Source organism: Pipistrellus kuhlii, unplaced genomic scaffold (genome assembly GCF_014108245.1).
Source record: "Pipistrellus kuhlii isolate mPipKuh1 unplaced genomic scaffold, mPipKuh1.p scaffold_m20_p_10, whole genome shotgun sequence".
NCBI lineage: Eukaryota > Metazoa > Chordata > Mammalia > Chiroptera > Vespertilionidae > Pipistrellus > Pipistrellus kuhlii.
In genome coordinates this window covers 21,915,036-22,041,444 of record NW_023425405.1, presented here as the reverse complement: position 1 = coordinate 22,041,444, position 126,409 = coordinate 21,915,036, and the positions used below count along the sequence as shown (strand labels likewise).

Here is a 126,409-nt window from a genome sequence, read left to right as displayed (position 1 = left end):
CCTTCATCACACCGTTGCAAGCCCCTCTCCCCCTTCCTTTCCCACCTGGACCTTCCCTTCTCTCCAGTCCAAGCCCACCATTACTGGGACGCATGGCTAAGAAAGCTTCTTTCTAGCCTAAAGCCTCCCCATTTTCATAACAATGAGGACATATGATAATAGTTGCCACTTTCATATCATGTGGATAAATAGTCTCATGGTATTCTAAGATTTTATAAACAGTAATTATACCTGTTGTAAAGCACACCTGGAATTTGAAGTTACAAGGTGCAGTTACAAATTTTCATCACTAGGTGGCGCTACAATTTATGACTCAGGGCCTGGATTCCTTCCAAACTCAATGATATATTTGGAGAAATATATATTAATTTCTTAAAAGAGGTGGTTGATATTTTCAAATGTGTATGTGTCTGTGTGTTTGCATTTATAACAATAACTTTCTAATACAATAGAACTTGTATGGGGAAATTACAGATGGCCCTAATAGAATCCTTTCATAAAACACTTCTAAGCAAAATATAAAAGGAATCAAATGCATGCCCAATTAAGAGCGCTCGTACTTATCAAATACTTCTTTCATAAGACAACAATGGAATATTCCTCCAGACCATGAGACCAGTAACTTAAAACTGTAAGTGTGAGTTATGCCAATCTACATACCAGTCCTCTCTATAGATTTGTTTCCCAGAACTCCCAGCCTAGACTAGCAATAAAATTGTACATTTTCCAAATAAACCAAGTTAGCCTAATCCGGAAGGCAAAGCCCTCTCCTCTCTCATACTAGCCCAACTGACACTGACTTTAAGACACGGCTGGTTTTCCAGTTTTTCTCTTCCTTCGGTCTAACCAGTAAACATTTTGACAAGGACCAAGCTAATGTTCCTCTCCCGAGGACCTGGTGTTTAACACTTGTCTCAACTTGTTCTCATTAAATTTCTGACGTGCCCAGTTTACTGAGCCACATTTGTTCTCATGCTTTCTCTGCCTCCCTTCTACCTGCCCAAGCTTTAAGGCAGCGTTTTAATTTCTCTGGTTAGCCACATTCACTTCTCAGGCAGCCAAGAAAACAAGTTAAGGTAGAAACACAATGGGTTGGACACAGACACTGCGGGGGTGGGATGAGGATATGCAACAGGGGGGAGGAAAGATAGGGGAAGGTCAATGGGGTGGAAAAGGAGATATATGTACTACTATATGTAATACTTTAAACAATAAAAAATAAATTAAAAAAAGAAACAATGGTTTCTGCTGAGACACACACAAATATTAATATGAGAAAGTTTGAGTTATGGCCCCTTCATGTAACTGACACCCTCCATATTTTCATGTCTCCACTCCAGAAATCAAATGAAATCATAGGATTGTGAATTGGCTTTATTTTTATTTTAGAGTAAAATCAGTTAAGAATGGGGGTGTAGAAAGTGTTGAAGTACCTAAATAACATATTTGAATGTAATTCATAATTCCAAGTGAATTCCCCTGTCGCCCTCTTAATCCCTCCCATCAGCACCAGGAACTATCCCAACTCCTCCTTTGTGGCTACTACTGTCCATTCTTCAACTCGAGTCTCCCCTACACTGGCGTCCTTGCTAGAATGGAATGCAGGCTCACAGCTTCTCTGCTGCCTTCTTGCCTCTAAAACAAACAGAATGTTTTGGAGGATTTCAATATGGCAAATATAGAGACATGTTTTTTAAAGAGCAAATGCAGGAGGAGTTGCAATATGTCCCAAAGTGTTGGAGTGGCATTTATCCGCACAGTGCCTCATCCTCTATGAGTGATTTCTCTTAGCTCTTTCTTCATTCTTCTTTTGCCTCTTCTTGAGATCCAACCTTCAACCAAACATCCCTTTTAATTCAGGGGCTGATGCTACTCAGCCTCCTCTTTCAGCAAACACTTCCTTTTAGTCTTCAGACCTAGTTTGCAAATAACCCTGTTCAGGAGGACACAGGTTGTATGGCAACACTAGGAATTTTTGCTTGAAACCTTCTCATATTTATAATTGCCTAATATACTTTGAGGTAGGTATTTATCACCATCTCCCCCATTTAGTAGATGAGGCTGAAGCATAAAAAAGTTAGATGATTCGCCCAAGGATTGCATGGCTAGGAAGTGACAACATCACAACCTTTGCTCTTGACATCCCCGAGAAAATTTCAAACTGCTTCTATCTCAAAATAGTCCTATAGCTGCTATGAAGAGTTGCAGCTGCCTAACAATATCAGCTGTTTTCCTCTTGGCAAAGGGACCATGTGGAGGAAGGGAGGGAGGTGGTGGGGGATCACAGCGACCGGGTGGCATTGCTCACAGCCATCTCTGCATGTATTTAAGCAATTAAGGAGCCATGGGGCTAACAAAAAGTCTCCTTTAAAAACCGGAAGTGCCTCCTGGGAAGATTAAGCCTCCTTCAAAGACACTCAAACTAGTCAGGTAAACAAAAGGAGTTGCCCAGTGCAGCAATTCAAGTGGAGAATGCCTAACCACAAGTCAAGAGGTCTTTAAAAAATAAGGTGTTTTTTATACCGTAGAAGAACATCTAGCAATGAGAATGAATCAGCACCAACCACGTGATTAAATCTCCCAAACGTAAGTAACTGAAAGAACTCAGACACCAGGGACACATATCAGATGATTGCATTTTATAAAGTTCAAACATGGGGGAACCTAATCCATGGTGTTTTAGTTTTATTTTATGTTTATTCTGTCCATGATGTCTTAAAGTAAAATACTGGTTACCCTTGGGTAGGACCGGTGGAGGGGCAGAAACAGGGAGTAAGACAAAAGTGAGGCACTCACTACCTTCTTGGACTCTGGGAACCCTGAGCAGAGTTCAAACCTTGGTTCTGCAACTGAGTGATTTTGAACAAGTAGCTTCAACTCCTTGTGCCTCGGGTTTTTCCATCTATAAAACGAGGCTAATGATACCTTCCTTCAAGCCCTGGTGTGAGAAGTCAGGGAAACATGCATGTGAAGAGCCCCGCAGCCTGTGTAGGCGCTGTAATAAGTGGCGTTGTGAGCAGCCCTCCCCTGCTGCTCATGGCAGCGCAGGGTCAGAGGACGGAAAGGAAAGAGTGAGGAGACAGAAGCAAACGGGAGGACCCAGCTAGCCTGATGATCGAAGATATGCCGAGACCACCAAATGCTCTGTGGAGAGGGCCGTTTCTCCGTTTCTCCGCCCCACCGCCCACAAGGTCTCCTGAGTACTGTTGCCTACAGGCGCGGGCCAGCCCCCCATGAAATCCAAACAAACTCGTTTTGGTCCCATTCATGCAGGCCCTTTAGTTTATCATGACACTAGTCTGATAAACTAATTTGTACAGATGCTCTCCTCCCGGTTGCCGGCAGCTTATGGGATTTACCCTCCTGATGACGCATGGTTTTAACCAGAGCCGATGGACATATAAGGTCTTGACCCAGGAAGGATGGAATCTACCTAAGCGCAGGTCGGCAAGGAGCCAGAGATGCCTTTTTCCAAAAATCGAGACTTTTTTAAAACGCCGCGGGACACGGGACAAATTGTTACAAATTGGGAAGTCTGGTCACCTTACTCTAGGGCAACCCCCAGGGAATACTGGTCAACTTAGTCTAGGGCACCCCTGAGGGAATACTGGTCAACAAGCAGAGGAAGCGAACTGCTGATGCCGCAATGTGGATGGGCCTTAGGGCTCATGCTGAAGGGACAATGCCAGACTAGTCTTGGACCAGGGAAAAGGTACCCAGACTGTCAGGAAGCCTGGGACCAGAGGTGGGGGTGCCTGCAGAGAGTGTGAGGGAACTTTTTGGGTGATGGAAGTGTTCTATAACTTGATGGAGGTGATGATTATCAGGGCATATGCATTTGTCAGAACCAATTGAACTGTATACTTGGAATGGGTACAATTTATTTTATGCAAATTACCCCGTAATATAATTGCTTTTAAACGAAAAAAAAAATGATGGATGTCTTAGTCACAGAGGTTGTGTCACTTTGGGAGTGACTCTCAGGAAGGAGCATCTCAGGAAGTTGTCTGTGGTCTTGTGGAGGCACAAAAAATAACTCTTCTTCTGCCTTCTGAGTTCTAGCTGGGCTAAAAATCAAATTGCCATGAGACAGATTAACAGGGGAAAATGTCCAAAATTTATTACAGATACGCATTGGGGGGGTGGAGGAAGGAACTGGGGGGGGTGGGGGAGTGCTGTAAGCTATGAGACCCAAAGACCCATGGGCAGCTGAGGTTTATACGCAGTTTTGGACAAAGGTGGGAGGTGACAGAGGTTTTAAAGGATAGCAGGCAATTTACAGGTAGATGAGAAAGAGCAAACGTGACAATAAAAAATTCTCACAGGACCACCCCAAATCAGAGGGACACAGAGGGCTCAGCAGTCTCTGCCAGACTTCCCCTGCCTGCCAGTCAGTTTGTGAGGCTACCGTGATGCTCTCTTCCTTTACGCAGGTTTTCTATCCGAAGTCCTTAAGGTAGGTAAGAAGGGAAGATCAAAGATACTTTCTTTTTTAAAAATATATTTTTATTGATTTCAGAGAGGAAGAGAGAGATAGAAACATCAATGAGGAGAAAGCTGCCTCCTGCATGCCCCCTACCTGGGATCAAGCCCGAAACCTTGACTGTAATCAAAAATGGGACTCCTCAGTCCACAGGCTGACGCTCTACCCACTGAGCCAACCGGCTAGATCTCTAAGATACTTTCTGAGTCTTTTGTTTCTTAATAACCAGCTTAAAGTCAAATTCCCTAAAGGCAGAGTTTAGGGTGGCAAAACGCTGGTTCCCAGCACATTAACATCTGTCCAGTGCTTAGAATTAGCAAAGCACTTTCTCCTCTTTGAATCATCACACCCACTCGAGGAGGTGGGCACAATGAATCCCATTTTACAGCTAAGGAAAGAGAGGCACGGCCTGGCTGAAAGAGCCCGCCCAAGCCTTCTGACTCTGAATCCCACCATCTTTCCTGGAAGTGGCCTCACACATCACCCAGGTCTAAGGGAACTCAGGTCCAGCGCATGTAAATAACTTGACAAAAGCTGCGCTGGAAGACGTGCCCCCTCCCACAGCAACCGGAATGAGCTGAGATCTGGCTGAATGCAGCTGGGGGGTGGGCTTTCACCTTTCACTCCCCTCCAGCAATATTCCCTGAGCGGGACAGAGAAGCAATCTTAAACAAAAGCTCGGCTCCTCTGACTCCACCTCTGCCTGCCAGGAGCAGCCCCCACCCCACCCCCTCGGGTCCCCAGAGTCTTGTAACTAACAACTACAGCAATGCACACATGCATTACCTCACCACAGCCTGGCTGTTTTCCTAGCAGCGATTGTTCAAGGCTTGCTCCATTTCCCCCTTCTGTTGGCTGTACACCCTTCACCCATTCCTCCCCGCTGAAATCACAAAGCTCTGACCCCAGTGAGCCTGCAGGGGCCTCCGCCTCCTCCCCATAGTCCTCGGTTAGGAGGCCTCTGGTGCCCAGCGGTCAGATCCCATGGCCTCGCTGTGTGTGTGTGTGTGTGTGTGTGTGTGTGTGTGTGTGTGTGAGAGAGAGAGAGAGAGAGAGAAACACAATGGTGTGTATATAGGGGAGAAAGTCCGGGGAAGGAACAGTTGATGGGGGTAAACTTTGGGGACAGGAATTGGAGTATGGGAAGAGGAAGAATTTGACTTTCCCCCCTGTTTCTTTTCTGTTCCTCGTAAATTTTCCAACCTATACACATGCATTACATTTAATTTTTTATGTCAGTGAGGATAGTCTGGGTTGGGCCATTATGAGCCCTTTTCTTCTTATATTTATCTGTATTTAAAATAGAATTTTAAAAGAACCTCTGAAAAGTACTAACTTCCAAAAATGAAATAAGCACCTAGGTGCTCCTCCATTCCTCCACAGTGAACGAAACACGTAATAGCTTAAATAACAGAAGAACTATGAATGATTCACCCAAATAGATGGAGCCAGGGAGGGGTGCAGAAAGCAAGGGCCCGAGAGTGGAGGCCGCTGCCCATTCTCAGTGACTGCATCGCTCACCTTTGAGCCACTGTCACCCCTGTTTTGCACCTCCACTGGGGTCTGCTCCTGCATGACATTGTAATCCCTGAGTGTGCTTGCTTATGCCCTAGCCCCCAACACTCCTCAGACTAATTACTTGTTGAGGGCACGGCAAGGACTACCTTACTCATCTTTGATGTTTTTCAGGCTTAATGCAAGGAAAGTAGAAACTGAATAAGCAGCTATTAAATATAATATAAGGCTCTCTCTGTGAAGTTGGGAGGTCTGTGGGTTGACACCACCAGGTAGGGCTAAAGCAGGCGCTCCCTTTGTCTGCTCTGTCAAGCACCAGGTTAAGTTCAAACTCCTGAACGTGTTTACCAAGACCTTCCCTGCTCTGGCCCACACCTGCCTTTCTGCCTGGCTCCCAAGACAAATCCTGTGCCCCAGCAGTCAAACTGGTCCCTTCACCACTCCTGGAACGCCCCTTGGGGCTCCCTGCCTCCGGGCCCTTGCTCATCATGCCTTTCCCAATCCCTGCCACGCAAAACCCAAGTCACAACCCCCACTTCCTGAAGACTCGGAGACCGTGCCAGCAGGCTGAGTCGGTTCCCTCTTCCAACCTCCCAGGCGCTTCTCTGAGGGTGGGTCCCGCTCTGCATTGGGGTTATCTCAGCCTTCCCTGCCTTCCTCGAGGTGTCTATGGCACTGCAGGGCCCCAAGAAAGAAAGAGGCCAGAACCGGTTTGGCTCAGTGGATAGAGCGTCAGCCTGTGACTGAAGGGTCCTAGGTTGGATTCTGATTGCAGTCAAGGGCATGTACCTTGGTTGCGGGCACATCCCCAGTGGGGGATGTGCAGGAGGCAGCTGATCGATGTTTCTCTCTATCCCTCTCTCTTCCTCTCTGTGAAAAATCAATAAAATATATTAATTCTCACTGCAACTCTCATAGCTTTAAAAAAAGGAAGGAAGGAAGGAAGGAAGGAAGGAAGGAAGGAAGGAAGGAAGGAAGGAAGGAAGGAAGGAAGAGAAGAAAGAGAAAGAAAGAGAAAGAAGAGAAAGAAGAGAAAGAGAGAGAGAGAGAGAGAGAGAGAGAGAGAGAGAGAGAGAGAGAGAGAGAGAGAGAGAGAGAGAGAGAGAGAGAGAGAGTAAGGCTACAGGGGTGTAGTTCAAGTCTCAGGTAGAACCAGGGTAAAGGCGGGATCCAGGCTGGGGTGGTGGTAGGGTGAGAACTAGGCATGGGTGAGTCCATCCTAATCCCACCCACTAGGCGGCGCCGGCAGGGCAGTCTCATTCCAGGCAAGACGCCTCCGGCTTTTTTTGAAGTTTATTACCTGTCTAACAAGTTTCCTTCCTGCCGGGCTACTGTCCCTTTAAGAAGGTGATCCAGGTGAGGCCGGGGCCCGCCCCCCGCGCCGGCCCCGCCCCCCGCCCCCTCTGGGCCTGTTTGGCTCGCTCAGTCCTCGCGCCCTGGGCCAGCGGTGCGTGCGGGCCACTGTCCCGGGTCCCGGCCCCGCGCCATGGAGTGGCGCTGGCCCCTGGGGCTCGGGCTCGGGCTGCTGCTGCTGCTGCTGCTCCTCTGCACCCCGCTGCCCCCGGGGGCGCGCGCCAAGGAAGGTACCGACCCCCGACCCCCCTCCCCTGGCCGGGCTGGCACCCGCCTCCTGCAGCCGGCATTCCTGAGCAGGCCGCTCCGCGCGCCCCTCTCCAGCGCTCCCTCCCGTTTTATGCGTCGCCAGGGCATCGACTGGCCAGGCCAATCTTTGGTCTTTGACCCCAAACAGCTGCTTTCACGGGCCAGTCATCCCCGCCCCCCGCTGGGCAGCCGTTCACGCCTGGGGGTGGGGTGCGAGCAGCAGCAGCGTCCAGACCCCCCACTCCAGCAATGCGGGGGATGGGGGTGGGGATGGCGAAGGGGGTTGTGCCCAGATAGTCCCAGCCTCAGGTGCCCAACCCAGAGATCGGAACACTCTGAAGTCCGAGGTGGGAAGTTGCCTTATTGTCAACCTAAGCCGGGTGACAGGGAGACCTGCCTCTGGGGGAAGGGTTGGAATTCAGGGTGTAGGAGGTCAAGTTCTTCCAGCCCTGCTACCCCGACTTTCTAGACTCAGAGCTGTGCCTTGTCCTCCACTCCACAACCCCAGTCACAAGCAGAGCAGACCCTTTGCCAGTGGTGGGAGCCTCCTTTCCAGGAACCACCTCTGAGGACCCCCAGGGGCTGAGCAACTGTCTCACCCATGCACCCTTCCATCGGCAGCTGATGGCTCCCCCGCTGAGTGACAGGGTGCGAGTCTTCTTGTAGCAGTTCTTCCTAATGCTTCCTGCCTTGGGTCAAAGATCCAGCCCTCCAACCCTTGTCCCGCTTTGCCTTCCTCCGGTCACACTCTAGAGGACAACGGGCTATTCTCCCTGGAGCTCTTCACTCCCCTAAGCCTCCGGAAGCCCAAGCTGTTAGAAACAGGGTGTGGGAGCCTGAGGGGCTGGGGGCCCAGGATGAGGAATGTGTGCTGCACCTGTGGGGTCTCCTCCCTGGAGGTGACAGGCCTCTTTCCTCCCCACCTTCAGTCACTCTGATGGACACAAGCACCGCACAGGGCGAGCTGGGCTGGCTGCTGGATCCCGAGGATGGGGTAAGTGTCAGGGGAGGGATGGCTCAAGGCTGAGGATGGCTCAAGGCTGAGGGCCAGTGGGAAATGGGGTGGAGAGGTGGGTGGAGGAACAGAGAAAAGAGCAGGAAAAACTGGAAGTGTCTCCTCTCGGAGGGGGAGGGGAGATGACTCAGAGAGCCTTTTGAATGGGGCATGGTGGGGTGGGGGGGTCAGACTTCACCCCATGGAGAATGCTTCAATGCTTGGCTCCTCTCCTTTCTGCCCCAGTGATTGGGGGCGGGAGGGGACTGAATACCCCTGAGGACCATCTGGGGAGAGACAGGACCATCCTGGGGATGGCTGATGTTTAAGACAAAACAGAGAAGTATCCTCAATCTGAGGTCCATTCATCCCCATGGAGTTGCACAAATCGGTTCCAAGTGGTGAAATCTGTGTATGTGTGTGGACGTTTTTTTTTTTGTTTGTTTATTTGTTTGTGTGTGTGTTTTTTTCTGGAGAGGAGAACCAGAGTTTTCATCAAATTCTTCAATGGGTCTGTGACTCCCCAAAATTAGAAGCTGCCTCAGTAAAAGTCCCACAGCCCGTGGTACTTCCTCCATCCTCCCCAGCGCAGGCACGCCATGCATTCCAGCTGTTTAAGTCTGCTCCACGTTCCTTGGCTATTCCTAAAACCCAGTGAGCAGAGGTAGGATCTCGTGAGTCCCGCAGAACACGCTGGCCTCTCTGCAAGCCTGTCCAGGAACCATGGGAAGCCAGCCCAGATTCCTCAGCCTCCAGGACTCTCACCTTAGGTCTCCCTTCCCTCTGGTCCTACACCCTGTTCTCTGGGTACTCCCTTTTCCCTTTTCAAGTCCAGTAGGAATCGGCTTCTATTTCTGGGGTTGGTGTGACTTGCATTCCTTCCCTCTGGGTCCTAGGGTCCTGGCTCAATCTCAGCTCTCCCACAGAGTAGCCTGTAATTAGAATTAATAGTCTAAACCATAATGTATCCTACAGGAGGGGCTGCTTGGAAAATCCTGGATAAGGCCAACCCTAATAGGCGCCTCGTCTCATAAACCAGCTAATCACTCCACAATGAGACTACAGGTCCACCTGCTGGCTCCCACGGGCCTTCGCTGTGCCCTTGCCACCTCCACCCAAATAACTCTTCCCTAATTGGGCCAGAGTAGAAGCCAGGTGCCTTTCGAAGCTCAGGCTAAACAGCACTGGGAGGACAAGAGAAGACAGCAGCAGTTACACAATCCCACTGTCTTCCTTGTCCTCTCTCCTCCTCATCGTGTTTTCAAAACACACACTCAGGTCCAGGCTTCCCAGAATGTACACACGTAGCAGCCAGCAGCGCCTGAGTGATAAGTGAAAGGATCCTTGCGGCTGATCCTGGGCAGCTGTTTCTCCCTCTCGCTCAGCTCCCCGCTGGAATGAGGAGAGGCGAGGTACAGCTGGGGACATCTGCTTCTCTTGGCTCCAGCTGCAGGCGAGCTAATGAGCCGCACATTAACCACCCACCACCCTCCCACCTGCCCGCCACTGCATGCGTGCCTTACACTTGGCTTCCTCGTCACAGCTGCCTCTTACAAACAGGCGCTGGGTGCCTCCTATCCTCCCAGCTTCAGTGCTTCCACACCTCTTGCCCAATCTGTGAATTACCTAGCTTACTGCAAAACTCTGCTCCTGCCCCACGCCATCCCAAATTCCTTTCCCAGAGCTGAGAGTAGCCATGAGTGCCCTTGCTTTATAATGGAGTGAAAGCCCTTGGGAAAGTGAACTTTCTCAGGTAAGGGCCTCGTAGTCTCTTCTTTATAAAATAAGGGGGTTTCAAGCAAAATACAGAATTTCGGAGTTTCTTATGTTCAGACATCAGGGGAAATACAAATAGCTAATATTTATTTTAAAGAAAGAAGAATAAAATGGGAGGCTTGCCCAAACACCGGAACATATTACACAGCAACTATAATGAAAGCGTGTGTCATTGCACAAGAATACGCAGGTCAATGGAACAGAATAGGAAGTTCAAAAAACAAGTCCACCTATATGAGATTTTAGTGTGTGATAGCATTGGAATTATCAATCAATGTGGAAAGTATAAAATCATCACTAACTCGACAATTGGATGCCTATAATTAAATAAAAAAGCAACATTACATCTCCACACTAAACAAAAAAATAATAGATTCTAGGGAGATTAAAATCTAGACCTGAAAACCAACCCTACAAAAACATTAGGAGAAAATAGAGAATATCTTTATAAGTTTGGGATGGGAGAGCTAACCAAACAAAGCACACAACTCCAAAACCCTAAAGGGAAAGATTATAGATGTTATTGTAGAAAAATGTTAAATAATGTCAACATCAAAGATATTAGCAAAATAAAGTGGTGTGACAGGGAGAAAATATTTGAAACATTCATTTCAAGCAAATGGTTAATGTCTATAATATTTTTTTAATTCATCCAAATGAACAATCAAAAGATAACAATAGATCACCCCAATTAATTCCATTATAAATAACTTATACAGTAGAATATCAGACAACAGATAATTGCTTAAAAATACAAATAGCCACTGAAGCCGGTTTGGCTCAGTGGTAGAGCGTCGGTCTGCGGTCTGAAAGGTCCCAGGTTCGATTCCGGTCAAGGGCATGTACATTGGTTGCGGGCACATCTCTGGTAGGGGGTGTGCAAGAGGCAGCTGGTCTATGTTTCTTTTATCAACGTTTCTAGCTCTCTATCTCTCTCCCTTCCTCTCTGTAAAAAAATCAATAAAATATATTTAAAAAAAATACAAATAGCCAGTGAATAAAAGAGAAATGTACAACCTCATCTCAAAAAAATGTAAATTAAAATGGCAAGAAGCTATGTCCTATCCATAAGACTGGCCAAAAGTAAGAAAATTATTACTATCTAGTGTTGATGAGCTTTGGAGAAAATGAGCTCTTAGGTACTGTTGGTGGAAGTATAAACTGATAAAGCCTTTTTGGAGGACAATTTGGCACTATCTTATGAAATGTGTAATATGTTTATTCTTTGATACAGCAATTCTATAGAGTTTTGATAGAAATTTGTACATGGTTACTAAAACAAACAAACGAAACAAACAAAAAACACCCTAGAAGCTACTTAAATATACAACCATAGATGAATGATTAAATAAATTCTGGTACATCTATACAATGGACAAGTATTTAATGGATTGCTGAAAAGAATTAGGTAGAATTAGGTATATATACTCATGTGGACATCTTTCAAAAAACAAAAAGTAGCTTACAGAATAATACATGTATGTTTAAAAAAACACATTTATGTTGAACACATACACACATAATAAAACATTAAGACACAAGCATTCAGACCCACTGGCCAAGAGTTGGACACGCTTGCGAGGTACTGAAAATTGTCTGTAAAATTTTACTCCCAATTGTTAAGAGTGGCTTCCTCTGGCAATGGAGTGGATGGATGGGAGAACTTTCACTTTTTAATATATGCAAATGTTTGTCCTTTGACTTTTTATATTAATCATATAAAGACATAATAATTAATAGTATTAACTCAGGAGCCTAGAGGGCCTGGGTCCACATCCCAGCTCTGCGTCATAATAGCTGAGTGCCTTGGGCAAGTCATTTAACTTGGCTGTGACTCAGTTTCCTCATTGGAAGTGCTTGTAACTGTGACTAGCCCATGGGAAGCATGATATTAGAACTATCCATTATTAACAAAGTTTAAAAATTCTTTTAATGTAAAAGAAATTAAAGGGGAGGATGTCTTAGAGTTGCTGATTTCAATGGTGGCCATTCCTGGAATACATGTTAGAGAGGGTGAAATTCCCTTATTATTATTGTTTTTTTTTTTTAAATATGTTGTTGCTTTTTTTTTTTTTTTTTTTCTTCAGAGAGAGAGGAAGGGGGAGAGAGAGACATCGATGTGAGAGAGAAACATCAGCTGCCTCCTGCATGTCCCCCAGTGGGGATCAAGCTACAACATGGGCATGTGCCCTAACTGGGAATCGAATCAGCGACTCTTCAGTACATTGGAGGATGCTCAACCAACTGAGCCACACCAGCGAGGACAGAGATTCCCTTATACAGAAAAGTTTTTTGCTGCCTCTTGCTCTCCAAGTAGGCAGAAAGGCTTTGTGAATAAGCTTTTGCTATAAAAGTCTGTCCTTGCGGTACTTTACAGCTCTACTGATGATATAGGTCAACATTGGTGTTCAGACACTTGCACCTGGGGTGGGCTAACAGAAGGGACAATGGCTGGCTAGGGAGGTGAAGGGGGTATTATATTGCCTGTCCTATATCCAAATAAATCCCTGACCCTAACACTTAACCTACTTTCCTAGGGATGACGGGTGGAGAGCAGGCAGGACAAATAGTGTGAACCAGGGGCTTTGACACAGACCTCCCACCGTCACATCTAGAAAACGGGGGTTTGGGAGTAGAAGATAGATGGTGCCTGGGAATGTGACTTTGATGTTCCTCTGGCAGTGGAGTGGGATGCAGCAGATGCTGAATGGGACGCCCCTCTACATGTACCAAGACTGCGCAGTACAAGGAGGAGGAGACACTGACCACTGGCTCCGTTCCAACTGGATCTACCGAGGGGAGGAGGCTTCTCAAGTCTACGTGGAGCTTCAGTTCACCGTGCGGGACTGTAAGAGTTTCCCTGGGGGAGCCGGGCCTCTGGGCTGCAAGGAGACCTTCAACCTCCTGTTCATGGAGAGTGACCAGGACGTGGGCATTCAGCTCCGACGGGCCATGTTCCAGAAGGTACTTTCACTCCGCGGTGCCATTTCGGTCCTAACCCTGATCCCTGACTCACTCTTTTCCATGTGCCCACTCAGCTAAGAAAAAGAGATGGTGCCAGGAACAGGAAGAGGGTCTAGGTGTCAGATATAGAAAAGACAGTGGGACTGGAGTTCAGAGGAACTGGATTTGCGTGTCCTTTCTGCTGTGTCCCGGTTTTGGGTGCAGTACTCAACTTCTCTGAGCTTTTTCCTTGTCTTAGCATAGAGATCATAGTGCCAGCCTCGTCAACTGGCAGGCATCCGCTGAGGTAACGGCCTGGTGGAGGCAGGGGAGAGGTGTTTCAGCTTCTTCCATTAGTATCCACGCCATCCTGCACGCCCCATCCCCAGAAGTATTGTTAGTTGTGTTGGAAGATAGTCCCCTGCAGGTTCTCTCTCATATCGCCCCTTCCTTTCCTACTTCAAAAAAATATGCTGAAGTGCTAGAGACTTAGGAGCACACGATTATAGGATGTGCTCACATTTGTTTCCCCAAGAGATGCTGCTGTCAAGTTTGTGATTAGTACTAAATTAATCGTGACTCACTTTATAACTGATGACCCCATTGCCACAGAGGCGGGAGCCACAACTTCAAATGGCAGGAGTCATATGAGCTGTAGCCCCACTGCCTAGGTTCCAGACCCAGCTGTGTGGTCTCAGACAAGGTCTTGAACCTCTCCGAGCTTCGGTCTCCTCAGCGGTTAGACGGGGATGGCTGTTCATCCCACCTCAGAAGGTCACCGCGTGGACTCGGTAGCATAGGCTTAGCTCAGTAGCTCACGCAGAACCAGCGCCCGGTTTACGGCTGTGTAATTGTAAAACACTCAGCAAGCAGTCGCTTCTGCTGTGTGATCGCTCCCCTCTGCCCCCGCCTTCTCCCCAGGTCACCACGGTGGCTGCAGACGAGAGCTTCACCATCCGGGACCTTGCATCGGGCTTGGTGAAAATGAACACGGAGCGCAGCTCCCTGGGCCTCCTGACCCGCCGCGGCCTCTACCTCGCTTTCCACAACCCAGGGGCCTGTGTGGCCCTGGTGTCCGTGAGGGTGTTCTACCAGCGCTGCCCTGAGGCCGTGCATGGCTTAGCCCGGTTCCCTGACACTCTCCCTACACCTACCAAGCTGGTAGAAGTGATGGGGACCTGCTTGCCCCACGCCCAGGCCAGCCCCTCAGGAGCACCCCGCATGCACTGCAGCTCCGAAGGCGAGTGGCTGGTGCCAGTGGGGAGGTGCCACTGTGAGCCTGGCTATGAGGAAGGCAGAGAGAGATGCCATGGTAAGGAGGCTCAAGGAGAGGTGGTGACAACCTGCAGGGTCTTGGGGGAGGGAGACAGTGTCCAAGTTGCCAAGGGAGGGAGGGACAGAGATTATGTAACTGGATGAGTGTCTGAGGGCCCCAGAGAGACACATGCAAGGGTGTTTCCACTGCAGGGGTGAGGGGAGGGTGCGATTCTACCTGGAAAAGCATGGGACAACCGCAGCTCTGTTCATTCTCTCTCCAGCCTGCCCAGGCGGCTCCTACCGGGCAAATGTGGACTCACCCCGTTGTCTCAAGTGCCCCCAACACAGCCTGGCTGAGTCTGAGGGGGCCACCATCTGTGCCTGTGAGAGTGGCCATTACCGAGCCCCTGGGGAGGGCCCGCAGGCGGCGTGCACACGTGAGTCCTGGCACAGGGCCTGGCCATCCGCGAAGAGGTGCGGGCTCCTTGCTCAGCCCGGGTTAGGCTGGCATTGCCCAGAGCTGATTGGGTATTGGGCACTGAATCAATCACTTCAAGACTCTCCCCTGGCCCTTCTCCCCCCGGGAAAAAGCAGAGCCATAGTAAAGTTTCCTGTGGCTTTTGGGGGACTTCAAGAATCAGGGCGGTGGGGAGCCAGCAGCTTGGGCTTCTACTGATGGCCCCTCTCTTCCCACAGGTCCCCCCTCAGTCCCTCAAAACCTGAGCTTCTCTGTTTTGGGGACCCAGCTCTCCCTGCATTGGGCAGCCCCAGCAGACTTGGGGGGGCGCCAGGATGTGAGATACAGTGTGGGGTGTTCTCAGTGTCGGGGAGCAGTGCCAGGTGAAGGCCCCTGCCAGCCCTGTGCGGGAAATGTGCACTTCTCCCCGGGGGCCAGCGAGCTCACCGCACCTGCTGTGCGCGTCGAGGGCCTCGAACCCTTCGCCAACTACACCTTCCACGTGGAAGCCCACAACAGAGTATCAGGGTTGGGCAGTGCCAAGCCCTCCCGTGCCTGGCTCAGCGTCCACATGGGGCACACAGGTGAGGAGCCCGGGGAGGGGCAAGAGCACATGGAGGGGCCGGAAGCCATCCAACAGCTTCTCAAGTAATTTCCTCTTTCCTTCCACATGCGCCGGCTCCCTCTGGACTCACAGAGTCACCAGTAGGCCTGTCCCTGAGGCTGGTGAGGAAGGAGCCCCGGCAGCTGGAGCTGACCTGGGCGGGGTCCCAACCCCGCAGCCCTGGCGGGAACCTGACCTATGAACTACATGTGCTGAACCAGGTGAGAATCTCCATGTCCTTGCCCTGACTATTTACCAACCCTCCCCCTTCCCATGTGCTCCCAAGACCGCCCCTTACCTCCACCAGGCCTGGCTCCACCCAGCCCACTCAACCTGAGTCCCCCACCCACAGAATGAAGAGCGGCACCAGACGGTTCCAGAACCCAGGGTCCTGCTGACTGATCTGCAGCCAGACACCACGTACATCGTTAGGGTCCGAATGTTGACCCCGCTGGGCCCCGGCCCATTCTCCCCTGACCATGAGTTTCGGACCAGCCCACCAGGTGGGTGGCTTGTCCTTTGTTCTGCCCCAAACACACAGACACCTGTCAACCCAGGGAGGCTTCTGAGACCCTGTTCCAGTCTCTCTCTACACATGCACGCATACACACAAGCACACGCAGAAGCTGCTTCAGGGGAGACTCACACCAGCCTTCTCACACACACCTTCCCGACACTGGATACTTCTGACACAACACCCTCAGATCTCCTAAAGGCCCAGCCGCAGGCAGCCTAAGCCAGACCTCTGTGGCAGCCCTTTCCACATATTCTCTCTCCTTCCCTCCCTCCCTCCCTTTCTTTCTCCCTCCCTCTCTCCCTCTCTCTCTCTCTCTCTCTCTCTCTCTCTCTCTCACACACACACACACACACACACACACACACACACACACCTGTCTCCCTGGACTTCTTCGTCCCTGTGGACTCTGACCCCCCGACTTCCTCACCTGTTGCCACAGTTTCCAAGGGCCTGAGTGGAGGCGAGATCGTGGCCATCATCTTCGGGGTGCTGCTGGGCGTGGGGCTGCTGCTCGGGATGTTTGTCTTCCGTTCCAGGTGCTACTCCTGCCCCTCCCCAGCTACCACCCTGGGACCCTTGTCTGGTTAGAAGGCCCTGAATGCAGCCCCAAGGACCCTCCCACCCCCTAACACCAAAGCTCCACTGTGTCCCCACCTTCACCCTGCACCCTGGGGGAAACTCAGCCAAGGCCATCGGGCCCCTGATGTGGTACTGCAACCCTGGATAAATTGTCCACACCCCTACCCTCATCCGCAGGAAACGTCGACAGCGACAGCAGCAGAGGCGGCTTGATCATGTCACTAATGTGAACAGAGGTGAGCTAGGAGCAGCTGTGTGTGTGTGTGTGTGTACTTGCATATATGTTGGGAGGTGCCCCTGGGATAGAACCAAGGAACTCAATTCTGAGAGCACAAGTGAGCTCTATTGTCTTTAGGCTTCTCGTGTTTTGCTACCTAATTAACTTTGGTTAATTAACTTTCTACTGATGGTGCCCCAGAGGCTCTGTGCAATTACCTGTTAGCTGTCGGTGCCACTGTACCCGGGCTCTGGGCAGCCTCCCCCACCCTGGTCTGGGCTGAGGCTGGGTGGAAAGGGGATTGCTTGGCAGGCTCCCTGAAGTCCTCCAAGGCATATGGACTCCCTGCTGGTCACCTCATTAAGTGTCCCCAAATAGGGGAGTCCGCAGTCCGTCCAAGTAATGGGGCGGGAGTGAGGTCTGCCTGGGAATGTGAACTGAGGCGCGAGTGACTGGAGGAGCATGGCAAGCAGGGGCAAGGAGGAGGGAAGGCATGTGAAGCCTGGGTCAATGAGCCAGGGGAAGGCTGGGGCACTTGAGGCCAAGAACACTCTTGGGTCTGGGTTCTGGCCCACTGCTCTGGGCCTCAGAGGGCGAGGACACAGGAGCTTTGCGCATAGACAGGAGGAAGAAAAGCTGGCTGTGGAGGCTTCATTGCTGAGGATAGAGGCTTTCTCCCACTTCAGCCAAAACAGGACTCCTCAGGGAACAAGAAGAAGTTCGAGGTCTGCTGCCAGCCCCTCTCCCCTTACTCCTGAGCCCTGCAGTTGGCGCTCCTGGGGCCGAGCCTTCCCTGTTCTCCCTGCAGGGGACAAGCAGAGGCTGAAGCCTTACGTGGACCTCCTGGCGGAACCCATGATGTATGAGGACCCAGCCCTGGGGGCTCTGGACTTCACCCAGGAGCTGGATCCAGCCTGGCTGATTGTGGACACTGTCATAGGGGAAGGTGAGCCCTGCTGTTTCCTCTAGGTGGCAGCACAGAGCCACTTCCTTCTGGCCTTCCCTGCGGAGCCCCGCTGGCCTCTCCTCTGGCCCCAGAGCTCCCAAATGAGTTCCTCTCTGCTCCACCCTGTCTCCTTGAACTGCTGTGGTCACAGCCCCCTCATTGAGTGTCCTGGAATAGCCCCCACCTCATACACAGCCTGCCTCATGCATTACTGGGATGGACTGTGGTTATGGAGCTTTTGATAAAGAGCATTAGATACATCATCCTTGTCAGTGGGAGGTGAGGGGGATCAGGCTCTTCTCAGATGGTTCCCAAACGTGGGAGGGGTTCAGAGCCTCCCTCACTCCACATTCTACCCGACCAGGCCCAGTGTCCTTGGGCTGCCCTGATCCCTTGGGTCACCAGGGGAAATCGAACTGAGCAGAGAACAAAGCTTGGCAGTGTCCTCGCTGATTGTGCGGCCACGCCAGCCAAGCTTGTCCAGAGGAACTCGGGGAAGAGAGTGGCAGTGGTCAGCCTCTCTGGTCACTTGTGCTATGCCCTTCACGAACACAGCCCAGCGCAACAGCACAGCGCCCATGGACCCAACATTTACTGAGCACCTACTGTTCTCCGAGAACCAGGCTAACCCAGGAGACAGGGGGTTAGCTGAACAGGTTACCGAAATGCACTTCTGTCCTGGACTCCTGCCTCCTTCCCCAGGAATGTTAGCCGAGCCCTTGTCCCAGAAAGGGCACACCAGGTGTCTGATCCAGAGAAGAAAAGAGAGCTTGGGGACTAGAGGGTATCATCCACCCCCCTGATAGTGCCCTAGGCCATGATCCCATTTCTTTCTCCACTCAGGAGAGTTTGGGGAAGTGTATCAAGGGACCCTGAGAATCCCCAGCCAGGACTGCAGGACTGTGGCCATTAAGACCTTGAAGGACACGTCTCCAGACGGCCAATGGTGGAACTTCCTTCGAGAGGCAACCATCATGGGCCAGTTTAACCACCCGCACATTCTGCGCCTCGAAGGCGTTGTGACAAAGAGTATGAGGATTGGTCTCCATGAGTCGGGGCGGGGGGGGGGGGGGGGGGGGAGGAAGGGGAGGAAGGGGAGAAGGGGTGAGACCACAGGAAGTGGAGGGAAGCTGTTTTGCCAAGGGTAGGAAACCTGGTTCTGGTGGTTTTGGGTGGAGATGGGATGAAGGCTTCCATGGTGACCTACTTTGTGTCTCAGGGAAACCCATCATGATCATCACGGAGTTTATGGAGAACGGAGCCCTGGATGCCTTCCTGCGGGTGAGGAGGGCAGAGGACCAGCTGGGAAGGGGGGTGCACCATGAATCCCTGGTCTGGGAAGAGGCAACTCTGCCCATTCCCTAACCCTTCTCCTTCACCCTGCTGCAGGAGCGGGAGGACCAGCTGGTCCCTGCGCAGCTGGTGGCCATGCTGCTGGGCATTGCGTCTGGCATGACCTACCTCAGTGACCACAGTTATGTCCACCGGGACCTGGCCGCCAGGAACATCTTAGTGAGTCAGAACCTGTGCTGCAAGGTGTCTGACTTTGGCCTTACCCGTCTCCTGAACAACAAGGATGGGACCTACGAAACTCAGGTGAGAGCCCTTTATTTGCCGTGTACACATGTGCACACACTATTTCATGCCGTGCATGCAGGCACAGCTCTACAACAGATACAGGACGCGTGCTCCTGTGGACACAGTGACTTCATGGTGGCCATCCTCCGTGCCCCGAAACACATCCCCGTTCTGTCCTACGTGCCCTTTTAGGGAGGAAAGATCCCCATCCGTTGGACAGCACCTGAAGCCATTGCCAATCGGATCTTCTCCACGGCCAGTGACGTGTGGAGCTTCGGGATTGTGATGTGGGAGGTGCTGAGCTTTGGGGACAAGCCCTATGGGGAGCTGAGCAATCAGGAGGTGAGCCTGGGCACTCCCCACAGTGGTCTTCTCTCCAAATCCTCCCGTGGCTCTTCCTGCACATAGCCTTACTTCTTCCTCGCCCAGTCTTTCTGCACTTCTCTTCCCTCTGGTCCTCTCTGCCTCACACCCTGTGCTTCTTCCTAGTGCTCAGGGGTGGGGATGAGGGAAGTTAGAGGCTCCTTTTTTTTTTTTTTTTTTACATTTTTTATTATTATCTGTGTACATATTTTAACATTGCCCCCCCCTTCCCCAAACATACCTTCCCTCCCCTGAGTTTTTTGTCCATTGATTGTACTTATATGCATGTATTCAAGTCTAGAGGCTCCTTTGCAATGATCTCGCACGAACAGAGATTTCTTAGGGGCTGCCAGGTTAGCTTCCTACCTCGGGCTTCCCTCGCCTCTCGCTTGCCACAGGTAATGAAGAGCATCGAGGATGGGTACCGGCTGCCCCCTCCTGTGGATTGCCCTGCTGCTCTCTACGAACTGATGAAGAACTGCTGGGCCTACAACCCCGACCATCGGCCCCACTTCCACCAGCTAAAGACACAGTTGGAGCGATTGCTGAGCACCCCTCACACCCTGCGGACCATGGCCAACTTTGATCCCAAGTAACTACACTGGGGAGGACGATGATGGGATTCGGAGGGCAGATCTAGAATGGAAATGGGCATTTCAGCCACACCCACCACGTGCTGGGCCTGCCAACCTCCGGGCAGAGTCCAGCACAGGAGGCATAACTGCAGTGTGCAACCCGGGGGGAGTGGCCACCTTGATGAAGATTTGGTCCCACCCTTGACAGCTGTAGTTTGATAGAAGACAGGAAGCAAACAGTGAGATGGGAAGCAAGTATAAGCAGAGCTGACACCTGACACCTGCTCCAGGAAGCTGGGTCACTTACATTGGGGTGGGGAGACAGACTCTGGTAAGTGATGGACAGTAGATTGAGTTTCCTGACTGCGAAGGGCAGCCCTGTGGGGTCTGGAAAGGCTCCCAGATCACGTGCTGCCCAGCATGGGTTTGGGGAGCTGCGGGTGGGCTGATTGCAAATAATCCAGGGTGACATCAGCACCCAGTTCAGGAATATAGGCCAGAGACGAAGCTGGAGAGGTAGGAGGGTCAATACATGGAGGGTCAGTACATGCTCTGCTGAGAAGTTTGGACTTTATCCTGAGCACAGAGAACTATTGACCAGTTTAAAAAAAAAAAACACAAAAAAAGGCAAACAAAAAAACTGCCCATGAGAGGAACATGGTCAGGATTGCATTTTACTGAAAACATTGGCAGGATGTAGAGAAGGAACTGGTGGGGCCAGGGAAGGTGGGAGACTGGCAAGGCTGGATTTCGCATGCTTTATCTGGCAAACCAGCCCTGGCGTACTGGCCTCTGTATCAAACCACCATATATAACCTTGCTTCTGGGAGAAAATGTGCTCCAAGTTCCAACTTTTGCAACTATCTTTTTGGAGCACAACTCCCTTGTACTCTGGAGACGGCATGTGCTAATCTTTCTGGAATGTTGGATATGCTTCCCCCAGTAGATTTACTTTGCTAATGGTTTTTGGCTCCGGCTGGCTTTCGTACAGGAACGCTCATTGTATTGTGGGTGTCAGAGTGCAAGAGTAACAGCCAAGGTTGGAGGTGGCAATCAGGGCTGCTCCCAGAACTCAAGGGGCCACCCTGGAGGCAGGACCACACCCAGGCCCGGGCCTCTGCTCTCCTGCCTCTGCTGCTTCTCAGCTGGGAGAGATGATCCGTTCCCGGAAGAGATGGGCTGATGGTAACCTCGTGTTGGGAAACTTTTCAGGGCTGCCACCTCCCCCAGCATGGTCAGCCTGCCCTCGGCTGTGAGTGCGCCAGGAAACAGGCCAGGAAACGGGTTCACAGACAATGGCCTGGCTAATCCGCAAAGTCTCGATAATCTCTGTGCCCAGACACCAATTTGAATACTGGCCCCAGATGCTCAGAGGCCAGGCCCAGGTTTCAGGAAAGCAGAGGACAGCCCCTTCCCCCTCCTCACATGACTGAAACAGCCCCCGTCCCATCCCACAGGGTAACCCTTCGCCTGCCCAGCCTGAGCGGCTCAGACGGGATCCCCTATCGAAGCGTCCCTGAGTGGCTGGAGTCCATTCGCATGAAACGCTACATTCTGAACTTCCGCTCAGCTGGGCTGGACACCATGGAGTGTGTGCTGGACCTGACGGCCGAGTGAGGACCCTGGGGACCCGGCAGGGGAGGGTTGCTGGGGTTGGAGCCCGCACATTCACGAACCCCTTTCCTTGACCACAGGGACCTGGTGCAGATGGGGATCACGCTGCCAGGACACCAGAAGCGCATTCTTTGCAGTATTCAGGGATTCAAGGACTGAGCCCTCCCCTCCCCCGTCCTGTCCTCAGGAAGTAAGGATGGGGCCAGGGTCACTCAAGTCCTTTCCCTCAGCCTACAGGGCCTTGGTGCTGTTCGGGCCCACCCTTCCCTGAGAAACTTGCCTTTGGAGCCTGGGAGCCTCTTCGTTTTCTAAAGGGAGGTTGGGGTCTAAATCACCGTGCTGGGAAGAGGGTTTAATATATATATATATATATATATATATATAGTTATACACATATATATTTTTATAAGTAAACAGGAGCTGAGTTTTCATCTGGACCCCTGTTTTATTTTTATCCCTCCCGTCTCTTCCATTTGTAGCACAAGAGTCCACTGCTAAGAATTCTGGAAAACAAGGTTTTTTATTTGTAGCTGTAGCCACAACCCGGCAGCATGGGGGCAGGTAGGAACGTCCAGGCCAGTGAGCCCAGCCCAGCCTCCCCGGGGGCTCAGGGGACTCGCCCTCGGCAACCATAGTAGAGGCTTGGGGGGAGAAGGGGGGCAGCTGAGGGCATTTGTGCAGCAGTGAAAGCAGCAGCGCTCAACCTGGCGACCCTCAGGGGGGCGTTATCTGAAGGGTGGTGAGAGGTCCCTGCAGGATGGGAGAGGAGACTAGAAACCCAGAACCGGGATTCTGCATCCTGGGTTCTGTTGGGACCCTGGATCAGGGACCTTGGGATACTGGGTGGGGTTTGGAATGGAGGGAGGGGCTAGACAAAAAAATAACCTAGGGCGGGGCCGGTGGAGGAGCAGGGTGGTCGCTGTGGGTGGTCCACTGACGGAGAATGAACTCCCAGTGAGGAAGGGGCCGGTCCTCACTCAGGTCTGGGCTCTGGCAGTGTGGCACTTCCGGCAGAGCACGTGGCCATCCAGGGGGAAGCAGCCATTATCGTCCGCCTCAATGGACAGAGCCTTCCCACAGTCCTAGGAGAAAGTGGAAGAACCCCTGATGGGAAGGGCCCCTGTGCACCCACACCGCCCCTTCCCCCACTTTTACATTAGCGAGGCCAAGTGCTCAAAAGCTCAGAGTTGATATCCTCATTGTGCCCCCACAACAATACTCATCCCCCACGTTCACTTTTGTCCCCTAGGCATCCAGGACGAGGATGGGCAGTGGGTAGAGCTGCACCCATCCCAATAAAGAATGTGGGGCCATTCCCACATGTCTCAGCTCCATTCTCACTCTCCTCTCTTCTGAGTCTCAGTGAGTCCCCAGGCTGGTCACCACAAAGCATGGCACCCTTCCTTGCCACTGCTCCGTCTCCTATCTTGGCTTATTTGCAACTAAGTGACCCCACAGACACCCCACTACCCGCTTCCTGCAGTGACCAAAGCATCCGGGCTGGGTGGGCCTGGACACTCCCACTGATCACCCTCAAAACTGCAGGTGGGCACTGCTCACCGCCTGGCCAGTGAATAATGTCCCCAGCCCCCAGGGACACTGACCTCACACTTGTAGCACTTCATGTGGAAGTTCTTGTCCAGAGCCACCACTCGCACAGTCTCCTCCCGGCCGGGCTCGGGCATGATGGGCTCTGCACAGACAGAGCACCTGGGCGCGTATTGCCTGGAGGGCAGCAAGGCGGTACAAGTCAGGATGTGGGGAGAGGCACCCGTGCTTTCCCCAGAGCGCAGGGAGAGCAGATGGTGGTGCCATGGCAACAGGCAGACTTTCCTGCCCACCTTCCCCACATCTCAAGGTAGAGGAAGCCCAACAGAAAGGCCTAAGACCAGCCACCCGGCTCTCCTAAAACCCACCCAACCCAAAGCAACTACCACCAGGTCCTCACCCCATCACATCCATCCTGCAGAAAGCACACCCAGAGGAGCCCTGCTGGTCCCATCCCTGGACCCCTGACCCTATCCCGCCCCCCCCTCCCCCCACGCAGGTGTCTCTGCCCGATTGCTGGGAGGTACAGAGGGACATGAAGCCCTGGCCACTCAAGGTGAATCCTAAAAACGCACCCCTCAAACACAGAGGTGGGAGCCAGATTCTGTGGGGTCCCCATATCACCCTCTAGACACCTTACAGGCTTTTGCTGCTGGCCTGAGAAAGGAGCCACCTTATAAACCCTTTCCAGGGGGAACCGGAGTTCCTAACAACTGACCTCCAAAGGAGCATCTACAGCCTGGCCTGCGTGAAATGAAGTCCCTCCTGCATATGTCACCAAACCCCAGACCACAACCAGAAGCTTCAGGGAGCCAAGGGCCGGGGGACCGCCGGGAGCAAGCCTTGCTACCTAGCTTTCAGGCTCCTGGACAACTTAGTCCCGGTGAACTCGTCCCTGCCCTCTAATAGGACATGCGGCCAGAAAACCAGACCAGGGGTTTGGCGCTGCCTTGGGGTCAGAGGGGCAGCCTGGCTCCCAGACAAGCCATGGCTGGCCCCAAAGGTAGTGGCGGGCCCTCACTTGTGGTAGTCGGGGACGCAGTGGGGCCGGTTGGCCTGGTCCACAATGAAGGAGGTGCCCTCCAGGGGGCAGGCGCAGACCACGCAGGTGAAGCACTGAGGGTGGTAGGCTTTGCCCGTGGCCCTCAGCATGCGGTCCGTGATGGGCTGCCCGCAGGTGTTGCACTTCTCCAGGGTGTCCTGAGGAGGGAGCAGTAGGAGATTGGCAGGGAACTGTACCCGACAGCCAGCTGCCAGGTCTCCACACGTCCGCACCCCAACCCCTGGCTGAGCCCCACCGTGGCCCTCAGCCCCAAACCTGACTCACCGTGTAGCAGCCCTCGCAGTAGGGGGCCCCCTCCACGCTGTAGAACTGCTGTCCCTGCAGCTGCTGCTCACACTGGTGGCAGGTGAAGCAGGGGATGTGGAACAGCTGTCCCAGAGCGCGCACCGCGGGCTGCGCACGCGCCAGGGGCTGGTGACACCGGCCACAGGATTCTTCGAAGGCCAAAGAAGATAAATAAATGGGAGTCAGCTGATTTCCTCGAAGAGGGAGTGGAGCCACAGGAATGGCCAGCACCGTAATGAAGGGGTGGGGGGGTGGGGGGAGAGACACGACAGACATCCCAGCAAGGGGGCGGAGGGCTCACCACTGACAGCCACGTTCTGCCTCTGAGGATGCTCCATGTCCTGCATGAGCTGCTGGGTCAGCTGCTCCAGCTCCTCCACCTCCTTCAGACTCAGGGGTCCGGGGGCCCCAGCGGAGCGCACCTGAAACCCCAACACTCTCTTTATACTTTCTTAAGGGTCACCCCCACCAAGAGCATTCCCCAACCAGCTTACCTGCTTTTGTCCAGGAAAGCTCCCCTCCCACTTCCCAGGTGCTCAGATTGGACCCTGAAAGCTCCTCTCTACCCCTCCCAGACCCCAGGATAAGAGGGAGGGGACGACCCTGGGCAGCTACACACAGGCCAAAATGACTGAGCGGACGGAGGCCACGCACACAGCAGCTCAGGTCACTGAAAGCACCGGACACACCAGGCCACGCATCAACTCCACAGAGCATGCTGGGACATGGCCCCCCACAGGAGAGGTCGTTACGAGGGGCTGCACACCCAGGCGCGCACACACCTACCCGTCCCGCCTGCTGCTGAGCTGCTCTGTCAGCGTGAGGATACAACACAGGCAGGAATCACAGGTTAAACCCCACAGCTGTCTGCAGCAGCCCAGCCCCCAGCCCTGCACACAGAGGTCCAGGGTCCCTCCTGACCTCACTTCCTCCCCTGGAGGCCTCAGGGAAGGGCCTATCTTAGGCCAGCCCACAACTGGGGATCCCACTCTTTAGTAGGGGTGTCGAACTCAATCAGAGAAGGGGCCAAAATCTAAAATCCAGCCTAAATCGCGGGCCGAATGGTTTACTGAACAGTCATAAACTTTCATTGTGATGGAAACGCAGCGGAGTGCAGTGATGACAGCGCGGTGTGGGCCACAATGCAAGGCCTGGCGGGACGGATTTGGCCCGCGGGCCTTGTGTTTGACACATGTGCTTTAGGTGATCCTGAGAGACCTTGGGGATGGGGGTGGGATGAGGTTGGGGGCACTGCAGGACCCTGACAAGCACCATAGGCACTGTCTGACTCCACCAGCATTACCATGAGACACTTCGATAGGAACAGTAGTTGGTTTTGCATTAATGGAAAAGTCCACGTAGGACTGTGGTCACTAAAGGTTCTGCCTGCCCATGCCTTCTTCATTCCCGTAACACCTGGAGTCTCCGTCTCCTACCATCTACCTACCTCCTCCCACAGCCACCTCCCTCCTCCCCCCCACCTCAGCCTGGGCCCCACTCTCCCCCACCTCTGCATCCAGAGCTGTGCTGCCTGGAGATGCAGACACACAGAAGGCCCATGATCATCTTATGTCTACAAGGCTCTCCCAGGCACTCTAGCCACCCTGAGCCACCATCACTTATCTGGACCAATCTCAGCCCAGACCACACCACCCGCTTCCTGTTCCTGCCTTCAGGCTACAGAAGTAGGCAGAGAGGCTGCAGAGTGAGTTCACAAAACACAAAACACTGCAGGGCCCTGGTGACCTCAGCCCCGGTCATCCGCCGCTCACAGCTCAGCTCACAGCTCGGCTGTCTGGCTTTCAGCTCCTGCGGGTTCCCAGTGGCCTTCCTTCCCCACAGCAGTTGTTTCAAACATTTCCATCCCCGCGGAGCCCCTCGCTCTCACCAATTACCTCACCGCCTACATGGCTGAGAAGATGGAAGCTGGCCAGCTCGCGCTCCCTCAGTGTTCCTCCTCTCCACAGAAACACTGCGACGATCCTGTCCTTGCTCTCTGGGAACACCACAGCAGGGGGCCATCACCTCTTCTCCTCCAGACTCCGTGGAGCAGCAGCCCCTACTCTCAGGCACCTCTCACCCCTGCACCAGCTTCTTCCTCTTGTGTTCACACACATACCCGAGCCCCTGTCCCCCAAGTTGAAAAACCACACACACACACACACACACAGGCCCTGCCCTAGTCCAACTCTGCCAACCCCCCAGAGCAGGCCACTCTGGAAACTGTTTCCTCACCGCCCATGCAGTCCACAGCTCCTTTCACTGTCCCCATCAAAGGGCACAAATGGACTATCCCACGGCGTCAGGTGACTTCCAAATAGTAAAATCTGTGACCTTCCTGTAATCCTCATCCTCCTCAAACCCCTACCGAAGGGCTCCTCAGCCATCACATCTGTCCCCCAAGATTCCATCCTGACATGACGCTCCTCCTCCTTCTGCCATTGTCCCCCCTCCCACCTGACCAGCGAGGGCATCACCCAGGTCCCTCCCAGGCCCACGGCTCCTGCTGTGCAAGCACCCTGGGCTGCTTCAGTACCACTGCCCTGAAGACAACCTCGAGTCCTGGGCCTCTCCTGCAACCTGGCCCTCCATGTCTAACTGAGTGACAGTTCCAGCTGAAGGCAAGTCCTCCTGGAACCTGTTGCTCAATACGCGGACAGCTGGACCCCTCCTCTTCCCGTCCAAAGCATTTCCCCTTCTGGACTTCTCTATTTTGTCAGCATGACTGTCACTCATTCCCCACACACACCCAGGCATTTTTTTTTTACCCCGCCCCTTCCTCTTCCAACTGCTTATCGGTTACCAGGTCCCAGAGGCATTTCCTTTGAGGGCTCTTATCCCCTCACTAATCTCCAACCTCTAGTACACACCTCGGCTGCAAACACTACCCCAAAAGCTTCCAAAAGCATGGCTGTCACAGATCCTCCAACCCACTCACATACCTACTGGAAAGCTACCAAGGATTTGCCAGAACTGACTGGCTCCCTCGAGCTCCCACCTACCTCTCGGTGGCTCTAGAACTTCCCAGAGGAACCTTCTACTTTTTAGTCTCCCAACACTCTGGTGTATTTGTGCCCTTGAGTTTTGCTCACACTATTCCAATCCCAGAGCCCTTCACTCTCCTCTCTGGATTCTTAAGTCCGACCATCCCTCAGAGCACACCAGCACCAGGACACCTTTCCCATGCTGACTCCTTGTTTGCAGCTTCTACAAATAACACAGAATTCTGCACAGCTCCTGGGTACTTGGCATCTCCTCTGGCCCCATCCGTGCCTGCACATACAGAGACAGACACTCCTGCTGTCCGATCACTCTGTCGCTAGTTGGACTAGATGACCATCGGGATCCCTTCACCTCAGAAGCTCTCAGCTCCTGAACTAAAAGGTGGGAATGAGAGTTTTTCAACGTGGGGCACCCACGTGCTGGATTAAGACCCTCAGCACTCCCTATGCATCAGCTCCCTTGAGCTGCACAACCATTGTAGGAGGTAGATAATGTTATTTCAAGGCAGGAAGCAGGCTCGACATTCACCTCACTTGCCTAGGATGTGGTGAGCTGGGAGCTGGGAATTCTATCCCAGGTCCAGCTGACTCCCGCAGGCTTAACCTCTTTGAGAGATCTCTTCCCTCCGTAGCACAGAGCACAGTGCCTGGCGCTCAGCAGATGCTGGCTCAGCCAGTGCGGCCATTCTTATCACCCTCAGGCAGTGAGAGTGCTCAGAGGAGGAGAGATTAACTCAAGAATCCAAGAAGGGGGAAGCACCAGGGTTGGACTGGTGATGAGGTCATCTTCCCCTCTAACATACTGGGGAAGGCCGGAAGGGATGGTCCACTAAACCCCCTGCCTAAGTCAGAGCCTGTGCCGCTCCCACTCCCAATCAGGCCACACCAAGCCCCAGACCCTGCCAGCCCCCCCGCGCCAGATGAGCTGTCTTTACCATGTCCCACCATTCCAAGCCTAGAGGCTGGAAACTCCTAACCCACCATCCCCACCTGCTCATCTTTGCCCTCGTTCTCTGGCTCCTGACTTATCCCCGTGCCCAGCACCCGTGTCTCACTCAGCCTCACCTGGTTTTGGTTTTGAGCTGGTGTGGGCACTGGGTGCTGCTTCTCCTGTACTCGGGGCTTCTCCCGCTGCTGAGCATAGGTGAAGCTGGGGGGCTGAGGGGAGCCGGTGCCAGTGGAAGAGGGAGCTTGAGGGGGCCCCAACTTTTGATTGGGCTGTGGCCCGGGTCCACCTGGGGCTCCAGGGCTGAACTTGGAAGCCACAGGAGTAAACTTGGGAGCCACTGGAGAAAACTTAGGGGCTGGAGGTGGGGCTGGGGGACCTCGAGGCTGACTGTGAGCCAAAGGCACAGTCTGGGGCTGGGGCTGGGGCTGGGGCTGGGGCTGGGGCTGGGACTGGACATGGAGCTGGACCTGGGGTGGGGAATGAGGCTGCACATGGAACTGTGCCTGGCTCACAGGCTGAGCCTGAGCATGAGCCTGGGACACAGACTGGGAGCTTGAAGGGGCCTTCCAAGGAGGCAGGGGTGCTGTGCCCGCAGCTGCAGGCTTAGTACTGGTCTTGGAAATGAATGGAGTGGAGACAGGCGGGGGTACATATCCAGATGATACCTGCAAGGGGAGGGGCAGGAGGAGAGAAGTGTGGGTGAAGGAGGGTGCAGCTCTCCCCAGTTCTGTCCCCACTCCTTTCCTCCTCTCCGGTTCCTTACCCGGGCTTTGAAGGGATCATTCCTGGTCATATCATCCAGCAGGGAGGACAAAGAGTCTATCTCCAGATCAATACTGCTCACCTTCTCCCTGGGCTAGAAGGTCAAGGGTCAGAACACCCATCCCAGTCCTCCATACCCCCATCCGGGCAGAGGTGGTGGTGGTGGGGGAGGGGGGGGTCAGAAAGGACCCTCCCCTCCTTTCACGCAGGGTGTCCCGGCTTAGCTGCCCCTCCCAGGCCTCGTACCTGTGGTGGGGGCGCAGGGCCCCCCTCCTCCGCCAGTGGAGGCGGTGGGGAGGGGAAGATCTCCTCCTCCAGAGGTGCAGAGGGAAAAGACTCCTCAATTGGGGGAGGGGGCGGCGGGAAGGCACCTCCCAGGGTGTCCTCCGTGTCCTCGCCATCCCCAAGGAGGGGAGGAGGTGGTAAGGGAAGGTCTGGGGGTAGGAAGGAGAAAAGAGAGCAGTCAGCAGGCGCCTTTCTCTCTACCCTATTCTCTAAGTTCCTCTCCTTCCACAGCGCTAACCCCTCACCCAAGAACTCTCAAGGGTCCCGGGGCGTGCGGGAAGGAAACGGAGGAGCAAGGGGGCTCCGCGCAGGAGGGGTGCAGCTCCCGTTACACTTCGGAAAACGGACCCGGAGGCAAGATTCGCGCCCCGCATTCTCACCTCCCACCCCCAGGCGGGGACTTGGACCTGTCCCAGGAGCCCTGGCTCCCGGCCACGAGCTCCGCGATGAGGTAAGAACATCTGCTCGGGACAGGGTGGCTGCGCCCAGCCCCCCTCCGCTGCAACATTTCCAAACACCCCCCCAACCCTTAAGCCACTGTCCGCCGCCGGCGCCCGCCCGAGTCCAGCCCCCCCAGCCCCAGCCCCCAGCCCGGCCGCATACCTTCCGGGGGCGGAGGCGGGATCTCGCCCACCCGGCCCATCTGAGCGCGCTGGGCCCCGGCCGCCGGCACCGGCTCGCCGTCCCCGGGCCGGAAAGGGTTCACTTTGGGCTTCGGGGCCACCACCGGGGCGAACTTCTTCTGCGGCGCGTAAAAAGCCGGCGCCGAGACCGAGACGGAGATCGCGGGAGACGGGCGGGGGGCCGCCATGGCCAGGCCGGGCTGCTGCGGGGCGTGGGGGGCCGGGTGATGCGGCGCCGAGCCTGGCGGAGGCGGAGGCGGAGGCGGAGGACACCCCCCGTGGGCCGGCTCCCCGCGCCCTCCCCGCGCGGCTCCCGGCTCCCGGCTGCTCCCCGCGGGCCGGAGCGCGCACGCCGCGTCTCGCTGGCCGCCTGCGCGCCGGGTCCGCAGACTCTGCGCCCCGGGTCCCCGAGCCGCCGCCTCCGTCCCGGCGGGGGAGGGCCGCGGAGCAGGGGGCGGAGAGAGGGGCGGGGAGAGCGCGGCGCCCAGACCGTACAAGGAGCGGCCCCGAGAGGGGGGCGGGGAGAGCGGGAGGGCCGACGCGGCAGGAAACTCCCCCAGGAAGGGGCCCCCGTCTGGCCCCTGGGCCACAGCCTCCGTCAAGGTCCTCCCGCCCCGGCCCCCGCCCCCGCCGCCCGGCCCGCCGAGGGCCCCCCCACTGCCCCGCGCACAAGTCTCTGATGTCATTTCCTGACTTGCCCCCCTCCAGGCCAGGCCCGCGGTGCCCGCGATCTGACTCACCGGCCCCGCTCCGGGGTGCGCCCGCGGCGAGGTCAGTGGGTGCCGCAGCCGCAGCCCCTCTGCGCTCCACGCCGACCCAGCGCCCTCCTCTCCCGGCCCCGCTACCTGCGCCCGCCACCTCCCCGCACAGTTGCCAACCCTGCACCTCAAATCCTACCCCTTTCCCTCCCCCACCCCCCGATCGCCCGGATTGGCAAGACTAAGATAAAACTGGGCTCCAGGGTGGACGGAGAGGGTGAGTGGGCGTTCTCTCTTCCCACGCCCTTTGGGGACTTGGGTGGGTGGGCGTGCGCGCGTACGTGTGTGTGTGTGTGTGTGTGTGTGTGTGTGTGTGTGTGTACACGCACCTCATGGTGCAGCCCCTTGAGGCTTCTAGGAATTTGCAACCCCCGTGTCCCCGCCCGCAGATCTATCTCTCTGTTAAGATTTTCGGGAAAGAGGCGGGGACCAAAGACCCCGGGAATGGGGGTCGGGGGAAGCGGAGGCAGAGGCGGGGGGCGGCCAACGGACTAGGGAGGATGAGCGTGGACGCGGACGAAACGTCTCCACAGTTTTTCAGCGCCCGCAGGGACCCCTCGAGGAGCCTTTGGGCAGCCTGGTGGCCCTCGGGAGACACGGAGACTGCGCTCGGTGGAGCCCCCCACTGGTCCGACCAGATTCCTCTGCTTTGGACTGAGCCCCAGGCTAACGAGAAAAAAAGACAGACCTGGGCTCATTGAACACTGAAATGAACCAATCCGCCGCTTGAATTCTTGCACACTCACTACTTACAAACTACGGAGTCATTTGGCCTCCCAGCCTGTAAAAATCCAATATATCACCCTCGGGCGCTGCCTTTTCTCTGCCTTCTAAGGCAGTTCCCTTGTGCATGCCCTACTCTGTTTCCAGTTCCTTGGCCCTTCAAATCGGCTACAGCCTACTGTCAAGGAGCATCTGGGCTCTGCTGGAGAGATCATCCAGAGCCACCACTGACATTCACCAGAAATCAGGCTGGGAGCTTAAGAGAGGGGCCCGGGGTCACACCCACTCAGCCCCAAGGAAAGTCTAGGCTGGAACCGTTGTCTTGAGGACTCTAATGTCAGCAGAGCTCACTCCCCTACACCCTGGTGTCAGAGGAAGCATCACTGGAGACAGGAATGCAGAGTGAGGTCAGGGTGCAGCGACTACCCTGAGTGTCCAAACTAAGTGGCAACTCTCTTCATTCTCTCCGCTTCATTTTCTCCGTCCGTAGAAGAGTGGTGATATTTAATCTACTTACTTTATTGCATTAAATGGAGAAGTAAATGAAATTCAATATCTGAAGTGTTATATAATACTTGATATTATTATTCAAGTCCCACTTCTGCCCAGAATGGAAATTCTGACAGTTAACCTAAGAGCGTTATTCGTATGTTCTCTTCTGAGTTGCCAACCCAATCTCTCCTGGGCCTCAGGGTATGCAATGCCTGCTTCTTCCTTCAACCTTATCAAATACTTAATTATGCCTAACACTACATCTTCATCTCCTTCTCAGAACTCAGTGACCTATCTTTTCTCTGGTGTCTCACTGTCTTGGTCACGGGTGTTTCACACTGCCGTAAGCATGTGTGGCCACGCATGATATAAAGCCCATCGTGCAGGTTTCAGCTGGTCCTGGGCTTGTCCTTATGAAAACAGGCTAGAGATTTGATGCTGGATTTCTGTGTAGATCGGAAACGGTGTCTTGGGCTTTCCAGACCAAAAGTCTCCTTGCCAATCCTTCAAAATATACCCACTTGTTGGGAAGAAGTTAGGAAGATGGTTTCCAGATAGTGTCACAAGAGGAGAAGCCATTTACAGTCTCAATGTCTCCTTAAGGAATGTGCAAAAACATAGTATGTTTAATTGTTAGGCAGCTGACCCTATTTATAAATCAAGAATAGAAGAGTAGAAGAGTGAGTAGGCGGGCTTAGCTGTAAAAGCATTTGGGATGCAGAATATCAAAGCTGAGTTTCCAGCCAGCCATTCTAAGTACAAGTAGAAACATACCGAGTATCCCAGAACAGGTTTGCTAGGCCAGGATGTCTCCAGCAGAGCTGCAGGGTCAATGCCCGTTAAAAGGCACCTGGTAATCAGGGAGTGGCCCTAATGATTCTTAGGAATTTTTCTTGAGTAAACAATTCTAATTGATCTCAGGTAGAATGTGTAAAAGAGAGCAACTGCACAGATGTTTCCACCTAATCATTTCCAACAGCTTGGGCCGGGCAAGAAGAGGAAGTACAAAAATGTGCAGGAACCTTTGCTACCTGAGAATTTATGTCCACCAGGTACAAGAAAGTTTTCTTCAGGGCCCTACAACATAAAGTAAGCAGTTAGAAGCAGCCAAGGAAGAAAAAAAACCAAAAAAACAAAAAAAAAAAGGAAGGAAGGAACAAGGGCAGTGGGGGGGGAAAAAAAAAAAAAGAATTTTCTGAAGTGAAGAGAGATGCGATCAGGATCTTTCTGTATAAGGGCTGCAGATGGCCAGAGGGTCAGTTTTGTACCAGGCACTATGCTAGGCACTCTAGCAACAGCAACCACCATAACAACATCAGCAATAATGTGTTCAGCTTCATCACAGTGAGTGCTATTATGGTGCTGGGCACAATACTAAACACTGTAAGCAAAAGCCCCCATTTAATCCTCACAGCAAACCTGTAAGGAATGTACATTATGATCCCATTCTTCAGTTAAGGAATTTGAGGCCAATTAGCCATTGCATTTTTCACCCCTGAAACTGAAGAAGAAAATTTTTGTAATGCAAATATTTTATTGAAGACACCCCTGCTCCCCACTCACATCCTTACAGTCCTCCCGTCTTCCCTTCAGGAGCCCGAGTCTGGTACATCAACAACCTCTTCAGGTCAGCTTCAAGTCCATTCCCCACTGTAAGTCCTTCAACCACCATTTTCTTTTCTGTCACATGACAACATCAAGTTCTGTCTGTCTGTCTCTTTATGTGTGTGTTTATATATAGAGAAAAGATAGAGGGGGGAGCGGGGGAGAGTTTTGTATAATAGAACTTTTCCAGAAGACTTCTCCAAGTATTGTTGAAAGTGGTTGGTGCCATGGCTGGTGTGTTCAATGGTTAGAGCATCAACCCACACACCTAAGGGTCAACGGTTCAATTCCTGGTCAAGGGCATGTACCTGGGTTGCAGATTGGATACACCACCCTGGTAGGGGCATGTGTAGGAGGCAACCAATCCATATGTCTCTCTCAGGTACATGTTTCTCTCCTCCCCACCCTCTCTGAAAAGCAATGGAAAAAAATATCCTCAGTTGAGGATTAACAAACATAAATTTAAAAAATAAATAAAAGTGGCCATAGCTGGTTTGACTCAGTGGATAGAGCATCAGCCTGTGGACTGAAGGGTTGCAGGTTCGATTCCAGTCAAGGGCACATGACCAGGTTGTGGGCTTGATCACCAGTGTGGGGTCTACAAGAGGCAGCCAATCAATGATTCTCTCTCATCATTGATGTTTCTGTCTCTCTCCCTCTTCCTCCCTAAAATCAATAAAAATGTATTTTTTAAAATAATAAATAAATAAAAGTGGTTGGTGTTAGGGTATAGAATTGGAGAAAGCAGAAAGCTTTTATTTATAACTGTTGACTTTTCCCCATGAACATGTAAACTTTTGTCATTTAAAAAATGGAAAAGAAAGAAAAATGACAGAGCCATCTCTTTTTCCTAATATCAGAGTGTTTTCTTTTCCACTTTCTCCCAAATTGACTCCTCACTTGCATTGCTTGTCAGGACAAAAGGCTCTCAGGGGTGGGGCTACAGACAGTGGAGGGGTCGGTGGGAAGGGAGTGGGGTAGGGTGAACCATACAGCGAGAGACGTTGTTGGAATCTTGGTGGCAAAGCTGAGGAAGAACAGCTTCCTGCTCTGCCCCTGGGCCACCCCGCCCCACCCCACTCCAGCTCCGAGGAAAGGGATGGACTGACAACCACAAATGGCCCCTTTTTCCTCCTTTCTTCCAGGTGAGCTGACATCATGTTCTGCACATCATGTTCTGTGCCTTTTTTCCACTCCACTCCCCAGCCTCAGTTCAACCAGGATTTGCCAATAACTTCATATTTTAGGTGCTCTGGGTATAATCAATATGCCTTCGAGAAACCTCCATCTAGAGTCAAAAAACACTTACATGGGTATTTTAATATGGTAAGATTTTAAGATTAGAAAAAAAACCTTCCACCCACCTAATAGTGCTGGCTCGGTGTGACTACACCAATGACCACAGCTGGTGGCCTTCTCGCCATTTAGAAATCATTATTATTGTCCCACCAGGTCCAGGCAGCAGTGCGCAGAGCCTGCATGGGGCATCAGAGGAGCAGCAGAAGGGAGGGGTCCACACCTCCCAAGGTCTGGCCAGATGGGCACCCAAAGGCAATGCAAGTGTCAGCAAGGTAGCAATGTGTGGTGGCTGTGGGGGGGGCAGAGCGAGGCAGATGGTCACATGGCGGAGAGTCAGCAGCTGAGGGAGCGGGGAAGGGCAGACAGGAACAGAGACCCAGGGCACCAGCAGCAGCACAGGCAGGTTGCTGGCACCGAGGCAGGCACTAGCAGAGCATCTGCTACCTTTTGCCTTCCTTCTCCTGAACCCAGGGGAAGCCAAAATTAGAGAGCGCCTGGCCTAGAAGCTCCGGTGTTTGTCACTGAAAATAGCCGAGTCACTAGGGGAAGTAAACATTTCAAGGAGGGAGGGTGGTGGTGGTAAAGATCTTTAGATAACACAGCTGCTTGAGATTAGAAGTATGTTTCTCTAGTGGCTCCTGCCACTTCCACTCCTTTTAATGAGAATCACCTTGCACAGGAAGTGGGTGCTCAGAACTCAGGCACCCCTTCCTGCCACCCAGAGATGTGATGGATGTGGCAAATGGGCACCAGGTCTCAGAAAGAGTGATGAGGATCTACCCGGAAGACCACACGTCTTTCTACTTAACTTGTCAACATGTTTGAGCAGCTGGGAGACAGGCCTTTATAGGATGCTACCAGAGGAGTTTAATGCCACAGAGCCACCTACCCGGTTCCAACAGAGTTACCGTTGTGTGCTCAGTAGTAGCAGAGCACAGGAGGCCTAGCACAGCTCCTGCCACACAGCCAGGGCCTGTGCACATTTACTGAGTGCAGCTGATCCCAGAATCATTGAACTCTCATACTAGATCAAGGGAGGTCCTGAGTTCTGTGAAGTTAAGTGGCTTTTGAGTCAGCTTGCATCATTTGTTTATTCACTAAGCATTTATTGAGTTCCTACTATGTGCAGGACACTTTTTCTGGTGCTAGGGATATAATATTGAGCAAAAACAGACATGGTCCCAGCCCTCAGGGAGGGTCTATGACCTTGAGGAGCCTACGAAGGGACATAAATATTAATCATGAACAAATGTAAAGCCGCCTCTGTTACAAGCACTTCAGGAAAAGGTACACAACGCATGTGATGAAGTGCATGTTGGGATGGGACCTGGTTGTGGAGCTCAAGGAAGGGATCAGAAAGATACATAGGCATTAACTGGGCAAAGTGGAAGAGGAAAGCATTCCATGCAGAGAGAACAGCATGTGCAAAGCCATGTGCTGGCTGTGAGCACAGCCATAATCACATGTAAGCAAAAAGGAAGGCAAGCATAGCCTGGGTGACTGAGAGGGAGATGCCAGCCCAGGCTGCCGGAGAGTTGGGGAGGGGGTGGTGCAGAGATGCTGACCATGTGTAAAAGTCCTGACTTTGTCCTGAGAGCAGAGGGGAGCCAGCAGAATTTTAGGTTGAAAAGGGTGGCATGAAAATACTTGGGAATTTTGAAAAGTCTCACCATAGGGGCAATATGGAGAATAACGGTAGGGTTGAGTTCAGATGCAGACAGACCTATTAAGAAGCTGTTGTAGAGCTTTAGATGCAAGGGGGAAGAAGGGGAAGGTGATGGACATGGATAAAAGTGGATAGATTTGAGGGCTGTTTAGGACATGAAATCATCAACAGAATCTAGTGATGGGTTAAATTTGGAGTGGGAGTTGGGATGTAGGGGAGACAGCAGGCACTCAGCCCAGCTCCCAGCTGGTACCTACCCCGAGTACAGTGTTCTAGGCTGAGAGGGTGCAGGTTTGGGAGTAAGACCGTGTTTTGTTTTGAATATGCCAAGAATGAGAGAGTGTATGGTGGATAGTGAAATATCTGGGTTTGGAGCGGAGAAGATCTGGGCTGAAGATCTGCATGTGTGAGTTATCTGCCATGGAGTATGAATTTGAATCTGTTATTGGCTAGGGGGGAAATATCACCTATCCAATATTGCATGGGAAGTTAAAAGAGCCAAGATGGGCATTAATGGTTTACAGCATTTGATGGACAGGTAGAAGAGGGAGGCGGGACTCTCGGAATAAGGAAATCCCAGGCCCCTTGTCTCCTCCCAACAGGAGCGAAGCAAGGACACTTCTTTCCTGCAATCTTCCTGCACTCACCATCTTGCCTCCATTTGCTCTGCCTGCACTGATTGCATGAAGCCCTCTAACCCCATGTGTCAGTCACCTTAAGAAGCCTCAGGTTTCCAGCTCCCGCCACATCTTGTCCAATTCCTGAAACCAGTGCAGGGTGTTCTCTGCAGAGAACACTGTCAGCAAACATCCGTTCGTCTTCCTCCAGCCTCTCTTTTCTGCTGCTCTCACCTGGATTACCTCTGAAGACATACCTCCCTCATAGTCTTCTCAAGTGGCAGTACATTTTCCTCCCACAGCCCTGGAGGTGGAACAGATACCCTTTTTAATCTGTGTTACTATTTCCACGCTAGTCTCCTCTCCTCCCTAAAATCTCCAGCTTTGAGCATCCCATCATCAAACTATACCAGCTGCTGCCTGTCCATGGGTCACCAATAATTGCCCTGGGTCATCCATCCTCATTTTCAGAACTTTGTGTGCCTAGATCATCAATACCATATAGATGGTCTTTTCTCCCCTCCCCCTACCTCTCTGTTCCTTGAACTTCTCACTTCCCATGATTTTGCTTGACTTCAACCACTATCCTCACAATGATGCCCTAAACCCACGTTGACAAAGGAGATATGATGTAAGCCACTTTTGTAATTTTAAAAGAAACTGAAAAAGAAATAGGTGCCATTAATTTTATTTTATATATTCTTATTGACTTTTTTAGAGAGAGGAAGGGAGAGAGATAGAAACATCGATGAGAGAGAAACATCAACCATATGCCTCCTGCACAACCCCCACCGGGGATGTGCCTGCAACCAAGGCACATGACTTTGACCAGAATTGAACCTGGGACCCTTCAGTCCGCAGGCCAACACTCCATCCACTGCACCTAACCAGCTTTGGCTAGGTGCCATTAATTTTAATAATATACATGAACCCACCATATTAAAAATGTTATCATTGCAACATGCAATCAGTATTTTGAAAGATCAAATGTTAAATTCTAGCCCCCATCGGAGAATGCAGAAATTGCTTGCACCCCCTCCCTCAACACAGCTTTCCCTCATCAGTATAAAATTCAACTCTGCTACCTGTAGCATCACATGATATATATCTGAATTTTTAAAAAAATATATTTTATTTATTTTTCACAGAGAAGAAGAGAGAGGGATAGAGAGTTAGAAACATTGATGAGAGAGAATCACTGATCAGCTGCCTCCTGCACACCCCCTACTGGGGATGTGCCCGCAACCAAGGTACATGCCCTTGACCAGAATTGAACCCTGGACCTTCCAGTCTGCAGGCCGACGCTCTATCCACTGAGCCAAACTGGTTTTGGTAATATATCTGAATTTTTGATTGTCTGCATTTTTAAACTTGTCAGGCTTCTTAAGGTGACTGATAAGCCATCAATGATGAGAGATAGAACCATCAATGATGAGAGAGAATCATGGATCAGCTGCCTCCTGCACACCCCCTACTGAGGATTGAGTCTGCAACCCAGACATGTGCCCTGACAGGGAATCGAACCTGTGACCTTGTTTCCTGGATCAATGCTCAACCATTGAACCACACCAGCAAAGCTAAAATGGGTTTTATTTCTTGAGAGCAGCACATACACACCACCTGAAGGTCAAAATTTCCAGTTTCTTTGGGGCTTTGCCATCTGGGTAGGTCCGCTGTCCACTGGCAGAACAATCATGATAGACTCAGTGAGCCAAAAGCCCTCCGAATGGTTGATTGACCAGCACCCAGAAGCATAAAAGTTTTGTCCCTGCCAGCTTATCACCTTGAAAATACCTTCACCAAAGAATGACCTGAACATATACGGTACATAATGATTAGCATTACACATTCACCCATCCTTAAACACAAAGAGCAAATGAACAGTTAGAATAATGGTCCTTTCTTGTTCATTTTATTGCTGTGACAACACCTAGCATGCAATGTACCCACTTAGAACAAAGTTCTTTTTGCCTCATTTTATCCAAAAGGAACTGATTCATCTCAAGCTTGCCAAACCTGCATGCCTCATTTAAATAAATGAGAGTTTGACATGCCTGAGAGTTTGACATGCTTGGTTATTAGCATATTTCAACAGGATTTATTATTATAATAAAACTCAGACAAATAACCCAACATAGATTTAGGGAAGCCTCCTAGGGTAGGGGAAAGAATGCTAGAAAAGAGAAGACCTGAATTTGGGTTTCAGTAAAGCCATTTTCTAGCTGTGCCACTGTAAAAATCTGAGAGAGGAATAATGTTCCTTGTCTGTGAAAGCACAGCAATAGTCTCAGCTTCTAAGTTTTCCTCCAGTTCTAATACTCGGTGATCCATTCGTAGTGCCCTGTGTACTCTTTACCTTTTCAGTGTCAGGAAAATGCCTCTGCTGTCCTCGCTGGACTTGGTTGGCTTGTTGAATGATAGCAGACTGGCAAGGGCTGAAACCTGGAGCTCCACCCACCCAGTATGCATTGAACACTACTTCGGATAGGACCAGTTGCAGGAAAGCAGAAAAGACTTTGCAGCAAAAACAGATGCTCATCCAAGAAGGCATTTGTAAGAGGAATCCTAGAGAGGAAAGACACAGGGATGGGGATCCCAACATTGGGGTATATTCAAGAATTTGAGAGGTAGGCTGTAAGCTAGCAGCTGGTAACAGGTAAGTCTGGCAGGTAGGAACCGAGTATCAGCCACCAGGCTGTGATGCCGAAGCAGGACCAGGGGAGGATGGCTTATAAGCACGAGGCAGGGTTTCTCTCTTGGAGGAACTGGGCATAAAGATGGGAGGTAAAAGACTCCAGAGCCCTAGCTGGTATGGCTCAGTGGATAGAATGTCACTCTACAGACTGGAGTCCTGGGTTTGATTCTGGTGAGGAGCACATGCCTGGGTTGCAAGCTCAATCCCCAGTGGGAGGCATGCAGAGAGCAGCCTATCAATGATTCTTTCTCACTATTGATGTTTCCATCTCTTTCTTCCTCTCTGAAATCAATTAAAAAAAAATAGTTTTGTTTTTTTTTTTAAAAAAAAAGAAGATTCCAGAACCATGATGTGACATCAGCTGCTCCTTAACCCTGAGTTCATAAACACTAGCCAGGCAGCTATCTGGATGCTCAGGGACAAGCCTTCCAAGTCCATATTGTCACTGGTCTCCTGGCGAGTACAAAATTGACAGGGTCATTGAGTCTGGAAGAAGCAATTGCCTGATATTACATATTTGATTCTTCCCTTTCTCCATCCGTGGCTCTGGGATTTGTGAGTGCTGAGTACTCGCTTGACCTCTGATGATCCTGCTCTCTGGGATTGATGAACTCCGTTTTTATTGCTTACCTGGCCTCCGACTCATGGTTGCCAGGGCCTGCTTCCTTGGTCCTGGCATCCTGCCTGGTCTGCTGCTGGCTGTGACCTGATGATGGCACCGCAAGGCCCTGACTATGCTTTGAGGCCTGACAAGGACATTGTTCCAGGCCCTGCGGACCCAACTGTCCCCTTCTCTGAGAAGGATGTGGGATCCCATTAGCCCAGAACCCCTGGCCTGGACTTCTGTATCAGATGTTTGGGTGGAGCCCCAAAATCTGAAGTGACTCTCTTCCAGGCTTGCCCACAGACCTGCTTTTCAAAGAAAAGACAAGTGCATTCCCTTAAAAATCTAAACAATAGACTCTATTAGAGCCACCGGCAAACATTTATTTGGGCACTCTCCTCTGCTGAATGGAGCCACAGGATCCTGGGAAGTATGCATTCAGGGATGCTGACCTGCCTGTGTGTTTCTGGGGACTGCTCCGCAGGGGTTGGGTGGACGAGAGGGATCGCCACTATTGCCCCATGCTGCCAAGCTTCTTTATCTCTCTACACATTGCAATGAGCTCACTTTAGATTTTTAATATTTTGCAAAGTTTCAAACCTCATCTAAAAGTCAAATGAGCATTGACCTATGTTGGTCTAGAAATGGTTATCTTCCACGGAGCCCAACAGATCTGAGATGGGTCAAATAAGGTCTTTTTGTCCTCATCACCAACCCTGGAACCAGAGAATTTCTGCTCTGGAACGTGTCTTCCTTTACAACTAGCTGTCCTGAGATGTCCTTTCTTCCTCAGCAAACTTGCTGTGCCCAGGAAAGGCCCTGCCTCAGCACAATGGCTAGGACCCTCTTCTATTGATTACTGGGGGGATCCAGCTAAAGGTGGGGGTGGGGGACAGAATGAGGAAGCGAACTCCATAGACCTGCACAGATTCTGTGGTTACTTCCTCTGTGGAAATACAATTTACACACTACCAACACCCCGCCCATCCATGACTTGGCTCTTGGGCTGACCCCACGTGTTAACAACCCAACCCCCAAGCTCCATTCTTTGTCTTCTTGTTTACTGACTGTTAAGGAAAGTATTCCACTAAAGGAATACAGACTTCCATCACTACTTGCTCTCAGATGCTTCTGATTTCTGCCCAGTCCTAGATATCTGCTAGATTCCATGTACTAGAATGCTTCCAAACCTTTCCCAAGGTTCTCCAGTATCAGCATACCGATTTCTGGCTGCTTATGCAAGTAGGGCCTCCTTGAACTCCGAAGAGCTGCCCCCAAGCTGACTGAACTTGGGAGCAGCCTGAGCCACCCCCCTGTCACCCCAGACACATAGATTCTGATACAGTGCCTAGACTTTGACAAGTAGGAACTGAGAACCTTCTGTCATCAGTACTTTATGACAGCACCAAAGACCTATAGCGGGGCTAGAAGTCATCCTGAGGAAAAGCCATCACTTTTCCATTTCAAAATTTAAGAATGTAGATAGAGTTATCCCTCTCTTCAGCTTATGGCAAGAAAGGCAAGAGTGAAAGAATGTGTATCAAATAAAATTTTCTAAACCAAATCACACTAATATTTAAAAACAAATGAACAAACACATAAATAAGGCTTCTTCCTACAGCTGGATGAACTTTCCATTTGAGGGGCTGAGTTGAAGTTCTAGCTTCTTCTGTCTCCAGCTGGGTAATTTGGGGGTGGGGGGGGTAAGGAAAGTTAACTGGCCTCAAACCCAGGTTTTATCAACTGTAATGCAAAGATAATGACTTACTTATTGTGTTGTTGTAAGAAAAGACTGAGAACTCTTTGCCAGCTGTTAAGTGATATTGGCATATTATTTACTATTATTTTATTCTCTATGTTCCCTAGTCCCAGACTCTTAGATGATCTCACCTCCTACTTCTCAAAGAAAATAGATACCATCAGACAGGAACCCCATCTTCTTGACACCAAATGTGCAACCTACTGGCATCTGCTTCATCCTTCTTTCTGCTAGAATGTGTGTGTGTGTGTGTTTGTGTGTGTGTGTATGTGTGCGTGGTTTTTAAACAAAAAATTGATATACTATAATTCTTATAACATGCTTTTAAAGTAAACATGTCACAGTACACCATGAATAAGTTTCTGTCAACAAATACAGTTATAAAATACTATTAATGGCCCCATAGAATTCTATTATAGACATGTACCATAATTTATTTAATTAATCCCCAGGTTTAATGTGGCTTGTGTACAATCTTTCCTTATTATGCAATTAGTGCTCTGATGGATGCTGTAGATGAAATCTTTGCCCACATTATTTTTACTCCCTTAGAATATTTCTATAAATGGAACAGCTGTGTCAAACTTAGTCACAACAACAATGATGCATATTTTAAAGATTTTTTTTTCATCGCGACTGTCAAATTGTCCTGTGGAAAGGTTATTCCTGTTCATGTCAGAACTGAAATCTTTGACCTTGACTCAGAAAATGGCAAGGAGACTGGAAGAATATCTCCAAATGGGGAGAAATAAAGGATCCTACACAAGAAGCAGAAAGAAAGCTGGCCAAGATTGTGCCTATGATATTCTACTTTTCTATGGTGCAAAAATATACCGTAAGACAGAATGCAGGGTGGGACTGAGGCCTCAGACCCGAGACCCTTGTGTTGACCTTAATTTAAATCATTTGGATAAATGCAGCCACAGGGGATTGTGGGAGGGGTTTACATCGGATGTTTGGACCAGAGAAACAGTGGAATCAGAGCCCCACAAGGGGGGAGCAATGTGAGGTGGGAAGGCTTGAGCAGAACTGGCCATTTGGCCCATTACCCTAGACATGGAAACTCCCAGGCAGTGCTTTCTCTGCTCCAACCATAAGGGTTTGGGTGGTGCTGTTGTAGTAACAGAGACTGTTAATTTAATTTATTTATTTTTTACCATCTTTCCTTTGCAGCTAGACAATATATTCCAAGAAGGCAGAATTCTGATACTTTTTTTTTTTTTTTTTTTTTTTTTTTTTTTTTTTTTGCATAACCAGCAATAGTACACATGGGGAAATACTTTCTAATTCTCTCCACTGTCAAAAGAGGGTAGCAGATCCTACCACAAATTATACTAGACAACTAACATCTAAGCAGATCTACAACAAATTATTCTGTCTTCTCTCCCCTGGTTTTATAAATGTAGATTTGACTAACTTTGTGTGTGTGTGTGTGTGTGTGTGTGTGTGTGTATGTGTGTGTGTGTATGTCAGAGAGGAAGGGAGAGGGAGAGAGACAGAAACATCAATGATGAGAGAGAATCAACGATTGGCTGCCTCCTGCATGCCCCTTACTAGGGATCGAGCCCACATGTGCCCTTGGCCGAAATCAAACCCACAGGCCAATGCTCTATCCACTGAGCCAAACCAGCTAAGGCAGATTTGGCTAATTTCTTCATGCACAAAAATCAAAGATTAGTTTTCTCTCTATAATCCCATTTCCCAGATCTGAGATTAGATTATTAGCATCATCTCCCATATCTCTCCGGTGGGGGTGCCACTAACAGTTATCACCCTAAAGCTTAGCTCTCCGCCAGTAAACTAAAGGTTAAAAGTTACATTCATAAGACTTGGTCTCTCGCCCTGTTACATGTCCATACCATGGACCCCTAGCCCACTGCCCTACTCCCTTTTCAACCTGAGGAGGGCCATGAAAGAAGGTGGGGAGCAAATAGACCCCAGGTTAGGTCCTTGGTGCTAAAACTCTGCCTTTTTGCACTTTGGGTTCTCTGGGCACTGCTTAGACAAGTCTCTCGCCCTTCTCAAGTGATTTCTCTGGACTCCACTTCTTGCCTGCTGCAAATAAATATCTGCCCACTTGACCCTTGCCTCTTAGATTTCAATCTCTTGTTCTTACCCGACCCACCCCACTAGCCAGAGGGTAATCCTTCCTCTCTTGATTTTGGCTGCTTTCTGACATCCATTTGTCAGAGAAGACCACGGCTCAGAAAAGTTAAACTGGATTTCAAACTGTCGTCTAGCCAGCCTCCGGTCCTGGCTTTTTTTTTTTTTTCTCACTCCGGGTGGGATTGAATTAGCTTCATTCCGTCCCCCCATCCCCAACCAGGCCTGGGGTTAGATTATCTGCACCATACACACATCTCCACACCCATCCCCGAATTTCTGGCGAGCACCGAGCCCAGGAAAGTCTGACACACGATCCCTCTTGCAAATATTTCGAGATCTGTTTGGATGGGCAAGCCCCATGCCCAGGGAACGCAGAGAGCATCCTAAACTGTATCCAATCACGCCACCCCAGTCAGAAAGCAAGTGTTTGCTGAATTGGGCGTCCAAGGCCCTTCATCCAGGCTTTATTCTCACCTCCCCACCCCACTTTCTCTCTGAGCATCCCCAACCCGGACGGACCCTGAACATGAATCCACCGGAACCTAACGGTGGGACCGGGGCGCTTTACCCGGTTCCTGGGACCCCGAGCGGGCATTCTCTGGGACTCCACCGGTCCCCGTGGGAGCTCAGCCGGGACCCGTGGGAACCCCAGTGGGGCAGGAAGAGGGGAGGGGGGCAGCGCAAGGCCCGCCGACAGCCCGGCCCCCGAGGGAGCGCTGCGGGGTGCCCGGGAGCGCACGGCGGGTTCGGGGCTGGGGGAGGCGCCCGGCGCAGCCAATCCCGGGGCCACCCCCTCCGCGGCCGCCAGCAGAGCAGAGCCGGGGCGGGGGAGCCAGGCGGCGGCGGCGGCGGCGGCAGCGGCTGCCGCGGGGAGGGATGGAGAGGGGCGGGGGGAGCGGAGCCGAGCGGAGACAGCCGCGGCGCCGCAGAGAGGCTGGGGCGGCGGCGCGGCTCCCGGCACTCCCCCCGCGCCCGCCCCGCGTCGGCGAGGGTCCGGCCCCGGAGGCCCCGCGCCATGGGCTGCATCGGCTCCCGGACCGTGGGTGGGTACCGCGGCGGGGCGAGCGCGGGCGTAGGTCGAGCTCTCCGGTGGTCCAGTCCCCCGGCCCCTCCCCCACCCTCTCCGCGCCCCTCCGGGCACCCCGCTCCATCCATGCCGCCCAGCTCGGCCTGGCTCCCTTACTTTCCCTCCTCGCCTCTCCTCCCCGCTCCGCACCCCCCACCCTCCGGGGCTAGCATCCCTCTGGGCTCCCGGCGGCGTTCTTCTCTCCGGCTCCCTCCTCCGGCTTCCTTCCATCACCTCCCCAGGCGCGGTCCCTCTCCATCATCTCTCCATCAGCCTCTGCTCTCTCTTCCGCCGCTCTCCCCTCCTCTCCAGTCCCTCACCCGCCGCCTCCAGGCCATCCGCCTCACTCTACCTTCTCCTGCGCCCTCGCGCCCCCGTCTCCATTTGCGGAGCAGCCCTCTCTCTTCTAAGAATCCTCAGCAGCCTCAGCCCCCGTCTTTCTCCGCACGCACCCCCGCCCCCTGCACCCCGCACCCCCGCCTCCATCTGGCTTGGGTGTTTTGCACCCATCTCTTTCCCTCTCCGTTGCCTTTTTATGTCATTCGTGCCTCCCACGGTTTGCTTTGTTCACGTGCATTTTCCCTCTGGGGCGGGGGCGGGATGCGCCTCGGGGGAGGGAATGGGTTCCTCGCAGGGAGGGAAAGGGGACGGGTCGGCTCTGGAAGGGTGGGGCGTCAGAGCCATGGGTGGACGCCGGGAGGAGGTAGAGGTCTGAAAGGATCCAGAGGGGTCAGGAGCCAGCTGCCAGCTGGGTGGGGCCGGCTCTGGGAGGATCCCCGGGACTGGACAGCACCTGTCAGCTGGGGGTGGGTGGTGGGGGCGGGGCCGGCGCTTTATTTACCTTTGACTTGGGGAAGCGCCTCCTAATTTGTTTACCCCCCCCCCTCAACCTTTGCCCTGCTACTACCCCCCCTGGTCCCCCATCCCCTGCACACACCACTTACCTCTTCCTAACCCTCCAGTTTTTTCCACATTCAACTCCCCATTTCTCCCGCCTACACGCCCCAGTGACCTCAGGCTGAGAGAATAATTTGTATTATTATTATTATTACAAACTCACCCTCCGGAAGCCTGATTTCTCTGAGACCTGGTTTATTTCCATGGATAACCCCCCCCCCCCTCCTCTGCTTTCACCTTTTCTCCGGGTTCTCTCCCTCCCCCTCCTCGCCCCCCACGCTCTGACTCAGCTCTCCCTCTTTTACAAAGGCCACCTCTCCCCGCCCCTCTCTCCCACTTTGCTTCCCCCACCTCCCTCCTCGGAGATAGTTCTCTGTCTGCCCCATTCTGGCTCTCTCCACTCAGAAGTCCATCTTTCCTCTTCCCCCCAAGCCACCGCCTCTGGTCTGACCCATCTCACCACTCCCCTGTACCCCCAAGGAACAGCGGCACACTTTGGAGGGGTCCTGCCTCTCTTGGACCCCTTAACCAGGAGCCATACCTTTTGCATCAGCTATGTTGTTGCATGCTGAATACCTCCTCAGCCCCGAGACCCCCTTCAATTGACCCCTTCTCAAGAGTGGACCCCTAACCCGGAATTCAGAATCATAACACTTCCTGTATAGCCAGGATCTATAAGGTCAGATGGTTCACAGACATCCGACTTTAAAACTATTCAAGTGGTTCTTCCCCAAGCCTTCCAGGAGGCACCACCCTGCCCTCAATCTCCCTTCACTGTGAGCTCTGGCCTCATTTTAGCCATTACCATTCTTCTCCTCCCAAACCCTCAACCCCCTCCCAGCATCTCCTGTCTTCTCTTTTGACTTGAATTCGTCTTCTTTTAGTTCCTATTTTTAAAAGTCCCCTTCGCTCCTCTGGTGGTCCCTCCACTCCTCTTTAACCCATCACCTATCTCCCAAGAGTCAGGTAACATTATTCCATCCCACGCTTTGCTTTCTTTGCTCTCACGGTTTTGGGGTGAACACACCCAACTCCCTCCTCTATCCTCTCCAAATCCTTCCTGTGGGACAAGTTCACCAACTCCTACGGAGGGTCCCCTACATTCCCAACACCTCACAAATAATAAAGCCCGCACATAGAGAAGCTAATCCTTAGAAAAGCCCCACCCTTAATTGTAGGAACATAATAGGTGAAAAGCGCAGCTCCCAGTGTACTCCTGCATAGAAACCCTCAACGATACCTCAGGACAGGATGGACTCCAGTTTTCCTGCTAAAACCCAACCACTGACCCTTCCTTCCATTTAAACAACAATAAGTGAGGCTATACACCAGTTTTTCTGAGTTTGCTATTCTTGGTTGAGTTTAAACTGAATATTTTGGCTTAGTGTTATGATTTCTTCTATCAAAAATGTGGGTAGAGTAGGGATGTAAAAGGGATGGGCAATGGGAAGAAGAAGTGGTAGCTAAGGTAAGGAAGGGTCTAGAGGGGCAGCCTCAATGTGTGGCCTCAGCATCTGAGACCAGTAGGGGCTTTTGGGTTGGGCAAGGGGGAGTGAGGGTGGAGCAACTAACCCTCTGGCCACTTCAGGGAATGAGGTGATCGCAGTGGATTGGAAGGGACTGAAGGATGTGGACCAAATCAACATGGACAGCAACAGCTCGCTGCAGGGAAGCAGCCTTCACCGGGCATCTACGGAGGTGAGGCCCGTGCCCAGCTGCCCCTCACCAGAGGACCTCTGAAAGACCCAGAACCCTCCCTAACAAAGCCTGACCCTTGATAGCCACTCTTAAAGTCCAAGTGAACATTCCAAACACTCCTTCAAACTGACACTTGGGGAGAACATTTCTCCTACAGTCCTCAAAATACAAGCCAAATGTTCCACACCAACAACACCCTAATTTCCTATGCTAATCTCAGGAAAGCGCTCCCTTCTTCACACCCTTCTGGAAGCTCCTCGGAGGAAAGGGGTGGGGTTCCTTGCATTCCTGGAAGTGTTTGGGATACCCATTCCCTTTTCTCTCTCCTCACAGCAAACCCGAACTGATTTCTCCTGGGATGGCATCAATGTGAGTGCAGCTCCCCCCAGCCCAACCTAACTGGTCTTCTATTCTCCCATAACACAGTGCTCCCTCACTCCAGCAAGCCCTCCCATGCTCTACCTACACCCCACATTTTCAAGGGTGGTAGGAGGATATGCTTTCTTGGGACTCCTGGGTCTAATGGTTTTTCCCAATCACCTGCTCTAGCTCAGATCCATCATCCAGGAAACCATGAACTTACCCCCACGTATAAAGCACGCCCATGCCCTCTCATTCCTCTGTCCCTCCTCCTACATTCTCCATTCCAGCTCTCCATGGAGGACACCACTTCCATTCTTCCGAAGCTTAAGCGAAACTCTAACGCCTATGGCATTGGAGCCCTGGCCAAGTCATCATTCTCAGGTGAGATTCCCTACATCCAGTCAGGAGATACTTATAGGCTCCTGGTCTCAGTCTCCCTGCTCCTTCTAGCCTGATGGGGACTTTCATCTTCCTACCCCAGACCTATGTGTCTTTTCTGTCAAACCTCTCCTATCCTTTAGGCTGCCCTCATATATGGGATTCATCCTCCATGGGATGGAGTCCCCTGAGAGTGGGGTGGGGGTAATGAGGAGGACCTGTTATGGTATTGAGTGATATTCTGGAGGATGGGGGGAATGTCTATACCCTTAGGGATTTCAAGAAGCATGAAGGACCATGTGACGAAGCCCACAGCCATGGGGCAAGGCCGGGTGGCCCACATGATTGAGTGGCAAGGCTGGGGGAAGGCACCAGTCATTCAGCCACAACACAGCCACGAGGCTGTGCGACGGGATACCGATGCCTACTCCGACCTCAGCGATGGCGAGAAGGAGGCACGTTTCCTTGCAGGTACTTGTTCCCCCAAACCCTCAAGAGGCACATCTTGGGATGGCCAGAGACTGACCCTTCATCCCGACCCTGTGACAAGATTGATTCTATCTGTAGGATGACCATTAGACTTCATTTCAAGTACTTTGACTTGTTAATTCTGATAAGTGCCCTCAAACTTATTTTTATTATCATCTCAGAAGTTGAGGAGAATTAATGTGGGGTTGTGGGTTCTGATGCCATCTCTCATACATGGTGGGACAATCCAACCCCTGGACTTCCTCAGTACAGGGCAAAAAAATGGCAGGGGCTGTTGGCTTAAAAAAACAAACAACCCTCTATTCTCCTGTTTCTTAAAGAAAAAGAAAGAAAGCCTTTGAGATCGTTACTAGCCTTAGCCCATCAGCACAATGCAGTCATGGAGTCACATAAGTTACTCATTACTTGTGACAACCACTAGAAGGTCAAGAGGACATGGGTGAGGAGAGAGTGGCTTACAGAAGTTTCCCTCCTGGAAAATAATGTAGGTATGAGACAAGCCTATAGTGCACCTACAATGGTGGCTGAGCCCTAGTGGCAGGTCTCAATAAGATCCCTAGGGAGAAGGACAGATCTGGAAGAGAAGGGAGGTATCTTTGTATTGGGTGTGGTGGAAGAAATATCAGTGAGGGGGAAGGCAAACATGTAAGGGCAGGGTATGGTGTAGAGCAGCTAGCAATGTAGGCTTCAATTTAGGCATGGCTTTGGCTAGAATAGGGACCCCTCCCCGCCCAAGTCTATCCATCTTCACTATTCTATCCTCTCTCCCTTCTTCTTCCAATTCCTTGAACTATCAACTTGGTGGTCCATGGTGCTCTCTTGGGGATTTTCTGTTAATCTTGAGGCACCATTCCCCCACTCCATCCCCTCCTAGATATCTAGATGCCTCTGTCCTTGACTGCCTCATACCAGCTACCACTCCTAAAAAATCCACAAAATAAACTTTTGGAAATCCCAGACTTCAATCCCTTAGGATATCTCACCAGAAAACCCCCAACTCTTTCCCTTAGGAATCTTAAATCTGACCTTTTGGGAAATCCCCCATGATATTGCTTTGCTTCAGGGCACATATAAAGGCTGTGCTATCCAATATAGTAGCCACTGGCCAAATGTGGCTATTGAGAACTTGAAATGTGGCTAGTCTGAGTGGACAATGCTGGAAGTGTAAAATATCAACTGGATTTCAAAGACTTTCTATGAATAAAAGAATGTAAAATATCTCACTAATTTTTATATGGGTTAGATGTTGAAATGGTCATCTTTCATATATATTAGGTTAAGTAAGATATAGTTAGTAAAATTAATTTCACCTTTTTCTTTTACTTTAGAAAATTTCAAATCATGCAGGTGGCTTGCATTGTATTTCTATTGAACAGTGCTGCTCTAATGTCCCCTTCCCCATGCATGTGTCTAAGGTAGGAGTGTCGAACTCAATCAGAGAAGGGGCCAAAATCTAAAATCCAGCCTAAATCGCGGGCCGAATGGTTTACTGAACAGTCATAAACTGTCATTGTGATGGAAACGCATCGGAGTGCAGTGATGACAGCGCGGTGCGGGCCACATTGCAAGGCCTGGCGGGACGGATTTGGCCCGCGGGCCTTGTGTTTGACACATGTGGTCTAAGGGTTCTCAGAAATACCTCATGCTAACCACATTTCTTCTCCCAGGAGTCATGGAACAGTTTGCCATTTCTGAGGCCACACTCATGGCTTGGTCTTCCATGGATGGTGAGGACTTGAGTGTCAACTCTGCCCAGGAGCCATTGGGCTGCAACTACAGTGACAACTACCAAGAGTTGATGGAAAGTCAAGGTAAGGGATGGTTCCAGAATCCAACCCCTGAGGCTTAAGAGTCCTCCCCAGCTATCTATATTACTTCTGTACATCTCTGTGCTTCTAAGACGTTCTGTTCATCCTAGCTTTCTATTCCCCTCCTTCCCCAACTTCTCACCCTCAATTGTCTGTGCTGATGTTACTGCCTTTGTTAGTCTATGCCTCCACCGACTTCTGTGATTCTCTTTACAGATGGCCTCACTCAAGCCCCCATGGATGGATGGCCTCACTCCTATGTGTCCCAGGGCATGTACTGTCTGGGATCATCAGATGCCTGGGAAGCAAGTGACCAGTCCCTCATTGCCTCTCCAGCCACAGGATCTTATCTTGGCCCTGCATTTGATGACTCACAGCCAAGCTTACACGAAATGGGGCCTCCCCAACCTGCTTCCGGATACTCTGCTCAGGAGCCTCCACCTTTCCTGGGGGGAGACACTGACTGGGCTCCAGGGATGGGTGGGGTGGACCTGGCAAGGGGCTCTGCAGAGGAGGAGAAGAGGCCCTTGGCCCCTGAGGAGGAAGAAGATGCGGGATGTAGGGACCTGGAATCACTTTCCCCACGAGAAGACCCTGAGATGGCCACTGCTCTCAGCCGGAAGGTATCTGATGTCACATCCTCAGGTGTGCAGTCCTTTGATGAGGAGGAGGGTGAGGCCAACAACTAGCTTCTACCCACTCTATATCCTATCTTCCACTCGCACCTGAGGGGCCCGGCTACAACAATACCCTCCCTTCCCCCAGCAGTACAGCTGAAACCCGGGCAGAAGACCACGAGGAACCCAGGAGCTGCCAGTTCTCGCCAGGAAAATGAAGGGCCAGGATGGGATTCCATCCAGGCTTGTGCTGTAGAAACCACAGATCCAGAGACTGAGCTCCAGGCAATGAGATGGCTGTGAACTTGGCTTGCCTGTGGGCTTCTGGGTCTGTGATGATGAAGCCCAGTTTGTATCCTGGGGACAGGAGCCATCAACGAGATCTCTGTTTTTCACTCCTGACTTCTTCAGGAGCCTTCACAATGGCTGTCTGAATGCCTCCTTTCTCGCGTCACTTTTGCTTTTTCCGACTCTGTGTTTTCTCTGGCTGTGGTCCCAACTCGACCCTACTGTGAAGAACAGACCTGCTGGATGTGACTCAATGAGTGTAGGGGAAGCCACGTCTCCTTAGAGAATGGAGAGGCTGCTCAGTGGGTAGCTTGGCTTCTGAGATCAGGAGTCATGGGGAAGGTGGACATGGTAGCTGGGGTGCACAGGGCACAAACAGGATTCTTTCTGTAAGGCCCACCCAGAGACCAGAGAGTCATTGATGGGACCAACAGCAAACATGGCCACCTGTTCTGGGATTTTGAATATCCTGTGACTGAAAGGTGGGTCCTAAGGGTCTGGGAAAGGACCCAGTGGGCTGGCTGCTCCAGCTCTTGCTTCCTTTGTCTGCCTTCTTCCATCCCTTGCTCCAGCCTGCCCAGAGGGGGTGACAGAATGCAGGTGTCCTGCCAGGGGGGGAAGCATGAAGGCTGTGCCTCCTTCCCTCCACCCCCAAATTCTCTGGAGCTGTTTACACTTTTCTCTTTGCCTTTTCTACATTTTTATAACTTCTTGGGGACTCAGGTTGAGTGGGGTGGAGGGAGGAGTCTGGTGCTGTCAGGCCCCTGCCCAGCGTGTTGTTGGCTGAGAATCAGTGTGGGCACTCGGCTTCTTTTTCTCCTTCTTCAGCTCCTCCCAGGCGGCCTCCCTTCCCAGGCTTCCTGTGGAGAGTGGAGTCAGTCTTCTTCCTTTTAGGAGGAGTTTATAGTGAGGCAGAAGCCCCTGAACAGGCTAGTCCTTCCACACCCAGTTCCCATTTTGTTGGGGACTTCTGTCAACAGCACACAAAGCCCCACACTTCTGTAAGTGATCCTGACAGCAGGGCCAGGCTGGAGCAAAGGCATGGCAGCTGAGGAACACTCCATGGGACCCCATTCCCTAGCCCCTGGCAGAGGGAAAAGCTAAGATGGCCGTTGCCTGCTTTCTGTCTCCTCTTCTAAGACTCCAGCTCCAAGGCCTTGTGTCCTACTTTGTCAGAGGTCCTATTGCTTCTGTCCTCTACTAGGAAGGGGGCACTGTCACTTTCACAGACCCTGGGCACAAAGGAGCCCCCCCCGCCCCATCCCCAGGTGTCTACTTCTTCGGAATGAGGAGGTTATGAGTTTGTGTCCATCTATGACCCTGACCCCCATCAAGTTCACACTTTCATAGGCATGTGGTCCTGCAATGCAGCCAAGGCCGGGGTCCCATGTCTTCAGGGGAGGGGAGAGGAAGTTGATACTTGGAGGAAACATGAGTAGGCCTGGTAAGCACAGATGAGTGAAGAGTTATTTACCTCATCTAAAGCTGTGGCTGGTGTCTGATCATGTGACCTGACTCCGGGGGCACCAGGACCTCTTGTCTGGGAGCTTTGGGCAGTAATATTGTGGCCTCACCCTGCACTCCTGTCACAGGTCTTGGGGTTTGCATGCTCGAGGCTCCCTCCTTTCAGGGGGTCCTTGTTACCTCACCTTGTGCAACCTGCTCTCTGGATGAATCATCTTTTCCTCTTAGTCTCATCCTCTTCCTGCCCCCTACTCTGCTGCCCAGACCACAGTGGACATCCACTCCAGTGAGGGGTCATTTATTACAGTTCCTTTTCGCTCAGGGCCCTAGGGAGTTAGGGAAGGTAGAGGAAAGCAGTGTTCTTTCCTCCCTCCCTACCATAGGAAGCCTTCTTTTGGTCCCTGCTGAAAGATGACTGGATGGTGGAGGAATCTAGCCTATTTGACTCCAGCAGGGCTCCACATCCCCGGTGCTGGCAGCTGGCACATGCGCAGGCAGACCAGGGGTCAGCTGGGGATCAGCATTTGCAAGGAGCTTCCCTACCACTTTGAAGAGGGAGAAGACCCAGGGAGCTGGCCTTGGACCCTCTTAGGACTCTTCTGGAAGGAGGAACTGCCTCTTTGGTGCTGGGGGCAGGGTGCATGGGGTTTGCTTATAGCCTATTTGGGGGGAGGGGAGGGGCATGTGCTGGAAGAGGCTGTTGGGGGTGAGGGAGGGTTGCTTTTCCTCCGCGATTCAAGGCTGTGCAGCACGATTTACAACAGTTCCAGAACAGGGCTGGTTTTTTTTATTATTATTATTGTGAATGAAACTGCTCTTGCTAAATGATTTTCTTTGGTGGGGGTGCACTTTTATTTTCACTTTCATTTTATTAAAGGGAAACCCATTCCTCCCTCCCCTTCTGCCTCCCCCTTCCTCCCCTTCTTTCTTATCCTGTGTTAAGGAGGGGATCTTGGTGAATGTGTTTATGATCTCTTCCCTGTTCCCACCTACACAGCCCATGCTCGTCTTCCAGGTCTGGGGAGTATCCATTTTTGTGGTAGTCTTAGCATGTTTTCTTAATGTGACCCCCCTCTTCCCCAGGCCTAAGAGAGATTCTATGACATATATTACAGAGAGAATTATATATATAAATATATATAAATATTATAGATTATATACACACGGGCATTGGGCTCCAAGGCCCATTGCCAGCCCCTTCCCCAGGACTCTCTCTCTTGGCCTGGGAAGGGGGCAGGGATGTGATGCTGGAGAGGGTTCCAGGCTGTGTTCAATGGCACTAAACAGAATGTGGTGGCATCCTCTGACTGTGAGTGTCTTATTTGAGGGATGAAGGAGACTGGGCCCAGGGGAGGTGAAGGAGGAGAATGTCACATTGGAGAGGGGACACAACAAAAGGGCATAAAGGGGGGAGGGGGAAAGCTTGGAGGGTGGGTGCAAGGGCTTTTGGATGCTCAGAGCCCCTGGGACCACTGGCAGAAAAGGCAGGCTCATGGCGGGCTCCCTGTTGCCGATTTGGGGAGGATATGGTTCTGACCTCCCAAGTGTGGAAGCACTGAAGAGGTCTGCCATCTTGGCATTGAAACCCCAACTCTCCACCTCAAGAAGAACACAGAGAACTCATCTCAGGGCTGGTGTCTGAGTGACCAACTGGAGGATTCTTGGAAGGAGAGGTTCCAGCCAGAGCAGTTGGAGGGCAGAGCTAACCCTTGGGAAGGACAGATCAATGACCACAGTGGGAAGAAAGGGGTTATACTTTTCTAAGAAGTGACCTGGAGATGAGGTAAGGAAGCTGTGATGTGAGGGAGGATTTCTGATGGAGGGTGTTTGATGGGGCAGCATGACTATTTGGCTCAAGGTGCCTGCCCCTCCCACATAGAGCCTTTTGTGACATTTGCTCTTCCAGGCTTCTCCCCTGATAGTCTTTTTATCCGCATTTCACTGTGTAAATCAGGGGCAAGGAATGGGGAATGGGATTGGCCTTTCACTGCCGGAGTAATAGCCTTTCTTGGGGACAGAGAGTGAGAGTCAGATAGAGTCTGGAGGCAAATCTCAAAGAGTGGGGAGATCATGGGGTGGGGAACTTGAGAGAAGGAGCTGTGGATGGTCTGAATGCTAGTCACTGTCCAAATTCTTACTCCTCCTCTAAGACTATCATTGACACATTTTAAAATTCCCAGGAGGGTCAGGATATTGGCCTGATCTCCGCAACTTAAGGACATACAGTCTCCCACACAAATCCACCCTCAGGTCTGGGCCTCCTGACGGACAGGCTGATGAGGCAGTCCTGGGGTATGGTCAAATGATCAGTTCATCCTCATCCTCCTCATCAGTGGATCGCAGGCTGGGGCCCTGCAAGATGTCAGCCAGCTCCTCTTCCAGCCCCGGACTGTCCACCAGCTCCAGCTCTTCCAGCTCACCTTCCGCTTTGGCTGGAGCCAGGCAAAGTGGGGGTTCTGGGGAGGGAGACAGCTCAGGGGTGTCTGGGGAGGTAGGGACCACATCCTTTGGCTCAGTGGCCCCAGTTCCATCCTCAGGCAGGTTCCAGGCCTCCAAGGAAGGGAGTGGGCCTGCAGGAGTCATTCGATTTGAAGTTGTGCTCCGGAAGCTGGCCAGGGGAGGGCGGAGATGCACTCCTGACTTGGTGTGCCCCTCAATGGCCTTCTGCAGCTGGGAAGCAGAGGAAAAGGGGAAGAGGGTTACAGAATTGGGAAGAGAAAGAAGATGGGGCAATGTGAGTGGAACAGACACAAGCGAAGAATAGATACGATAAAAGGAAGAAGGAATGGAAAAGCGGTAGAATGTCAAGAAAGACCACGTGGAAAGATCAAAGAAGACAGAAAAAAGGAAGAGAAAGGGGTAATGCCAGCAGACAGCAGGCCCCTGTGGAACAGTGAGTCTCAAGCTCCCTAACCCAGATGTCCTTTGGCTCCTTCCTAGTGACCTTCAGGCCGCCTTCAGCCACATCCTATCTCCTCCTTCTTCCCTTGGCCCTCCTCATAGAGCACCCTTATGAAACCATGTCCTGTGCCCTGAACCCCAATCCCAAACCCATGCCAGCTATGGAAGATCACAGGGGCTATCTATATCTAAGATCAAGAACTGTGTCCCCTTCAGGTCTTTGTAGTCGTCTCCACCTGTACCCCTTGATTGCTGAGCCCTCTCTCCTTCCTCCAATCTCTGCATGAGAAATAGAGAGGGAAATGGGGGTTTTAAAATAATCCCTCCCCCACCCCCACATCCTGTGCCCGCCCATTCCTCCTGCTGCTCAATTGGACACATTGCTGTTACCTCTTCCAATGCCAGCACACCCCGGAGCTTCCCCATACTGGTCACGTAGGCAAGGTGGAGACCAAGGAGCGAGAACAGTGTGTGAATCTGCACAGAAAAAGCAGCAGGTCAGTGCACAGGGAGCTCCACACCTCCCAGCAGCCCTGAGCGGTGGGCAAGGACTAGCCTTGTGCAGGGACGTCTGTTCCACCAGCTGGAAAGGGGACTGGTCAATACAGCAGCAATCAAAGCAGACAGGCTGGCTCAACTGCTCCTGCTCCCAGGCCTCAATCTGTGGGGTAGAGCAGAGTAGTCACCCCATATCTCAGGTACAAGGCTTGGACCACAAGCAGCCCTACTAGCTGAGAATCCTGAAATTTGCAACGAACTATTATAGCACAGACCTTCCGTATCACGAAACACCTCCCTTTTTTCCCCCCCAGGATGCAACGCCAGGCTCCAAATCAACCTTCAGCCTCAGGCACTAGCACCCCATTCTCTCCTTCACTACCACCACCCAAGTGCCCCAAACTCCTGTTATTTTCAAGCTATCTTTTCAGTCTTTCCCTTCCTCTTGTCATACCCCATGCTCCCATGAAACCTGACTGCTTGTCATTCCTCACATAGGTCTTCTGGCTTCTGCGCTGCGTTTCCCTTACCTGCCTACCCTGCACTCACTCTGTGCTCTTGCCACTCCCAGGCTAATGTGTTTTGCCCCTTTTTCAATTCCCACAGCACTCTGCTGCTCTCTCCTTTTTGGAAAAGGCAGGGACTGTGCTCACTCTTGTATTGGCATTTGTCTCACTTCTGCCCACTGGACACGAACTCCTGGAGAATGTTACTGGTATGGATGGGTGCCTGTTGTGAAGACACTGGCACATTTTCCTTTTACACAGTGCAGGGTGCCACATATTTGTTGGGTTTGAAATGCTGTGCTGGGTCACATGGTGCTTAGTGGACTCGAGCAAAGCCATCTCTTTTGTTTGTTTTGTTTATGACAGAAGCATTAAAACAGGAAGGCCAACTCTCTTGATGTAGACACGATGCTCAAATCCTCAAGCTTCTAAAGAATCCAGGATGGCTCCGGCTTTCATAAAAAGCAAATCTAAAATTTTCTGAAACTCTCCTCTTCTCTTACTGAAGGTTCACATAGGGACTGACCAGCTCTCACAACACAAGATGGTGACCACTTAGCAGGTATGTCATAGAGATGATTTACTTAGAACAGGCAGCCATCTTGTCAACCCTGGACCTTTCCATGATCATTTCTGGCCTTCCCTAGTTCCATTTCTGCCTTCCCTTAAGAAACAACAATAACAGAACCGGTATCAAGCACGTTGTCTGTGCTGGGCATTATTCCAACTGCACAGAGGTGAAGCTGGGCTTCTGACCTTGACTGCTGGTAGTGTTCCAGATACCCCCAGCTCTTGTCCAAGGGGAGGAGGATGTCTGTTCTTGAGTCTGAACTTGAAAAAGCTAAGCCCCAGTTGCAAACAGGAGCTCTAACTGTCTGTACTAACAGTGTAGCAGAATTAAGTATAGCATGGGCTTCTGGAGACCTATAATTGAATTCTTTCAATATTCCCATAGATATCATCTCAATATTGCCAAGGGTGTCACCTTGATCTAGTCTGAAAACCATGTTCAAAATAACCTGAATTCTGACTCCAATTGGATCTTATTCCTCCAAAATGTCAACAAGCCACATGGGAGCTGGGAGCTGCTTAAAGTCTCCCTTGGGAAAGATATAAACTAAAAAGGTATACCTGTCATCTTTTTGTCCCTGGCAGCACTTTATTTTCAGCAGTTCTTAAGTAGCCTCATTGATCAAATAGCTGGCATTCTCTCTTTGGTGTGTTAACAACAACAAAAAGCATTATTATTGGGTTTAGCACCCTACTTTTTAATTGCAGATATGACACATCTGATTCCTGCTTATGGACGGAGGAATGATTTTTCTTTTTCCTTTGTGATCATCTGTTTGACTCTCCCATAAGTCATTTATCAGAAGTGTCTGTGTTTTGAGGGGTGGCAAGGGGAGAAAGTGGTTTCCTTTCTCTCTTGTCACTCCCTACCCCTTCCTCTAACCTTGCAGTACCTTTCATTTTCAGCACTTATTTATTCCGGATGTCCAAAGATGTTTATTCTAAAATAATATGCATTATGGTTTTGTCAGCTACAAAGCTTGAGTATGCATTCTCATTTACTAAATGGATGGCCGCTGATGGACTTTGTTGTGTCTGCACACCCTCTAGGGTGTGTCCCCATTAGTACTGCTCCCAATCACTGCACTGCATTCTTTTACTGCTCAGTGGTTGGAAAGGAGGCATAACCATGGAGACAGGTCAAGGCCATTCAACATGCTCAACTTTCTTGCTCATAGACTTGATAACTAGCTTTCTTGGGAAATAGGCATTTGTCCCACGAGGCAGCACTGTGAATACTTGTCCTCAGTTGTGGTTCTTCCTAGTCCTGCTTCCTGGCATTCCCTAGTTGTCCACTGTCTCAGGGGCCTGGTGGATCAGCAGAGTAACCTCTACCAGGTGCTGGCCTCACTTTTATAGCCTCAGTGCTGTTTCTCCACATTGGGATGTGTAAGTGCTAGTGCCTGGTGCTCAGCATTCCTGCAGAGCCTCTGCCTGTCCAGAATGTCCCTACTGCCTACAAGATCTAAGGTTCATCTTAGCATCATGGGTCCATTGATGCATGGAGACTCAAAACATTCCTCTTTTCAAATGACAGTGGTCCTTCTGAGAATACTATCAGGTCTTCCCACCTCTGTGCCATGTGCCCATCACCATCTCCATAGTCATGCCTCCTTTCCAACCTCTAAAATGCTTTCCCGCCTAGACTCACATTTTATTCTTACAACAACACAAAGAAGAAGACAGAAAAAGATGAGCAATATCTTCATTTGACAGAACAGTCCACCCCAGGTTGCTGCTTCCTTTACTTACCTCTTCAGGTGACATGTTATCCACTAAATCGGTTGCATCCTAGAGAAGAAAGATATAGGTCCAAATTCTTTCCTAATGGAATTATAGCCATGACTCCCTGGCCAGGGCCAAAGATGCCCGCTTTCAACTCACCATTCCTCCCATACGATGAAGGTTCTCCTTGGTGGGACCCCTTCCCTCCTGATCTAAGGATCAGACAAGTTCCCTTTCCCCTGTCATTCCCTACCCCATTCCCTTCCCCACCCCCATCCAACTCTCACCTGGCTTGTTTCCTTCTTTGTGGGGCGAGTTTTGCCCAGCAAGCAGCACAGCAGAGACTGAAAGATGGAGCGCCTTCGACCTGAAGAGTGGGGAGTAGAGGAAAATGGAAACAATTTCTACTCTTCCTGGGAGGAAATAGCCAGGGGCTCCCAAGTGGTCCCCTGACACTATGCCGCCAACCATAGACACCCTCTCTTTTACCCTCCTAAATACTGGTAAGCCCTTGTCCCTCTCCTTGGGTCAACAATATGGAGACTCAATGAATAGGAACCCTCTCCCATCACCCTAGCCTCCCCCTCCCCAGAGTAGCAGCCCTTAGGCTGAGTGAGCATGATGGGAGAATCTTCACCTGCAGGCTCCGGTGCTTCTGGCTGCTGTTTGAGGCCTGGCAGGGGTCCGTTGGGCTCTTCAGGGGGCAGTGGAACAGTAGGAATGGGTTGAGGAGGAGGAAGTGGAGGTAGCTGTAAGGAGCAGTAAAAATCCTCAGCCCCAGAGAAGAGGCTGCCTACTGCTTTCCTGCCTGTACCGGCACGTGTCCTGAGAAATCCATCTAATTCCATTCTTCCTCCCCATTTCAGAAGTCCTATATTCCTCTGAATTCTCATCCGGACCATCATCCACGACCTTATCTCCTTCAGTCCTTCGGATGGACGGAGGGCCACTGCTCTCTTTGACTTTCTAAATGACCAGCATCTCCATCCCCTCTTCCTACTTTCCCTTTGTCTCCCTCTTTCCTGCTCCCCGGGCCCTTCCCAGCCCAGTCACCTCGGATTTCCCAGAGAGATCTTCATCTTCATCCTCATCCACGAAGGCGAAGGACTCCGGTCGGCCCTGGGGCGAGGAGCCCCGTTGCCCCTCCCCAGCCTGCCGCGCCTTCCCGTCAAAAGGCAGCTCTGACAGCTTCCTGGCCAGGTCCCGGGCTTCCCGCAGCCTCCGCTCAGGACACAGGTGGCGCTGCAGCAGGGCCTGTAGCTCCGACCGCTCCACGGAGCCCAGCAGGATCATTGACTCTGGGGGCGAGCCAAGCTTAGCCGAGGGCCTGCTCATTACCAGTCCCCTCCCCGCACCTCCACCCCGCTCAGCACGGACAGAAAGCCAGCGCCCACGCCTCCGGTTTTCTCTTCTTCAGTTTTCACCTTCTCTCCCGAAACACTCATTTCACAAATCTTGCATGGTTGACCTGACTCAGTCCTTTTGATTTCGTAATCTAGTACTTAGAGACCCAATTGATAGTAGACTAATTGGTGCTAATTGGTGCTCACTTGTGCTTATTTTGATATAGCTAGTGTTTGCAAATAGGTGAACTTGGTATTAAAATAGACTAAGCAACCCTGTCTCCAAGAAAGAAACATTAGAGGGCATCCATGTAAGGCTGAGATGTGAATATACTTTGAAAGAGGCCTACAAGGTTATTTAATTGTTTAGAGTCTGGGTCCTTCTAGGATATAAACAACAAGCCTACTTTTTCTGGAAATGTCGAAATTCTGCGACTGTAATTACATTCTCATTAAGTTTTAAGGCCATAAAATTGCAGCAGTGTTATGGAGATAAATCTTACCATTAAGTCTTAGTCATTATGAGAGAGGCTGAACTACTGCTCCAATGAAGAGCTCCCAGGATACAAGCCACTTAGAGGTATTTGGGTTTGGGAAAATATTAAAACTGACCTAAATTGACCAATTTGAATACTCTGATTATCTGAAATCAGAACTATTTTAATGGCTCCAACTGGCCTGCCACAATTCTTCTGTTACACTAATTCAAACATCAGGCAAGTATTCAATAGTTAGTAAATATCTACAAGGAGGTAGTCTGATGGAAATGGAAGTTATAGTCTCCACCCTCAAGGAATACCCAATCTCATGAGGAAGATCAGATATAGACATATAAACCATAGTAAGAAATAACACAGAGCAGGATTAAGTGCCAATGGTGGGCAGAAAGGATGGTGAATGAAGGAAGAGAAGTTTGAAGACCCAGCTTACTAAAATCGTTCACTCCTTCATATGAAAGTTTTATCTCCTCTTCCAGTTGGACATTAAAGAACAGTGGGTATTTAGCTAAGTAGCAAAGAGAACTACAAAAGGGGCTGTAAGACTTAAGCCTGGGCCTCATTAGTCATGGATTCCCTATTTGTGAATTCACCCATTTGTAACACAAAATCAATACTCATGATGCTTCCTGTCATTCACAGATGTGCACAGAGCAGCAAAAAATATAGGTTGCCCCATGCACACATTCTTAGCTTAGGTTGAACAAAGTGATGCTATACCTTTCCCCCTCCCAGCCCTTATACTGCAAACAAGTGTTCTTTTCGTGGTCTATTTACTGCCACGTTTTTCACATATTTTGTGTTTTTCTTTTGCTGTTTCAAATTGCCCTCAAGCATAAGGGCTATGATGTGCTTTATGGAGAAAATAAGTGAGTTATGTAAGCTTTGTCGAGGCATGAGCTGTCATTCTGCTGGCTGTAAATTCAATCTGAATGAATCAACAATATATACTAGTACTCAATAAGGTATTTTTAAAGAGGAACATTCACAAAACAAGTTTATACATTGATTAGTGGAAGAGAGTGGTGTGACCAGGGGCTTATAGGAACCTAATCCTATATGTCTTCTAGGAGCAATGGCTCAGTGTAGTATCCCTAATTCAGTGCCCATGGTGACCTTATAGAACATAACTACCATGTATAAGAGAATTGACTGTATTTCTTTGGTTGGTTTTTAACTGTGTTGTTGTGCCTGTGCTACGGGTGTATTTAACTTCCTCAGGATGATGTTCCCTAAGGAGCATAGGCTGGGTCTCCTGTAGCAGACTGAGTGGCCTCTACAAACAAACCCCACACCACAATGCCTCCTCCCTGACCTCTATGGAGCCCAAGTTCAGGGGTTGTCTTCCTTCCTCCCCACTGACCTTTTGAATCAACCAGTGGTAAAGTCTTGATTGTGGTGGTCTGAAGCAGGGTTTGCAACTCCCCATATGTGCAAGAAGCTGAAACAAACTTCACATCACGTACCATGATGTCTTCAACAAAGATTGTAAATTTGCTATAGAAGGAGAAAGCATGGGGGGTTAGCCCCACCATATGTCCATCCCTTTGCTGGCCTTTCCGCTCCTCCTCTGAGGTTTGACATTTCACCATTCAAAATATTTATTAAATATATGGGGATATCAAAAGAGGTAAAAAGCAGTGCTTGCAAACATTGACCCTATCTGCAATATCAACCTCAGCATCTCCCACCCCCACCGCATCAAGGCTGAACTAATTCCAGCTGGTGCCCCTGACCTGAGCTGGTTCCAACCAAGGTCAGGCAAGTAGGGTAGCTTCTTGACCTGGATGATGCTGTCATAGAGGGAAGGCTGCAGGCTCTGAGCCACCATGTTGGCCAAGATAACAGCCACCATCATGGGAAGGATGTGGGCAATCTGACCCGTTAGTTCAAAGCAAATCACAGCTGTGGAGACTGTGTGGGACACCGCACCCGTCAGTGCTGCTGCTCCTAGAATGAGACACAGAAATGTACTGGTGGATTAGAGCTGCAGTTCTTGGCATGCAGGGCACATGGGGATATGACCAGAATGACACAGAATTGGTCAGTGCCAACACTCTAATATATCCATTTGTCAATAGTAGAAGCTTCACAAAGGTAGAAATTTTGTCTAATCTCTTCTCTGATATGTTTGCTAGTGCCTAGAATACTTTTTGACACATTGCCACTCACTCAACAAATAAGGGGGGGAAAAGAGTGTAGGGGTTAAAATGCTGGACTGTTAGAAAATCATCATTTTTCCTAAAATGAAGATAGTGCTATTTTATCCATTCCTGGTTTTTGAAAGTTTATATCATTCTTTTCAATATATTTTTAAAATTATTAATTTCAGAGAGAGGAAGGGGTAGAGACAGAAACATCAATGATGAGAAAGAATCATTGATTGGTTGCCTCCTGCATGCTCCCCACCAGCCCACAACCCAGGCATGTGTTCTGACCAGGAATTGAACCATGATTTCCTGGTTCATGGGTCAATACTCAACCACTAGTCAAACCAGCCAGGCAGAAGTTTGTATCATTCTTAACAGACCATTTTAAAACCCAGTTATGGCATTCTATTTTGGACCTCAGGTTTTGAGTCAACAATTTATGGGAAAGTAAGGTCACCATCTGGCAATAAAACTGGTTAGTGCTCCTATATGTAAGGGAGCATGGACTTACTTGTTATGGGATTTTAGTAAAAAGAAAAAGGAAGGAGGAGGTGTAGTAATTATGGGGATTTGTATTGGTCATTGTATTGGACATAGGTTTTGGTTGGATGGGCTAATAGATTTAATGAAAAACATAAGAGACTCATAGAGTGGTAGGGGTGTAAAATATCTCAGAAGCCACTTCTGAAGAAACTATGGCTCAGAAAGGAAGCTAACTTGTCCATGACCATCCAGGTGACACAGGCCAGGGATGGGTCCAGAGCCCATGTTCCTTAGCGCTTAGTCATGTGCTTTTAAGTCCCATCAATCCTGGCTTATCTGCAAGGTGAAAGTAATTGAGCCAGTCACCTGCATTCTTGTTTCTATGACTCTTTGGAAGAAGGAAAAAAAAAAAAAAAAAAAAAAAAAAAAAAAGAAAGAAAGAAAAAAGCCCTTACCAAACATTCAGACACAATTCTAGGTGCTTTTATCCCTATTGCTTTATTTAATCCCCATAATCTCTCTTTCACATGAAGAAACTAAGTCTCATAGACATTGAATAAATGTTAATGAGAGTCAGAATCCAGGGTTGATTATTTGAATACAAGTTGGATTAATAGCATTAAATGAAAACCATATTTTATAGCCTGGAATGAAGATGTCAGGGAGAGTTGGAGTGTGGGCAGTTGAGGGACTCAAATATTTGGTTTCAAGAGGGTGAAATGTGTCTCACCAATTACTGCATAGCCCCCAGGTAGGATCTTGTAGATGATGCCATCAAATAAGATGCCATCAGGAAATATCATGGCCACGATCTCTCCCACCAGCCTTCCAAATGCAGCTCCTAGACCAGAGACAAAAGAAAAGTGCTGAGAGATCCAAGTTGCTTATCCTCTGTATTCCCTCTTTGGGCAATAAGATCAAATACAGGTCCCCAGAATTCCAGGGCTTTCTTTATTTTTTCAGTACCCTAGATTGTAGCTATCAGAATAACCCCAGGCTCCCCATCAGAACTCACCTAGCACAAACACAGGCATGAAGCCTCCGCAGGGTATGGGCATAGTGGTGGCCACGATGGACATCCAGAACTGGGGTAAAAAGAGGCATCAGGACACCCTCTCAACTCCACCCAACACACACACACACACACACACACACACACACACACACTCTCTCTCTCTCTCTCTCTCTCTCTCTCTCTCTCTTTCTTTCTCCCTTTCCTGCTACCCCCTCCCCCTCCTTCCTGCTTTCAGAGCCACGGAAATGCTGGGGTGGCTCATCCTTCTGAGAGCTATCCTGTCTGCTCCACTTCCTCCAGAATAAAAAAATATGGAGTTCTCAGGCTAAGAGATGACAACACTATAAGAAAGTTCCTACAGATGGTAAACCCCAAACCCTCCTACTTGGAGTGATTATGTTTGCCTTCCTTTATGCAATCTAGAAAAGAAGTGAGATCTCAGAGGTTCTCTGTCACTAGCCCACTGCCGCCTCTTTGATTTGAACAGTCACCTCAATAGAAGAGCTCGGAACTCTTGAAGCTGAAAGATATTTTTCTGAGTCAAATTTTGTTTCTGAAAAAGATCCCTAGTTGGAAGTGGCAGACACCTTAAAGTCTTGGTGACTTACTGTGTGACTAATTGAGCTTTAATGTAGTTATTTACAAAGCCATTTATATGGTGAACCTCAGGGGAAACTGGAACAACTGTCCTGTCTGAGCCATTTCCTGTGACATCAAGTTATTTTAAACAAAGGATCAAAAAAATCTGATCCCACCTTAGCCATACAGGAAGGGCACCTGGAGAAAGCCAGGTGAGTCAGCCAGTGTAATAGAAAGATTCGTCAAGGCCCTCTTTGTCAGGTAGTATGCCAATGGAAACTGGGAAAATTTTTAGAAAAAGAAATATGTGCATTTTGTAGCAAAGAATACACAGAATTGAGAAATAGAATGGGAAAGGAGAAGTGCTTGAACTTTAATGAGACATAGATTTACATAATACTTCAAAATAAGCAAGCCGATCTTGGAAAAAGGATCTCAAACTAACTTGGTTGAAAGATGGTAGTTGCTAAAGATCAGAACAGATTTCTAGGATCAAAATATTTACAATTTAAAAACTGCACCAACTGCATTGTATACTAATGAAAAGTAAATTTCTCAATTTCCTGAACCTTAGAAAGAATTCCCTTGAGCCAGAGCTGACCTCAAGAGGACGGGACAAAGGCTCTGAGAAGGTTTCACCCCAGAAACTCTGGAATGAGACAAAATCCATTGTTCTTCACATTAGAATATCTGTTTTTAAACAGCTGAAACGGAAAAGTTGAATACACAAAGAGAATATAGACTGAGAAGGCCTGGCGTGTATTGTTATCTTTGCTTTCTCTCTGTACTGGCATAGCGCTCAGGAAACGTAGGTAGGATGTAGATAAGTAGGTGAGTAGGTCAGTAGGAAGGAAGGAAAGAAAGAAAGAAGAGATCTTGGTCAAATAGTATTCATACAAAACAGAAAACACTCTGACAGCTAATATTTGCTAAAATACCCAACAGTAATGTTCACGGGGAATGTGAGGTTAAACTACAAGGGATCAGATATAATGGAGGTTACCATTTCTGACTTTCTGGAGACAGAGTTCTAGGCAACTTGCAGTTTACGCTTCTTAAGTGCCTCTGACCTATGCTAGTTTGAGACCCCTTGAACTATTCTGTACCATATCTTTGGAATAAGTACATAAGGGATTTTGCAAAGCCATAGGGATTTGTAGGCTCAGGACATTCTACAGATAACAGGTGGCTGGCAGGTCTGATTTCAGAGGATGAACTTTCGATTAGCCTCCACGATGTGAGGAAGAACACAGAGGACACAGGAGTATCAACTCCTATAGCATGAAGAATAGCACATGAGACTAGCCAAAATTCTGAGCTATTAGCACATGAAAGGGAAGATCAGGATGCAATGCAAGTGAGTAGAATACAATTAACTCCCAAGATTTTAAATTCTGGGGAGATGGGAAATTAGAGAGCCAAGATCACAGATTCTACTTTATTTAGGCCCTTCACAAGAAGCAATCTGAAGGTCAGGCAAAAAAGAATTCTGTGGAGCTTCAGGCTGTGCTAAGAACTCTGTGACACTCGGTAATCATGTTAGACTTATTGAAAGGGAAATGAGAAGTTGTAATTATATTTCACACTCATTGTGAAACCTCCTGACTTACAACATAATGATATTTTCCAAGTCTTAAGATTGAGGAAGATGGAGGTTCCCTTCCTCAACATTATAAAAGATCTGAACGGAGACTTATCAGCCTGCACTTAATGGAGCCAGAAGACCACATGAATTTTAAATCAGACTGTGGGAAAACAGTTCTAGTCACTGTTATATTTTCATTCTGTTCTGTAGCTGATTGCCCACACGCTGGAAAAAATAATGGTATGTTTATGTGTCCAATGATAGGACAGTGATAATTAAGTAATATGGATTTATAGCCATGATGACTTTTATGTTTATAAATATGATAGAAAATAATAGGCCTAATGCAAACTGTTGGGTTTGAAATATAGCCCAGAAAGTGTGTGAATTCCTTTTCCTGATATACTAATGATATAAATATTTTCAAATGTAACTCAGTGAAAAATTAATAGTAGTGGCATACAGTTGAATTTTTCTATATCATCTAGTAAATTTCTTAGAATAAACTTTAATTGGTGAAATGGTAGGTTTCCAGATATATACTTGGGAATCCTGAGAGGGGAGGTGAGCTGTGGGGAAAATGCTGAAAAATATACATTATTTGTTTCTCTAAAATATTTCAAAAGCTTGACAGTTTAAAAGTGCACATGTCCCCAACTTTACCTTATAGTTCTATAGGAATACCAGAAAAACACAATTATTATAATTGAATGATAAATTCTGAAATGCCATCAAAACTTGGACTTGGTTATAGCAGATGGTTTTGTATATTCAACAACAATTACAGGAAGTTGAGATTTATAAATTAGAGAAGATAAAAGTCTATAAAGAAAGTTCTTCTCCCCCCAAAAAATCCTTAACAAGACACTGTGAACTGCTTTATGATGACAATATCAAATATTTTGAAGGAAGAAACAAAATTTAATAAAGCAGATATGCAAAATGTGGAAGCTATAGATTCAATTAACCCAAGTGAAGTGAAATAGAGAAAAACAGACATAATCACAACTTCTAGAAACCCACAGCAAATCCTGAGAATGTGAGTTACAAAGTTGGAACCTGGTGTGTCAAAGTGCCTGGTATCTCTAAATCATTGACAAGTACATCAAATGAGCAGCAACAAACAAAGAAAAAACATAAAAAAAAATTTTTTTTCAATCATAAACATAAGATTTGCCAAAGATCAGCAGTCAAGTACTTGGCACATAGAAGGTATGTAACATTTATTGAATAAATGATTAAGTGAACCCACTATAGCTATTACAATATAAAATTTATTTAGTGACTCATATTCTGGTGAAATACAGATTCATAAAAAGTATCATAAATAAGCAGAATATTCAAAAACATGAAAGTTCAGTGTGGACAGACTTTTAAATGAGAGCCCTAATATACGGAGCCCTAATATATATGTCTTGCCTGGATTATTCAGGCAAGACATACTATTAGTAATAAGGCAATCATCAAAAAAGAAAACATATGCAATTGGTAATAGTAACAGATGTCACAACCAGGGGTGGAAATTAAAATATCTCTGTATAAGATAATAATTGAGAAGTCTATAAATACATCATCCTTGCCAGGCAGATGTGAAAAAGAATTGATGTGAAAAGAGATCAGCTTTTGTTTCCTAACTGGAGTTAGAAGAAAGAAGTTTGAGAATGGCAAGACACTCACAGCCTCACTACCTAACTGAGAATAATAAAAGTTATAAAAATTGTTTATAGTCACTAATAACATGGATTAAAATATTTTATCTCTTTTGCAAGACTAGAAAACAGATTACCCACTAAACTCGGGGGAAATGGACATGTAAATCAGCTAGAAATGGATAATCGGATACATGGAGAATGAAGTGCCTAATTATCTAATATGTGGGGGCCTTGCTTAATTTACATGAGATTTTTACAGTTATCTATTTTGCTGAAATCTATCTTGCCCTTGTTTATTTGACTGTTGTGATATCTTAATAATTTAATGAGTGGAACCTTTGGAAAGGTAATGATAATTTTTTTTTTTTTTTTTACAGAGAGGAAGGGAGAGAGATAGAGAGCCAGAAACGTCGATGGGAGAGAAACATTGACCAGTCGCATTCTGCACACCCCCCACTGGGGATGTGCCTGCAGCCAACGTACATGCCCTTGACTGGAATCAAACCCGGGACCTTTCAGTCTGCAGACCGACGCTCTATCCACTGAGCCAAACCGGTTTCGGCAGGTTATAATAATTTTGACAACATCACTAAGTTGACACGAGTGGAACAATTAACCTAGAATCTGTGGTCGGCAAATTTATTAGTCAACAGAGCCAAATATCAACAGTACAACAGTTGAAATTACTTTTGAGAGCCAAATTTTTTAAACTTAAACTTCTTCTAATGCCACTTCTTCAAAATAGACTCACCCAGGCAGTGATATTTAGTGGAAGAGCACACTCAAGGGACCAAAGAGCCACAGTTTGCCGACCATGGACCTAGATCATTGTTCTAGGTTCACCTACAAAAATGAGCAATTTGTTCTATGGTTTCTAAGCTAATTCTTTTTAAGTTGGACAAACACCAGATGCAGTTTCACCCTTTCCTACCCTATGCAAACCCTGGATTCCTAGGTTGAAAACCAACGAAGCTTAGGGAGTCAGGAGTGTAGGGAGAGGTACCTTCATGATAAAGAAGAGGAAAACAATGATGACAACGTTGACCTGTGGGTGGATCCACACAGCTGACCGGCCCAGGCTTTCAGGATCACCCACGTGTTTGACCCACGTATTGTTGTCAAACAGGGTGCTAATTGCTTCACGAGGCATCAACTGTAAGAGGGGAAGCGAAATGGGGTAGTTCTCCAGGGATGTTCGGTCCTTCCTCTTTTTAGGGAACTGACTTCCAGTCTTACTTTTCAAAGGTCCCTTCTGCTCTTCTCTCATGGATAGATTTTTATCCTTGGCCAAAAGTCCTTATGCTCAGAAGCCTGAGGGACATCTGTGTTATTTCCCTTTTTCCACGTGGCCCAGTCCTGGCTTAGTCCCTATCATAAGCTCAGTGACCTGACTCCACCCTCAGACTCCCTTGCAGCTGACCTCTCCAGCCATGAATTGTCCCATTCCTGGTGGAAAGGTGCACGAGGCGATGACAAAGGTGACAATTCCAGGATACAGCAGGCGGCTGAAAAAGAAACAGAATGAATGGTCCCTGAATTCAGTCAACCCATAGTGAATGCCACATTGAATTCTGGCAAGCTGAAGTTTCCTGTGGTCTCCTGTAGTCTCAGTTCTTTAAACAGAGTATCTTTCCACCAAAATATCATCTTTAAAGGGGAAATCACACCACTTACCTCCTATATATAGTATCAGGGCTTTTGTATTTTATCACAAGCCACCAAAAGGCATTTAACACCTTCCTCATAAATTTCAAAAGAGGAACTCATGGAGAAACCAGAAAGTAAGTGGGAAGGACTGAGTAAGGGCAGTGACTCACTGCTTAGCAAGAAACTGGCTGAGGGCCTTGTGCTTTCGGACACCGAGCATGACTTGGCGATGCAGATACACAAATACAGCTCCCAGGAACCCACAGCAAATCCTGAGGGTGTAAATTATACAGAAATGAATCCCCCAGCCCTCAGTCCTACCCATGGGGACCAAACACCAGGCATCTGCCTTCCCTTTCTACCCACCTCTCCCCAACAATTTATGTTCTCCCATGCGTGCCCCGCCTTCTTCCCAGCTTGGGTCCCTTTTAATCCTAAAATACGCCACCCCCATCTCACCACTCCCTGAGGAGGTGACCCCACTGACCCAATGACGGCAAAAGCTGGCAGTTCCTGCAGGTCAAAGGGGAAATCCATTCGGAAATTGGTTCTGAAGAGAGCCGTGATGGTATCTAAAGGATGGAAAGGCAGAGGATTATGGTGGGAGTGTCACAAAAACCCATTGAGAGGGAACCAGAAATCATCTGATTTAGGGATCAAGTCCTTCTTCCTCCAAGCCCAACATCTACTCTTCTTTTTAATTTTTTCTTTCTATGCACAACCAGTATTCCCCTATTCCTTGTCCTATAGCCTTGGGTCTTGGCCCCACTTCCCAAATAAAGTCATCCATTCCTTTTCTGCACTGCCTCACGGAGCTTCCCTCCACACCCCATCACAAGCCGCCCTATTCAGGTGCCTCCACCCCAGGGCCCCATACCAGCATCCTTGTTCCACACGGCCAGCACACGGAAAACAAAGGCACTGAACGTGGCTGCAAAGAACCCTCGCCAGTAGTTGTGCACAGCAAAGTAGGTAGAAGTGACCTCGATGCTGAACAGTACTCCTGTAGGGGCACGAATGTAGGGTTAGGTGCAGGCAAGTGTGAAAGGCTCTCTCCCTCACTCCCACCCTGTGGACCTGTTGGAGTCTGTGCTTAATCCTTTTCTTTTGGAGTCCATGCTCTAAACCATATACCTAGTCATGGTAGCAGCATCGTGTAGGCCAGGGATGTGGTTCAACAAGACACAGAGAGGACAACATATGAGGATCAGGTGGTCATGCTCTCTCCATCCCTTAGAAAGTAGGGTTGGGTGAGATTCACAAAGTCAGGTACCTACAAGGATTTAAGAGTCGCTAAATTTTTTTCTGCAGAAAAGTCATGAGAGAGAAAGAAGGAAGAAAGAGAACAGAAGAGAATAGGATGGGTGGAATTTCAGAAAACTGAGTGAGGGAATGGGGAATCTGGGGCAGACTGAGCTTTGCCAACCACCCTTCTGCCCCTGCTCCTCAAATCACACCAACCAAGGCAGTTGCCTTCTTTCCCTAAAAGGAGGATTCAACACAGTAGAGAATCAGGGAGAAAGTCTCTCTCCTTTACCAGTAACAGAACCACAGTCAGCTTTGATTTGCCTGGGTATAAACTATCCAACTTATGAATATTTTACAACCATTTCTTGAAATCCGAGGCTAGATTTTTCTTTCCCATGATGAAGTTCTGGGACACTTCCCCTAACCGTCTGTCACTTTATACTCAGGAATGAGAGCTAATTTTAATATTAGCCTGAGCCAAACAGAAAATGTGCTAGGAAACAAGGCAGTAAAAACATAAACAGCCTCTGGAAGTGCTCTGATCTCTTAAGTTCCGTAACATCACTTTCTTCTCCCATCTTGGATGCTCTTCTGGTTTCTCCTCTGCCTCCCTTGCCTCTATCCAACCCAAGGCCTTAGTCTTGGCCTCCTATTCTTGTTACTCATATATACACTTTGTCTCTCAAGTTCATTTATGCCCATAGATTCAACCAGTACTTATAGGCTACTGATGAATAAAAACTATGGTTTTATTCCAGTTTGTGAACTTCAGACTTACCAACCCAGCTGCCTATTTGATATCACTTGGATATGCCACAGAAACTTTAAATTCCACATATGCAAAGTAAAAATTATCAACTTCCGCCGAAACCGGTTTGGCTCAGTGGTAGAGCATCGGTCTGCGGACTGAAAGGTCCCAGGTTCGATTCCGGTCAAGGGCATGTACCTGAGTTGCAGGCACATCCCCAGTAGGGGGTGTGCAAGAGGTAGTTGGTTGATGTTTCTAACTCTTTATCTCTCTCCCTTCCTCTCTGTAAAAAATTAATAAAATATATTTTTAAAAAAATTATCAACTTCCCACACCTGTTTCCTTCCTATATTCCCTAGCTTGTTCATTACCACTAGCCACCCAAATTTCCTTACTATGAACTTGAGAGTTAGCCTAGATTCCTTATTCTGTCTTATCCTTCATATCCTCACATAAAATCAATCACCAGGTTGCATCAATTTTACTTTCTGTTGCCCATATATATCATCCTCATCTCTGTCTCTTCTGCCTCTGCCTCGTTCAGTCTCTTGTCATCTGGCATCATGATAATGACAGTAGTCTTCTTGTTCAACTTGGATTAAATCTGTTAATCCACAAGCCAGTTCTATCCTGCACACACCTGCCAAAGGGATGGGATCAGCCTGCAAAGCTGGCCATAGCACTTCCTTAGTCAAAGTTCTTCAAGGGCTCCCCTTCACTGTGACAGCATTTCCCAAAGTCAGGTCCATGAGATGCTATGAGGCCCTTGAGAAGGTCCTTGCAAAATGAATTCTGTGTGGTTGCGAGGTGGGAGTGGGGGTTAGTAACAACGAAGCCATATGTTATTTTATTCAACAAGAGTGTTTTTAAAATGTAATTTTTTTTAAAAAAAAGGATTCTGTGGGAAATGCTGAACTTGAGCCACATTTTGCATGTCAGCATATCAAACATTCTGGTAACCTTTCCATTTTAAAAAACACAGGATTTTCCAACTTATTTGACCTCAGAATCCCTTTTGCACATTCCATCTCTTAACACAATGAATGCTGTGTTCTGTAAAAACATATTGGTGACAGAAGAAGGTTTGACTTTGAGCGGTGGGCAGACAGTGCAATATACAAATTCTAGCCTAGAGAATACATAAAATCTACTTTCTTGTGCAAGGCCTACAAAGACCTTCATGAGTTAGCCCCCATTTACCTGCCCAGATTAATTTCCTGTTATTCCTCCCCTGAATCTTCTAGCAATACTCTTCGACTATCATTATATCCCCCAGAGTTTGCATGTTGTTTCTTCTGCCCAGAATACCCTCTTCTAGCTGTCTTCCCTAAGTGTCAGATCAAACACCATCTCTTATAAAGCTCTATTGACAAGCCCCCACCTCCCCACCCCCACTCTGGCAATTTAGCAGAAGGCTCCCATTGCACTGCCAGGGAGACACTTCTGTGAGTGATGGTCTCTTTGCCTGCCTGTCTACCCTTTCAAGGTGAGCTTGTTGAGAGCACAGGGTCTAGCACAGTGCCCAGAGGGCAGCGCAGATCATGCATAATGGAAACAAAAAGATGTTTGTCATTTCGGTAGAATGCTAAAGTTTATTTCTTTAATCAGTGTAAGCCTGCAAGGAATTAACAGTTGACTGGATAGTGAATAAGTGATCTTAATAGTAATTTTTTCTTTCAGAGTTAGTCTATGTTCATAAAATGAAACCAGTCAAGAAATGTTGCCTGCAAGTCCATGTAATATTTGCCACTTAGTACAAACATTCTAAAAATGACATCTTCATGGTGCTGAGAAAACTGGAAAGCCACATGCAAACAAATGAAACTGGGTTACAGTTTGCCCCCATGTACAAAAAAAATAATTCAAAGTGGACCAACGACCTAAATATAAGACCCAAAACAATAAGTTACACAGAAGAAGGTATAGGTACCAAACTTATAGATCTTGGTCATAGAGAATATTTTATGAACTTGATCCTAAACACAAGTAAAGTAAAAAATAAATGCATAGGACTATATCAACTAAAAAGCTCTATATAGGAAAAGAAACTGACAACAAAACAAAAAGGCAGGCAACCAGATGGGAGATGATATTTGCAAAGGTTTAATTTCCAATATATATATAAAAACCTCATAAAACTCAATACCAAACAAACAAACAACCCAATCAAAAATGGGCAGAGAACCTGAAAATACACCTCTTCCAAGAAGACATATGAACAGCCAATTATATGAAAAGATGTTCAACCTCACTGACAATTAGGAAAATGCAAATCAAAACTATAATGAGATACCCCCTCAGGCCATTATCAACAAAATGAGAATTAACAAGCTTTGGAGAGATTGTTGAAAAAAGGGAACCCTCTGCTGGTGGGAATGTAGACTGGTACAACCACTATGAAAAGCAGTCTGGCGATTCCTCAAGAAATTGAGAATAGAGCTACCACATGACCCAGCAATTCCTCTCCTGTGTATAGATCTGAAACCTCAAAATGATGTATTCATAAAGATATATGCACCCCTATGTTCACTGCAGCATTATTTACAGTGGCCAAGACATGCAAACAACCAAGTGTCCCACAATAGAGGACTGAGTAAAGGTGATGTGGTACACATACACAATGGAATACTACTCAGCCATAAAAAACGACGAAATATTGCCATTTGCAACAACATGTATAGATCTTGAGAACATTATGCTAAGTGAACTAAATCAGTCAGAAAAAGCTAAGAACTACATGATTTCACTCCTAGGTGGGAAACTCATTAACACAAACAGAATTGGGATAGTTGCCAGAGGGAAGGGGATAAGGGTAAAGGAGCTCTCAATATATGGTGACAGAAGAAGGTTTGACTTTGGATGGTGGGCAGACAGTGCAACATACAGATCTTATAACATACAAACCCATACCTGAAACCTATATGTTCATGTTGACCAATGTCACTTCAATCAATTTAATTAAAAAAAAAATTAAAAAGGCATCTTCACTTTTCAATGCTTAACATTTTCTTGTGTCAAGAGCCACATTTTGCTTGTTTATGCGGGCTTCAGGGACATGTTTTCTCTGTAACTTTCCTATGGTCTTTCCCAATCTCTACACAAGGCCAATACAAACCTTCCTCCGTCATTCCAGAAATTCCAATTTTATGCAGAAAATTCAGGTTCTTTTCATGGTTTTACCTGTCTAAAAGTGTTCCTTACATCTTTTGGATGTGTGAGATGAAAGAGTAAATAAAAGTGAAAGTGAGTATAGACATTAAGTGAGAAATTTAACTTGCGTAGAAATTCCAGCACACTACCCTTCATGGATAGGGACGAGTGACTCTAAGGTCAAGGACTGACAACAGAAGGGCAAGAGGGTTGCCAGCTGAAGCATTTGTTGATCTCACCTCCTTACGCAGAGCACACTGGCACAGTGTCAGGACAAGGGAACATGATACATTTTCATTAACTCTGAGCGCTTATCCATGTATCATCCCCAGGCCAAGCCACGTTAGCTACCTCCTCCACAAAAGGATTGATCACATTCTCTTAATTGAAAAGATACCTCTAACAGCTGGTGCATTTAGGAAGCATATGCTATTCCTATAATTTTGTTCGTCCAGTTGTCAACTCAGTGTCCTTTCTGTCACTCGATGAATCCAATGACTGGTCGAAATAATCCCTGTTCTGTGGGTTTGGTTACAGCGAGCATTGAGGAGTAAATAAACACATACAACTGCTTTCTCCGACCATGCCTGCTTATTAGTCATCCAGGACAAGGAAAGTAACATGTTCTCTCCTCTCTAATCTCAGTCTTGTGCAGCTTTTGGCAGGAATACATATAAAGTGCTTAGAGTGTTGCCTGCACGTGGTACTAGTGAATGCTCACTGGAAGTTAGCTGTTTTTTAAAAAAAATATATATTTTATTGATTTTTTACAGAGAGGAAGGGAGAGAGATAGAGAGCCAGAAAAGTCGATGAGAGAGAAATATCAACCAGCTGCCTCTTGCACACCCCCTACTGGGGATGTGCCTGCAGCCAAGGTACATGCTCTTGATCGGAATTCAACCCAGGACCTTTCAGTCCACAGACCAATGCTGTACCACTGAGCCAAACCGGTTTCTGCTAGCTGTTTTTGTTATACCCTGGTTTTAACTGGTAGTACTCATACGTGGGGATGCTGACAACTGCTTGGGGGCCAAGGTCAGACAAGTGGGCTGGTGTAGGAGGGGTAAATCACTTGCCTCCAAGTGGGGTCCCAAAGCAACAGCCGACTCCCACAGCACAGCCCACCGTCAGCATATCAGTATAATAGTATGGCTGCTACTAGGGAGAGACAGACCAAGAGAGAAAAGGGAGGGGAGAGGAAGAGGGGCAGAGAGGAATGGAGAACAAGCAAGGGTGGGGAATAAGGCAAAAGGAAAGGCTTAAGTCACAAGGAATCATAGTGGTCCCATTGCCCCCGCAATTCCCAAGCCAAGACAGGAAGTGACCTCATAGTGCAAGGCCAAGCATAGAAAATGAAATAAAAGTTAGGTAAATATATGGTGGGCAGGTAAGCCAATCAATGATCACCAGAGTGAGGCAGGAGGTGGGGACAATCAGGGAGAGGAGTGTCAGTAGCAAGAGAGAGAGGAAAGGACTTCAGACAAACTGCATGATATAGCCGTCAGCCTCAAAAGGGCATGCAGTTCTTTGGTAGAAAAGTGTGGGTGTCTGGAGACCAGGTGCTGAAGGCCTACCCACCAGTCCCTTCAGTGAGCACCGCCTTCCACCCCAAAGCTGTGGCGGCCACCCAGACCACCCCCCCCTTCCAAGTCATGCTCAGGAAACGGGTGGGGAGGAAGTGGGACTTGCCTCCGACAGGGGCTGCAAAGCAGCATCCCACGCCCACTGCGCAGGCCGACACCACGAGGTCAAGCTGCTCAGGCACGGTCTGCAACAGAGAAGCGCGTGGGACAAGGAGGGCGGAGGGCTGAGGTAAGGGGCAGTGTGAGAGAGATGGGGTGGAGTGAGGAAGGGACAGGGTAGCACAGGAGGGAATCAGGGAGGGGAACAGACACGGGGCAGAGGGGTGGACTTGCAGGTTAACAGAGGAGCGAGCCGTGTGCAGGCTCCAATGCAGGGGTGCAGAGCAAGAAGAGGGGGGGCATTACTGGACAGGCATAGGCTGAACAGAGGTGTCAGGTGGCAAGGACAGGCGGCGTATGTGTGTGTGGAGATCAGGGGAGCATGGTAGAGCGCCATGCCCCGTTTTAGCATCCAGCCCAGCCCGGAGCGAAGGCAGCCCTCCTGACACCCTGAACACACACAGGCACTCTTCACTGGACTTTCCCCCCCTTACCTCATACACCCCGGAGAACACGGACATAAACTTGCTGAGGACAGCGGCGCAGATGCTGGCAATGTGGACAAAAGGGCCCTGGGAGAGAGACGAGGGGGAGGTCAGGAGCAGGAGTCCAGGTGGGAGGCTTTGTGGCATTCCAGGCACTAACTTTTATTGCTCCAGGCTCGTACTATCTGCTGGAAGCACAGACGTGAGTAACGCAGGAGTTCTGCCCTCATGGAGCTCCATCCCAGAGAGGAAGGGATGTGACATACCGCATTTTATCATTTCAGAAACTTCTAAGGCCCAGGAAGAAATTGAGGGAGGGCAAGGGGACAGAGAGAGACAGGACAGATGAGGTGGGATCAGGGGTGTCTAGAGAAGGTGCTCAGGGATGGTCACCGGTGAGTAGTGCCTTATTGAAATGAGGGTGTGAGTCACGTGTGTGCCAGGGGGAAGAGTGTTCCAGGCCGAGGGCACAGCAAGCACTGTGGTATAGGCTATGGACTGCAGCGGGACAAGCATGCCATGAGCATAACCTTGGAGAAAGCACAGCCACACTCTAGGTCCCCGTTTTCAAATATTAAAACAAAGGCATTGGTCTGGAGTGGCTCTAAGGCAGTGGTCTGCAACGGGGAAAGACCCCCCACAAGGGGACGTTTGACAATGTCTGGAGACATTTTGGTTGTCACAACGGTGTGGGGGAGGGGGGGGGAGAAGGGGTGCTATTGGTACCGAGGGGGGAGAGGCCATGGATGCTGTTAAACATCCTATCATGATCCCCAGAACCACTATTACCCAGCTCCAAATGTCAACAGAGCCCAGGTTGGGAGACTGCTCTGAGGCCCTCCCAGCTCTGAGGCTTCTGCTATTCTGCCCCAGGAGGAGGACCTTTCCACAATTCCCTCCACTTCCCCCCATTCCCCTGTTCCCTTGGCTCTGACTCTTGTCCCCATGCCCATGCCCATGTCTGTTCCCAGAGCCACCATCTGCCCAGCTCTCGCCTCAGGGCCTGCCACCTACCTCCTTCCCCACAGGAATACCACTGCCCAGTCCGGCGGTCAAGGCCACCACCTTGGCCACGAAGGCCTTGAGGGTGAGATATTCCTTCAGGATAACCCCACGAAGTATTGTTTTCATCTCAGGGATCCCAGAGCCTAAAAGGGTTGTAAAATGGTTGCGTGCAGGTTCAAGCTGGAGGTTCAAAGGGAGAGGAACATCCAGACAGTGGACATGGAGATGGGGGTGGGGAAGGGAGAGGGCTGTGCTGGAGAGGACAGGGACAAAGCAGAGGTAAGGGCCGTCAATAGGGCCGGGTGAAGGAGGGAGGGGGAGGAAGGGTTAGCAGGACAGTGCGATTATACTGATGACTGGACGTGGGACGGTCCAAGTGGAAGTTCTCACCGACAGCCTGGGGAGAGATGAGGTGGCAGAAGTGGGCGCTGAAGAGGATGAGGGTAAGTGGGAAGGACACCCACACCAGGTACTGCAGAGGCAGGTTGGGCTGCACGTTGGAATAGGTCCACTTGTAGACTGCGGAGACACGCGCTGGGCTCAGTCCCCTGTGGACCCGAGGTCACCGCTCCCCCGGCCCCTCAGATCCACCTCACAGGTCAGCGTGCTGGGAGCATTTTCATCTCACCGGGACTATCCCACTGAATCTCGCGAGACGGTACTATTCTCATTGGACGTGTGAGTGGGAGGCCTGAGTTGCTGGATTGCCCTGTCCCTTGCAGTTCCCACCACTAGTGGAGCCCTTGCTGCAAACCACATTGAGCTCGGACTGCGGCCACGATGTTAGAGGCCACTGGGTTGACAAGCCAGCCCGGCTTGCCAGGAACTGAGGTGCTTCTGGGTCCTATAATAGAATGTTTGGTGTCAAACCAGGGAAAGTTCTGGGAAAACTGGGGTGAGTATTAGAGGGACATCCACAGCTTGGCTGGTGGCAGGTGGCAGGGGCAGGAGAAATAGATCTGGGCCTGGTCTGGTCTTGTCCTGGGTCTGATCTCCTCTGTGCAGTGCCCCTCTCCCAAAACACACCCAGCTTATCCTCGGAGGAAACTCTAGACACCGTCAGGTATGGGGAGAGGCCGAGGGGACAGGGCCAGGTGAAACCTACCCTGGAGGGTTTTGGCACTAACATAATCCATGCCCCAGCTGACCAGAGCCATAAGCAGTCCCAGAAGCACCAGAAAGATCCAGTCTTCCCCTAACTTCCTCCTCACAACACGTCCCAGGCGGTACATACAACCTGTAAAAGAAAGGAGTAAAGAAGAGTAATAACCAGTCACTGCTCAGACCTATGACTGAGCGCTGGAGGGGATGTCTCATTTCACGTCTCATCGCCGAGTTTCTCTTCACTTCTCTGCCAGGTGCTGCCCTGACCCTTCCAAAGGCACCAAAGTTCAGTTCCCTACTGGATTCTTGAATTTCTTTCTAAAACTCATTTCTTGGGGCAGAGCAGGAGGGAAAGTGGGGAACAAGGTGAGTAAGAAGGAAATGGCAAGAGCTGCCTCTCCTTAATACTGGGCAGAGGGCTGTGGGGTGTATGCGGGGAGTGGGAGGGTGGATATATACAACAGGACGTTCAAGTGATTCTCCTAAGCCCCGCCCCTCCTCTATCCCAGATCACTCTATTCTACAGTCCCCATCACCTTGGCATTTAGAATAGTGGTCCTCATCTGTGCTGTCCATGGTGGCACTGGAGCCCATCTTCCTGGGCATCCCCATGCCATGCTCCTTGTCTGAAAATTGCTCCTTGTGATGGCCATAAATCTGGACAGAAGGAGAATGGGAATGTCTGTCTTGCAGAAAACTCAAAGGGAATAGACAGAGGGAAACACATAGACCCACAGAAATACACAAACAGACAACCCTTTAAAATCCTGGGTGTTGAGGGCCTCAGGTAGTGCCATCTTGTGGTCCTCCTGCCCTCAGCTCCCCACTCATACATGTCCCTCTCTCCATCTGTACTCATCTTGGCCCATGGCAACCTTCATCAAGGAGGCCAATTTCTACTCTAAGTAGAGTTAGAACTGTTCATCTGTGTCCATTAAACGTTTTCTGTGTCACTCAGCCTGTCTCTCTAATATTCCCAGACTCCCACCCCAACCCCGACTTCTCTCCTGGAATCCTGACATGATGGGATGAGGACAGACCAGCAGGTGACTCTTGGCTGCACTGTGCCTTGGTGTGTCTAGCCATCCTGGAGGCCTCTGAGATGCCCGGCCACACTGAGAGGAAGCCCACGCCTCACTCCCTGGACTGCATGCACCAATAGGAACGAGTCCTGAGAAGGCAAGTCAACTCACTTCTTGTCAGAGCAGGGTAATTAGATGCTCCCCCAAAATGTGAAGAGGACGGTGGAGCGCCCTTCAGATCTGGTAGCCCTCCACTCTCACCCCCAGGTAGCCTGGCCTGCCCCACTGCACTAACTCCCCCCTTGGGCCAGGGTCAGGCCAGGCCATGTTGCTGGTTCTGGGAGAGCCGGAGTGGAAGAGATCCGATTTCACAATATGAGCAGTGGAGTCGGAGCTGGAGTAGTGGGCAGGCACACCGCTTCCCCTGCTCATGGCTGTTCTGTCTTCTGGAATGAGGTTAGTGATGAGGGAGGCGGTGTTTCTGTCCATGCCCCACCCAGGACCCAGCAAGAAGACACTACCTACCCATGGCACTCAGTACATGCCCTCCCACAGGCTGTCTCACTCCCTCCCACAGCTGGGACTCAGATCGCTTCATGCTCCCTCCCCCGCTGCCAGGTGGTGGAGATGAGGAAGAAGGGTGCTCTATACTGGAACTGGGGAACACTGAAAGAGCCAGGTCAGGGCTGGCTGGTTCAGGGCTAAGTAAGTACCATAGCAGAGAGGGCTGGGGAGGGAAGGGAAGCATCCAATCTGAAATGGGGGTGGGGGAGTAGCATCTAGGCTTGGTTAGCAAGAATGTGTGTGTGTGTGTGTGTGTGTGTGTGTGTGTATGTGTGTGCTTGGGGGGGGGGGCAGAGGAGGATACTGCATATGGGTGAGAGTATGAGAGAGCTCACACATGCAATGACGTGGACTCCTCGGCCAGTCACTCCTGTAGCTTATGTAAGCATGATCTCCTCATACATGTGTGGCTTTGCCGGCCCCATAGGATTCATGAGATTTCTGGGGAAGGTCACATAAAAGGACTTGTGTCTACTGAGCTAGGTCCAGCCCTTGGCAGAATCGTCATATTTGAATACACTGCCATGGACTTCTTAAGTTAAAAAGAAAAAAAGTAACACTGCTCCTTCTTTTCACCCAATCCCTAATTTCCCTCGGTCCATACAGCCCACCACCCCTCCCTTTTACCTGTGTGGGGTGGGCGTTGGGACGGGAGCCTGCATCCCTCTGGGGCCTGTGCTGGAGGCCCCCATTCTCCAAGGGCAGCCCGTAGCTGGTGCAGTGTTCGAAGGGCATGTACTGGTACTGGGGGGCACTACCCCACCAGCTTTGTTCGCGCCCACGCAGCTGGGACTCAGATCGCTTCATGCTCCCTCCCCCGCTGCCAGGCCTTGGCCTGCTTGCCCCCGTCCAACCCCCAGTACAGCTCCTCAAGCCTGTCCTCTTGCCTGTCCCAAGGCGTCTGGGGCAGCATGCCCACCCCCAGCTATTTATAGCCATCTCTCCATCACATGACCCGCCCCCCCCCCCCTGCCACATCTGATCTGCTTGGGGTCGAAGCAGGTGTGAGAGCAGGGGGGGGGGGGGGGCTGGGATGAGAACCTGAGGGACAGTCCTGCAGGGAATTCCCACAGCAGGGCAGCAGTTTTGTCCCCCTCCTTGGTCACTAGGAGGCTGCCAACCCCCTAGCCACTGGTCCCTCTATAAATATCGCCTGGACCAGGATGGAAAACTGCTCAGCGTGCTCTCCAACCTGTGTGTGTCCGGAGCGTGTTAGAGCTACACCATCCAGTGTCGCACCTCTTTTCTCCAGCATGTGGAAGACCAGGCTGTGGTGCTGGACATGGACGGAGTGATTTCAAGGTCTGGAAACACTGGAGAGTAACTCACCTGGGGGAGTAACTGATGCTTCTCTCCCATCTGTCCCTGCCAAGTTGTTCCTTGTTTAGTCCTCATCTGTCAGACCACCTCTCCTCCAGGTGTTCAGTGTTCTCCTCCAGGTTTGCCCTTCTGTCTGCCAGGGGCTACTAATAATGCTTTGGTGCCATCCCTTGACCCCACCTTATCCGTCACGCACTGGGTGTGGGGTGCTGTGGGAAGCAGATTGATAACCTTGGCTTCTGGCATTTCTACACCTTCCCAGACTGAGAAGTGTCAGTGCATAAGCATCATAGATTTATGGGGAGGCACTCAGCTTCTGTGTGGACTGAGGGGTGCCCGCCTGTCTAACCAGTGGGTTAGATAACAGGGAGAAGTGGACTAGGGGTAAGGGGATGCAGAAGAGGGAAGGGACTATTTATCATGAGAACCCACAAACATAAATGATGATGGGGAAGTACTCTACTATTCTTCCCTTTTTCAGGTCAATAAATCATTTTTGGCCAAGGACAAACTATTCTATCTGGCATCACTTTTTTTTTTCTTTGCCAATTTTCCTAGGAAATTCTTTCTCCTGTGAATGCCTTACTATAGAAGAAGAGTTGTGAACATGAGCCACTGTAGTTTAAGATCCATCACCAAGTGAGGCATGTTCCAGGACAGTCCAAGTTCAGGCCTGATAGGGAGGGACACTACACATCTGGTCTACAAGTAAACTTGGATCTAGGCTAAATGGATCTGTCCAAGCCACGTGGGATGATGGATACGATCAAACATACATTTTCTAACAAATCTTCTGAGCTCGAAGGCAAATAATTTTATCCATCCACAAAGGTAAGCACGTGCCCATTTGAGGGACTGAATATCTGCAGGCAGAAAATAAGGAAGGTGTTCTAAGGAGTTGGAGGTGAAAGGAATAGTCTTAAAGAAAATACAGAGCTCAAATAAAACACATTGTGGAGCATGGCTCTCCTGAAGGTAGCCAGTTCTGTAGGATCTTGATAATCCCAACAAACAAATATCTAAGACAATTCCTATTTCTTCACTATTCCAGAGAAAGTCAGGGTCTGGTTATGGATTCTGAGATTTGGAGGCAGAGATTGGTGGGACTGGGGAAGCCCTCACAGTTGACCAAGCCAAGCAGAAGCACCTGCTGCAATGCTGGAACCCAGATTCTGAAATGAGGAGGGCCACAGAAACCTACAGCTGCTGGTGCAGAATGTGAGCGGAATCCCATGAGTTTGAGGTTATAAAATGTTCAGGTCTCATGGGTTATCATCTGCAAGAGAATAAAATGTAGACCTTGCCCATCCCCCACCCACCTCCTCATAGGTACAGTGCTTAGGTTCTTATTTGGACAGCTAAAGATGGACTTCTAGAGAGTTCTGTGAAAAGCTCTTAATTTGGAAACAAATTCATAGGCATGCATGTATGCTCTAGTATATGTATAATGGCCCGGCTGGTATTGCTCAGTGGTTGATCATCAACCCATGCACTAGTCCAGTGGTCGGCAAACTCATTAGTCAACAGAGCCAAAATCAACAGTACAATGATTGAAATTTCTTTTGAGAGCCAAATTTTTTAAAACTTAACTTCTTCTAATGCCACTTCTTCAAAATAGACTCGCCCAGGCCTTGATATTTTGTGGAAGAGCCATACTCAAGGGGCCAAAGAGCCGCATGTGGCTCTAGAGCTACAGTTTGCCGGCCATGGCACTAGGAGGTTGCTGGTTTGATTGCTGGTCAGGGCACATGCCTGGTTTGAGACTTCAACCCCAGTGGGGCATATAGGGGTGTGTTGATGTTTTTCTCTCAGTGTTCCTATCTCTCTCTTCCTCTCCCTTCTCTCTCTAAAATCAATAAAAACATTTAAAAAAGATATGTATACTGTGTAAGATATATATTCTTCTGAGGTTTTAAGTAGATTTTCTTAAGGTCCATGATACTAAAAGATTAAAACCTAGTATAGGTTTATGGAATTGCTATTTGAAGGAAGGTTGTCAGAAGTGACAAAATAGTAGTAATTTCTCCTGTACTCATTGGTCTTTGCCTCCCAGACCTTTAAAAATCCTTGGTTCCTTCCCTTGCATTCTACTAAGCCCTCCCGATAGCACTGGACTGACAGGTCTCTTTCTCCCTCTTCTGGTTTTTCAAGCACGATACACTTTCCCCCTATTCTCTTCCTAACTAGGGCTGAGATGGGATAATAACGTCATCATTAGTCTCAGGTGGGAAAAAATCTAGAGCCCCTTAAAGTGAGGAGGGAGAAAATCTCATGCTAGGAAAACAGTCACAGATGCAATCGTCAGTTAAAGGTGTCCACACACAAGGTGACCTTATTTCACATGCTAGTTTCAGTGTCCTCAGAAAGGCAGTGACTTAGAGGGTTACGGAGATAAAAGAATGTATGCAAAGTTACCATTGTGGTTCTACTGTGGTTGCTCAGTTGGTCAAAAGGTTGGTGGTCCAATTCCTGGTCAGGGCACATAGCTATGTTTCAGGTTTGATCCCTGGTCAGGGTGCATATGGGAGGCAACCAACCGGTTTATCTCACATATCAATGTTTCTCTCTCTCTCTCAAATCAATAAAAACATATCCATGGATGAGAATTTTTTTAAAAAATAAGTTACCAAAGTGTTTGCTCCCTGATAAGCACTGAATGTGAACTCTCATTATTAAACTGAAGCTTTATTTTGTGAGAGTTAATGCGTTAACACCATGTGATTTTCCCTACACCATCACATTTAATCCTCATAGAAACCTTGGAAGGTAGAAATAATTTTTCTCATGTTTAGATATGGGAGACTGATGTTCTGTGAGATTAGGTACCCTAGCCAAGGTCTCTGGCATCTTAAAAGACTGAGCCAGCATTCAAATCTACTTGATTCCAAGCCCATGCCCTTCAGGTCCCGTTTACTTGCTTTTTTGTACATTTGAAGTCTCTGAGCCTCACTTCCTCTTCTGTAAAATGGGAAAGTGACTACCTCGTGGGACTGTGGAGGATGGGAAGGCTCCAAGCAGTGCCTGCGACATACTGTCAGTTGTGGCGATTATTAATGACTTCCCTGATGAGAGGCCTTCCCTATGTTTCATTTCTTCCTGTTCTCTCCCCACTGGAGGAAACGGGCTGGAGGGCAGCCCCAGCTGGGAGATAATTTTAGAAGAGAATCCCCTGGCAAAGGTAAGCATGGGGAAGGGAATAGACTGAACTTCAACCTGATACCCTTATTCAAGGGCGGGGCTGGGGAGGACCTGGAATCGGGCTGAGACAGGTGCTGCTCTGTAATCCCAATGTGTCACTCCTCCTAAAAGCCTTCTTCCTATCCAGAGAGCAGGGACTAATGTTAGCCCCACTCTTCCAGTACTTTCTTAACCTCTCCTAGACTTTGTATCCTTCCCTCCCTTGAGGATATCCCACTGTTGTGATTGCAGTACAGCCAGCCAGCTTCAGTCCACACCCCATGCCCTTTGCCCCAGTGGTCTTCTCAGCCACTTCCCCTCCCTCCACCTGACATGCTTCCATTTCACTCAGTCTCTTTCTGCTCTTCCTCCTCTACATTCCGCCCCCAGCTGCTTCCCACCACCTGCTCCTGCAGGATGCCCCCTCCTGCTGAGCCGCCATAGCCCGCCTGCACTGGCGCACTTGCCTCTCCAGGTCCGCTTCATACACATTGCACCCTGAGAATCCGATTACACACAGCCCATTGCTTACATCTTACCCTGGCTGCTCCGGAATTCTCTTACAACCTAAGCTCACCCTAGGAAACCCGAAATCCAAATTGAACCATGAGCTAAGGAATTCTTCACGCCTCATCCTCCAGTTCCAGCCCAGTCTGTTTGTCCAGCCTTCACCCCATACTTGAAATAATTCAGAATCAACACTGCTTGCTAATGACTCTTCCATCTCTTCTGTGTGAATGCCAGTGCTGGCCATATTATGGGCAGCTGCTGGTGGTCATGACAACTAAGATGTGCTTATCTTAGGTGTGAACTTGGACATCTAAAAAAAAATTTTTTTGGCAGGGCCAGGCCGTTTTGGCTCAATGGTTGATTCTTGGTCAGGGCACATGCCTGGGTTAATCCCCAGTAGGGGGCATGCAGGGGGCAACTGAGCAATGATTTTCTCATCAATGATTTTTCTATCTTTCACTCCTTCTCTCTTCCTCTCAGAAATAAAAAAATATATATATATATTTTAAAAACTGGCAGAGCCCGGTCAGTGTGGCTCAGTAGTTGAGTGTTGAGCTATGAAGTCAGGAGATCCCAATCAGGGCACACGCCTGGGTTGCGGGCTGAATCCCCAGTAAGGGGTGGGGGCGTGTAGGGGGCAGCTGAGCAATGATTCTCATTAATGTATCTATATACTTCTCTTTCTTCTCCTTTCCTCTCTGAAATAAATTTTAAAAATATATTGAAAAACTTAAAAATTTAAAAAAATTGGCAGCAAAATAAGAAGGGGTATGCCTTGTGAGGTAGTGAGGGATGCTGTAAGGGGCTAAGAAAAATATGCGTGCATCATAAGATTGTCTGCAGACACAGAGACATAAGACACATATCAGTAATAAATATAAGCATTTATTTGGCACCTGATGGCAATGCAAAATGTGGCAGTGGGAAGTGAAAGGTTTATCACCCAAATATTTCCGTACAATACTGACCCAGGGGTAGGGAGGGCTTGGAGGTCTCTGAACCACCTGGCTCACAGAGCAAGCATTTATTGAGCACCTGAACTATGATACAGGCCGAGCACTGTGCCAGGCCCCATGGGAGATGTTAGAGGAAGTTGTCTCAATGTGACATGTCTTCAGGGGATAATACCAGTGAATAAAACAAAACATACGAAAACACATCAAACTGTGTATATGGTCAAAAGGTAGGATTCTAGCTAGGATTGCTGCCTTCAACATTTACTGAAGCCCTAACATATGCCAGGCACTGGGTACATATTGATGAACAAAAAAGGTTTTGCCCTCATGGAGCTTCTAGTAGAGACAGAATGAACAAGGGAAGCAAGTAAATATCATAGGCTACGAAAAGTGCAATGAGGAATTAAAGAGGCACAGGAATAAACATAGAAGATCATTTAGAGACAGAATGGCCTGAGAAAGCCTCCACAAGAAAGTGGGATTTAAGCTGACATTTGAAGAATAAACCACCCAATCAAGTGATGAGGAATGGCACTCTGTAGACCCCCAGAGAGCTTTTTTCATGACAGGAAAGAGCTCAGAATGTTTGAAACTGAGGAAGCCATTGGGTTGCTGCTTAGAGAAAAAGCAGCACTTAGTAAGGTTCAAGGGGAAGGCGGGGCTTGGAGGCCACGGTAAGGAGTTGGATTTTACTTGAGGCGTAATGAGAAACCAAAGGGTTCCAAGCAGGGGAGTGACATGATCAAGATTTATATTTAAAAACCAATCTGTTATATAGATATTAGATTGTAGCACTAAGAATGGAAGTCAGAGAGGCCTTAGGAACAGGAAAGTCTCCTGTAAGCACAGATAGGGACGGCTCTGAGGGTAAACAAACACGGATAGCCATCTAGCAAAGGCCTCCCTGGAACAGAGAGACATAGGGGGACAAGGAAATAGGCCATATAATATCCAAGGGGATTTACAGAAACAGAAAGCAGGAACAAGGAACTACATCACATCCTTCAGCAGCCAATTAAGCAGTATTTTAGACCGATTTGAAGGCAGCAATAATTAGGATCTCACGAACAGGGGAGAAGCAGGGAGAGAACTAGAAAGGGAGCACAGGTGACAGATTAGAGGATGAGGAAGCATCCCACCCTCACCTGCCCCTGTGGGCACTGCCAGGCTCATTCCAGGGAAAGTTCAGAGAAAAGACCTTCTGGACGTCCCTGCATAAAGATCAGTGAGATCCAGATGCAAGGCATCCGACCCTGAGCCTCTGCTGACAGCTCAGGTTCCTTGAGTCCAGAGGAGCCACAGGTGGCACTGTCCTTCCTGCATGGAAGGAACGCACAGGCTGGTCCATACACACAGCAGCAGCGTGTGTCTCCAGTTCTGTTTGTCCTCCCAAAGCCACATGGGAAATGCCTACATTAAACGAGGACTCTCACTCTAGTATATGAAAGACTGGAGATGACCTCCGAGACATCTTAACTAACATAACAAAAGCACTGACCACAATGCTACCTACAAAAGCCCCGGGCAGGACGTGAGCACACACGTTGAGGGGACCTGCATGCCTTTCCCCATAAAGCCCCCGTGCTTACACACACCTTTCACCAAGCTCCTCTATGGCAGCCAAACATTGCTGGTAACAGTCCAGCCAGGGCCAGCCCAGGAAGAGAGCCTCACAGAGGGGGAACCAGCCTGCGGGCGGGCTCAATGTCAAGGATGGCAGTCTGTGAAACCAGCCTGAAGCTCCCAGTCCCTGAGAGGGAAGGACAGAAACGGCGATCCTGCAGAAGTCCCAGCACACCATCTGTTGCCTGGTGCCGGGCAGGGGCGTCACGTGGGCGGGTGTCCGGGGAACAGATAGAGGTGCCGGCACAGGGTGCTACAGTACTCCGACATCTCCTTGCACCGGTGGAACTCCGTGCCGGGGGCATAGCCTTCACGCTCCTTGATAAGCCCGTTCACCTGGAAAGGCAAAAACCAAGGGTCCAAAGTCTGAGAATCTGGTGTTTTCACAGGAAGGGTGGAGACTGCGGCAGTGACTGGGCAAAGAGAGGAGGAGGGGACAACACCCCGGAGGGCAAAAGGTTCGCAAAGCCAGGCTGAGCGACTTACTTTGACAAGCATGTCGGCCACGTGCATGTCACAAGCCCTCTCCGAGAAGATCTGAGTGAGGGCCTCGACGTACCAGGAACCCCGTTTGGTGTTACGCATGGCGGCAGTCCCTACAACCAGGACCAAAGTCACCAGTGTGCTGGTCATGAGATATCCTTGCGTAGCTGGACATCCCAAACTAGGGGTCCATGCCACGTTGTACCCGCCCCCATCAGAGCTGCACATGAAAAAGTGCAAGTCTATAGGAGAGTGTAATCGTTTGGATTGTCCTAGAATTCACAATACCTCTGAGGCAGGCATAGCCACATATCATGTCCGAGCGAGTGGGCAGCCGCATCTTCAGCAATTCCTGTCTACCAGCATCGCCCTCCTCACACTCAGGGGACAGGGTGGGACCCTTTCCGTCTTGCTGGTCAACCCCACGATCTGTTTCATCTGTAGGAAGGCAGACAGAGTGGACAAGGATGTTATTTCCTCTCATCTTTCTTGGGCCCGTCATAGACAAGCCCAAGTTCCTCACAACCTTGACCGGGAAACGTTGGCAGAGGAAGAGCCATTTCCAGCTGCAGCCTCCAACCTAGGGCTGATGAATTAAAATGCAAAAAAAACCCATTGCTCCCGATCCTCTCCCGGCATGCATCCATTACCCTGGGGGATGCCCAAACACATGGTCTGAGCTGTCTATTCTGTGCAAGACGAGGAAAGTGCTGAGTCACATACCCTGGTAAACAGAACTAAAACCGCCTCTGTCCATGATTCACTTGTTCACTGAACAATGCATCTGAGTCATGGTGCTTTTTAATGCGAACACAATAGAATACTGATAACATACAGTGTTTTGTGGTTTTGTCACCATCTCCCATTTATTTATATTATAAAAAAAAAAGTTACATCATTTTGACATATGTACATATGTTTTTGTTGTTCATTTACCACAAGTAAATGTAAGGAATTATCTTTCTTTTAAATTTTTTTTTACTGTTTCACTTCATTACTGCTGTGTATGTGCTCCATATGAGTGATGCAGGTGCTTATGTAGGTGGGTTCCGACTTACAGCGAAAATCGTGTTACCTCGCACTGTAGGAACGGATCTCCGACATAACTCAAGGACCTATTCAAAAATTTTCGCAGTAGTTTCTCAACCTAACCTGAGCACATGCCCCGCCTCTTGACTGAGGCCTTACCTATTCCCAGACATAGTCTTACTTGATGTTGTTTCATTCTAGGGGTGTGAGGGGGTGTGTTGGTAGGAAAGAGAGACAGAGAAGACACACAACTCATCACACAAAAGATAAAAGTATGCTTTTTCACAACATTGCCTGATCCAAGCAACATTCAAGAGAGCCTAGAAGGAAAGAGAAGCTTGAAGAAATGGAGGGGAAAACCAAGACTCATTGATCCAATGAAGATTTATTGTGCAACTGCCATGTGCCAGTCACTGTTTTTGTTTTAAGCTCTAGACAGTGAAGAAAAAGTCTCTACCCTCACAGACTACGGAGAAGGCGGTATTAAAAAAAAAAAAAAAAAGTTATTATTTTTATTGATTTCAGAGGAAAAGATGGGGAGAGAGATAGAGACATCGATGAGAGAGAATCACTAATTAGCTGCCTCCTGCATACCCCCTCTACTGGAGACTTAGCCTGCAACCAAGGCATGTACCCTACCCAGGAACTGAACCCTAATTCTAGGTTCATATGCTCAACCACTGAGCCACACTGGCCAGGTGAGGGTGATATTTTTTATAGACATTGACCATATTAACTAAATACAGAAGACAGGTGAGCTCAAGTTTAAGTATTTAATTATAGAGAAGATTCAGATTCAGAGCCATTTCTCCCTATCCAGATGCACAGCGTGTGTATATCTCTGAATATAGAAGAAAATGATCATGAATGTCTTTCATTTTATTTTGCTGTTGATATACCTCCTGAAGGAACTAGGCCAAGCTGAATGTGTCCCTCAAGAAAAAGGAAACTCCTTTCCTACCTTCAGGCCTCAGGTATGTTAATAAACGTTACTAGTTCTTTCTTTCCAATATCCCCATATTTGTTTTCCACATTATCGCTAGAGTCTCTATCCATTCATTCACTATTTATTAAGTGCTACCATACATCAATCAGGCAATGCTCTGGGCCTAGGAAAACAGCAAGTGAATAAAAACCTAAATTCCTGCCTCACATACTCTTTTCTTAGTGCAGATTTCTGCCATGGTGATCATCCAGGGAAAAAAATCATCACATAATTTCTTACTTAAGCTCCCAAAGCTTCATACTATTATCTGCTGAAACCCCAAATCTCAGTCATGACTAAAGGTTTATAAGTAGCTGGCTCTACCTCCTGTGGCCACATCTCACTATTTACTTACAGACGCTCAGTTTTTAAATTACATCCGGGCATTTGTCTGACTCAGCACATCATTTCTTTTGGGGGAGGGGCTCCTTTTAATCTTGCTGTGCTTGTCATATTATTACCAACCCCCTCCCCCCCCCTCCCCCCCGGCCCTTTCTCCTGACTCTATATGCTACTCCATATCTATGTAAATCTTATCATTCTGGGTCCCAATTAAGCCTCATCATATCCCCTGAATTTCTTCAAACGAAGCTGGCCTAAAATGACCTACTCCTTACAACTTGCGTCTTCATATATGTTTGGTATCTCACTAATTTCACCCCTGCTTACTTCAGGCCTTTAACAACTCAAAACTACTTCAGGTATATTGCTGTATTTTCCAAGTAATTAGCAGGCACTTTGGAGAGCCCACATTTTCCTTTGCTTTTGTGACACTACCTAGTGTAGTCCTAGTCATGTTGTAGGACCTTAATAAATGATATATTCTTTGGTGATATTAGGAGAATAAAAACATTATTAGTCATTTACATCTGCTGAACGTACAACAGATAAAAATGATTATTTGAATATTTGGACCAAGTGACCTTCAAACCAACCTATAAGCCCTTCAAAAGCACTGATCGTGTTGTAACAGCTGGCAGTGTTGGTGGATTTACTACGAGCCAGGCTCTGGGCTAAGCAGGCCCTTCCTATGCTCTATTCCATTTACTCCTCATAACAGCTCTATGATATAGGCCTGATGATTCTCCACACTTTATATCAAGGAAACGAAGACAGAGGGGCATCAGTGGTAGAGGCAGAATTTGATTGCAGTTAGTGTTTTGTTATTACTGGTTTCCTCCCAGTAAGCAAGCCCGCATGTCCGCTGAGCCTAGTCCGAGTCCTGGTATAGAACTGCATGCGAGAAAGAAGAGGGAGGGGAGCAGCTCAGGAGAAGGAAGCCGGGGCTGACCTGGTACCTGCTGTCCTGCATGGCACAGGGTGGATGAAGCAGGGAGGCAAGGATGGCAGGGTAGGTGAAAAGTCGAGAAAAAGGAGAAAGTGGAAAAGGGGACAAGAGATGGAGGAAGAAACAGAGGAAAGGATAAAGTGAGAGGGACAGGAAGAAGAGACAGGAAATCCTTAACTGGAAGAAGTAACAAAAAAAGCACATCAGGTTACTGGTAAGCATAGAAAAAAGTCCGAGTCCTCAGAAAAGAGTCTTGAGAACAGGCATGACGATGCAGAGAGCTGACCGACCTGAGAGCCATGGGCTGCCCAGGTCCCAGCACACCCCATGCATCGGGGACACTTACAGAGCAAGAGAGGCGGTGGCAGCAGTGAACAGAAGGAGGTGCCCAAGGGATCCAATAGCACCTGAGAGGAGCAAACAGGAAAGTGAGAGCTGGGGGGAGGCTGCCCAGGAGCCGCCACCCCGGTGCTCGTCCGGCAGGGCACTCACCTCCTCGGCAGGCCTGGATGAAGAACATTTTCGGCTTGTTCTGTAAGCTCGGGCAGTTGGCATTGTCAAAGAGCCGAAACACCTCCTGCAGCTGGTGGAAAGGAAGAAGGGAGAAGGGAGGGTAAGTGGACAGTGGGACCTTCTGCGTCTTATACACACAGCAGCAGCCAGCACAGGCTGAAGGTGACAGACGTGATCCAACACCACCCACAGGACTGTACGCACCTGAAGCACCTTGCCGTCCACACCATAGACGCCGCCCTCCACGCCGTGAGAGAGGAGGGCCACAATGCAGGAGTCAGTGACTCGGTGAGCAGACAACTGGGCAAAATTCTGGAGTTTCTCTTGCATTTCCTAAAAGAAACACACCTGTTAGTGTTGTTCACTATAGCCAGCACCAATATAAGCTTTTTAAAAATATATTTTATTGATTTTTTACAGAGAGGAAGAGAGAGGGATAGAGTTAGAAACATCAATGAGAGAGAATCATCGATCAGCTGCCTCTTGCACACCCCCTACTGGGGATGTGCCTGCAACCAAGGTACATGTCCTTGACCGGAATCGAACCTGGGACCTTTCAGTCTGCAGGTCAATGCTCTATCCACTGAGCCAAACCGGTTTCGGCCAATATAAGCTTTTCAATGGTGTCTGAAACCTTAAGTTATTAGAAGATAGAGTGATTTATGTGGTCAATGATAAGTAAAGTCATAGACCCATTGAGAGGCTAGAAAAAGCATGGATTCACTAGAAAATGCATGACTTCAAAGAATTCTGAATATAATGGCACAAAATTCACAGACTGAGATATGCTAAGAACTCCTGGATTAAAGCACATCACTAATGAAGCTAATCAAGAGTTAGTTAACTTTATCTACCACCACCACCCCTATCACCAACCAGATTTCTTTTGAGCAAATACTGTTGTACATTAGTATTTGCTCAAAAGAATGAGTATCACCCACGGGGCCACAAGGGAATAAACTGCTCCGTGACAAAGGGCTTAACAGGACCATGATCTAGAGAACAACAGTGATGCTTTCTATCTGAGATCTGAATTGCCCGGAGACAGTAATGATATCTGTATAAAACATCTTGTTCAGGAAGGAGCATGCTATCTGGAAAATTCTGACAGGTTAGAATGATTAAATGCATAGGCCACAGGATCAGACAGACAGACCGAAGTTTGACCCCTGGATTCAAAACTGGTACAAGTTCTTAAGTCCCTCAAGACTCTAAGCCCATTCTGTAAGGGAAAAAAAGGACTTACAGCTATGTCTGGCACATCCTGCAAAGGCCTGCCATTATTATTATTATGTGTATGTCTAATTATAAGGGTAACAATATTATCTCCCACCTCCCCAAAACACCCCTATTACTAATCAACCTTGTATTCCAATTTAAGAATCTTGCTTTATTGCCTGTGGCCGCTGTGGCTCAGTGGTAGAATGTTGACCTATGAACCAGAGGTATTGGTCTATTCCTGGTCAGGGCACATGCCCAGGTTGTGGGCTTGATCCCCAGTAGGAGGTGTACAGGAGGCAGTTGATCAATGATTCTCTCATCATTGATGTTTCTATCTATCCCTACCTCTCCTTTCCTCTCTGAAATCAATGTTAAAATAAAAATTTTAAAAAGAATCTTGTCTATCTAGCACTATGTTACCATACACAAGTACCTCTCTACTTTAGGCATTTGGCCCATCAACCGAAAGTATACCATAATATAAAACCTGATACCAATTGTTAAACCTATGTCTCTCTACAACTCAAGATGCCTGGACTGTCTCTATCTGAGATCAGCAGAGAGATAAGTTATTTCATTATGAATTTGAATGAACTGTAATGAAGATGAATATGCTATCCAGGCAGAAAAGTCACCATATACAGCCCCCGACAAAAAGCACGCACCTGTGTAATATGTTGCAGTGGTTCTCAAAGTGTGGTCCCTAAAGCGCAACATCAGCATCACCTGGGAATTTGTGAGAAGTGCAAAATTTTGGGCCCCAGCAACTGTTTTAACAAGCCCTCAGGTGATCTGACATGCAAAGTTTGAGAACTACCAATCTATTTGTTTGCAATACAGTTGACCCTGGAACAATGCAGTGGGTAGGGGTGCTTTGACACCCACAAAGTCAAAAATCCATATATACTTCTGACTCCCCAAAAAGTTAACTAGTTGTCTTTCAGTATCTGTGGGGGATTGCTTCCATGACTCCCCATAGATAACAAAATCTCAGATGCTCAAGTCCCTTATAATAAAATGGCGCAGAACAAGGCATACAGTCAGCCCTTCACATCTTTAGATTTCCAACAGTGGGTTGAAAATACTGTTCCATCTGAGGTTGGTTGAATCTGCGAATGAGAAACCTGGGGATATATAGTCTGCATGTAAGTGGACCTGTGCAGTTTAAACCTGTGTTGTTCAAGGCCAACTATACTTCTGTTGCACATAATTGAGACTTCATTATACAAGACTTGTTAGTCTGCAACATAACTGGAAACGGAGAAATTGGCTCTGTTGAAAAGTATGTATATTTTCTGGGCAAGTAGAAGCCAATTGTAATATTGGAAATCTTAAGGTAATAAAAGACATCCAAAATTGACGTGTTTCAAGAATATATACCAACCCCAAGAGAATACGTAAGTATGAATGCTCCTTTCGAGATGACTGTAACAATTTAGCAAGTAGTAGTTGAAGTTAAGTTTCTTTGTGGAAGGGAATAAAAAGACAAGCATTTTGAACTTCAGCGAGATTATTAGGTCAGTAAACAGACGACAAGTAAGTCCAAAGTAAGAACACATACTTTGTAACTGAATTGGCATGACTAAACCTTTCAATAAATGGAGATGAGTCATTTGGGGAAATGATCTGCAGCTTTATTTCAAATAAAATTACATAAAATTCTCTAAAGAGCAGTTTTGCCTTTATTTTTGGCTGGGGATGGGGAATACAGGAGAAGAAAATAATCTGCAAACCATCTGAAATTATATGCAACATTTTGTGGATAGCTTCATTTTCCTGGAATGACCCACTGCTTGTCCCTACACTCTCAAAGCAGTCTTCGACCCAACTGCAAGTTAAAAACCAATACCATATAGCAAAAGAAAATTTGCCACTTGAAACGGGTTATTTCTTTATACATGATAAATTGTAATTCTAGAACTAGCAGCCTCATGAGGGAGATGCAATGAGAATACTTTGATGCCAAAAAAGAAATGAAACCAACACAAGCAGCGAAAGACCAGTGAGTGCTCCCGCACTGTCAAGAAAAAGAGGATTCCCTAAGACTACTAACTATTTCCAATTTTTAAACGGAAAGTAAAAAAGTTGTAATAGAAGGCAAAAAAGAGGGGATCTTAATTTTTGGATTCTGTTTCTTTGCTCGCCAAATAATTATATAACAACAGTTGAGTTGCTTGTGAGGTCCTTCCAGGAAGAAAGTATTCATGCAGACGTGCAGTGCACCAAATTCTCTCCCCCACTGCGCCTACCTGATCATACTGCATCTGAGTGTTTGGCCACTGCCAGAAACCGGTTCTGCAATGTCCTCCTCTGGTCTCTGAATCTTTAGAGCTGAGGATTAGGCTACAAGGAGGGCTATCTCCCAGGGGTCAGCCCTAAGCCTTTTGCTCTTGTAACTCTTTCTCATTACTTTCCTACATAAGTAATACCAAAATTTACATCTTTGGTCCCGATGTCCTTTGAGGCCCTCGATTCCTCACTTAAGTTTTCCAACTCCCTTTATATACAATCGTTCAATCACCAAGCAATGGAAGTACAACCATGCCATTACACTGTTTTCACATATATTCTTTCCCTTTTGGTCCACTAGACCAGCGGTCACCAACTGGTGGTCCGTGAGGTCTAAAAGGTTGGTGATTGCCACACTAGACATTACGATTTTAACTCCAGAATGGGTTTCCTGTCATTAGCCTCTACTCCATTCTTTGCAATGGTGTCATATTAATCTTTCTGAATCATCACGTGAATAATGCATCACTTTCTACTCAAGAATTACTAACGATGTTCTAATGTCAAAACAAGGATGTCTAATTCCTTTGGGAAGACATCCAAGGCCCTGTTCATTCTGGTCCCTTTATCTTCAATCTTATTTCTGGCACTCTTTTGCCCTAGGGCCTAGGCATTTGGTTCACCTGCTAGGTCCCTAACATCACACATACATTTCCTGTCCACACGCTATTCTCCCTGCCTGGGCTCCTTTCACCACTTCTCTCTCCTTGGAAACTTCTATCCTTCAAGGCCAGTTCAAGTCTCCACTTATCCTTCAGACGATATCTACCCAGGCAATTGTTTCTTCCTCTTAACTACTGTAGAAGAAACTGTCTCAAATTTTGCTTGGTCCTTGGAAATATACGAGACATGCTTCCTTTTTTGCTGCTGTTAAGACTTTCTCATCTAACTGAGGTCCCAGAACTCAGGGTCCATACTTTTAAATCTCTGGTACCCCACAGCCTGCCCATTCTAAGGTACTCAAAATTTGATGTTACCGCAATTGCAGTTACAGAACAACATAACCAGAGAATGAGAATCCAGTAGGACCTGGAGTCTGCATCAGGTTTAACATAAACAGGAATGGTGTTTATGAAATGTGCTCATAGATCCACACATTGTTCTGACTGTCTCTGAAAACAACAGTACACATCTGACTTGGTGACTCACAGTTGTATGTTTCACTATCATGCATGGAAGATTCCCACCGAATGCACACAATATGGAAAACCAGGACATCATTAATTCCTAGTAAAAGGAACAACCAGAGCAGAACCTGTAAGGAAGCATAGAAAGCATTCCTCTTGCTAAGACTTTCTAACAGGATTCCCTCTGTAGGAATGATGGCTGATTCCCAACAGACCTCTCAGGAAAGCAGATGACCTACTTGAATACTAGATGACTAAAGCAGCTGCTCGGCCATGGCATGGAGCACGGGTGGCCTTACTTCTCTGCAAGAGCTGTTACTGGAAAGCTGGCAAGAACAGCATGCAAAGGAGAACACCTGAGAACCCACTGGTGAAACTGGCCTTACCAAAGTATAGCAAATACATCATTTTCCTCACAGAAGCAAGACAGCCGAGAGAGAGAAACAGAGACCGCAGACAATGTTGAAGGCAAAACAGAGACCCGTGCCTCAAAAGATCAAAGTGAATCTCTCAGAAATTTTAATTTTACCAATGACATTCCAAAAAGCAAGTTCAGGAAAGCACTACTCTTCTGGAATCAAAAGTGAAGAATATTATTAATTCACCAATTGGCTATTACAATTTCAAATCAGAAATAGCCAAAGGTAGTTAAGTTGGACGTGTAGCTGGTTAACTGAGGTTAATGAGGAATAACTCATAATGATGCTTATGATGTGCAGGCATCTAGTCCAGAAGTAATTTACTCTAAGATCTGCCTTGTGGCCACCCAACTCTTAAACACAAGGAATTTTCCTATATGTTAACTCATTAAACTGCCACAAAACAACATTTACCAGGGCAATTCCATCGAACTCTCGTTTGCAACAATTTTATCCGTTAAAGAAATCTTTACAACAATAACTAGACTCCTGTTATGATTAACCAAGAAATAAATGTCCCATGTAGCCTTGGCTTAGAAATATCCTTCTGAGCTGGCTGGGTGACTCTCAGTGTCTCCTCACTCCCTGAGTGACAGGGAATTAATTTGCTGAGCATGAAAAAACAAGAACCCAACTGTGGACTTTTACTACTCAGCAGGGAGAGCACGGCCTTATGAGAAATCGGCACTGAAGTAGCTGGCTGACCCTAGTTCTTTTTTAAAATAAAAACTAGATTGCAAGGTGAGAGGCAGGAAAGAGTGAGCCAAAAGGTAAGGAATAAAGTAACTAGTAAGACAGCCCAGCAAGCAGAGAAGCAGCAGGGGTTTCTGGCCCCAAATGCTGCGCCGGGTACCTGTGCAGTCTGATCAAGTAGAACATGGACAGTATAGCCCAGGAGCTTGAAGAGGGTGACTAGATTTCTGTGGTCCACATCCCCTCCGGAGCGGGAGTCCAGGTCCTTCTCTCCAGTGAAGTGCACGTTGCTCAGGACCAGTGCCAGGCCACGCGGCCGAGACTGCAACCTATAGGCCTGGGGAGGGGACGCCAATTAGACCCAGAGCTTCCTAAGGACAGACACTGCGCCTCCCCAACTAGGTGACACATTTCAAGAAAACACCGACATCATACTCTTCTGAACCCCACCAGGTCAAGTCCAAAATATGCCCACCAGCCAAGACTTTCTGACTAATCAACAGGGAGAGAATGTATACACAAACTAAGTTCACATGCCCAGAAAGGGCACCTCATTTCCCAACTCTTTCCTTGTGCCATGTTGCCAGACTCACCAGCTGGTGGTGTGTCCGATAGAATTCAGGAGTACAAGGCTTCACCTGAAGGCAGGGTGGGCCATCTCTGTTGTCCAGGGAGTGTTCCACAGTATCTGTGGCACAGAAAGCCAAAAGCTAGCACGCAACCTATGCATCAGTCCTAGTACTTCGTAACTTCAGGCACCCCTTGAACCGGGGATTTAATAAGTTTTGGTCTTGCACATTCCCCTAAATTTGTAAGATCCATGAGGTCAGAGACCTGTTTACTTAGCCTAAATAGAATTGGGCTCTCAAGTCACCAAATAACTGAATTGGATATATGATAAAAGCCTTGTTTAATCACAAAGCATCTCAATCAGCAGGCTAGTGGCTGATGATGTCTTTCCTCATTCTACAATACCTCAGCTTCATAGACGAGACAGGCCAACCATATGCAGGAATTTCCTGCCTATAAAGTTGCTCCAAGGGCGAATTACCATAAAAAAATCATCTGTGATGGAAGGGAAATAGGATAACCAATATCCCACCTAAACTGCCCGGCTAGTCCCAACAAATTTACCGAGGAAACTGTCCCCAATATGAATGAAAAGTTATCACTCCAGGGCAAAGTCAGATACCAGTTAAGAAAAGGGAAGTCAATTTGTGGGACCCATTTTATCCCATGAATTCTCACCTACAGAAAGGCGGAGCCGCTTGTGAGGAGGATAGGACTCACACACCGGGAAAGACAGATTCAAGTCATGGTCACGGCTCAACTGTAAGAAATCAGAAGCCCCGTGCAAGGTCTCAGGGAGATGGTCTAGTCTCAATAAAACAAAGATCTAGTCTCCCCACCCTGTGTCATAAATTCCTTACCCACCAAACTAACCCTTCTCAACCCACCGCATGTCTAGGGCTCCATACCGGTGAGAGTACTTGCTGAAGACCAGAGAGGGTTGAGAGTAACAGATCCTCCAGGTGACCCTGCTTAGTTTCCCTCAGGGCCTCACAGAAGGCATCAAAAGCACGAGGACCCCTCTTGGGAAGCAAGTTGAGGAGTTCCACATTCTGGTTGAAACTGCCCACTTTGGCCTACAATACAAGAATAAAACATGAAATCTAAACATATCTAGCTAGAATTCCTTTTTTCCAGATGAGCTCCCTAAAAATGTCCATCTCAAGAATTCCTTTCACAGAAAAAACAATATGGGTGAAGCCCTTCCTATTATTCCTGAATTATATACCTTTTCTCTTCAATGCTTTAGGGTAGAAGGGCATTTTCAATTCCTTAATAGGGCACCACACCCTTTTTACACTTATTGTGCTCTGTTCCTACTTCTACAACCAATTTACTTGGTTTTTCTCTTTCGCCTCCAGATACCTGAATGTGCTCCCTCATTTCGAAGGTGATGATGTCTTGTTCCAGGAGATGTTCTAACAGTTCACTCAGCAACAGCTGTTTGGCCAGGAGCACTCGGTTCTTTTTCAGAGCTTCCTGATGGTCCGGATGCATGCCACACACTCCCAATATCCTACAGATAAAAGGCATAGAGAAAGGCTGTCAATACATAAGATATGGCCCAGAAGAGTGGAGTGGAAGAGGTGTGGGCAGGAAGAACAAAAGGAACAGAACTTACAATAACCAAGGTTAATTTTATCGAATCTCATTAAAATCAAGGAAGTATTGAGCAATAACATGTTGAGCATAAGGAAATGATGTAATTCTTTATGGAATATGTTCAACTGAGAGCATTGTCTGAGATAAATGGTCATTTAGGGGAGGGAAAAAGCTATCTTATAAAAATACAACAAGCACACATGTATTCATGAGAAGGAATGTTCCTCAAACAGACCAATTTCAATTAAAACAATTATCTCAAAAAACACATCACAAATTATTTATCTAGGCTGCTGAAAGTGATAACCAACGGCCAGCTCTAATGGAAAGTAAATGAGACAACATACAAACACACTCTATCTAGTCTAAGTATACAAATTATAACTATGGCTTTTCAAACGTTAAGTTCCTGTGACAAAATGTGACTAGAAATTATCACAATCCTGTAAAGACTGGATAAGTAGAAAGTATGACAGGAACTTATAGTAGATAAATACCAATGATGGACACAATCATCATAATTTGAAATCACTTAAAGAGTTAAAGCACATAAAGGCTAAATTATTTTTGTAATTTAGTTTACTAGGGATATCTTTATTTCAAGGATTCCTTAAGTTTTGCTATTGATTTGGAAAGAGATCAGTTTCTGTTTCTGAATTAAAAGAATCCCATTTAACTGTGTATTATCTACGTGCCTAGTTTATGTAAATCTAGAGCACGCCAGCCTGCTTAGTCAGTTTCCAAATATATGATAGTAGAAAGAGCCTGATGGCAGTGAGAAAGGGATATGGTAATCGCTTCAGTTTATAATTTAAAACCCTATTTAAAGATCCATCTTGATCTCAAAGATGCTACAATGTGCTTCTTAGAATCAGGGAAATTCCATGCATTTGTAGAATGTACTTGGCTTAAGTCTAGGTGAGACATTTGTAGCTACAGAAGAAAAAAGCATGGTCTTGGATCGAGAGAGATCCAAGAAGATAGCATGTGGGATCCCAAGGCAGAGGGAGTGGTCAGGAACACATTTCCAGGGTTGGAAGCAGCCAACCTATGTTACTATTTGGGTTTAGAACAGTAGTGATGTTTTAAATTCCACTTAAACTTCTTGTTTCTTGAAAGACTCCTATTACCCCAAACTTTCAGTAAAAACCTGCTACAACACAATCTACAGAAATCAAAACTATTTAATAATCACTTTAGATCATAAAAAAAGCAATAAAAAAGATAAAACTCAGGTAAAAATAAGTGTAATGAGGCCAACCTCAAAGTAAAGCCATTTGTAGAAGGCTTTGCCATACTCGTTTTAATATGTGCCTATTGCTGTTAAATTTTGATGGAGATAAAACTAAAGCAGCCCTGGCCGGTGTGGCTCAGTAGGTTGGGCACTGCCCCAGGCATTGAAAGTTTGCTGGTTTAATTCCCTGTGAGGGCACATGCCTAGATTTTGGGCTCATCCTCGGTAGGAGACATGCAGGAGGCAGCCTATTGATGTTTTCCTCTCACATCGATGTTTTTCTCTATTGATGTTTCCTTCTCATGTAATGATTGTCTCTCTCTTTTCCTCTCTCTAAAATAGTAATAATAATAATAATAAACTAAAAGAAACAAAATAAATTTTTCCTCCCATGATACCATTCTCTCCAGGTCCTCTCTATGCCCACCATATCCCAATGGAGGACCTTTGGCCTACCCTTAAATGTTGATAGTAAGAATCTCTGAAAGAAGCTGTCCCTAGTCTGTCTCATCCATACTCATAATTCAATAATCGATTCTCAGTCCTTAACCCTTTCAAGTTCCATATTTGAATTTTCAATAAAAAACTTCCTTGGGTTTAATCTGAAGCATCATCTGCTTTCTTTCTTCTTCTTTTTAAAAAAAAAAAATATATTTTATTGAGTTTTTACAGAGAGGAAGAGAGAGGGATAGAAAGCCAGAAACATCAATGAGAGAGAATCATCGATCAGCTGCCTCTTGCACACCCCCTACTGGGGATGTGCCGGCAACCAAGGTACATGCCCTTGACCTGAATCGAACCCAGGACCCTTCAGTCCGCAGGCCAACGCTCTATCCACTGAGCCAAACAGGTTTTGGCTTTTTTTTTTTTTTTTTAATAAACTTCACTCACGTATATTTTCCCACTGATTTTTAGCGAGAGTGGAAAGGAGGGGTAGAGAGAAAGAGAGAGAAACATAGATGTGAGAGACACATATCATTGGTAGCTTCCCACACGTGTCCCGATGGGGGGGCGGGATCCAGCTAGCAAGCAAGGTAAGTGCCCTTGACCAGAAACAACACACCCTTTCGTCTGAGCGGCGACGCTCTAGCCACTGAGAAAGCGGCCAGGGCAGCATCATCTGTTTTCCACACACCTGCTCCTTTCTGTATTCCATATTATGCCGTGAATCTCAAAGGTGGACTTTCCAAAGGTAACCACCATCCTAGAACTTTAGGACACATCTGGAAGGGGAGGAAGAGATAGACAAAAGGACAAAGAGATTCCTTCAATCTTGATCCAGTGTCCTCCATCAAGTTTCAGTTCCGAAGTCTTCAATTAATCTTCTGGGTCTGGACCAGGAGGCACTTACATGTTATCCTGTGTGATGTCTGCCATTAAATGCTCTAACTGGGGCAGAGATGGAGACACACACACGGGGAGCCTCGGGAACCTCCTTGTCCTTTCAAAGTGCTCTCACCCTTGCAAAGCCTGGGCTGACTGCTTCGAAAATCTGGTCATTGTACCCAAAGCAATACGGGTCATGATGTATTCAATCCAAATCAAATGCACATTAGGCGGTATCAGGAGATCTGCATGTCTCATCGGTTAAGGGGATAGAGTCGAGTTCCTCAGAAGCATAACAGGGGAAAGACTCAGAACGATTTAAAGATGGAGAGTCTTTAAGAGAAGCAGAGATTTGGCAGGGATGGAAAGAGCTCCCTTGTTCAAAGCCCACCTCCCCCCCCCCCGCCCCGCCTGGGGTTGGATGAACCCAGGCTGTGCAGGGAGGACGTGGCCGGAAAGAGGCCGGCGCGCTCCTGGGGGGCGCAGCCAGGCTTCCCACTCCGGGCGGGGAGCTCGGACGAGGCTCCGCAGGGGTCCACGGTGGGGAGAGGCGCCAGGGCCACAGGCTTGAGCCGCGCGATCCCCTTCCCTGGGCCCCACTAAGGACCCCTGGGATGTTCCCGCACTCACCTGCGTCCCCTGTCAGCGGCCATCAGCCCGTTTAGGGCGAGGGCGGGCCGGGAGCCCGCGATCGGCGTCGCCATTTCTCGCTTTTCCCGGGCTGTGCACGCACCGCCCACGAACCAAACAAATCGAAAGCCTCCGAGCCCTTGGCATCCCTCTCCAGACGGGCGGCCCACAACGCGCCTGCGCCCTGCCTCTCCTGGCCCCGCCCCTCGGCGAGGCCGCCCCGCCCCGCCCGTCCCTGGTTGCGCGCGCAGGCGCAGAGCCTCCCGGTGAACGCGCTGTCCAATGGCGTGAGCGCGCGCCCTGGGCGGAAAAGGAAGGGGCGGGCTTAAAGCGAGGAGCCGCCCCGCCGTACGTGGGGATGCGATTGGTCGCGGGTTCCCGCGGAAATCAAGGCTCCTTTTTTTTCCCCCTTACCCCGCCCACTCCGCCCGCCTGGCCTATGGCAAGAACTTGACAGAGACGGGTGTGGCCGGACTTTGTACTTTATTGAAATGGTGGGGAGCGGTAAGGAAGCGGGGGACGCTAGGAGGCGCCAGACGGGTTCTCGCTCAGTGACTGGAGGCCTGTGTGGGAGCGCACTGAAGAGGAGGGTAGGTCATCCGTGGTTGAGCAACTCCCAGCGCATGATTCCAGAGTCTGACACGGGCCAAATAAGCCAGGACATGCTTGTTCCAAACAATCTAGCGTTGAGTCGGGATGTGAGGAAGCAGGGCCGGGGCTGATGTAAAAAACCCTAGCAGTGAGAGTGCAGGGGTGAGGCTGAAGCGATGAGAGTTGGTGCCATGGATTCCAGCCTTCACATTGGATGACACAAGGGTATCCATCCTTAGATACTCTGCCACCTCTGCCAAGAAGCTCCCACTTTGTTCACCTTTCCACCCATTCTCAGAATGGGAAGACCCTAACCACAGGGCAGTGTTACTCCACTGCATCCCAATAGGATGGGGACCCCTCATTGGGCACTGCTCTCTAGCCCTTGGGCCGGAACTGCTTCCCCCCTGGAGCAGGGGTTAGTTATCACAGCTTTGACTAGTCTGCCTCCAGGAGGCTGGGCACATTCCTGATCACTCTCAGCCCACCCGGTCTGCAGTCACAACTGGTCCCCCACTCTGTCTACCATCCCTCACTGAGACAGAGAGATGTGCAGATGGCCCGGCTACCTTGTTTTGAGAACATCATAGGCTTTTGGACCAGAAGATCAGAGTTCAAACTATTTTTATGCTGTTTACTAGCACTGTGCTCCTGTGCAAATAATCAAACTTCTCTGACCCTTGGAATCCTCATTTTTCAAACGAGGGTGATTTTACCTTACGAGGCTGGGAAGTCTAGGTGATCTAACAGAGGCAAAGCACCCAGAGCAGAGGCAATGTAACTGTCACTCAAATGTTGCTTTTCTTTCTTCTCCAGATTGTCTGGATCAAAGTCTCATCTCACCCTCAATCTAACTCTTAAAATAACGATTATGGGTTAGGTTTCTGAATGTCGCCTAAAAAATTCAAACTCTACCACCTGCATCTCAACTGAGAAGGGCTTACCATAGCCCAACTCCCCTCTGGGTTAAAATCCCCATTGGTGCCGAAACTGGTTTGGCTCAGTGGTAGACCGTCGGTCTGCGGACTGAAGGGTCCCAGGTTCGATTCCGGTCAAGGGCATGTACATTGGTTGCAGGCACATCCCCAGTAGGGGTTGTGCAGGAGGCAGCTGGTCGATGTTTCTCTCTCATCGACGTATCTAGCTCTCTATCTCTCTCCCTTCCTCTCTGTGAAAAATCAATAAAATATATTTTTAAAATCCCCATTGGTGATAATCCAGTTCCCAGCAGGCACTGGGAAAAGTGGTCAAATGAATAAGAGGGTCTGGTGCAGAGATATGATATATCCTGGGACAGTCTCTTAGGGGGGTGTCCAGTTGTCTTCATAAAAAACGTTGTCATCATCAGGGTGACTGAAGCTGACATCATAGTCAGGCGGTGGAGTGAGAGGCTCCAATCTGGGGAGCGGCTCCAATTTGGGGAGCATGCCCAAGCTCTGCAGATCAGGAGCAGTGGACACAACTCGTGGTCCCCGAAGCCGGAGGCTGATAGGAGCTCTTCCAGCACTTCCTGGGGCCATAGACCCCTCTGAGCCCACTCGCCTTTCCACTCTGGCTCTCGTGGGCCCCTCTGGATGGCCAGGCTGTCCCTCCACGAGTCCTGGGGAGATTACCACACTGCTGTAGGGAGGTGGTTGATCCAATTCTTGGGGGCGGCACTGTGATTCCAACACCACAGCCTCTTCATAGGGTGGCACCTCAAAGGCTTCATTGTCCCTGACACAGGAGAAATAAGGTCATTGGTGTATTACTGAAAGGAGCCCTTTTCTATCCTCTACCAACAAAAGACCCTTCCATAGCCTCTGACCCCTCCTCTCACTGATACCAGAGATAGAGGTGGAAAGCAGTGCCCGTATGTCTGAGAGGCTAGAGAGACACAGGGAGAATGGGCACAGTGCAGCGATTTTTCAACCAGTGTGCTCCAAGAATTTATAACATGCAATACCTGACTACTTAGTCAAGGGCACTGACCTTCCCCCTTAGGCTGTCTAAAAGAATGACAGTAGCCATCACAACAATAGCTGTATGGTGGGAAAGAGTCAAGATTACATCTATTACATTTGTCAGATCGGCAAAAAAAAAAAATAAAAAAAAAATTATATATATATATATATATATATATATATATATATATATATATATATATATATTTTTGTGTGTGTGTGTGTGTGCTGCAGAATTTTAGTAATTAGTTTATGTGTGCCATGAGATGGAAAATCACTGGCACGGTATATTCCTTCAATCCTTCCCACCTCTCGACTCACCGAGCATTGCCTGAGGGACCTGGGCTGTCCGGCTGCATTGATTGGAACACCCATTCCAGAAAACAGGCCAGCAGGCAGGCAAACATGAAGAAGCCGCCCAAGGTCAGAAAGAAATAAGCAACAGGGAGGATGTTCGGCTGTAGGCCCAGCAAAGCCAGCCCCAGGAAGAAGGAGGCACAGCACAGGTAGAGAAGCGGCTTCTCCAGGCTCCCCCACAACTGGCTCGGCAACATGGCCCCTCCCCAGGCTCCTGCAAAAAGATACACAGCTGTCGTGTCTCAACCAGCATCTGGCATCATGGCTGGGACAGATTCCAAAGTAAGCATATCAGACACCTTTTGGGGGTTTCAGGCTCTTCAATCTCAAATTAAATAAATGGCCAAAATAGATGATCATCAGTATCCTCTCCAGCCTATAATTCTCTATAGGTTCACACTGGATCAGGGCCCCAGGGTATCAGGATGTGTGGAATAAGCCAGGACCCCCTGCCCAAGAGTTCTGATTCTCAGCAATCAAGCCAGTTTACTGTGTCATGGCCCTGCCCCCTTCCTTTTTCCTTCTTCCCTGGATTCTCCCAGATCTATCTTTCCACATCAGGATCCAGTCCCGGGTGGGCCCTGGGACCTTGGGGTTCAGTGGCATCTCTGGAACCCAGGTGATGGGGCAGGCCCTGCCCTTTTTCTATTTCTGTTTGCACTGGACCTCCATTCCCCAGCTTCGCAGTCAGGGCCCTCAGTAAGACCCTGTTGGGGTGAGTAGGGAGTAGGGGGTGCCACTTACCTGGTGTCTGACCCCACCTTCACATTTCCTCCAGTCAGTCCATGCTCCGTGGGAGGTAGAAAATGCACATAGACACAACTTAGCCACAGGGCCACAGCTACTACGTGAGAATCTTACAGAGGCCTAGGGCCATGGGCAGGAGCCAGATAACCTCTGACCTCTCTACACCACATCCACCCGGGTCCTCCACCCTCTCCTGGCTCTAACTCAGTAAGCTCACATTTCTAGTTTCCTGCCTGCAGTTAACAGGAGCTAGGAGGCAACTCGCAGGCAACCATGTCAGGAGTTCCCTGAACTCTGCACAGCAAGGACTCACAGACTCTGCAAAGGGGCCAGGCCCCTTCCTTACACCCCTGCCCCAATCCCATGACCCTCCCGTCACCTGTCACCCGTCACCCTCCTTAGGAGTTCCTACCTCACCAGTCTGGAACAGACTCCAAAGAAAGTAGCTTGTGGGGGAAGTGGGAGGCGGGGAGGAGGTGGAGCCCACTGGCCCCACCCTCTTTCCTGCCCCAGTCTCAGAGTTCCAGCCCAGGCTTCATTTTCCTCCCTTTCTCCATCCCGCTGACCTCTTGGGGCCTCGCCTTGATTTTTTTCTCATTCCATCCACCCCGTTCAGTGCCTTAATGGGAGTGCTTCTCCTCCCCACCCCAGTGAACTTTGTACTTAGGACCTGAGTTAAATTCACCTGTCCTCATCCCTTCTCAATGCGCAGTGTATTCCGAGCAGTTTGTCTTATGTTTAGGGAATATATATCGTGCCTGGGAGCAGAGATCACAGTTTGTTTTAATCTCTGTAGATCATGCCTTGCCCAGCAGACTGTGCGCACTGCTGTGGGCCTGCAATGGCGTGCTCTGCTTTCACTGCCACAGTACCGTTTCTGTGAGCTGCTTGTTTTCTGCAGACCTGTAAGACGAGTTTGTGTGTTTGCTTCTTGGCATGGTTAACTCTTGATTCTTCAAAAGCCACCTCCAAGGTGATGCCTGCTGTGGAGACTGTCTCCTCTGTGTGACCACAGCACTCCATCCTGTCTCAGCCTTTACCTGTTTATATAGTAATTTTCTGTTTCCACGTTTCCACTGCCAGCTTCTTATGGAGAGTGATTAGTTTTCAATCATCTCTAAATCCCAGCAACTAACTCAGGTCCTGACATAGAGCAGGTGCTTACTAAACACAGTAGAGGCCCAGGACCCACTCTTTCAGTTGTGGTCGGGCAGTAAATCTGGGTGAGGCAGATGCTGGGAGGTGCAGGGTGGCTGGAGGCACACCTTATTCTAAGACTCAGAGGAGGATAGACAAGGTTGGGTGCCATGCCTTCAGAGAGTTACCACTGGACAAACGGTGGGGAGTATCACCTAACGGGGTACAAGTCTAACCAAAGGACAGCCATGGGGCATAGCCTGGGCTGTCGCAGTAGTGTGTGTTTGTGTGTGTATGTGTGTGTGTGTCGGGGAGGCGGGGCTGGAATGGTATGGCTGTGTGTACAGTTGTGGAATGCCCAAGATGATGAGTCTCTGTCCCAGACGGATGGAGAGGAGAGGGAAGAGACATAACAGGAAGGCTGTTGTGTAAATCAGGTGTGTCTCTGTCGACACTGGGAATGCAGAGTGGGAGGAGAGCTGACTGTTATTTTGCTTCCACCATTTTCCTTACTGTTCAGCTTTCCTACGGGAAAAGTGTGGCTGGGATCAGAAGTATTTCAGTCTGCAGTTAATATACTAATAGAAGGAAATTGGCCAACAGCCCTTGCTATGTATAATAAGAGTAGATGTAAGAATGTCTAAACCTGTAGAGAATTGTTATGAATTTATTTGATCCAAAACTGAAAATTGCTGGGAAGCAAGATCTAATATGCTCTGAAGAATGACAGGGTTGTAGTTTCTTTCTTTCTTTCTTTCTTTCTTTCTTTCTTTCTTTCTTTCTTTCTTTTTCTTTTTTTAAAATATATTTTATTGATTTTTCACAGAGAGGAAAGGAGAGAGATAGAGAGTTAGAAACATCGATGAAAGAGAGTCATCGATTAGCTGCCTCCTGCATGTCTCCTACTGGGGATGTGCCCGCAACCAAGGTCCATGCCCTTGACTGGAATCAAACCCAGGACACTTCAGTCCGCAGACTGACGCTCTATCCACTGAGCCAAACCGGTTTCGGCTATAGTTTCTTTTATGCATTGGAAATTAAGGAGAGAATATAAGGAAGGTGGGAGAGAGCAAGGTGGGTAGGGATGGGCTTACAGGATAAGTTTATGTGCTCTGTTGAGGGTGATTATGTCTTCCAGGGGCATTACTTCTGGTATTTCAAAGTTGTGTTTAACCTAGATGCTCCCAGGGCAGGCTTAAAAACCTTTCACTAGAGAAGTGAAAGGCCTAGGGCACAACTACACACTGTGTGACCTTCCCAGTTAGGAATTTATGATTAGATCCCCCTGTGAGGTCACTTTCCCTTTTTTTTATCCACAACATCTGGTAACATGTAATTTCCCTCCCTTTTTTATTGTTTCCTCCAGTTGAATTCTAAGAAGCGTCATTATTGAGATAAGCAATGTCAAAGTGTTTATTGCCCAGAATACTCATGGCCAAATTGCTTCCCAAAGCTCTTATTCTTTTCTTTATCAATTAAGCATCCTTAGCAATGTATCAATTCAATTGCCCATCCATTTTCTACTTGCCTACTTTTTACAAACCACCTTCCTAGAAGTTGTTTGACCCCTCTCAGCTGACCACTGTGCCCACCTTATTTGTGGGGATAATAATAGCAAAGGGAAGTGAGGGACCCAGCCAGCATGGCTCAGTGGTTGAGCATCGACCTATGAACCAGGAGGTCACCGTTCGATTCCCAGTCAGGGTATATGTCAGGGTTGTGGGCTCGATCCCCAGTAGGGGGCATGCAGGAGGCAACCAATCAATAATTCTCACATTGATGCTTATCTCCCCCTCCTCTCTCTCTTCTCTCTTCCCCCCCCCCCCCCCCCCCCCCCCCCGCCCCAAGCCCGGGCTGACCAGCAGCCCCGGAATGACGGATGAACAGATAACTCCGACACAGTTTCACTATGGGGGAGAGGGCTAAGGGATGGCCCATCTGAAGAAGCCAGCAGCCACAATTGCCTGCCTTGTTAGCCCATTATTGTACAGCAGATTGAGATAAAGTTTATCTTTTAGATGCAATCAGCAGGTAAGTAGTATTGGGAGGACACATGTGTTTACATTGTCCTCTAAGCAAGAGCATCTAGGGACTAAGTATAGGGATTCCAGTAAACACCCAGTGGTCTGCACTTGCACAGACTTTATTGGAAAGGTCGAGGAATAATTAGAAGTGCCACCTTCGACATTCCACTGTCTCCCCTAAGTCGGAATTCCAATAAACAGGGAAGGTGGTCTTCCACACACTTCCCCTTTCTCAGAATATCATCCTTACAATTTTCCAACCAAGTCTCTTCTGCTCCCCAATATCTCCCTTTCTGAAATCAATATAAACATATTTTTTTGAAAAAAGGTTAGTGCGGGGACAGGGAGAAAGGGAGAAGTGGAGATCATTGACAGACTTCCAGTGAGTCTACCACTGAATGCTTCTCTTAAGACTATATTTCTGTGATTTTGTGTTTCTGAATATGGGTCTGCTTTATACTTGTGGCCAGCATGTATGCATTATTTTGGGTACTGCTCACTGTGCTAAATTCTTTATGCAAATTAACTAATTTAAAATATGCATAATGTAATAAGGTACTGTTATCATGTGCATTTTATGGGTGAAGTCAGACACTTGAGGAAAAAGTGGGGTTAAGACTTGAACCCTCAGTTCCAGTCCAGAAACCTGGCTCTTACCCACTTAGTATACCCACTCTAAACATTCTTTTTGGCTGCCCTCATAATGTTAATTTAACAAAACACCTGTGATATTCTAAGATCTTTATTCTGATTTTCCCTGGAGAAATGGTTAGATGCTATTGCCTTTTGCAAAGGCAGCAAAACAGAATGTCAGAAAATGACATAAGATATTGACTATAAGGCAAGATTGGGAAATTAAAATTACAGGCTCTGTATCAGGATGCTTATCATTTATGAGCTCATTAAGACTGGTTGTGAAAGGTAACAACACTTTTAACTGAATGGCTCTGGAAGCCCAATGTGCAGGTGACCTTTTCTAAAAGGGAGTTGGTGGTAATATATTATGTGTGAACAAACAATTTGGCCCACATCCATGATTTTCATTTGCTCCTTAATAACAACCACGTGAGGGCAGTCTGATGATCATTTTCATGTTACAGCTCAGAGAAAGTACAACTTGTTTCATTAAAATCAAATGTAGAATCTTTACCGCTTAACTCGGTTGAGAGTGTTTTTCTCTGTTAGTTGCCTTACAGCTCCTCAAACGTGTAGGGAAGGTGGATAAGTGATTTAACATGAAGCAGGTCAGAACACTAATATTTCTGGGTTGGAAATACTTCCAAAGAATCATAAATCTTCAAGTATGTAGTTACTCTCACCAACTAGTTGTCATCCTATATAATAAAGAGCTAATATGCTAATTAGACCAGACAGCAGAACGACTGTCCAGATAACCTTCCGGATGAAGGTGAGGCTGTGAAGGGCTGCGAGGGCTGAGCCCCTTGCAGAATTTCATGCATTGGGTCTCTAATATTATATAAAGGTCTCTGGGAACAAACTAAGTAAATATTGGGGCTCAGGATGTCCCTCTTACTCAGGTATTTAGCACCAAGCCACAATAAGTGAATATTGAATTTGAGAAATTGAGCATTTGTTATTACCAAGTGACAAAAATGCATGTGTTTATTAGAGATGTCTATAGGTAGTGGTAACAGGTTCCCACATGAATATGTCCCTATATATGAGAAAACAAAGAAGTATTGTGATTGTGGTTAGTCACATATATTTTAGAGATGGCCAAACTGGGTTTCAGATCTCAGTTCTACCATCTTATAAACTTGGATTATATATATATATGATTTGAATTTTTAAATCTGCAATGGCTCTGGCATTAGGACTTATTTGTCTCCTAGTTAACAGGGCTTAGATGTCACTGCACAGGTGAGCATGTCCTCCTCTACTGGAAGTCCTTGTCTTGTGGCCACCTCAGGGGCTTCATTCTTTTATGTTGTTGTTAATCCCCACTCAAGGATATTTTCCCATTGATTTTTAGAGAGAGTGGAAGGAAGAGACAGAGAGGAAGAAACATTGATTGGTTGCCAACCAGGGCCAGGGATCAAGCCTGTAACCAAGGTATGAGGTACCTGCCCTTGGTTAGAATTGATCCCGGGACCCTTCAGTCCATAAGCTGACACTCTATCCACTGAGCCAAACCAGCTAAGGCGGGGGCTTTACTCTTCTTAAATGTTTAGCCACTTTCAATTTTCTATTTGCTGCAGGGGTTCTCTTGTGAATTTGAGGGGTATGCACATTTTCTAATCCAAGCATCTTTATTACATCTTTCTCCCAATGTGGACATCTTGAACTTTTTATTCTAGTAACAATGTACAGTTTATGAGGGCACTGCAGATCCCCACCATATTTATCATGATCTGCAGGTGAAGGCTGAAATGTGTTATCTGGAATTTTTGACTTGATAGATTTGTGATGAATCCATTTTATACAAATGAAACCCTTTGTCTTAGTTTGTAGTCTGCTTGGGGCCTCTGAACTAGTGAGTGCAAAATCCCAGCCTTGAGTGTGGTGACTGCTTTGCAGAGGCAGCAGCTGCTAAATGTCGTTTAGGTTGAACTTACCGATGACCAATACATTTTTATTGTTCATTTGCTGGGTGTGACAATGTGAGGTGTATGCAATAGATCCCATAAGAGTCTCACTCTCAAAAGGCTTAATGTGCAGAAGAGGAAAGACATGTATATACTAACTGTAAGACAAGGAACAAAGTGACAAATGCTGCAAACAAGGTACAAAGTGCTGCTAGGATCAGAGGTGAGACATTGTGCTAAGAAGAGTGGGGACCAGGAATGTGAGGGTTCCTGGACTGCAAGAGGGTGCAGGCCTGGCTGAGGGAATCCCCCACGTCCCCACCTCCCGCTGCCCGAGTGCACGAATTTTATGCACCTGGCCTCTAGTGTAATATATCAAGACATAATTGAGATAAACTATACAATCCTTTTTTTTCCCTATCAATATCATAGCCCAAGATTTCCAATGTTCTTCATAATTTTTCAGAGATACAGTTTTTGATGGCTATGAGACATTACATCTTGGACATAACATAATTTATTCAAGCATCCTCCTACTATTAGATATATAAGTTATTTGGTATCACAAATAATGCTGAGACAAGAATCTCATGAAATCTGCTTTGAGGGAGAGAGTGCTTATTTAGTCATGTACTTCGGGCATCACTTCATAAATAAGCCTGGGGTGGCTATCCTGAAATCCTGGAATATGCTAGAATAATGGAAAAGGGGAAGAGGAGAGGAAGCCAAAACGTGATGGGGGACAAATGGAGAAAATAGATGTGCGATGAGAAAGAGCCAGAGGGAAGGGAGATTGGAAGATGGCTTTTGCTCCTAAAACCCCTTGAGCTGAGCCATCATAGTACACTTGGTTCATACCAGGCCTCCAAGTGTGGTTTCAGCTGCTGAATAAAGGATATATTTTTAAAATATATTTTATTGATTTTTTACAGAGATGAAGGGAGAGGGATAGAGAGCTAGAAACATCGATGAGAGAGAAACATCGACCAGCTGCCTCTTGCACACCCCCTACTGGAGATGTGCCCACAACCAAAGTACATGCCCTTGACTGGAATCAAACCCGGGACCTTTCAGTCTGCAAACCAACGCTCTATCCACTGAGCCAAACCGGTTTCGGCAATAAAGGATATTTTCAAAGAAGTTCAAATACTGTTGGAACACAGGGTATTCTGATTATTGCACAGTGGGCACAGGTAGGACAGGGACTTTGGATAAGTATGATAACTGGGGGAGTGGCAAAGCTATAGGTTTGTGTGTGAGCAGCAGGCAGGGAGAGGCCTGGGGTTTTCTCAGGATCTGGCCTGTGGGTCAGAGGAAGGGGTATGAGGGATGAGCATCCCCTCAGGCCAAGGCAGCTCCAGCCTGTCTCCCTGCACTGCCTTGCCCTGGTTCTGCTGGTCAGTGTAGCTGGACCTGGTTTGAATATCTGGGCGCAAGCTCAGCCTAGCTCTGGTCCCTCTAGTCTTCTCCCACTGGGCCTCAGGTTCTAGCCCCATCTCAGACTCTGTGGCTGGTCAAAAGGCGGTAAGTGCCAAACTGGATAGTTGCAAAATCCATGTGGCTTAGTTTGCTGTCCCTGACAGAGAGACCCAGGGAGTTTCTGCAGCAGAAAAAGGGGAACTGTTTCCTGCTCCTTCCACACAAGGGGGCAGAGGGAGCTGGGAACGCAGGAAGAGCTGCTCTTCTCAAACACCTGAGTAGACAGGATGTGATGGCAGCAGCAAGGACACAAACACTCGGAGATGGTATATCCAATGGCATTAGGTTTATTGTGTGGGGAGGTAGAGTATGGGGCTCTCAAACAGCACCTGTGAGGCACAGAGCAGCCATGAGAGTGAAGCAAATAAGGCACCACAGCCAGGGCCACCACCCCCATGGGGAAACCAGGGTCCTAGTGCCCCTCGGTGCAGGAGGGGTGAACAGATGGTCTGCTTCTTACACCAATGGTTCTGCTTCTTCTGGGCATCCTTATAGTCTGGCACTCACAGCTGAAGGCACAGGGCCCATCCACTTCTCTCCTGGGTGGAGAAACTCACGCATGTCAGAGGCTGACTCCACAGCCCCAGGAAGAGCTGTGCTTGGCTTCAAGGCAGAGGCTTCCTTCTCTCCTATGAGGGTGAAGGTGGCCCCTCCCCATTCAACCCTAAGCAACTGTGTCTACAGAAGGCTTCATTGTTGGACATACCTGGAACATTTTTTGCTCTGAATCTGTCCTGCTCAACTGACATAATGGCGGGGGTGTGTATGTATGTGTGTGTGTGTGGTAGTGGGGGGGGGGGGGGGGGGGCTAGGGTCAAGGGCAGCTCAGTGTGAACTTGTCACTTACCCAGCAGGTAGGCTAGCAACTCCATCCGGTCAGAGCCAAACAGCATTTGGGTTTGGCCGTCCAGGTGGGCCACAGTGACAGGAAGCCCAAAGGCCTAGAGAAAGCAGTAACAGTGCATGGTTGTTAGGACAACCAGAACTTGCTTGAGGACATAGAAGCAAAAAGCTTCTATGTATGACAAGCATGTCAAAGGTTAACAGGGGCCAAATAAACAAAAAAAACAAAAGCTTCAATTTTCTTTTTTTTCTTTATATATATATATATATATATATATATATATATATATATATATATATAAAATTGATTTTGTACAGAGAGGGAGGGAGAGAGATAGAGAGTTAGAAACATCGATGAGAGAGTCATCGATCAGCTGCCTCTTGCACACCCTCTCCTGGGGATATGCCCGCAACCAAGGTACATGCCCTTGACCGGAATCGAACCCAGGTCCCTTCAGTCCCCAAGCTGACGCTCTATCCATTGAGCCAAACCGGTCTCCGAAAAAGTTTCAATTTTCATAGAAATGTAGGTTTATTTTAAAAAGTATGGTATATATACAAAAACAACAACAACAAACAAACAAAAAAACAAGAGCAATGATAAAATTAATGTTTTCTTCCTGATACTTGACATTTCTTTTCTGCTATTTTTCCTACTTTGGAGGAAAGCTTGTTCACAGTGATTACTTTCAAAATTGACCCAAGGTGAATGTCAGTAATTCTGGATCTGACAAGAGATTTATTTCCTGTCATAATTGTAAATAACTGCTCACACCATTATATTGGCTGGGCCACAAAAATATTTGCTCAGGGCCACATGCAGCCCGCAGACTGTGAGTTTGACATGCTTGCTCTATGATAAGAGGCTCTACAGCTCTAAGAAGTTTCCTAACTCTCAGATGCTTTATCTTCTAACACCATCTAGCTCTCCCTTTCCTTGGGCTCAGGGGCAGGAAGAGAGAGGAGCGTCATCTGTAAGAGCTACGGAGGACTCATGCAGGGAGCAGCTTTGAACAGAAGCATAGGGACCCAGCAGAGACTTGCAGAGAGTGCTCTGTTCAGCACAGGGGTTGGGGGCACACATCAAGAGTGGCTCACCCCGTATTTGCAGGCTGCCTCGGTGGTCTCCTTGAGCTGGTTCTTCACCTGTGGCGTTGAGATCTTTTCCAGAAGTGCCCGGGCTCCTTCTGTCGACATGCCTGCCTTCTCTGCAGCCTGGGGGGATGTGGCAGGGAGCACAATTGTGTCTCCATCAGTGGGAGTGGGGATCTCAGGAGAAAACTCGGGTCTTTCTACTTTCTGCCCCCAAGTTTTCCTGGCAGGGCCTTTACCCACCCACGAGTGGAGATCTATTCTTGCCAAGAAGGGCTATTTTCTTCCATAAAATCAATCAATCAATCAATCAATCTGAGTTTGGTGGAAAAAGCAGATGGCAGTTATAGTTGTATCAACTGAACACCAGGGGGTGTCTTAGAGGCAGCTCCTGACCTCTTCAGTAACCAATGACAAGGCCACGTGGTACCAGGCCAGGGGCCAGGGCCACTTTAAAGACCTTGTTAGTAGCAGAACCAACACTAGAATCCGGGACTCTTGCCTTCCTACTTCTCAGAATTCCTGAAGAGCTCATGGTTTTGTTGTTTTGTTAAAGACTGTGCTCTAATTCCCATGGAATTTCCTGGGGACTTGAGCAGCACGTGACTGTAGCTACCTGCTTGGCTTTCAGAGGATGATAAAGGCTTCAGTTTGGGGTTTATTGTAGTTTGGGATCAGTGGTTTGGCTGCACATTAGAATCTCCTGGGGGAGCTTTTAAAAATCCCTATTCACAGACCATCCCCTTGAGCAATTACACTGGAATTTCTGGATGGCGCTGCCCAGGTGTTCCAGGTAATTTTAATATACAGCCAAATCCGAGGACCACTGAAACCTGACCTCATTGGCCCCCGGAGTGGAACAGGAAATCGTGCATTCTGATGTGACACTGTCTTTGACTCACTGCATGAGAAGTCTAGATCCCAGACCAAATGCCCAATGTTAGGGGAATGGTTCAGTAAAAAACAAGTCCACTGAATGGAACACTGTGTAGTAGCTAAGCATTACACTGTAAATATTAAGTGAAAAGGCAAGCCTCTGCATACACTTTGCAGGAATAAAAACACTGGATATATTGGCCATTTTTGTGTGTGTTTAACTTTTGTAATATTCCATTTTAGATATTAAATTTGAATATGTCTTAGCTAAAGGGAAAATTCTGTTTTGAATTTCCTGATTTAATCCCAAAGAAAAATGTACTCTGTGGCACACATTTCATTGTTTTGAGCTATTCCCATTTGTTCTTCCTCAGGCTATTTATTTATTTATTTATTTATTTATAATTCTGGCTTGACTCAGTTATCTCTTCTTGTCTTTTTAATAATTTTATTAATTCTTTATTGTTGAAAGTACATACGTCCCCTTTTGCCTCTTTTGCCCTCTCCCAGTCTGTTCCTGAAGCCCAGCCCCTGCCTTCACCCCCTCTATTGTCTGTGTCCATTGGTTATACTTATATGCTTACAAGTTCTTTGGTTGATCTCTTATCTTTTTGTCTTCTTAAAGCCTATTTTTAAAGTATCCTGACTTCTACTCTGTATGTGTGGGTGAGATTTCTGTTGGGAGTGGTCTGGAGCCAAGACTTGCCAAATACTTCTTCCCTTCCTATGGAGGTGGGGTGGGGAGCAGTTATCCTCGCTCTCCTACTGACTTCTTCCATCAAAATTCAAATGTAGAATTTTCACTTCCCCTTTCAACCTTGAGATATACTTTTGAGAGTCCTCTTAGTTCCAAACTTTTAGTAATTTGGCCTCTCAAACACAGATGTCCTTTCATCCTAAATAACAATGACCTCTTCCATGTAGAAGGAAAACTATGTCCTCTCCTTCCACCCCCAACTGTTCTCAGATCCCCTATGGAGGGGGGCAGGGCCAGGACACTCACTGCCAGGATACTCCCGGGCTCCGTGATGTCTTCATCCTGGGGAGGAGAACACTCAGCAGGAAGGGGTGGAGGGGTGAGGGGTGGGATGGACAGTAGGACAGTGAACAATAGGGTAGGGCAGAAGCAGGTGTCTGGAAATGGGCCTAGGGGAGGGTCACCAAGTCCTCCAGAGTCTCCCATATGGGTTCCTAGAACCTGCCCTCACCCGTGACCAGACCCGCATCCACAGTTCCCTGGACACTTTCTCCAGCATCTCAGGATGCTCCATGTTCACAGCGGTGAGGAAGCGCATGGCTGACAAACTTCCTGTGGGGCAGAGGCACTCAGAGGTAGAGCTCCCCTCGCTTATTCCACACACACACACCCCCCCCGCCCCGCCCCTGCCTGCATGGTGGGCCTGCTCTTTCCTGCTTCTGACATCCCTAGAGCTTACTCGCCCTCAGCCTCTCACCCAGGTTTCTCATAACTGATTGTCCTGCTCTTTTTCCTCTTATGTCCCCTTAACATTCTTTGTTCAACTCTGAGCCTGAGTTTTTCCAGGGTTTGTCTCATTTAAGTTAAGTCACCTAGTCCTTCCTTCTTGGGCCTACAATCTCCAGCTTCGCTGCCTTCTACTTGCTGTCCCCGCCAGTATCCCACTCTTTACCTTTTTCAAGGATCACAGAGAAGAAGTCCTTAGGTATCCGGATGGGAACCTGGACGTGCTGTCCCAGGAGCTTTATGTCATTTGTCAAGTATTTGCCCTTGGAAGGAACCAGGGCTGGCGGTTTGTTCCCTAAAAGTGGAAATTTGGACCCGCTGGTGAGAGATCTAAGAATCCCAGACTTGGGGGACCCCTCCAGGGTTTTGGGCAGCCCCTGCCCCCCCCCCCCCCCCCGCCCGGCCTTGGAAATCAGTCCTCCCTCAAATCCCAACCCCAAGTGCTGCTTCCTTTATACCACTGCTTTTCATGATCCCTGCAATCAAGGACGGGCGCAACTGCAGGTGGACGTTCCAGATGTTCTTATATCGGCACAGGATCTGCAGGAGCAGAGGCGAAGGTCCGAGCCCATGTGCAACATGGAAGGAATCACATGTCAGAGGGAAAGGCAAGGGAGGTGCATGGCAACTGGTTAGCCAAAGGCTCTAAGCGAAAAGTAGGGATTAGGTGGACCCCTTACATTGTTTGGTTTGAAATGGCAGAACTCTCTCACTCCCAGAAATCTGTCCCAGAACCTTACTTAGCTCCTAAGGACGGTTTCCATCCTCCTCCCAGCCCCCTAAATTGACACCAGAGGGCTAAGAGGTGGGGTGCCAAGGCTTTCTCCTTGACTTTTCTGAGTTGCCCCCTTTCCAAACCGGTGTGGGAAACCACTGCCTTAGGATATAAGGACTCGACCTGGAGCCAGCGACTGTATCATCTGTTTTACGATCACGAAGTGACCTTCGGCCCTGGCTCTCTGTCTGCGTGTCCTAAACTCTTGAGGCAGCGCCAGGCATTGCAGGAGACCACGGGCCCTGCGTCCTGCGCCCGCCCTTCCCTCTGCCCTCGGCGCCCGGGCCCCGGCGTCACCTCGAAGCCTAGCCAGGAGTAGGGGGACAGCACGTCGTAGAACAGCTCCACGGTCCGCGGCAGGGGCCCCATCGCAGAGGAGAAGCGAGCGCCACCCCAGCAGAGGTGGCGCAAGTTTCCTTTTTCTGGAGCGGGGTGACACAGTCCCCTTTCCCGGCCTGACCGGAGCACCGCCTCCCGCCCGCACCGCGCAGCCTCCGGGAGGAGATCAGCCCGGGCGGGGCGGGCGGGGCTGCGCCGCTGGAGCGGGGTCGGGCGCCGTGTCCCCAGAGGAGCTCGCAAGCCTGGAGACCTGCGCGACTCGCCCTGCCTCGGGGTGGAGTCTGGGGCCAAGGGCGGTGGTTTGAGATGCATGCTGCACCTCCCACGCTGTACCTCCCACTTAGCTGAGCTCCCTGGGCAGGCTGCTCACCCTCTCTGATGATCTGTATTTCTCAGAGCTTAGTACAATCATCCTTAGTACTATCAGACATTTTACAAATGAGGAAACTTACATGATAACTCCTACCTCTTATAGACTTAAAAAGGACTCAGATTGGCAGTTGCAGGAACTTCCCGGAGCTGGAGCAGAGTAAGAAGTGGCTGAACATATAGATAGATGGATATTGATGTATGATTATCTGTATTTCTCAGAGCTTAGCACAATGCCTGGGACATATTTGACCATCAGTACATATTTTGAGGGAAGGAGAGGAGGAGGCCTCTCTGCCACAATAATTGGAGTGGTAATGCGGAATGGTCTGTCTTATTTGTATTTATGAATATCATATTGTTTTATAATGGGATTACACTTACCGCAAAGGCACAGACTTTTTTTTTTAAGTTTCATTTCATTTAAAATTACTTTTAACATTACTGCTTTTGTGAATTGAAAAATTCATAACAATAAATGTTCCACTTCTCATTTGTATTTATAAGGAAAAACTTAGGCCATCAGAATGCAAAGACGCATTATAAACATTTACATAGAGTATAACGTATAAAGTGGAATGAAAAATGATGCTATCACTGTGCACTTGCAAATTAATTGCTTGTTGATCCCTGAAACTAAAAAATTATACTTTGTTTACTTTTAGATATTAGTTTAAAAGTATCCAATAGTTAATTTAGCCTGGTGATAATAAGATTTTATTTTAAAAATAGATTGTGACTTATTTTTTAAACCTTTATATATGGAAATAATTTTACAGAAGAGTTGTAAAGATAGTATTGAGAGATTCTGCATGCCCTGCATCCAGTTTCTTTCAAGTGAGCATCTTATGTAACCGTGGTATAATGGTTAAACTAAGAAGTTAACATTGGCTAACATTACTATTAACTAGATTACAGACTTCATTCGGATTTCACCAGTTTTTCCACTAATGCCTTTATTCAGTTTCTGGATTCAGCCCAGGACACCACATAGAGTTTAGTTGTCATGTCTCTCCAGTCTCCTCCCATCTGGAAGTTTCTCAACTGTTTCATGACCTTGGCACTTTTGAAAAGTATTGGTCAGATATTTTGTACAATGTCCCTCCATTTGAGTTTAATGTTTTCTTAACACTAGGCTGGGGTTATGAATTTTTGGGTAAGTACTGTATACCACACAGATAAAGTGCCCTTCTCCTCAAGTTGTATTAGGGGGTTCCTGATCGCAACATGACTTATTACTAGTGATGTTAACCTAATCACTAGGATAAGGTGGACCAACTATCAAGCTTCTCTACTGTAAGAACCGCTACTTTCCCCTTTCCATACTCCATTCTTTGGAAGAGAGTCACTAAATGCAGCCCACTCTTGGGGTTGGAGGAAGGGTTGGGAAGATTAAACCCACCTCCTTGAGAAGAACAGCAAAGAATTGTTGACATGTATTAAAACCACAGTATTAAGACATATTTTAGGGGAGATACTTTGTGGCTGCAAATGTCCTGTTCCTCCTTAAACGCTCACCAACTAATTTTATCACTCACCAGTGAGTCTTGCCTACAGCAATTACTACTGTGGTGTTCTAATGGTATTTTTCTACAGTATTTCCCTCATTTTTCTACATTTATTAATTGGATTTTTTTCTAAAAGAAAATTGTCTCATTTATTTATTCACTTAATCATATCGGTAGTAGAGGCCTGGTGCATGGATTCATGGGTTCACAATGGGGTCTAGCCTATGGGGATCAGCCTGAAATTGGATCTCTGACTTCCTCCAAGGGGTCACGGATTGTGATAGGGCACAGGCCAGGCCAAGGGGCCCACTGATGCACAATCGGGGTGGGGAGGTTACTGGGAGGGCTCCAGGGCATGACTGTCCCATCTTGCCCAGTCCCCAATCTTCCAGACCCCAGCAGCAAGCTAACCTACCAGTTGGAGCATCTGCACCCTGGTGGTCAGTGTGCATCATAGCAACTGGTCTAACAGTCAAATGGTCAGATACTTACCATATTAGGCTTTTATTATATAGGATTTCTGAGAGGAGTGTCTAATACTGGCTAGAGTTGTTGGAATAAGAGAGAGTATGTAAGTCAATATTTAAGGTAGGAAAAGTAATGATAGAGGAACTAAACATGATGTAATTACAAACTCTGGAGGAAGGAGAAGTGGGTATGTAAACCAAATTTCATCTTTTATGGACAAGCCAATGATATTGTCTACAGTTGAAACATCACTGGAGCTTTAGTCATGTAATTGAGAATGAGGTATCTGAAACCAGAAATGCTTTAAAGAAGTTGCCTTTTAAAATCAGTAAAAGATGGATTGATTTTCAGGAAAAGGTACTACCATGTTTCCTCGAAAATAAGACATCCTCCGAAAATAAGACCTACTTACAGGTTTCTTCTGAGTAAAATAAAAGGCATCCCCCCTAAAATAAGGCCTATCTCCAGACTCTTGATATTGCAATAAACAAGCCATTCAAAGACAATTTGCACATGGAAATTAATGACTACATTGAAAATAGAATGGAGAGAAATCAGTTTGGAAACTTTGTGAAACCTAAACTGCAAGAAGTTGTGACTTGGGTGAAGAATTCATGGGAGAAAATCACTGACAGTTGCATTTCAAATGCACTGTGAGCAGGCTAACTTGACAAGAAGTACTAATTTTAAGACAGTGCTATTGCTAAACATGAGAGATTTGGTCCACTGATTCTGAAAGAAATGGAGTCACAAGAAATTCACCAGGAAATTCAGGAATTGGATTGTTATGATGATGTTCCAGAAGATGATGACATGATTGTCATTGAATAAATGAGTAAATTCTTGATACTGTAGGATTCACACTTTGTCTGGTTTGTGTTGGCAACTACCGTACTACCATACCGTATACAGGTAATAAATTTCCTTTATTTTCATTTAACAATAAATGTGTACCGTATTCTTCTTCATGGAAAAAGAAGACATCCCCTGAAAATAAGACCTAGCGCATCTTTGGGAGCAAAAATTAATATAAGACACTGTCTTATTTTGGGGGAAACAGGGTAGAAGAAGTGGGAGGTTTAGACAAAATTTAGTAGGACCCATACCTCACACCTTATACCAAGAACATATTTGGATGGATCAAATATCTAATTTAAATGTTAAAGAGAGAAACCAATCAAATACCTGGGAAACTACAGGAAAACTTTTTTAAAAAATCTTGTGCTCTGGTCAAGTAACTCAGTTGGTTTAGAGTGTCCTCACAACACATCAAAGTTGGGGATTCAATACCCAGTCAGGGCACATACAAGAATCAATCAATGAATACATAAATTCTCTCTCTCTTTCTAAAATTAATAAATGAAAAATAATAATCTTGGAGTAGAGACACTTTTGCTAACTATAATGCTAAATGCAGAAACCCTAAAAGAAAAGATTTATAGATTTAATTATATGAAATTAAAAAAAAATCTGTTTGGCTAAATTCAATAAGTAACAAACAAACAAACAAAAAACCTGGGAAAAATATTTGGGTTCATTTCAGTCAAAAAGCTAATTATCCTATGTAGAAGGAGCTAACAAAATCAACAAAGTAAAAGAACAGAAGCCTAGTGAGCAAATGATTAAATGAAATGAACAGGGCATTCTCAGAAATGGACATAGAGATGCTCTTAAACATATTGTAAAAAAGCCTAGTTGAACATGTTTATGGATTTTTCAAGTTAAAATTACTCTATGATATATTTTCATCTGTTAAGTTGTCAGAGGTCAAAAGTCAGTCAAAAATCTGATGACTCAGAGTGTTGGAAAGTCACTGTTTTATATATGACAATGGGTGTGAGCATAAGTTTATACAACCTCTAGGGAGGGCATTTTAACAATATCTTTCTGGTTTACAAATGCACCCGCCCTTTGACCTAGCAATTCCATTTTTAAGAATATATACTCTAATCACGTGTGCCTACATTCAGTATGGTGTGCTATGAGGTTATTTATAACAGTACTGTTTATGATGGCAAAAATTAGAAACTACCCAAATGTGGTTCATCAATGTGGTACTAATTCAATACACCAATATTTATAATATTTTCAACTTTAAAGAGAATTTGGAAGCTCTTTGTATATTGAATGTTATCCTACATATTAAGTGCAAAACAAAGTGTAAAAATGTGCATATTTTTTGCTATGTCTTTTAGGGATTGGAATACTCTCTCAGCGTGTGGGTATACACATGACATATATGCTTGCTAATATGCTGAATGGAATAAGAAAAAGCTGATAGAAATTGGTTGCTTTGGAGGAGAGAAGCTAGGTAACTGTGGTTGCGCCAGGAGAAAGAGTTTTATTGAGTACTAGTGACTCGGTGCACAAAATTTATGCACTGGGGGAGGGGGTTGTTCCTTAGTCTGCTGCATCCTCTCTAATCTGGGACTCCTCAAAGGATGTCCTACTTCCAGTTTACAGGGATCGGGCCTAAATCGGCTGTCAGAGATATTCCTCTCACAATCTGGGACTACTGGCTCCTGCCCCCCACTGCTTGCCTGCTTGTCTCCAAATGCTCCCCCTGCTGGACTGCTCATTCCAAACTGACCCCCTCCCCCCATCCCCCCAGTGTCCTGATCACCTCCAACTGATCCCCACTGATGGCTTGCTCACCCCCACTGGTGGCCTGCTTACCCCAACTGGCCCCCATGCTGGTCTGCTTAAGCCCAATATCCCATCCTGGCCTGATCACCCCCTCTCCCCCTGG

At 48.2% G+C, this 126,409-nt stretch overlaps 7 protein-coding genes and 1 long non-coding RNA gene across 24 annotated transcripts; 2 read left to right on the top strand and 6 right to left on the bottom strand.

The window, feature by feature from the left end:
- The first annotated feature begins 7,409 nt into the window (after positions 1-7,409).
- Positions 7,410-23,354, top strand: EPHA1 (EPH receptor A1). 4 transcript variants are annotated; one of them, XR_006740862.1, is made up of 20 exons: positions 7,410-7,581; positions 8,530-8,594; positions 13,053-13,334; positions 14,235-14,625; positions 14,852-15,007; positions 15,267-15,611; positions 15,725-15,852; positions 15,984-16,134; positions 16,588-16,684; positions 16,905-16,963; positions 17,631-17,669; positions 17,753-17,890; positions 18,734-18,919; positions 19,110-19,171; positions 19,280-19,486; positions 19,661-19,810; positions 20,230-20,423; positions 21,864-22,019; positions 22,101-22,581; positions 23,270-23,354. XR_006740862.1 is itself a non-coding variant. In XM_045577753.1 (19 exons), the coding sequence occupies exons 1-19, from the start codon at positions 7,485-7,487 to the stop codon at positions 22,177-22,179; spliced, it is 2,982 nt and encodes a 993-aa protein (XP_045433709.1). In that variant the 5' UTR covers positions 7,410-7,484; the 3' UTR covers positions 22,180-23,354. The 4 variants fall into 4 exon arrangements, 3 of the variants coding, with proteins under 3 accessions (XP_045433709.1, XP_045433713.1, XP_036285015.1); XM_045577753.1 differs by having other exon boundaries at positions 22,101-23,354; XM_045577757.1 differs by lacking the exon at positions 14,852-15,007 and having other exon boundaries at positions 22,101-23,354.
- ZYX (zyxin) lies at positions 22,522-30,956 on the bottom strand. Of its 2 annotated transcripts, XM_036429125.2 has the most exons (10): positions 30,518-30,956; positions 29,876-30,063; positions 29,631-29,723; positions 29,352-29,532; positions 28,984-29,315; positions 25,218-25,338; positions 24,896-25,065; positions 24,590-24,768; positions 23,625-23,745; positions 22,522-23,102 (listed from the first exon to the last, which is right to left on the bottom strand). In XM_036429125.2, exons 1-10 carry the CDS (start codon positions 30,723-30,725, stop codon positions 22,998-23,000), a joined length of 1,698 nt encoding a protein of 565 aa, XP_036285018.1. In that variant the 5' UTR covers positions 30,726-30,956; the 3' UTR covers positions 22,522-22,997. The 2 variants fall into 2 exon arrangements, with proteins under 2 accessions (XP_036285018.1, XP_036285017.1); XM_036429124.2 differs by having other exon boundaries at positions 28,984-29,532; positions 30,518-30,955.
- Positions 30,957-31,163: 207 nt separating this feature from the next.
- Positions 31,164-55,236, top strand: FAM131B (family with sequence similarity 131 member B). 4 transcript variants are annotated; one of them, XM_045577778.1, is made up of 7 exons: positions 31,164-31,512; positions 48,413-48,522; positions 48,856-48,891; positions 49,173-49,266; positions 49,537-49,734; positions 51,420-51,563; positions 51,777-55,236. In XM_045577778.1, exons 2-7 carry the CDS (start codon positions 48,469-48,471, stop codon positions 52,247-52,249), a joined length of 999 nt encoding a protein of 332 aa, XP_045433734.1. In that variant the 5' UTR covers positions 31,164-31,512; positions 48,413-48,468; the 3' UTR covers positions 52,250-55,236. The 4 variants fall into 4 exon arrangements, with proteins under 4 accessions (XP_045433734.1, XP_045433731.1, XP_036285019.1 ...); XM_045577775.1 differs by lacking the exon at positions 31,164-31,512 and adding an exon at positions 33,871-34,162; XM_036429126.2 differs by lacking the exon at positions 31,164-31,512 and adding an exon at positions 45,742-45,904.
- LOC123651885 lies at positions 35,224-45,615 on the bottom strand. Its single transcript, XR_006740866.1, has 3 exons — positions 45,430-45,615; positions 37,795-38,001; positions 35,224-35,403 (listed from the first exon to the last, which is right to left on the bottom strand). It is a non-coding gene; the product is annotated as an uncharacterized LOC123651885 (long non-coding RNA).
- CLCN1 (chloride voltage-gated channel 1) lies at positions 54,723-83,384 on the bottom strand. Its single transcript, XM_036429121.1, has 23 exons — positions 82,716-83,384; positions 81,039-81,159; positions 80,504-80,635; positions 79,789-79,917; positions 79,408-79,541; positions 78,403-78,480; positions 77,303-77,381; positions 71,958-72,083; positions 71,568-71,652; positions 71,251-71,352; positions 70,854-70,938; positions 70,437-70,586; positions 65,618-65,687; positions 65,333-65,443; positions 63,706-63,919; positions 63,333-63,466; positions 61,183-61,427; positions 60,767-60,878; positions 60,417-60,496; positions 60,157-60,195; positions 57,387-57,491; positions 57,221-57,307; positions 54,723-56,599 (listed from the first exon to the last, which is right to left on the bottom strand). The coding sequence occupies exons 1-23, from the start codon at positions 83,064-83,066 to the stop codon at positions 56,228-56,230; spliced, it is 3,141 nt and encodes a 1,046-aa protein (XP_036285014.1). The 5' UTR covers positions 83,067-83,384; the 3' UTR covers positions 54,723-56,227.
- Positions 83,385-87,960: 4,576 nt separating this feature from the next.
- On the bottom strand, positions 87,961-105,262 carry CASP2 (caspase 2). Of its 8 annotated transcripts, XM_036429111.2 has the most exons (12): positions 105,084-105,220; positions 104,263-104,350; positions 101,657-101,807; positions 101,179-101,367; positions 100,970-101,051; positions 100,315-100,409; positions 99,882-100,058; positions 94,177-94,305; positions 93,952-94,042; positions 90,446-90,595; positions 90,161-90,270; positions 87,961-90,010 (listed from the first exon to the last, which is right to left on the bottom strand). In XM_036429111.2, the coding sequence occupies exons 2-12, from the start codon at positions 104,328-104,330 to the stop codon at positions 89,879-89,881; spliced, it is 1,374 nt and encodes a 457-aa protein (XP_036285004.1). In that variant the 5' UTR covers positions 104,331-104,350; positions 105,084-105,220; the 3' UTR covers positions 87,961-89,878. The 8 variants fall into 8 exon arrangements, with proteins under 8 accessions (XP_036285004.1, XP_036285001.1, XP_036285006.1 ...); XM_036429108.2 differs by lacking the exon at positions 104,263-104,350 and having other exon boundaries at positions 105,084-105,259; XM_036429113.2 differs by lacking the exon at positions 104,263-104,350 and having other exon boundaries at positions 101,200-101,367; positions 105,084-105,257.
- A 1,592-nt stretch (positions 105,263-106,854) lies between these two features.
- TMEM139 (transmembrane protein 139) lies at positions 106,855-110,098 on the bottom strand. Of its 2 annotated transcripts, none has more exons than XM_045577746.1 (3): positions 108,719-110,098; positions 107,939-108,188; positions 106,855-107,390 (listed from the first exon to the last, which is right to left on the bottom strand). In XM_045577746.1, exons 2-3 carry the CDS (start codon positions 108,169-108,171, stop codon positions 106,976-106,978), a joined length of 648 nt encoding a protein of 215 aa, XP_045433702.1. In that variant the 5' UTR covers positions 108,172-108,188; positions 108,719-110,098; the 3' UTR covers positions 106,855-106,975. The 2 variants fall into 2 exon arrangements, with proteins under 2 accessions (XP_045433702.1, XP_045433704.1); XM_045577748.1 differs by having other exon boundaries at positions 109,134-110,098.
- A 6,075-nt stretch (positions 110,099-116,173) lies between these two features.
- Positions 116,174-121,452, bottom strand: GSTK1 (glutathione S-transferase kappa 1). 2 transcript variants are annotated; one of them, XM_036429106.2, is made up of 8 exons: positions 121,274-121,452; positions 120,660-120,741; positions 120,368-120,496; positions 119,927-120,027; positions 119,722-119,757; positions 117,849-117,965; positions 116,755-116,848; positions 116,174-116,536 (listed from the first exon to the last, which is right to left on the bottom strand). In XM_036429106.2, the coding sequence occupies exons 1-8, from the start codon at positions 121,343-121,345 to the stop codon at positions 116,397-116,399; spliced, it is 771 nt and encodes a 256-aa protein (XP_036284999.1). In that variant the 5' UTR covers positions 121,346-121,452; the 3' UTR covers positions 116,174-116,396. The 2 variants fall into 2 exon arrangements, with proteins under 2 accessions (XP_036284999.1, XP_036285000.1); XM_036429107.2 differs by having other exon boundaries at positions 116,174-116,446; positions 121,274-121,447.
- Positions 121,453-126,409: the final 4,957 nt, after the last annotated feature.

Excerpts from the sequence above, each read along its gene's own strand:
- CASP2 (XM_036429108.2), bottom strand. The coding sequence starts at position 105,157 with ATGGCGACGCCGATCGCGGGCTCCCGGCCCGCCCTCGCCCTAAACGGG. Across the intron at positions 101,808-105,083 it reads GCCGCTGACAGGGGACGCAG|GATATTGGGAGTGTGTGGCA; the intron begins GTGAGTGCGGGA and ends TTTTATCTGTAG. Across the intron at positions 90,271-90,445 it reads TGGCTATGCCTGCCTCAGAG|GGACTGCCGCCATGCGTAAC; the intron begins GTATTGTGAATT and ends TCCTGGTTGTAG.
- FAM131B (XM_036429126.2), top strand. The coding sequence starts at position 45,877 with ATGGGCTGCATCGGCTCCCGGACCGTGG. Across the intron at positions 45,905-48,412 it reads CATCGGCTCCCGGACCGTGG|GGAATGAGGTGATCGCAGTG; the intron begins GTGGGTACCGCG and ends TGGCCACTTCAG. Across the intron at positions 49,267-49,536 it reads GGCCAAGTCATCATTCTCAG|GGATTTCAAGAAGCATGAAG; the intron begins GTGAGATTCCCT and ends CTATACCCTTAG.
- GSTK1 (XM_036429106.2), bottom strand. The coding sequence starts at position 121,345 with ATGGGGCCCCTGCCGCGGACCGTGGAGCTGTTCTACGACGTGCTGTCC. Across the intron at positions 120,742-121,273 it reads ACTCCTGGCTAGGCTTCGAG|ATCCTGTGCCGATATAAGAA; the intron begins GTGACGCCGGGG and ends CTGCTCCTGCAG. Across the intron at positions 116,849-117,848 it reads AGGCAGCCTGCAAATACGGG|GCCTTTGGGCTTCCTGTCAC; the intron begins GTGAGCCACTCT and ends TGCTTTCTCTAG.
- EPHA1 (XM_045577753.1), top strand. The coding sequence starts at position 7,485 with ATGGAGTGGCGCTGGCCCCTGGGGCTCGGGCTCGGGCTGCTGCTGCTG. Across the intron at positions 16,964-17,630 it reads TGTCACTAATGTGAACAGAG|CCAAAACAGGACTCCTCAGG; the intron begins GTGAGCTAGGAG and ends CTCCCACTTCAG. Across the intron at positions 19,811-20,229 it reads GGGAGCTGAGCAATCAGGAG|GTAATGAAGAGCATCGAGGA; the intron begins GTGAGCCTGGGC and ends CGCTTGCCACAG.
- CLCN1 (XM_036429121.1), bottom strand. The coding sequence starts at position 83,066 with ATGTGGCAGGGGGGGGGGGGCGGGTCATGTGATGGAGAGATGGCTATA. Across the intron at positions 79,542-79,788 it reads CATCTCTCCCCAGGCTGTCG|GCTCTGGGATCCCTGAGATG; the intron begins GTGAGAACTTCC and ends CAACCCTTTTAG. Across the intron at positions 61,428-63,332 it reads ACCACTGGTTGATTCAAAAG|AGTCAATGATCCTGCTGGGC; the intron begins GTCAGTGGGGAG and ends GCTCGCCCCCAG.
- TMEM139 (XM_045577746.1), bottom strand. The coding sequence starts at position 108,171 with ATGTTGCCGAGCCAGTTGTGGGGGAGCCTGGAGAAGCCGCTTCTCTAC. Across the intron at positions 107,391-107,938 it reads GGTCCCTCAGGCAATGCTCG|GGACAATGAAGCCTTTGAGG; the intron begins GTGAGTCGAGAG and ends CTCCTGTGTCAG.
- ZYX (XM_036429124.2), bottom strand. The coding sequence starts at position 30,725 with ATGGCGGCCCCCCGCCCGTCTCCCGCGATCTCCGTCTCGGTCTCGGCG. Across the intron at positions 30,064-30,517 it reads CCCGCCTCCGCCCCCGGAAG|ACCTTCCCTTACCACCTCCT; the intron begins GTATGCGGCCGG and ends TCCTACCCCCAG. Across the intron at positions 25,339-28,983 it reads CAGCTCAAAACCAAAACCAG|GTGCGCTCCGCTGGGGCCCC; the intron begins GTGAGGCTGAGT and ends TTGGGGTTTCAG.